We start from the raw sequence: 144,179 nt of genomic DNA, 5'->3' as shown, positions 1-144,179 counted from the left end.
TTGTTAAAATGCTGCTTCCTTTCTCTTTCTTTGTTTTTCTATCCTCATACATAAACCCATACATCTTGGATCTTTATACAAATGCACACTTGTACAAACAAACATTCCCCACACTTAGACCTTTGTTCAAACCTGCCAGAGTTGGAGATAGTGAGCCTCCTATCAGAGGGTCAACCCAACTACACTCTTCGAGCAGACAGTGTGTTTGGATACGACAATGACGACTGGCTGCACACCCCTCTGCTGCCACCAACAGTCGTTCTGGGACTCACACACGAGCAGATTGAAGAGACGCTCAAGTACTTCTGTGAGTACTAATTCATTTAGCAGTGTAGTGACGTATAGTGGTGGAGTTACCAGTGATAGGCTCTGTGGCCTTAATTTAAAATTAAGCCCCACCTCTTTTTACCCAAATCACCTTTTGACCTTTGATGTGAAAATGTTTGGGACTGGATGTGTTGTGTTTAAGTCTAGTGACATTTGTAGACTAAAATGATTGATCGATTAATCAAGAAAATACTTTAATAATGAATTGATAATGAAAATAGTTGTTAGTTGTAACTCTGGTCACTCCATTTCTCAACTTGTTTGTTTGATCAGTAGGATAATGATGCTTTTTTCCTTTATTCATAATTTGAATAAAGGAAACAGACATAAGAATGAGCTCAAGGGTGTGTGTGTGTGTTTGTAATGTGTGAGTGTGTGAGGCCTAATCTCCCCTCCCCTCTCCAGCACACAAACTGCCACATGTGTAAGTCACAGATGTCAAATGTCACCAAGATGATTAACCTGCCGTCACCTGGCTTCCTAAGCAGTTTCCACTAGAGCGCCGCAGACGCCATGTCCCAGTGGCCACTCTGTCCGTAGCTTCAGCAACTCCGAAAGGGTTTATGATTAGATGCAATGGTTGTCTAGACTTGTGGGGTAATGGGATGTGGTGTACGTCCACATCTTAACTACTATAAGGCTTGCTTTAGTACTGAAGCTTTGTGTATATGGGGTCATTTTTCGTCATTTTTAGTGAGTAGATTTAAAATCTTAGAGGTTCTGTAGCCTGGCTCTGCCCTCCTACGTACTTCCGTCTGGGTTTGCGGTATATTCTTGGGTTTTCTCCAAGGGGGTAAGCCTCTTTTCAGAACTCAAACCTCCTATGGTGCCATTTTGATGCTACCAAATGCTCACCCGCCGTTAGCATTCCATTGACTGCCATTCATTTTGACGTCACTTTGACAGCATCAATAAGCCATTTAATTGATACATATTCTTCTCATCGTCATAAGTGCTGTAAATCTGTCTGACGGCTCCAGCGGCATCAGCCCATCACAGAACGTGCAGGTGAATGGTTCCAGTAATCCTACTGCTCCGAATAAGTGACAAAATAACGCCAACATGTTCCTATTTACATGTGTACAAAAGTGTACAAAAAACAACGTAACATGAGACACAGCCATCTTCTAACCGTAAACAAACCGGGAACTATATTCTCAGGCGGAAGAATATAGTACTTGGGCGGAGTGATATGCTCACAGCAAGCCTGTCTGAGAATATAGTTTCCGGTTTGTCTACGGATAGAAGATGGCTGTGTCTCATGTTACGTTGTTTTTTGTACACGCTGTGACTCTACAAATCACAACATGTAAATAGGAACATGTTGGCGTTATTTTGTCACTTTTGTCACAATTTGGAGCAGTAGGCTAGTTGGAACCAGTTACCTGCAAATCTGTGCTGGGCTAAGCTAATGCTGGAGCCGTCAGACAGCGTTACAGCACGCACGGAGATGAGAAGGGTATGTATCGACTTGTCTAACTCTGGGGGTTACGGTGAATAAGCTAAATTCCCAATAAGTCGGCATGTTCCTTTTAAAGACTTTATTTGTCCATTGTTTATTTCTAAAGAAACACGACAATGTATAAAAGGCTCCATTACCTTGTATCTCACGTTATGGCTCCGTAGCAGATGTTAAGGTAAAAATAGGCTAACGATGGTGTCATAACCACGCGAATAATGTCGCATAGTAGAGGAATTACCATATAGTACAGGAGAAGCTCGCAGGCAGTTTTGACTTACATTAGCTGTTTAAGTTTAATTACTAATGTTAACTAGCATTTTAGTCTAATCCTAATCTGTTGGTCCAGTTTATATACTGTCTATGGTGTTCTTCGGCCAAATATTTGGCGGTCCAATCAGCGAACAGAGGGAGTGGCTGAGAATGATGACGTTGAGGATGTGCGTTAGAAAGATGCGAGTGAAGCCATTCGGGCCGTTGTGTTAACGCTGCTGAATATCCAGAAGTTAAAGCCCGATCAAGAACAATATTTGCTGAGTTGTGTTGGTGGCCATTGTGTTGTGGCCCTCCTCCCCATGGGGTTCGGGAAAAGTTTGATTTTCCAGATCGCTCCGTTAGTGGTGAAGAGTTGGCTAAGGCTACCGATGCTAATGCTAAATATAAGCCAATAGTTGTTGGTCTCCCCTCTTGTTGCGCATGACATACGTCAAACGTTTGCAATTGATTATGGCAGATCCAGAGTGGCTCTGGGCAGATCCAATAGTTTTAAAATTAAACAGAGTACCCGCCTTCAAGGAAGTTAACCCCTCAGTCACATTAGCTACAAGAGACAGAGACAAAGCGACAGGCTACCATTCATTTTCAATGGGAGTGGCCGTTTGCCAGCGACAAGCGACGAGCTTGCCACTGCCACGAGCAAGGCGGGGCCAAAATAGACAAGAAGTCTATTTTATGCAAATGCTGAGCGATGCGACAAAGTGACTGCCAATCGGAGTGAAGGTAGCGTGAGGGCAGCGTGACGTATGTCAGTGGCTCGAGTCGAAGAAAATAATTAAAGATGGCGGAAAACGCTTCAGGACATCGTATTTATGTATATATCTGATATGTTTGGCATTCTATCTCATATATTTTGTTACTTTTATCGAGAAATAAATACTTTGAAATCCAAAAACATAGTTTTTGTGACTAAACAATACCTCTGAAGTAACTTTTAAGACGTGCTTGAAGGTAGCGCCGGAGAATTTCTGTTTACTGTTGCCAAGCAACCAGTGGTAGGCTAGGCACGCCCAGGAGCGCCCACAAGCGAGTGCATGGTACTCTCTTTTGTAGCTAATGTGACTGTAGGGTAACACTTGGCCTCTCAATGGAGAGTGGCCAGACTCTCTGTACAAATGAAATACGAGAGTCTGGTAGGACCATGCTAGAGGTTCTGCTCTGTAGTCATTAAAAGTGTATTAAATGTTTAAACTTACCTTTTTAAAGACCCTTTTTAGTATTGGATTATATATATATATATAGAGAGAGAGAGCTTCACTTTAGAACAGTTTGATATTCATGATACAAAGCCAGTAAATCAGTGGTAACATTCAACACAGTGTGCAAATATCTGCCATATTTACTTTGTAATGATATGTTAAGAAACTTTGCTCCGCTGTAGCAGTTAATCAGTGTTGATCTTTTTCATAATCTGCTGTAGATTTTACTTTATTTCTTCTACTGCATTGCCATAAACATACTTTTACATTTTTTTTTTTTAAGTAAATAATAAGGGACACTGTGTAGGTGTTTTTTTTAACAGTTTCTCAGGAAAGATCTGCTGATCTCCTGATGACCTTGCTTTTATAGCGATACAAAGACAGTAGCTACAGCTCTTGGAAAGAAGCTGTTTGTCAGCCGATTTGTTATACATTTTGTTGCTCTGTACATTCTTCCAGAGGGGAGGGGAGAGAACAGGCAGTGTCCAGGGTGAGATTGGTCCTTTATTATACAGCTGGCTTTCTTTTTCAGTCGGCCAGTGTATATGTCCTTCTGATTATTTCTGACTTATTTATTATATATCTAATTTGACCATATTTGTCAGTGGCTTGTTGATCTTTACATTGTTAGTTAATTTCCTATCCTGGCCTGGGACACACATTCATACGGTTTGATAAAGGACTTATTGGACTTTAACTTATCATTGATCTTACAATAACGAGAGTAGCTGGCCTCAATTTAGGTCATCCTGTATGTCTCATCTCCGTTTTTTCCTGTATCGTGTGTGTGTGTGTGTGTGTGTGTGTGTGTGTGTGTGTGTGTGTGTGTGTGTGTGTGTGTGTGTGTGTGTGTGTGTGTGTGTGTGTGTGTGCGCGCGCGCGTGCGCGTGCGCTTGCTGAAGGATGCTTTCATCTAAGTGCAAAATAGCCTTTTGATAAACTTCACTTTAATATTCTGGAGGTAGACTGACATGAAATGAATGAAATTGAATGTACTGCAGATGGAAAGGACTTCATTTGCTGTACTGTTGACTAGGGGTTTAAGAAAAAATCCATTGCGGGGTAGAACTGAGCAGCAGAGAGCCGACAGGATTAAAACTGCAGCAGCTTTCAGCGACTTAAACATCATTACAGTCTACCTTGATGTTAAAATCTATACAGGTTGGCAGGACGGTCTGAAATGTTTAGCACGGTCTTTCGCTGTATGTTTTGTCAATGCACCACTTGTTCGAAAAGTACCTTCTCTTCTTTACTTCTCCCTCAGCAGTTTGTACATCCATAGCTACTGCTGACTCCGCGGCGGGCCTAAACACCAGGGATATGTCGCCACATTTTTTTAACAGATCATTTTCCTTTCGCCTGTATCTCAGCTCAGCTACATGGCATCACGGACTAGTGCTGAAAACTACTCAACTATGGGTGGTCAAAGAAAAGTCCTCTGTTATTTTGGTATTTGAATGTTTTTATTATGAAGCAGCAAAATCTGGAAATGTTGGGGATTCATTAGCAGTAGCGTAACACGACTCCTGTAAGCATTGTGTATTGTTACTTAGCAACAGCATTCTTTGACAAAAGCTGTCCAATCCGTTACTATCCTGTGGCTGGTATACAAGGCAAAGTCACCTGCCACTTTGTAAAAATACCTGCCATTGGCTGGTGGCGGGTGCTAATTTCCCACCCTGTTGGGAACCAGAGGGTCACTGGTTCAAGTCCCTGTACAGTATGGAGTGTGGACTGGTAGCTGGAGAGGTACTATGTTATTATGTTACTAGGTTATTATGTGAGGTCTGTCGTGATGTGAACTCCCAGGAATTTAAATTTCTCCACCCTCTCTACCTCTGTATGCAGAGGGTGGGATGTTCAGTACCTTCCTCCACAGCGCAGCGGAGGATGGTCTGGCTAGTCCACACAGCATTCCCGGGATGGGAGAAAAACGTGCTGTGGAACGTTGTGGATATAGACTAAGTACGCCTTGACTGCCTGAAATCTATTATCCTCTCCCTTGGTCTTAGTTGTGTTGAGTCCAGGTTGTTATGTTGACACCACTGAGCCAGATGTTGTACCTCCTCTCTGTAGGCTGTTTCCTCGTTGTCTGTTACGAGTCCAACTACGGTGGTGTTGTCCGCAAATTTGATAATGGTATTGGAGGGGTGAATTTAGGAGCAGTCGTGCATGAAAAGGGTGTTGAGGAGGGGGCTGAGGACGCCTTCCTGTGGCGTTCCTGTGTTCAGGATCAGAGTTGATCAGACTACCTATCCTGACATGTTGTGGCCTGTTGCTCAGAAAGTCAGATATCCAGGAGCATAGTGAACTGCTCAAGCCCAAGTCGCTGGATCAGTTTGTATGGGAGTATTGTATTAAACGCTGAGCTAAAGCCAACTACACTGAGCTAAAGTCAGGTCCAGGACAGACTAACCTGTTCCGTGCAGATTGTGCCATGCTGCAGTGTTTGACCTTTTTGCAGGTGGCATATGGTGTTTGGTGTTCTTTGCTCTAGCACACTGCTTCCTTCTCTGCACCATCTGTTTGTGTTTTAATTCTAGTCTTGCACAGTGTTTGCGTCCTACCCCTGACTTGGCAGTCTTCTCAGTTCATCGTTTTGGTTTTACAGCCCACAACTTTTACTGTTATGATTCAATGTCACTCCTTTCATCAACCTTGTTTCCAGTCACAACAGCAGGCAAAAGCTCTGATAAACCCACTCTGCACTTCCTGTCCAGCACCAAATGGCAGACCGACAAAGTTAGTGATTAGCTGGTGAACGCAGTGGAGCACGTAGCAGCTAAAGAGACAGATATTTCACTCAGAACCTGTGGAGACTAAAAGAAGAGTGAATGTTGGTTCTACATTACATTTGTCAGGTGGACACAAACATGAAAATAAATGCTTAAGCTGCTCCGTGTCTGGATGTGTAAATAGATAACACAAGTCACACCTAAAATAACAATAATGAAATGCAAAACCTCTAATCCACGAAGTACCCACGAATCAACTCAGACGTGCAGTGCAGCACAGCACAGGGAGCTCACTTGTCTGGTGACTGGTTACATTTTAAACATTGACTGCAGCATGTGTGCCTCTTGTAGTTGGGAGCTGGTAGAGCATGTCTGATCTTTAATAAATAATGATTGTTTATATATTAGATAAGAAATACAAGCGCTACGTGATGCTGTGGTTCAAAACAATGTGGCAAATGACCTTTCAGGGTGTTTCCTTAGACAAATATTGACCAGTGATATCAGCTCTCAGTTTGCAGAGACTTGTACTGGCGATATATGAAGCTTTTTTATATTGTCACATTGAGTTACAGTAGTGGGTTGACTTGATTTTATCAAAATTGTATTTGAAGTGTTCTTTATTGCCTGTGTTTTGAAACAAAAACAGCGAACTGCCTCTCGTGAATATGTTAATAGTTAGTTCATCTCCAGGTGATGTGATGTCAAAGCAGAGTGTTGATTTTATTACTAGGAGGTGACTCAAAGATCTTTGCTTGTTATTGTGGACAAAGTACTTGAGACGTTACTTCCTTATAACCTTTGTTCCCTTGATGCATTTTTAGTTTTGTTGTTATACCACCGGCCTGTTAACTTCAACTGGTTGAACGATCAATGCCATGATATAATTTTTTGCAAAACAAGTGCAATGACAAATAACAATAGACATGTATACAAGGGGTTAAGTGGTAAAGAAATTATATAAAGAAAAAAAAAGCTTTGTCTTTGGTGCTTCTTTGGATGCTAACAACAGCTGCCTTTGGTGCTTTTTCGGGTGTTGACGGCTCGCGTCTTTGGTGCTTCCTCAGGGGGTGACGTAGACAGTGATATGATTTCCACTTAAATCGTATAAGTTTCATTTAGATGTGCTGCTGTCAAAGATTTCATTCTGCAAACAATAAATGCTTGCAAAGACAGAGTGCAGAAAGAAATGTGATATCGCAGATGGTGAAATTTGTGTCTCTGCTGTCTCTTGTGTGCTCATTTGACCTGGAAACAGTCAGTTGTGGGTGAAAAATGAATGAGGAGGTAAATATTTGACTGTAAAAAACTGCTGTGTCTCGGGTAGCAAATGCAAGGGTTTGGGACGGACAGAGACAGGACAGTGAATGTGATGGCCGGGATCAAAGTTCATTGGAAATGCCTTTTTCCTGATTGGATCCCAATTGGAGTAAAAATAAAACTGATACAAGATGAAACACAATCTTTGTGGTTCCCCTAATAATCTAGGTAAACAGAATATTTACTTGCTATCTGCTCACAGAAAGCAACCCTCTAATGTTCAGAATGATATGGATTTTGTTTAATTTTTTTATTGAATTATTTATAATTAATACAACTTTAACTTAATTTAAACTTTTTATTCTATTCTTTAAGTATTAAATATATGTAATTATTATTTAAGTATAGGGAGACATATATATATATATATATATATATATATATATAAATAGCTGGAGTAAAACAAATAACTCTCAGTAATCCCAGTAAAAACCCATACAGACTCAGAGCCCTGTAAAGTGGGTGTGGCTATGTCTGCACCAGTATTACGCAGAGCCGTCTCTCTATCTGCTATGACCTATGTGCACAGAACAAGAACAGCCATTGGCAGGGGCGGAACCTACCATCTCCCTCAATTTCACAGGGGTGGGTGGGCTTAATGCAGCATCCTTTTTAATCTGCATCAGCATCCCCATCCTGAATTATTTTTTCAATTACAGCTAACGATACTTATCTTTTTGTGCTAGGACAAGGTCTGTGTGATCAATATCAGCTTTTGTGGCTTGTGGTTTAGATTTCTCTTCCTCCTTACCCCTCCTCCTCTTCCTCCCCTCCTTTCTTACCCGGTAGTCCAACGTGGCCAGGTGAACGGAGGCAGGCATGACGACAGATGGCCCTTACAGTCTGAGGGATTATTTATTAACACCAAGCAGCTCAGATTCTTTCGCACACAGGAACACAGGTGTATACACCCACTCATGTAGGCTAATGGATACTGTTATCCACACACACAGGCCAGCAGAATGATGCCAGAGACACAATGGTTGTGTGACAGCGCATACACACAGTAGAAGTAGAAGAAGGGATTTAACCAATGGACGGAGCGGCAGAGGGCTCTTTTTTTCCCGTGACCATGGAAGTGTGGAGCTCCTCTGCATCTGAGGAGGAAGAAGAGAAGAGCACTTTCAGTCTTGTGGATGAAGTAGTAGTGGAGGAGGAGAATAAATGCCTCGGCAGCAATAACAATAATAATAACAACAACAACAGCAACAAGGAAAGCCTTTGCCGGGAGGTGACACAAGGTGAGATAAGGCATTGCGTGATGAGGTAGATAGGAAAAGGCAGGTGGCATGCAAAAGAGACTGGTCAGTGATCTGCAGAGTCTTTGTTAAGAAGAGAGAGTTCGGAGAAATTAACTATAAAGCATGTAGTATAAAATGTCATGGTTAATGATTATTCTGCCCCGCAAGTCAAATCTTGCCATCTGGTGTGTTTTGCTGTACATTGCATTGTCAAGGATTTTGTTATCTAACGGCGTTAATACTTTATAGTGCACTGCATGTCCTGCAGGACGCAGTGGTGTCATTGAAGGTGCATCATGCAAATGATGATTACATTTAACACAAGACTTGTTTTTGTCTTTTCATAAGACTGCTTTAGTTCAACATGAAAGTGCCCCAAGACGTGTCAATATTTTCTGTTCCCTCTTAGTGTGGGGAAGGTCAATGTGTGTGTGTGTGTGTGTGTGTGTGTGCGCGTGCGTGCACGCTGCAGCAGCTCAATCAAGCTCTGTGTGCATATAAGCAGTTGTCATTGGCTGCATTGTGAATTTTTGCTGCTAATAATATTATATGGAGGGCAGATCCATATAATTAGGGAATAGCTTTTTAATGCTAAGGTTTCCATTTTTTGGGATTTCTGCTTCTCTGACAATGTTTTAAATCTCAGAGGGGAATTGTGCTTTTGGAAACAGAGAATCAATAAAAATTGTCCAAATGAGACCGAAGGAGTGACCTGAATGCGTTTCCTAACAAATGAAGGCTGTTACTTTGTGGTTTGTGGTCCAGAAGAACAAAGAGTGCAGGTGCATTTACTGTGATGCTGCCCTCGTTTCAGTCCAGTATTGTCAGTTGTCTTTGCTTTTCCTGTAATAAAATGTTTTCAATTTCAACTTTCAATGAATATGCCCAAAAAATAAGATAATTTAAGGATGTTGCCTCTCATTGTGAAGAGCAGTTTATATTGGCATAATTAATCTTGTTACAATATTCTTTTAAATGAAGAACATGGTTGGACATCTAAGATTAAAAACTGATCTGAGCAGTTATTGTGAGTGGGGAGTCTCCGGTATTCCTCATCAGTACCGGGCGTTCTTTGTCTAAATGGGCATGTGGCTGGCACCCGCACGAAGACTGCGACACGGGCAACCCTCCAAAAAAATAAATAAATACTCAAACAAACATTTATGCAGCATTTAGGCATTAATATATATACATTTAAACATTATCTTTTATGCAATAGCATACATGAATTGGATATTTTTTTGCTGCACACCTTAGTTGTTTTTTGTTGGGCATGTTGTTGCGTGTGCTGTGTATTGATATGTCTATATTGCCTGGATCTTTTAGGCTAAAATCCAGCTGTTATTTCTAACTTATTAGTGATGGATCTGACACGGGTAATGTTATTGATAAATCCTCCTAATTCTTCATAGTGAAATTGATGTTACCATTGTAAAATGTGTATACACTAAAGAGTATTAACTCTTTAACTGCTCTAAAAATATGTCCAGACGGATTTACAGTATAAAGTTTTGTGAGACAAAGTTTAGCTGCAGCAAATCTGGTCAAGTCTGCACCTTTACAACAATAGAGATCAATAGGGGAATCACTGTGAATCTTGTTCTTGGAGCTTATCCATGCCTGTCTGATCTCCACGAGATAACAGACGTCATAAGTATACCTAAGTCAGCAAGGCTTATTCATTAGCTCAACCCAAACCCTAAAACCTCTAGCTGGCATAATGGCATCTCTTTCCTTGATCTGCTCTACGCTGTGGCAGTCAGGTTAGGAGGAAATAGGTCATGTATTTCAGCCGGTGAGACTTTGTGTCTGTGTGTACAGTTTCAGTGCTTGCTGAAGGATGCTTTCATTTGAGTGCAAAAAAAGCCTTTTTATAAACTTCACTTTAATATTCTGGAGATAGACTGACATGAAATTGAATGTACTGCAGATGGAAATGACTTCACTTGCTGCACTGTTGACTAGGGGTGTAAGAAAAAATCGATACACTTGAGTGTCGCGATATTTTATTTAGCAATACTATATTGATTTTCAAAAACGCAATATCGATTTGTTTTTTTTGTTTTTTTTTTTTTAGTTTACGTGCAAAAATATTCATGCAAGACAGTGGTTCATGTTGTGTTTAAACCCGCTACCGCTAGATGGCTATGCTGAGATGCACCACTAGTGTCCTCGCCTAACAGTGCCTAGCAGTGCCTGACTTTTTGCTAGAAGCTAACAACGTAGCTATGACTGAACTTTGGCCTACTTTAGCATATAAAAATTAGCTCACTAAGAACCTGTGAACCACAATCCCAAACTGGCAGTTTGATTTTCTGTGTACTGAATTGTTTACCTAAAGTAAACTTCTTTGACTTTTATGCACATCATGTATTTTTTTAAATATTAGTTTTTCCTATAGTATACTTAAAAAAACAAAATCCTAATATATCGCCTTACGCACAGTATCGAAATATATTGCAATATATTGAATCGTGACCCATGCATCGTGATACGTATCGTATCACCAGATTCATGCCAATACACAGCCCTACTGTTGACAGCATTTGAATGACTTTAGTGAACTGAATCTTATTTTGTGCATTATCTGATACCTGCTGACAGTCCTGCTGCTGCAATCCACTTTAAGTACAATAGGATTTGAGGAAGTTGAACTATTATCTGATTAACTTTTGTTAATTTATAGAATGTTTTTGGTAATTACACAATTAACGTAATTATGTGTAATTAAGGCTGTAATTTACGGTTTATTAACAGGATTGTTTGGTGTACCCCCCTGATTTAAAGTAATTTAATGAATGGTAATGACCAGCCAGCAAGATCTTGTTGCCATCAGAAATAGACATGTTGACACTGCTGTTGATTAGGTGGTTGTTAAAGGTGGATAATGTGAGTACTGTACTACTGTTGTACCTTTTCAATATGTGGTTTTGATTGAATGAATTTAGGGTCAAGCTTAATTCTTGACCTCTTGACGAAATGGCAAAACATTTTACCTCAAAGTCCATTTAGTAGCTGTTGTGTAGTTTTTGATGATGGTTGGACAGTGGTGCAAGATGTATCCTATTAGAGATTCAGTGATCAAGTTTGTTAAATTAAATTGAGGGAGTTTCCAACATCCTTTGTCAGTTTTGTCATCTTGGTGTCCCACATTCAGCTTTAACAGGAGTGACTGTTGACATTTATTGACATCTTTAATCTTCTTAGTGAAGATGGAACCTTAACATCAAATTTACAATAAATCCCCTCAGACTGTGTTAGACTTATGTTATATAATTCATGGACAGCTACAGTACACTGTGCCCAAGGTTAGGTTCTTTCCATTAGGCTGATTAGACAATGATACAGCTATCCAATCTCTGTGTTTCCAGGCCAAATTCAAGGACCTTAATCTAATTACTTTGCTGTATGGCAATTTACCATATTTTTAGTCCAGATGAGCTTTCTACCAAAGTAAGATTACACAACTGATTTTGGTTTAGCAGTGTCATTCAGAATTGCACACTAGTCCAGGCGAATCTACTTCATCCTTTAACAGACGAATCAGATGTTAAAAGGTGGTACGGATCTTAAGTCAACGAGTTCTGCTCCAAAAGCACCAAACCTACAATTGCAGGTAGTATTACAAATTAATTAAAACACAGTATTGTAATAAATCCTTTGTGAAATTCTGATGAAATTTGGGTGATAAACAAATTACAAACAATGATAACTTGTCAGTGTTTGGCTCATGTATACAGTACAATAATGATTTTCCAAGTTTAGAACCACATACTAGATCCGTCTTAACTTAGAAAATGACTCCTTGACCTTCCGCAACGCTTTAACCTAATTGACTTTAAAGTGGACATAAACAAACCATTCTCCAAGATGTAAACAAAGTTGCAGGTCAATAGCCAGTCGCTGTTATCCCTTCCATGCTGCACATGTCCTGCTGGTGTGAACACTTTGTCAGTTTAGCCCTGGCAGTCTCTCTCACTGAGCTATATTGGTATAGAGGAGAACGAGGTCTTTATTGCCGTCTTATCTGGGCTAAAAGGGATCAAGCTAAGAGGATCAGTATCTGGCTGAGCACGTGGAGATGTTGTGGTCTGTAGCTGTGGGAACTTTAAGAAGAAACAAGATGCACTTGACGCTCTCATTCATACAAAGAATACTGTTTTTAGTCAGCGTGTGTTGTTGGTGTTTTTACAGGTTCATATTAAAACATAAAAATGTGACAAGGGTATGTTCACGAGAGCAGCCTCTCTTTTTCACTTGTTTACATCATTATGTAATCTTTGAATAATAATCCTTATAATCCATAATCCACTTTCATTAGATCAGTGCATCCAGATATGCAATAAAAAACAGAAACTTTTAATAGAGAATCAAAGGGAAAGATACTTAACAGTACCGGTACTGTGATTTGTTCGCCAAATCGATTCTTGGCTAACTGCTCAGAAACAGCAATATCACCTAACTTATTAAAAGTACAAGTGGATATCAAACAAATCAGACTGTAATCTCTCTTATAAGTGAAACGTCTGCTCTTCCGGCCTTTTTCTATTGTAGTAATGCTGGATTGTTCAGTAGCTGGTTGAAAAACAGAAATTGAGGAAGAGATCAGTCCAAATCAAAAGAAGCTCCCCCCATTGGATAGTTGTTAATGCTTATAACCCCTGATGTATGATGAACAGTCAGCAAGGTTTTGTTGTTAAAGTATTCTATGTGTGCCATGTACAGCTCAGTCTCTTCCTCCATTCATTAAATCCCTCTCTCCTTCCGCCCTCAGTGCTGTGCTCAGACAGAGTGGGCCAGGTCACCAAGACGTATCATGACATTAAGGCAGTCACCCACCTGCTGGAGGAGGTAAGAGAGAGACACACAGCAGATGAACAGGATTATAGAGGATTAAAGGTCTTTGCCTCATTGGCCGTCACTGTTTGTCACACTTTTCAGCACTCTTGTTTCTGTCAATGCAATCAGAAGAAAGTCAATTAAATGTAGTAAAAAAAACCAATTGTGTTTCCCTCACTAAGATGGTCAATGTATATCTGTCAAGTTTTCACAAAAAAATATATAAATGTGCTTTAAATAATGCAGTATTTTTGTATCACTTTGCAGAAAGAACGGGATCTCGAGTTAGCAGCACGAATCGGTCAATCCCTCCTGAAACAGAACCTCGAATTAACCGAACGCAATGAAATGCTCGACGAACAGCTTGAAATTGCAAAGGAAGAGGTATAAACAAAGTCAACATGATTCAGTCACACGGAAATTTTTGATCGGTTATGTTATCAATGTGGTGCTTATACACTCTGTTCAAGTGATATGAGTTTACTTTATTTTCTAGATTGCTCAACTTCGCCATGAGCTCTCAATGCGAGACGACCTCCTTCAGTTCTATGCGAGCACTGAGGAGATCGAGAATGCTGAATTGCGCTCACCGTGAGTTTACACATGCACGCACACACTCATATTTTGCTTTACAGTATAGTATTTAGTATAGTATTCTATTCAGCCCAGAAAAACAGAAAGAAGCCTTATGCAAATGTGTATTTTCTTGTCATAGAATCAAAAGGAACGAATCCTGCAGCTCTCTCAGCAACTTGGTCCACCACGACTTCCTGCAGCATAAACTGAAGGGTTTAGAGGACGAGAACCGCAAACTGCGATTAGAGGTACATTTTCACACAGAATGAAATGAAAGGAAAGTTGCTCATACACACAAGATGTAATAAAACACTTGAAAATGTTCATCTTCATTTGTATGGTCACGTCTGTATAAAATCTAGCTTTTGAAATTGGTTTATGAACTACTGACTACATTTTATTTTAATCCTAAACAAATATTTTCATTCATACTATAACATGTATTTGCAAAAACTGCTTGAAAATACCAAAAATGCAGTATGCTAATTATACATTGCATACCGTAATGCAAAATAAACACATTTCTAACTATGAATAAATCATTAATGTGATGCGAAGGAGGCGTTCAGTCAATATTTAGTGAAGCAACAACTATAGTTTATCATGGATTTGTATGTGTGTTAGGATTGAATCAGGTGTGCTGTTGGTTGAATTGAACAAATACACGAAATTCATGTAGTACCTTGAAATGACACCGACAAATATCAGAAATGTAATGATTCACAAAAAGTATTTTACAGTTTAATAGAATATGTCATGTAAGACATTTAGACATTGGCATCATTTCTGCAGGCCAATGAGCTCACAACAGAGACGGCCAACTACGAGGAGCAAGAACAGGAGCTGATGATGGTGTGTGTAGAAGAACTCTGTAAGTGTTAATAGTCTTGTTTCAATATATGAAAATAACACATAGACGATCAGCTCCAGGTGTGATTACGGGACTTGTGTGTTTCAGCATCCGTCAATAAGCAGGTAGTCGACCTGTCAGAGGAGCTAGCCCGGAAGGTCGAGGACTCTTTTCGACAACAGGAGGAGATCAGCTCACTGCTCGCTCAGATTGTTGACCTGCAGGCCCGTTGCAAAGGGGTGAGAGACCGTTTCCATGTTCGCTACGTATGGACTTGTGTCAAATCACAGTAAAAAATAATTTTCTTCTCTGTCCCTCTAGCTCACCCATGAGAATGAGGAGCTGAACCAACACCTGAGTGCCTCTCGTGAGAGCCAGCTTAATCTTCAATCAGAGGCAAGACACTTAGGCTACATTTGCATTGCTACATTTTGGTTTAAAAATGAATATCTTTTGCTACGTTTACATTAGATTTTTGGGGTTCGGCCGAATACTGAATCCACTGGTTAAGATTCTGCCGAAAACGAATACCAAATCCTACTCCCATCCTCAGTCCATTAACACAGTAAACACATTAATGAAGTAAACAATGTCCACAGCCTCTAAAATAGTTAAATGTAACAACTTAATGTTAAATTCACACGCTCTTTTCACATTGTAGGAAAGCACATCGCTATCGCCAGATGAGTTTTGTTTGGCAAATTTTCACTAACCATTGTATGATGAAGGCACGTTGGGTGGGTGAAATTAGAAAGCTAACAAGTTAGCGTTAGCTAACTAGTAGCAGCCGGCCGTTCGGTCGCTCCGCTCCCACTGTGGGGAGCTGTCATTTGCCGAGAGAATGGCTGACATCCCGGGAGAGGCACTGTCTGGTTAACACAAGTTTTTAGCTGTGACTGTCCTTCCTTTGCCATATCTGAAGTTGCTGCATTTTGGCTGCTGTCTGTAGATTCCTTCATGCACAACTCGCATTCTTTTGGATGTTTCATTCGCAAATGTTTTAACAGCGGCAATGTTGTGTATTGTTTAGGGTCCTTGCCACCACGAAACAAATCAGCATTGCAAATTGAACATGTAGCTTGACTTGAATGGCCTTCTTTTGACTGAAAGCACTGCCAGCTGACACTTTTTCTGCTCACAAGTTCCATTTTCACTTTCTCACAGCATACTGCATTGAACGGTCCACCTACATAAACACCTTCCCGTAATCAATACCAACATCATTACGTCGACCAGCGTAGTGCAAGCAAACAAAAACATTCTAAGGTTCGGCAGAAACCGAACCCCGTTAAAAAGCCCAATATTCGGCTGAATCGGAACCCGAATCCTGGATTCGGTGCATCCATAGTTTACACCTCGCATTCACAGTGCTCTGGCGTTTCAGAGCCCCCAAACCAGAGAAATTTGAAAACACTTCTGAACCTGTTTTGGTTTGGAATCTCCGGGGTTGTGTTGCAGTCTTAACGGCCTTTGGCAACACCAACACTGACGGCAATGTTTCCCCCCGCCTTATTGGGCCATGACGTCTCATTCTCTGAGACTACTAAGCTACTAACTTTTACCATGGCAACTACCAGCAATGGGTGGAGTATACATGCTTTGCTGCCTTACTTTAAACGGAGATAAGTTCTTCTACTGGAGCTACTTGTGTGCCCGGAGTTTGCTTTTGGCTCAAATAGCCGCTTAAAAACCAAAACGTAGCAATGTAAATGTAGCCTTACAATCACTTTGACAAAATACACTCACTTAAGATGATGCGCGGTAAAACCATTCTGTGCTAGCCGTTCCATTTTCTTCCTATGGGGAGAGTGGTGCCACTCAACTAGGCGCAGCGCTACCTTGGTGTTGCAAACCACCTTCAGATTTGCCCTCTTTGACCTCGTTGCCCCTGACCTTTCAAGGCCCAACTAATTTCAGAATGTTCCTGCGCTGCGCTTTGCCTCTCTGCTCTGCGCCTTACCTTGCAGTTTTGCTGCGGATTATGTGTAGGAGGCTTAGTTGAATTAGAATCCTTTCACATTCTTACCTGAGCTCAGTTTCATTTTCCTTTCCAAATGGCTACAATTAGAATGTGAACACCTAAAACATGCTTTTGTGTTTTTAAATCATCAATCAAACATGCACTGGTGTCACATGTCAACATTTGCAAAGCCAACTTTCTTTTACTGAATGTAATTATCGGCATTTAGCAAACTACAATGTTCAGAACAAACAATCTGAGTGATTCTTTCTGTTAGATGTCAGTCCAGAGCCCTGACATTCCTCGCTCAACCAGTCAGTCTGTTAACAGGCCTCCAGCTCTTGTCAATCATCTGAAAAAAGTCATTAGACTTTTACCAATGTTTACCTGTGCACTGAAGTGCTGTTTATGAAGGTGGCATTTTTAAAACTTACTTCCAATTGAACAGCTGCTACTGATGTTCTAAGATAACACAATAGTAATAGTTTTTAGCAGACCTCTGTGAGTTTGATAAGAAGGTCTGTGTGCCAGACAGCACTGCACATTCAGACAGTGTGTAGTTGATATTTTGTTAATGTGCACCATCACCATATACATCAGATACTCTGAGAGCCTTCACATGTTTACCCAGAAACCCCTTCTGTGCGTCCCCACACAGACCTGTTCATATGCATCTTTGCCGAACCATACCTAAGCCTTTATATGTGGATATTCAGTTCTGGTGTTGTGAATGTTACTACTGTATGTTTTCTTCTTGTACTACAGTTTGACAGATATGTCTCCCCCTGTCTGCAGCTCAAGGACCTGCGGGACAAGTACTCGCAGTGTGAGGACATGCTCTGCGAGGCCCGAGAGGACATTAAGAACTTGAGGAATAAGAGCCTGCCCAACAGCACGGTGCAGCGGTACACTGCGCTGGCCTCTGTCCTCCCCATGGACTCACTGGCAGCCGAGATAGAGGGCACCTTCCGCAAAGGCCTGGACACCCCGGCACCCTCAGAGTACAAGTGAGTCTGTGTTTTTGTACGTGTGCTCTCATATGTGGAAGGCTTTGCTTGAAATGTTCTCAACCATTCCATTTCTAGCTGGATAAAACCCAGCAAATTTACTTTATGTGAGTAATTATTTGATGCAATTCGAAAACCTCCTACCTTTAGCTTGAAGTGCTCTTAGCGATGTTTGGTGACGTCACTTCTTGTTGACGTTCTAAGTATTGTCAAACAAAGTGGAGGCTAGCAAAGGGGACTGAAAGGGGGAGGTGGGCAACCTCCCACCCCTCCCAGCTTCAGACCAGGTAACTGACATGGAGTGATTGACTGGACAGAGTTGTGCTTCCTCCCTCAGTCTTCTCATTGGTTAGATGGGATCCTGTGAATTTTACTTTGAAATGAGAAGACAAATTTAATTTAAGTGCACCTGTTTCTGAGCTTATGAGATGCTGCCCTGCTTTTTGTTTTACTAATAAAGCTGGCATTTGTTGCTTATAAAAAATACAATACAATTTGCCTACTGCAGCTTGAAAAATACAGTGATTGCATTACGGGGTAGTAGAGAATTCTTTTTTTCAAACAGGTCCGCAACTGACATGAATAATGTAGATTGTGTGTAATCTTTTTATGGCCACTCATGCCCTGTTTCTCGTGGCAGGAACCACCCGTGGCGTGTGTTTGAAACTGTGAAGGTGGCGAACAAGGCCGTGAAGCTGGGGTCTCGGTGCCACTCCCCGGGGCTGCCAGGCTCCAGCCCCCTGTCCATTCACTCCAGCTGTACCAGCACCCCCCGTACCAGCTACTATGGCTCAGACAATGCCAGCCTTACTCTGGAGGACAAGCCCAGCTCCAATAGTGCTCAAAAGGAAGACAACAGGTGTGTTTAAGTGTGCATACATGCAGTGTATATGTATGTGCATAGTTACGCATGGAATATTATATCAAATGGAAAATTCCAGATACATTTTTGACCATTTTATGTGCATATTTGGCATTTTTAGAAAACTTCTTGACTACAAGTTAAAATAATTTTGCAAAATGTGTTGAAAATGATTAACCCACTTAAAGGTACACAGGGTTGCAGCAGCGTAAAGGTCCCATGGCAGGAAAATTTCACTTTATGAGTTTTTTTAACATTAATATGCGTTCCCCCAGCCTGCCTATGGCCCCCCAGTGGCTAGAAATGGCGATAGGTGTAAACCGACCCCTGGGTATCCTGCTCTGCCTTTGAGAAAATGAAAGCTCAGATGGGCCGATCTGGAATCTTGCTCCTTATGAGGTCATAAGGAGCAAGGTTACCTCCCCTTTCTCTGCTTTGCCCACCCAGAGAATTTGGCCCACCCATGAGAGAGAGACATCATGGCTTTCAAACGAGCAAAGTGGCAGTTGGTCAAGGCCACACCCCCAACATCCACCTTGCCCCCCCTCTCTCCTCCTCAATAGCTACAGACACAGAAATGTCACATACTAAGGAAAGCTCATTGTGGGACTGGCTCTAGTGGCTGTAATTCTGCACCAAGGCTGAATTATGGGAAAGAGACTTCAGATACAGTATTAGGGGACCACTAATGTCTATATAAAAGCATCCAAAGAGCACCATGTAATGGGACCTTTAAACATTGTCAGATCTTTTCACCCCAGTGTTAGCGGGCCGAAGCGTCTGGGCCAGCCAGGCACACCAGGAGGCCAGGACCTCGAGGCAGCCTTGCGCAGCCTCTCAGCCCGCCAGCAGAACCACTCCTCTGAGCGGCCTTTCTTTGAAGTGGAGCGTGAGCGTAAACTCCATGCCCTGGCAGCAGACTGTGAAGAGGGCGAGGGCTCCAGTGGCTTCCTGACACCAAATGACAGCCTGGTCTCCAGCCCAGCAGCATCGACAGGCACCAACTACTCCAATGGCAGCTCACGGCCGTCCTGTGGCTCCTCAGGAGGATCCAGGTCCTACCTGCCTGACCGCCTGCAGATTGTCAAACCTCTGGAAGGTAAAAGCTTCGGCTTTATACTGTGTCTTATCTATTTCTTGGAGCTCATCCCGGCTTATGTAGAGTCACAATTGAGCATGTGATGGTAAAATTCCAAACAAGACGAAGAATGCGGAATAATTTTTTACGTTAGTCTGCGTGACAATCAGTCAATCACGTAAGTTTTTCCTTCCCTCTCTCGCTCCATGTATGCCAGCTATTGTAGCTGGATTTATGTTTGAATAAAGTTTGAATCTGATATGTTTTAATAACGCCAGGTAAGTGGGGCGAGAAAAATAATGTTGTGACAATTGTGTGATTTACCATGTAGGGTCATTAATCCCAAAGTTTCCATATCTAAGCTACCTAAGCCCCGCTAGGCCTACTATTTTTTTAATTGTACCGCATTTCTGAGATGGAGCAATTGACATGGGGAGCCTGAGGTGTTCACTCCCACTGCCAATGTGCAAATGCAAAAAGATTCCCTAACGTTTTTGTGCTCAAGAGGCAAACAATCTGAAATAAATCATATTAATTTCTAACTTTATAAATAACCTGTAACTGCACATGGTTGTCAGGCTCGGTGACTCTGCACCAGTGGCAGCAGTTGGCCAAACCAAACCTGGGAGGCATCCTACATCCACGTCCGGGCGTCCTGACTAAAGACTTCAGGGAGCTCGAGGTCGACATGCAACATGTCTACAGTCTGAACGACCTGGAGGAGGATGAACCGGACCTGTCGCAGCTCTCTGGAGCACATGGCATGGGTAGGACACACTTAAACACACTTAACCACACGCACGCGCGCATGCGCACACACACACACACACACACACACACACACACACACACACACACACACACACACACACACACACACACACACACACACAGTGGGAATTTGTCCGAAATAAGGCCCTAAGGCCTGTCAAATCTGACTCCAATTTATTAATTCCCACGCTTTCTTTCATCGGACTTAAGTTTATCAGAACACAAGGATCAATCTGAGACGAAGAGTTCAGTTAAAGTGCCCATATTATGCTCATTTTCAGGTTCATAACTGTATTTTAAGGTTTTACCAGAATAGGTTTACATGGTTTAATTTTCAAAAAACACCATGTTGTTGTTGTACTGCACAGCTCTCTCTCACTGCTGCAGATCCTCTTTTCACCTGGTTTCTGTTTTAGCTACAGAGTGAGACCTCTTTTCATCTTCTTCTTCTGTACTATCTTTGATTGCGCTTTCGCGTCGCGCAGTAGCTCAGATGTAGAGCATGTCAGCTAGCTAACTCTAGAGACAGTAAAAGAAAGCCTGTTTCTCCAACTTTGGTCAGTTACAAGGCAGGATTAGCTGGGAGACTTCTAAATGAGGGGCATATGTAAGTAGTTCTTTTGTAGATTATGGTGAACTTGTGTGTGTTGTAGCAGTGCTTTGCTATTGAGAACGAGGTAGCATGCTAAGCGTTAGCGTTAACGCGTAACGCTTCTTCGAAGCTACGGTTGTGGTTAGCCAGCTCATTTCGGACTGTGACGTCACAGTCCGAGGCCGATTTTGAACAGCTCACTAGGAGACTGAAAGCAGGACACATTCAGAAACCGTATCTCACTCAAAACAGCATGGATGGATTTTTTTCAAAGTTTGTATGTGTGTGGAAGCACCAGAGACACAAAAGAACACCCCAAATCCCAGAAAAAGTGTTTTTTTCATAATATGGGCACTTTAAGCAAACTGAGTCCAGCATAAGAGTTACAACACAGCTGTGGGTTCACAAGCAGAGACTAAGTTTCCCTAGCGACAGACATAAAGTCAGAGCTTGGTCCACCAAGTTGTCCTCTCAAATCAACGCCGATCTCTTCTTTCCCTGTGTTTTTATTCTCTCCTCACAAAGGGGGTGTCTTCTAGTTTCTAGACAGAAACTGTTACACACACACCACGGTCGGGGTCTCTGTCTGGTGCAATTTCCTTGTCTGTTCTCTTAACTTTCCTATTTTTCTGCGTATGTGTCTGGTACACAATGCACTCTTATGCCATAAAAGGCTTAAACTATAGTTCTATGCGCAACGAATACAGATACACACATTTTGTTAATAAAATATTTCTACACACACCCACATGCACGCATGCACACACACACACACACACACACACACACAACACACACACACACACACACACACACACACACACACACACACACACACATGCACGCTACACAGTTCCACTAGCTTTGTCACTTCATTAAATCCACTCTAAAATCCACTTTAACTGCTTTCTCTCCATTAATTGTGTAGTGTTACTTTAGTTTCCAGCTTTATTAGCTCTTGTAGTTTCTCATTGAACATAATTTTCATCATGTGTAGTATAATGCTCCTTTTCTGCCTCCATGACCTCGCAGTCTCTCCATCCGGTCCCAATCTCCCTCAGACCTCTCCCACACATACCATAACCACCTGCCAAGTCCTCCAACCCTCCCTTCTCATCCCCTCCTTCTCCACTAGGTAAGAATATACATGCTGTAAACAAATTAGCATGCTTTGTTGTCTTTGTGTATTTTTCCACAGCCCAGAAGTTAAGTTGATTTTGTATCGTTGTGATGTACCTGATTTACTGTAAACTCTGAACAATGAACTCCTGAAAAAGAGTATTCTATGTTCACTAATCCACAATGATTTTTTTATGCAGCGTCACTTTCATTCAATAAGTGTGGATGTTCCAGATTTCCTTTCTTCCGTGCTGCTTTTTCTTCCCCTTTACCTTCTGCTCTTTACCCCCCACAGTGGCAGAAATCGTCTGTCAAGGCTCTTTCTCCAACTCTAAAAGGAGCCTTCGGGGCAAAGTAAGAGTCGAGGGTTATGGGTACACTATACGAATGCTGGATTTCAATATTAACTCCGGAGGTCCAGTACCATGTCTGTTTAATTAAATAACACAAAGCTTAATAATTAATAAGTCTTTGTATAAGAACATTTGCTCGGACCTAATTGAAATGATAATAGCTACTTAATGGGACTGTCATGCACTGTGCTTCTGGCTCCTCCTACTAACACTGCTCTAACTTGTTTGTACTGTACTCCCCACATATTCTTGGCTCGTAACACTACACGTTTTAATGTCTCTTCCCTTTCTAGGTTTCCATCTTAGCAAACCGCCAGATCCTGTTTCATCACTGCTGCCACACTAACATCGTGTTTATCCATCTTACAGCAATGATAGACAGACACTAACAACAAATAAACTAACTGAAACTGTTAAAATGGTCTTGTTTTTATTATTATTTGTGTATGAGCTTGCATGTTTGTGCGAAAAGAAACCACTCCTATTTATTGTGTTGTAATTTTTTTTTTTTTCTTTCTTCTGGCAGCCTTCGCTCTTTCGGCCTGCCATCTTGTCGGAACTGTGAGCTCTTGAGCACTTTGTCGTCATCGTACCAGCAGCACTTTGGCCTGGGAGGCCGGACTACTACCACCACCACCACCACCACCACAGATGTAGCCGCTTCATCACTGGGTCTCCTGCAGCTGCTGCATGAGCGTGGCATCTCAGCCTTCCCATATCCCCTGCACTGCAGCCATAGTAGAAAACCTTCCCCCTCCACAGCAAACGACAAATGTGGAGGCTCACTATCGGACAATGAGGGAAGAAGGAACATTTTCAGTTTGAACTTGGTGGAGAAACTTCAAGGTCTGGGGTTGCACAGAGTGGCAGCCTGGGGGACGACGGGCCGCAAGAAGGAGAGAGAATCAGTCCGTCATCCTCTGAATGTTTGATGAGGGCTGTTCACCACTTCCTCCTCTCTCATTCACCGTAGGGACTTTACATCCAGCCGTGGGATCCCCACTGTGCAGTTCAGGGCCCACAGCTCTGGTGTTTTGAAAACAAAAGCCACAGAATTTGCTAGAGCCATACTTTAAATTGTCAGTAGTGTACAGTAATATTCTTTTCCATGAATGTGTGTACAGTAGTTGTGTGTGTGTATGTGTGCACCTTCATCCCAGGAAAAACCTCTCATTACCTGATCACCAGTCTGTTTGACTGCAACCTGCAGAAATAGCTTCTTTTTACACAAAAAAAAAAAGAAACGTCTTGAAGAAAAAACGTTTTATACCTTGTTTCGTGATTGTCATTTTACACGTTTACCCTGCCGCTGGTTTTAAAAAAAACAACCTCATCTGTCATTTTGCTGTTTCCAAAGTGGAACATCACTTATGTGTATATAACAAAGTTGTCATTTGGGAAAGTAAAAAATATGTGCAGTAAATTATTGTTAGTTGAAACCACAAACCAATGCTGTCACACTGAAGAACTTTCAAATGCACTAAAGTACACTCTGGTCTTCCTGCTTATTAGCTGCTACATTGAGAAAAGCATGTTGTACATAAGATTGTCATGTTATACTGAATTAAACCCTTAAGAGACTGATCAAGAAGCATTGCGATGACAGATGATGCACTGACTGAACTGAAAAATTTTGACGATGACATCCTTCAGCTGCTCTGCAGTTCATCTCCTGCTTTCACATAGCACATGTTATGGCTGCATACAGTACAGTGTCACCTGCAAGCTGTTGGGATTTCTGACCTTTATCCTGATTAAAACCTCAACAAAAACAAATCAGGTCTGCCATGCTGCATCAAAGACAGTGATTGGGATTTTTATAAGCAATATGTATATAATACTGCACTGCGTTGACTGAAAAATCTTGCTTGTACAAATCTGCTGCATTTCACGTTATCAGGAATTTTGAAATTGCTGGGACATAAATGAAATCCAAATAGTTTTGGGCAGCCTCATTTAAAGACAAGCAGAAGAGTGGTCCTAATTATTTAAACGATAGGTTTCTTTCAAATCTTTCTGAACAATCAACTGTAGCAAAAAAAAAAAAGGCATAGGATACTGTGGATAAAAAGGGAAGAAATAATGAACACAAGTTCTAATAATTTGTGTTCTGACTTAAATCAACCAAACTACTGTTTCTCTGCACTACTGTTTGCTCTGTCTTGTGTTAACATCGGAGCTGTATAATGTGTGTGTAAATTGTACCAGCTGTGAATAAAACTTGGCATTTCCATCCTTTAAAGTTTAATACGTCTCTCTTTTACCTCATGGCAGCGATGAAGACAGATAGGACTATTGTGACAAGTCTGCAAAATGGTTTTATTTATAAAGTTGCAGTGAAAGTAAAACATTGGCTTTATATAAGATGTGAACAAAAAGCCGTAAGTCTGAGCTCTCGGGTCGTTGTTGGCATTGTTGTTTGTCTCATTCTGCGTCCCGGCGTCCAAAGTCCACCCAGCCCTGGTAGTCCCGATCCGACATGCACTCAGAGCTCATCATCTCTGTGAACAAACCATTCCTACATGAACCACACACGAGGGTGCAGTACACGGATGTGAGCATATCCTTAGATCTCTCCCAACTCATTTAATCATGCAGTCACTCAAATGGTGTAATGACACAAGCAAAACAAAACAATCAGAGCAGAACTTTCACACCCCGACCCACAGCATACCTGAAATTGCTTGCATTATTTGCTTTGTCATTATCTCCCGTTCATCCTCCGATAGGTGTGCCCGTCTCTCCATCCGTGCAGGGGAAGCCTGAGGCGCTGGCTTCTGTCTGTCAGCTGAGCCTCTCACTTTCTCCCTCTTGGCTAGAAGCTGCTGTAGTAGACGAGTCTCTTCAGCCTCTCCAGCTGCTGAGGATACTAGCAGTGCAACCAACAGTGCAAACACCACAATAACTTTCCCTGACATGTCTGCCTACAAGAAGAAGAAAAATAGAAGTTAGTGACAAAGTGACAAAATATAAATAAAAATGAATTGAATGAAAAAAAAGTTACCTGTTACCTGTGAACAAGTGTGATGCTTCTGGTGCACAACGAGCAGATCGGCTCTTTTTATACTACAAGTCTGGTGTGAGCGATATAGCCTCAAATCAGGGACAGATAACAGTGTTCACTGATTGATTGGTAGACAGATGCATTAGCAGGATGTGCGTAAAGGAAGCGATGGACCACTATACCCACAAATCCATTATTATGCTTTTCGCTTACCTGGAAAGGCCTTCTTTTGCACTGCAATAACAATAAAACGAGTCTATGTGTTTACATAAGGAATCCAATACTCATTTAGAGCCTTTTTTGGCCAATACAGAGGATTTGATGTAACTGTGTAGCCACTTAAAAAAAAACGGGATTTTCTGGTGTTCTTAACTGGCTTCCTCGAATCAGATATCTCCACTCTAAACAGTTACTATTATTCTAATGATTAACACATGTTGGAACAAGACAGACAAATTCATTATTTCCCATTTCCATGTAGCATTTGTGTGTAATTTCAACAGTGTATGGGCTGTAGACAACAGTTTTTCATTTTCCATTTTAGGTAGAGCTGAATAATACATCTATCTCATTTGAAAAAAAGGCCAAGTGTGTATAATTTAATGATTGGCCTGAACTTTCCAGATGACGTACACTCTACCCTTTTAGTAAAAATACCACAGAGAACATGGTTGACATTAACGCTGTTTACATACTGTATAGATTTTCTACAAGTGGCCCAGTTGTTGTGTATCCAGTTGCCACTGACAACATGTGATGTATAATGCCTAGAAAAACAGAAACAAATATTTTCTACCAGGCTGTGAAAGCATCAACTATCAACTGGATTTACTCTACAGAGTGATTACATGACCTACACCACTACCCACTTTGATTCATGAGTAGAAATGACAGCAACACAATGGGAAGCTGAGAAGTCGCAGAATAGAAACATGTTTTGACTAATGGGTAAATCTGAGCGGTTGTTGGAATTTTTGTGACATTTGAGTCATTATTATCAAACTGAGCTCTTGGTTGTGGCCTCCAAGGCGCTGTACCAGAAGGTTGGAGATCTCATCTTGGATGTTGATGGGTGCGTCATCTGCCCATCCTCTGAGGTCCACAACCTTGGTGTAATCCTGGACTCCACCCTCTCACATCAAATCCATCACCAAATCAGCCGTTTTTCATCTCAAAAACATCTCCAAACTCCGGCCATCACTCTCTGACTCCGTGGCAGAAACCCTCATTCATGCTTTCATAACCTCCCATTTGGACTACTGCAATGGAGTCCTGTCTGGGGTCCCCAGCAAAACCCTAGACAGTCTCCAGTATGTCCAAAACTCTGCCGCCAGGGTCCTCACCCACACCAAGGCCTGGCAGCACATCCCCCCAACCCTCATCCACCTTCACTGGTTCACAATTAAAGTGCTCATATTATGCTCATTTTCAGGTTCATAATTGTATTTAGAGGTTGTACCAGAATAGGGTTATGTGGTTATGTGGTTTACACCATATATTTGTTGTACTGCACATTGCTACAGATCCTCTTCTCACCCTGTGTGTTGAGCTCTCTGTTTTAGCTACAGAGTGAGACATCTCACTTCTGTACCATCTTGGTTGGAAGTCGCACATGCACAATAAGTACTGCTAACTAGTCAGTTGCAGAGTATGAGGGCGTGCCACGCTAGCAGCTAGGCGAGCATTATAACATGTGTTACAAAGTGACGCACGTTCGACACGGAAGTAAAGGCTGGACTACAATAGAGCTGTTTGGAGCAGTTTGTGAACAGTGTTTTCTCTGGAAGATGGTAAGTCCCTTTGGGGTGGACTTTGGGCTTTTTCACTTTGTAAACCTATAACGTGCACAAAAAGATATATAACACAATAAAGGAAAGGGGAAAAGCGAAAAAGCATAATATGAGCACTTTAAGTCCTGCATCAAAAATAAAATCCTCCTTCTCCCCTACAAATCCCTCCATGCCCTGGCCCCACAGTACCTCTCCGACCTCCTCCATCCATATACCCCACCTTGAAACCTGCTGGCCTGCTCTCCATTTCCCACACCAGACTGTGTACCTTTGGAGACAGAGCCTTTAGTGTTGCAGCCCCATCCCTCTGGAACACACTCCCAGCAGATGTCCGAAATGCTACATCCCTGGACATTTAAAAATTATTATTTCCAATAAACCTGAAATGGAAAGTCTTAAATTTGACATTTATGCTCTTAATACACTGACACACGAGACACACACACCCATCACTGAAATCTGATAAACCCCAAGACACACAAAATCTGATGAAGTTCTCAGACACCACATTTGACATTTATGCTCTTAATGCACTGATGCCGAGACACACACACACCCATCACTGAAATCTGATACACACCCATCACAAGATCTGATAAACGTCCCAGACGCCGCATACTATAGACAGCTTGTTACTTCGACCTGTCACCCTGGTCAGGTCCAAACGAGTACACACCCACGTTATCAGGCCAGGCGGCAGCAGACGCTCCGCAGCTTTTTGTTTATTGTTGCAGATGCTCCTTCAAGAGAATTCTTGGAATTTTAAGCTGCAGCACTTGTAGGGCTGGTGAAGGTTATGATGAGCCTTTTACTTACAGTGTGAATACATTCATGGTTAAGTGTTTCTGTAGCTGCTTATCTCTCTGGTCTAACTTTCATTTTTTGGGGGTCCTGATCGTGTCCCATAAAAGTACACAGTAACAGCAATATTTAAAAAAGAAAGGTTTGACTGTTGTTAATGCAGATTGTGGTTAGAGTTTTGCACTTGTGGCTTCAGTTGTGACCACTGTTGTTCAGCATTTGAAAAAAAACTGGGTTACACTTTACTTGAAGTTATCTACATAAGAGTGACACGACACTGTCATGAACGTGTCATAAAAATTATAAACAAGTCATAAACGTTTAGTAAGTGTCATTCGGTTTTTTTCATGAAAAGTTATGGTTAGGGTTCATGTGTCATGACTGTGTCATGACAGTGTGATGTGTTCATGACACTGTCATGTCACTCATATGTAGATACCTTCAAGTAAAGTGTTACCAAAAACTGTAATCCACAATAAAGTACTCAATAGAGATGAAAGAAAAAAATATTCACTGCTGTAAAAAAGAAGTGAAATAGGTTGAATATATGCCATTTTCTGAGATTGGGATGAAAACATTGTTACTCGTACAAAATAAACTATTGATAATAACCCGAATACTGTAATAACGAGTTGCTGAATTATTTTTAATTCATCTATGGTTCACATGAAACCAAGAATAACAAACTCTTGGTTTATGATACTAAATACAAATTTGAGCTAGTATCTGTAAAAGAGTGATTTTTCAAAGTAAATTTGGATGTGAGTGAAAGCCACAAAATAGTGGCGTGCAAAGCGCTAACTGTCACTTTCCTCTGATGGGTGCGGTCCAAAGCAGATTTAGATCTTTTTTAGATTCTTGTGTCAATCACTTCAGGAAATTTTATTCTGCCAAATGTTAGATAAGAAAAAGAAAAAGGTGTGACTGTGATTTGTGTGTGTGTGTGTGTGTGTGTGTGTGTGTGTGTGTGTGTATGTATGTGTGTGTATGTGTGTGTGTGTGCGTGCGTGTGTGTGTTTGTGTGTATGTTTTGTTTTTGGGCGTTGAGTTCCTAGTCGTGCTTAGAAAATAATTTCCCCTTAATGATATAACCACTAACTGGTTTGTCTACACCATTCTCTTCTTTGGAAAGTATATAAATATCTTCAATGTTCAAAATGAATCAGAAAGCAATTAAAAAGAACCATTTTTCGATTGCTAAAAAAAAGAATTGGTGTGTAAAATAAGAGATTTCATGTGGAAGAATTTCGCTCTTTTCTTTAAAGAAAATATTGATTTGTGTGAAGTCACTTACAGTTTTTCTTGATTGCTTTAATGCAGCAGTCAACTCAAACTCCACATTTTCAAAACCATTAACACACAGGCCAAAACAGTGGCACTCATGGTCAAAATGACACATTTTGTTTGCAAAAGGCTCTAACCGTGTCAAAACATTTAAAATATGCAACAAAAGCAAATTTTGCCTTCAAACAACACAACTTGCAAACAAGTGTATGAGCTCTTCCAATCAACCATTACACAGTGGACAACAAAATACAAAATACAGCACTCAGCGCACCATTGCTTGTCATTGTAGCTTATTACTGTACGTAGCTTTCATGCCAGTGCCATTTATTGACAAATTTGCCTTCTTGCAAAGAATTGGATCCAGAATCAGAAATTCTTTGATGCAAATTTTATTGATTCCATTGATTCTTTTTTTCAAACTGTGGCTGAAAACTGAAATACTGTAAATATTACACATACTACATGTAAACCAAAATAAAATCTATTTGAGTATAGGAAATTAAGACAATAAAAATCTATTACAGTAAAGTATAAACATCTAGGCTATTACTGTAGAGTATAAGAAATAGCCACTATTGAAATACTCAGTCTCTTCTGTCTTAGACCTCTTCCATCCATGTTGGCAAAGAACAACACAGACGCTGCACCTTTAAGACCTGCAGACTGATTGCTAATTGAAGATTTGTGTGAAGGAATGTCAAACAGGTGCTTCAGTGATTTCATACTGATGTAGGTAGTCTCTAATGGACCTTTTTTCACAGCAGACATTTTGACTTGTCATAGTAGGAAAAGCACAGCTGAAATTGATAACCTTAACGATGTCTCAATTCCATCAAGTGTCCCAGTAAGCTATTTCAGTGAGTCAGCATGCACAGTAGCAGGGCCTCTCCTAAGTGGAATGCAGCCACCATTAATGGTTTTGAATACACCTGTGCTTTTCCTACTATGACTTGTCAACATGTCTGCTGTGAAAAAGGTCTATAGTTAGGAACAGATGGTTTCTGTTTGGTTACCATAGCTAAAATAATGGAGTTTGGACTGCTTGAATGACATCTGTGTTAACTGTTCTGCAAAAGGGTGGGGGAAATGTTTCAATCCAGTGAGAAAGGGTTAACACATTTGCAAGAGGTGTCTTCTGCTCTGCTGAGACAGTGATGATGAAAACCGAGTGGATCCCAGTTTCCTTAAGCAGGTCAAAGCAATCAAGAAAAACTGTAAATTATTCAAACTGTGAACATTAAAAGTTTCTAATTTCTGTATTGGTGTTTGATGGTTGAGTTTTTACTCCGTGTGTTCTGAGTGCCGGTGTGTGTTATCTCGATGAGGATTGTTCAAAGTGTTTGGCTGCACTGAGCCTGTTTTGAGACGTGTGTGTTAAGAGTTGTGTTGTTTGGAATGAATTTTGCAGCTGATGTGAACTGTTTAGCTCAGGTGACTGTTGATTGATAATGCAGACTTTTACAGAGTTTTGCAATTTGTGGCTTCAGGTGTGACCACTGTTGTTTAGCATTTGAAAAAAAGTACTCAATACAGATGACAGAAAAAAATATTTACTGCTGTAAAAAATAAGTGAAATAGGTTGAATATATGCCATTTTCTGAGATCGGGATGAAAACATTGTTACTCATACAAAATGAACTATTGATAATAACCCGAAGACTAATAACGAGTTGCTGAATTATTTTTAATTCATCTATGCTTCATCATGAAACCAAGAATAACAAACTCTCGGATTATGATACTAAATACAAATTTGAGCTAGTATCTGTAAAAGAGTGATTAAGTAAACTTAAATTTGGATGTGAGTGAAAGCCACAAAATAGTGGCGTGCAAAGCGCTAACTGTCACTTTCCTCTGACGGGTGCGGTCCAAAGCAGATTTTGATTTTTTTTTTTTGATTCTTGTGTCAATCACTTCAGGAATTTTTATTCTGCCAAATGTTAGATAAGAAAAAGGTGTGACTGTGATTTTTTTTTTTTTGTGTACGTGTGTGTGTGCGCGCGCGCGCGTGTGTGCGTGCGTGTGTGTGTGTGTTTTGTTTTTGGGCGTTGAGTTCCTAGTCATGCTTAGAAAGTAATTTCCCCTTAATGATATAATTACTAACTGGTTTGTCTACACCATTTGCTTCTTTGGAAAGTATATACATATCTTCAATGTTTAAAATTAATCAGAAAGCAATTAAAAAGAACCATTTTGTGATGGTTAAAGACACATCTTGGTTTGGGGTCAGCCCTATGTTCTCACATTTCTAGGACATTTTCAAAAGGGTTAGGGTTAGGCACTGCAAACTATGGTTTGCGTCCATTTGCTGTGCTTCATTCGACTGATCTGACCAGAAGCTAGTCAATGCGAAGCCTCTGTGCTACTTAGTTTAGTTTGTTTATATAAAAGGACTATGTGCACTTACATTAAATGTTTGCAATAAACAGAGAGATGGGTGCACCAGATTTAGCTAAAAGCTAAGGGATAAAATCTAATTCAAATTTATGAAAAAGGAAATGTGGGAACATAAGGCCTAATTTTTGAAGAAATTATAGAAATGTGGGAACACAGGGCTGTGGGAACATATGGATGTAGGAACATAGGGCTGTGGGAACATAGGGCTGTGGGAACATAGGGATTACTAGCTACCATCGTGTAGTCACATGATCAAATAGAGATGTGACATTAGACAACATCAACACACATACAGTAGACTAAATCGCAGTTTTAAATCCAAAATAGGTTGTTGGTATATATTGTGTAGATTCAATGTTGTTGTTTTTTGTAAAGTGCCCTGGACTAATGTCATCCTTACATTTGTAGCAGTAATTACATTAATTCTAGGCAGGGCCGCCTTAACCTAAATTAGGCCCCGGGGCTGAGAGGTTTTGTAGGCCCTCCATCCCCTCAATTTATAGAGTCTCATTTAAAAAAAGTGTAATATCTAGGTAATCTACATCACAAAATGCATTAGTTTCTTTCGAGACATACAACAGTGAGTTTTCCCTCTTTGAGCCAGAAAACACCATAATATTGTTATTAACATATCACTGAGCCCACTTGAGCATAAACACAAGACACTTTATTTAACAACCACACACAGCAACTTATCGTGATAATAAAACCAAAATGTGTGAAAGTATGATTTCAAACGATATTATGAAAAGCATCACCAACCATCACCTGTCTGCACAAACATTGATAATAACTGATAACAGCATAAGCAAAGAACAGAAAGAGATCAAAGAAGGAGCCTCTTCTCTGGCCTCAGCGTTCCATGGATGTATTATATTAGCAAGCGTTCCACACACCACTTTTTTTTATTTTATTTTTTTTGTGTGGCATTTTTAGGCCTTTATTTGACAGGACAGTTTAGACTGAAAGGGGAGAGAGAGGGGGAATGACATGCAGCAAAGGGTTGCAGGCCAGAATTGAACCCACAACCGCTGCTGCGAGGACCAAGCCTCTATACATGGGGCACACGCTCTACCAGGTGAGCTACCCAGGCACCCCCACACACCACTTTTTGACTGTTGAGCGCAGCATCCTGGTACTCATAGTTGTTCTGCATTTTGCTACACTTCGTCAGTTTGAACGTACTATGCACTCAAAATAGCAAGTTAAAAAACAGAAGTGCGTGAATTGAGACAAAGCAATAGTCAGATAATTGGCTCAGTAATGTCAGTTGCACGGAAATTAATTGCTAATTGAAGCTAACATTAGCCACCAAGCTTCTGGTCACACCAGACTAAGGAAGGCCGTAAACACAAAACCCCTGAATGTAGTGAATCAAGAAATGTTTTGTTGTATTGCTTTTGAATTCAACTTTTTATTTGTAAAAAGAAAATTGTGTCTGCTATCAAATGGCATAGTGTCACTTGAAAGAAATTATCTCAGTAGAGGCTCTATGTATGTATTATTATTATTATTATTATTATTATTATTACACTGTGTGTGGTTAGAAATGCCTGAGTAGAGTTCTGCCACAGGCTCACAGCCTCAGTATAACAGACATTGAAAGGAAAAGCAATTATCTTCATGCCTGTCTGGATGTCAGTCTGGATGTCAGATACCCATCCTGGCCATCCAGTAAGTTGCCAAACTAGATGTTCAACCTGTCTTCAACCTAGCGTCACTAATGCCACTGAATACACAGGTTAGTAAAAAAAACCTTTAAAAAAACATATTTGCCACACCTTGCTGTGGCATGGGGCCAGGCTGTCTCGCCCTGTCAGTCCTATAAAAATGGCAACTTGTCACAGGCAGAAACACTCCTCGGAGACTCTCCAGCTCTGCTCATCACCTTCACGGCCAGCTCAGCTCCATATCTCACCATGTCGGCCTCTGTCAGCCGCCAGAGCAGCTACAGCTCCAGCAGCATCTCCAGTGGCAGCGCTATCCGCATGAGCAGGGGGGTGCAGCTGGTCGGAGGCGGCCAGACCCTCATGTCCACTGGGTCCTTGCAGAGGCGCGCGCCCAGCGTGTACGGGGGCGCGGGAGGTTACGGGACCCGCATCTCCCAGTCAGCCTTCTCCTCCTCCGGGTCGCTGACCCCGTACGGCGAGACTGCAGTGATCAACAACGAGAAGGTGACCATGCAGAACCTCAACGACCGCCTGTCATCCTACCTGGACAAGGTAAACCATGATGATGATGATGATGATGATGATGATGATAACTTCACATTGCTGCACATTCCTTTGACTTTTTCTTAGACCATTATAACATTTTTTTTTCTATCTGCATTAAATCAAAACTCAATTTGCTCCTCATAATAAAATGCCTGATGAACACATAACACACTATATAATCAGACCTAACACACACACACACACACACACACATTCAATACTTTCCTGCATGTGCAGGGGACTCACACATACCCACAAAGGGTACACTTTAAAGGATTTGTTCACAATTGTTTAAGTCCTAAAGCAAGTTCATTGCTGTAATAATTCCTCCTGTTCACACTGGCTTTAACAGATCCCTTCTTAATGCACTTTCACTGTAAGTGATAGGGGACAAAATCCACAGCTCTCGTTCTGTGCAAAAATATGTATGTGTATATTATTATCATATTATATTCCAGTGTATCTGAAATTAATATGAATTACAATTTTCTACCCTCAGATTAGCTTCAGATAAACTTTAGAATATTCAAATCTGAATAATTATACAGTAAGTCTTTATTGTATAAACTTATTTGGATCAAGACTGTTTTGGTAAGTTAATTTGATCTTATAACGATTAGTAAAGAATTCAGGGGTTTCCAGAAATTTGGGTTGGCAGTGGTGGAAAGTACATGTATTTAAGTACTGACTGTACTTATTTACAACACTGTGAAATGAGTACTTTATACTATTTTAGATGCAAATATTGTACTATATACTCTATTTTCTTTATTTGGGAGTTACTTTGCCGATTATTCTAACCCATAACCATATCATGATTAAAAGTCATTGTAAAATAAAGAACCCATTAATACCTTTACCTGAAATAAGCTCCATCTTGACAGAGCTACAACATTAAAATGCTTCTTACATATGAATGCATCAGTGAGTTCTAAAACACAATGCAGCTTTCTGCATTACTACTCTGCAATACTACTGTTGAGTAGTACATTTTGTTAATTGTACTTACATAACTTCAAAATAATTAAAGAATAAAGAAAACGATTTGATTACAGATCGGATGGTTCATGGCGGAAAAAAATGTAAACGGCACAATGTTTTAGTTAGGTTGGAAATAGATTTGGCCAGCCCACAAAAAAATAAATTAGCTTCCAAGCGAGTAATGAGCCAGTACTAATGCATTTTATGAATGGACACATCTGTCATCTGTCATTTTTCATCTGTCATTGTGTGATGCGTCACGCTGTGGTTGTGTCTGCAGGTGCGCTTGCTGGAGTCAGCCAATAGGAAGCTGGAGCTGCAGATCCGAGAGTTCTATGAGAAGAAAGCTCCTTCTGTTTCCAGTGACTTCACCAGCTACTTCGCCACCATCACTGAACTCCGAGCTCAGGTACCGCTCACATTTTACACATCATGACACATTTAAAAATATATAACTAACAAAACTATTCTATAATACAAGAAACACAGCAAAAGCATATATGACACTTAATTATCTAGCTTTCAAACTAATTTAGAAATCCACTGTAGAAATAATGTTTCTGAAATATACCCTGTCATTTTTTGGTGTCTGCTACTTTCTTAAGATAGCATATAAATGTACTGATGAGTCTGTCTGATAAAACAAGCCAAAAAAGTTTCACCCCGCTTTCCACTTTTAGATCATGAGGAAATACTCAGACAATCAACGTATCATCCTGCAGATTGACAATGCGCAACTGGCTGCAGATGACTTTAAAATAAAGTAGGTCTACCCTCCTCCCTTGAATCATGATGAAATCCATATGCAGCCTACAGTAATTTAATTTGTATATATTTGAAAACTAATTTCAAGACAGTTTTGTTATTGTAGGTTGTCATTTTTGAAAAAAGTTTAAAAAAAATATGGCTTGGAATAACATGTACGTCATCTACTGGATCAGCACAGAATGAGAATGAATGAAGATGTAAGTGGAGGTTTTTTTCTTTCACTCATTCAATTAACTTTCTTCTGTAGGTATGAGACGGAGCTGAACATGCATACGATGGTGGAGGCCGACGTGTTACGTCTCCGAGGGGTCCGAGACAGCCTGACTCTCAACATCAGTGACCTGGAGGTGCAGCTAGAAGGTCTGAAAGAGGAGCTGGTCTACATGAAGACCACCCACGAGGAAGTGAGAACCATTCAGAGAAACGACTCCTGTTGTAGTGTTTAAAAAGAAGAAGAAAAAAAAACAGAATGATGGCTCGCTGTCTGCTCTGTTTCTAAGTACAATGGTGCCATCTGTTGGTGTGGTCCATGACTCACACACCTGTATAAGATAAAAATGTGTCCATGTTGCAGGAGAAACGGCAGCTGAATATCAAGCAGACTGGCATGGTTAACGTAGAGGTGGACAGCACAAAGTCTGTTGATCTGACATTGGTCCTGCAGGAGATAAGGGAGCAGTATGAAGCTATGATGGTGAAGAACAAGCAGGAGCTTGAGAAATGGTTCCAATCTAAGGTGAGACGGGAGAGCAGGGCAACGGGCCTGAAAATGGAAAAGATTTACAGATGGCAATGTGATGATATTTATTATATATATATATATATATATATATATATATATATATGTGTGTGTGTGTGTGTGTAAAACTAGGTGGAGCTTCTCAATACTCAAATCACAACATGTACAACAGAGGTGAAGACGTTTTACACGCAGCTGTCAGAGCTGAAGAGGACCCTCCAGACTTTGGAGATAAGTCGGCAAAGCGTCCTCACAGAGGTAGGCCACAGATGGACTGACAGAATGCAAAAGCACACTTTCCCTGTGCAGTGTTATCTGATCGTACTTATAATACAGTGTAAGGTTGATTCACATTTTTTCAGGTCTGTCTTAAAAAAAACAGTCCCATGCCCATATGTACATTCAATTCAATTCAATTCAATTTTATTTATAGTATCAAATCATAACAGAGTTATCTCGAGACACTTTACAGATAGAGTAGGTCTAGACCACACTCTATAAATTCCAAACCCCCAACAATTACAGTAATTCCCTCAAGAGCAAGCATTAGCCGTGGCTGTTGCAACAGTGGCGAGGAGAAACTCCCTTTTAGGAAGAAACCTTGGCAGACCCAGACTCTTGATAGGCGGTGTCTGTCATTCATGTGTGTCATTCATAATGTCACATGTCAGTTCATAATGGGATTTCCAAGATCCTTTCCTAATGCACATTTAATGTAAGTAATAGGGTGTAATGCAAAACTATATGCCAAAGTTTATCTGAAGTGAATAAAAGGCTTTAGCAGTCTGGGTTAGTAAGGATTCAGACTGAAAACAGTCCTGTGTTACAGCAATGCAGGGGGCTGTGTTGGTGGGGGCATGCTGTTTAAAAGGTACCAACAATGAAATATGATCCAGGAAGTTCAGTTGAAGTAATAGAGCACATGTTTAAAATCACTGCATGATGGATTGTAATACTCAGGATCCAGACAGGATTTTACAACTCAAGTTGTCCCGTAGTAACTATTTTATCTTTCAACACAAGGATCGCGAGGTAAGCAGTAGAAATACTGCGTTCATACCAGTAATGTGCGCTTGCATGTATTTGATTGGGCATTTCTATAATTTAGTATTGTGCAGATATACATTATGAAGCTATAACTTTATAATTTCCTGTCAGGGCAATTCTTTTTAATAGTTTTTTCCTGTCTGTCCTGCAGATTCAGTGCTTGCAGCAGAATAAGGAAGAAGTGAACAGTCGATACAGCATGCAGCTCAGCCAGCAGCAGCTCACCATCAACACGCTGGAGATAGAGCTGCAGCAGCTGAAAGTCTCTCTGGAGCAGCAGCAAGCCGACTACAACCTGCTGCTGGACATCAAGATGAGGCTGGAACTGGAGATCGCTGAGTACAGGAGGCTGCTGGAGGGGGAGAGCTATGAACAAAAAAAGTGAGTGTTTCATTTCTTTAAAGTGAAAGTAGCAGGCCAATAGCTAAAGCAATACAATATATCTCTAATACATGGGGAAATCTCTGTATGTGTGTGTGTGTATGTGTGTGTGTGTGTGTGTGTGTGTGTGTGTGTGTGTGTGTGTGTGTGTGTGTGTGTGTGTGTGTGACACTTGGTTTTCTGGGTACCCAATGAACTTAGGGTTTGGAATTTGGAGCAGTTTGGAGCAGTTTGGACAGCGCTGAATATTGGATATTAATACACTGTGAATTAAACTAAATGGTCGAACAATAAAGGTTGAGGAAAAAATGTTGAGAAAAAAAGCGCTGCCATTACTGGCTCTTTTGTGTCAACCCTTCACATTAAAAGCGCAGCTTAAATTCACTCAGAGCATTTTGCTAAGAGGAAACTCAATGAAAAGGCATGTCGATCCTTCACAATATGGCTGTGATTACTCCACATTTTAATTGTGATTTTTGTTTAGTAAAATCTGAATCTGCATTGTTCTCTGTCAGGTAAATGTAGTACAATGTTTTTCTCTGAATTAGAAGTACACAATAAGTCAGTAGTAGGCTGGAGTTGAATATTAGGTGCGTTGGGGTCCTTCTGTAACAAATTTTGGGGTACAATGGTTCTGGAGAAAGCTACAAGCCACAGGCCAAGCAATCAGGCCGTTCCAAACGAGCACTGTACTAGTGTTTTAAAATAATGTTCCCTCTCTCCATAGGGCTGTGGTCATCAGCAAGGTTGTGGAAGTGCAAGTGGAAGGTAAGAATCCCAATCATTCACCAAAACCAAACCAACTTTTCTGATCTTGTAACAGTATGATTGACTATTGGCTCATTGCACACATGATGCGTTATGTTTGTTGTCAACCTCTGCAGAGCATAAACCCCACATCGAGAGGAGAGTGAAGACCATCGTGGAGGAGATTGTTGATGGGAAGGTGGTGTCCTCCAGTGTTGACACCCAAGTGGAGGACATTCAGTAACACCTCTGCTGACGCTAAAGTGACATTTTTATCTTTATTTACTAGCTAAATCATATAATACCTGCTTAATGAATAATTTACTAAAGTCAGTGTTTAACTTGTAATTTAAATTGGCCTATGAACGAGGAAGTAACAAAATTCATTAGTAATAATGAAGGAGATGAAAATGCAAGTGAATAAAAAAATTAAGTGATAAATTATTAAAAGTGATTTGATTCAAACGACCATGGTATATTGAGAATATTGAGAACGGAGCCATGTTTCATACTTTCCCCCGTATTACATTCATCATTCATCGTTCACAACACAAATATGCCATTTACCATTTAAGGAAATTGGCCTCAATAAGAGTGGAAGTAAGAAACAGTAATTGAAAAAAAGTGATACATTGCCAGTTGATTTGATGAACTTGATTGCCAGCTGATGATCAGAGAAACACTGTTTCAGCCTGTTCATGTTGTGAATGACGAATGATGAATGTAAGACGGGGAAAATTATGAAACATGGCTCCGTTCATGACCGTTTTAATCAAATCAGCTTTAAACGAATTCAAACACTTTAAAGTTTTCAATTCACATGCATTTTTACTGCTCTGTTTTTTTTTAATCACATCCATTATCATCACCTCCATTTTATTAATTCATTTTTGTTACGTCTACCCCTCATATATACCACGATAGTTCCCACACAAATCACACATATTTTCAAAAAGCACTTAAGGGTTTTAAGTAGGTTACTTTGGCATTTTCTTTCTTTTCTTTCGATTGCAATTATATATAGCAAGGTTGCAGCAAGTGATGATTTTTCCCTGATAGATGCTCGGTCTGATAAGTGTGAGACCAAAATATGAATAAAAAAACAGATAGCATGTGTATTCTTAATCACAATTGTGTATTACAATCCAGAAAGGTGGATTATAGTTTGGTTATGGGGTTTTCATTGGCAAAAACTCAATAATAATGTAGTTGTTGTCTGAAGCTCAGGCTTGGGGCCTCCTGTATTTTCCCTGTGCAGATACTTTGCCGATAATCACAAAAATACACCAAAATAAAGCAACATCTGACATTGATTCTAAAGAAAAATGTTTCAGGTGTAATTTCACTAACACCCACTAGGTGTCACCCTACTCTTTATCTATAAAAGTAAAGTCCTTGATATTTGTGGATTGTATTTTGCTTAAGTGGAAACAAATTGTTGCTGCACAAGACACATTAGGAAACACAATTATTTTAGTCACAGGACAATAAACAATAGTCCACAAATAGCACAAAATCAAGGCACAATATTGATGCCATGTTGTACATGCCATGCCATGTTCATGTGTGATACTGAATATGATTTTCACAGTAACATGCAGAGATGAAAACCTTTTTTTTTGTGTAGATTTGGTTCTGTGAGGTTGACAACTCACCTAAGTTTCTTCGTTTGGGTGGAGTTGAATCAAGCAGAGACTATCAAACATCGGTGATTCAGAGTAAATCTCTTGGTCAGAATGACTCAGCTTTAAAGACTTCCTTCCTTTCACTGCTTTTGTGCAGCACTCTATTAACACATTATTGCTATTTAATGTAATTAGATCTTTTTGTTCCTGCAGTTTTGTGCAGCAGGGCAATATCAAGTTTAAGCAAAGAGGATCAGATTAATTTCTCTCACTGTCTAGACCCTACAATTAAAATTCTTGTGCATGACTAGACAAGACATAGAGATTAAAAAAAACCATTGTGTACTGTTGTTGGAACCTTGCAACTTGCACCTGACATACATACAGAAAGGTCCCGGTTTAAATTGAAATCCTAACGTTAAATTTGCCCTCCTGGTGTTAAACTTCATGCCTCATTGTAAAAGTAAAAAAGTTGTCATACAGGGTGAGAAAATTCCCTGCACATTAGATTTAGATTTATTATCCCTGAGGGATATTTGTTTTCACAGCCAGTTCATAGAAACATATACACATAGGCAAGGTAAGGCAAGGCAAGGCAGCTTTATTTGTATAGCACATTTCAGCAACAGGGCAATTCAAAGTGCTTTACATAAAAACGATTAAAATACAAGAATAAAAGTTACAGTGTAGTACAAGAAATGAAACATCAAAGAGCAGTTAAAAACAGTTAAAAATATAAAAGAAGATAAAATACAAGAATCCTTCCCGTTCCCAGAATGGGCCGTTTCCACCGTTCTTCTCTTTATATGCTTATATCGATTTTCATGCAGTTTCAACAATGCAACTTAATACAAATAAATAATTATTTAAAGAAAGGCAAACTTCAAAAAGAAAGCCTTGATTTAAATAAACTGAGTGTTGTAGCGGATCTGCAGTTATCTGGAAGTTTGTTCCAGATATGTGGAGCATAAAAACTGAAAGCTGCTTCCCCTTGTTTAGTTCTGACTCTGGGGACTACAAGCATACCTGTCCCAGACGACCTGAGAGGTCTGGGTGGGTCATAGTGTAGCAGCAGATCAGAAATGTATTTTGGACCTAAACCGTTTAGTGATTTATAAACTAGCAAAAGTATTTTGAAATCAATTATTTGAGGCACAGGGTAGCCAGTGTAAAGATTTCAGAACTGGAGTGATGTGATCCACTTTCTTGGTCTTAGTGAGGACTCGAGCAGCAGCGTTCTGAATTATAGCAACACATAGCCACATACAGATATAGACAGTAGCCTACACACAATCTCCATGAATGCATTCATCAGCTGCTATTGTAGAGGGGACAACACTCTTGTGTTCTTTACGGTTGCATCAACTCTGTGGATATTTGATTTATGGAACTACACAAAACACGCTAGGTCGTGTTACTTCATGGTGGTGTGCATCACATGAGTAGAGGTTTTCCCTCAGCTGACCCTTCATTGAATCTGCTCAGTTCTGAGTCAAGAATTCTCTTGTAAATTTCCAAATCCCTCAGTGCATCTGAACATCCGAGGTTTTGCATAGATTACTGCTGTAAAAGGTGCGGTTCATACCTGCAGGGCATCGCAAGATCCAACAGAAACCAGTCTGAGCCTGAAATAGAGTAAACACAAAGGCAGACGAGCATTGTCAAAAAAGAACACATGATGCTGCGGTGAGTCATCGCACTCCCTACATCAGATAGAAAGGGAGATATTGTTTTGTGTTGGCTCATGCGTGGCAGTTACACACCCAGGTAAAAGCATTCTGGGCTTATTTTCATGTCACAGCGCATTTTGAGCATACTGTTACCCTATACACCACAAGCTACAGTTATATGTGTCAGCGGGGCACTTCGTACTCAGACTTGAATGAGCCTTTTGCATTCTGAGAAGTCATTCCCGTTCACACAAAAAGTGAATGGGGTATGTGACACAGTAAATGTGTCAAAAAGACCTGATTAATTTGTCTTTTTGGCAAAGGCCATGCAAGATGAAGTGCAATTACAACTCCCACACAAGCCATGTGCATTGCATAGCAGATTGTCACGAGATAGAGAGCACAACAAAACAATTAGTTTGCGGAGAGGTTTGAATATGTTTTAATCATATCTGCTAAAAAGCTGAAAATCCCTTTCAGTGAATGGCGAATACACCAGTATGCAGTAGTATCTCAATAAAAAGCATGCATACCTCATTCATTCTTTGCTTCACACACAAGAACCGCAGTTACACCTTGCCCTGATAACAACACATACCATCACCATGAATCACTCAGCTCACATAAACAACTCTGCCCTTTTTAATCAGAGCAGAGTGTGATAGAGTATATTTGTTGCAAAACATTTTGTTTTTTGTCTACCTATAAAGTGTAGCTGGATAACACCAAGGAAGCATATTAAGATAAGAGATGTATACAAAGGTAATAGTGTTAAAACAATATATAAAGGCTCTAACACTTTTGTGTTTTACTTCAAACATCTTTAAACAAGAGAATCTGAATATTAATGCAGACAGAATGAAAACCTTTCAGCAACAATGGCCTGCTTCACACTCAGAACTGTCCAAGCACAGTCTCAACTAACTGGAGGCTACTGAGCAGCTCCCACAGGGCAGCTCCAGAGCAGCAGGGAGTATTCTGCTCAAAATCACCTCGAGCAGTGTGGCTTCTGGTCACAAGCCCACTTCTCTACCTCTAGATCACTGCTGCCTAAATGGGACAATTATAATAAATAATATGAATTTTCTGTTTGGTTTCACACACACACACACACACACACACACACACACACACACACACACACACACACACACACACACACACACACACACACTAGATTACAAACTAACTAAATGTGTTGCAATTTAATATTGCTTTGATAATGTTATAAGCAAGTCTGATTTCATGTTTCACTGAAAAAAAGATGTGTATTTCAGGACCTGTAATGATAAGATTCCGATCAGATATAGGTTCAAACAATTAAAATAAGTTAATGTTTACTGTAACAGCCGTTTAAAAAATTGGAAGTTTTGCAACTCAACCGTATTCACACCCCAAGTCTTATTCTCAAACTGAACCGTCTGTGACCTGCAGAGTAGTGAGACTTCTCTGATAGTCAGTGAAATGTGGGCATCCACGACGCAATTGTTGCCTATTGGCGGAGGAAAAATGGCTGTCTGACAATTACCAGTTACTATTAAAATGTCAAGAAAGCTAAATGTCCTATATATTGGCATATTTCTATTTTGCTTGTATTACTAAAGTGCTATTTGCAAGTTGTGCAATGTGTGTGTCAATATGTGTTAGTGTTAGGGCATTAGCATTATATTTTACGAAGTGTGATCTATTCTCACAACTTTTGTCAATCTACAGAAAACAGATAAATTCTTTTGCTCGTTTTATCACAGTGAAGCATGTTTTTCAGTGTTGCAGTGTCCTACACATTAACATGTCATTGACAATTGCTCTTTTAATCCCAACACTAACTTTCCATGAACTAACTCAACCAGAACATTGTAACAATATGCTCTATTTAAACCTCTTCGGGGCCACACCCTTATGTTATTCTATCACAGGGATGTCTGATTGCACAAACCTAACAATGTGTACACCACTTGGTTCTGCGGTTTTGTGCCACTTTGTGTTGCGCTAGTAAATTTACATAGCTGTAAAAATTGTTGTTGTAAAATAGTTTGGGCATCTGTGAATGGAGCAGTGAAACCCTTAATGAAGTGCAACTAAGCTGTTCAGAGCTATACATTACAGTGTGTACACACACAAGAAGCTGGTGTGTTGGCGTGAAACTGCTATCTCCAGAGAGAGAAAAATATATTCACTTATATATTACTGGGGATTCAATCTTCAGTTTTCAATCTCTCTTCTATCTTGGACATTATTCATAGACGTTTAGCACACACATGAGATGAGTTTGCAACCTTAAAATGAAAAGCAGCAGTGAAAAGAAACATCTGGTTTGTATTACTACAGACTGTAGATGTGCACAGTCATTTGTTTGTTAGAAGTAAAACAGCTTTGTTAGATTTAACCAGCAGTAAAATGTTCAAAATAATACATCCATTATTCTTATAATCAAACTAGAAGGAAAAGTTTATATGCCTGCAAATACTTGAAAGAAATATTGTGAAGCAAGGAAAGAAGCACACAAGCAAGGGCTTGTTCTTGTTTTGGCATGATGCACAGGCCAAAGTACAATGCCAAGAAAAATAAAGACCATGCAGGAATATCTGTGGTGAGCTTTCCTACTCTGCGCAGTTTAAATAAGGACAGGTATCGACTGACATATATGGACTGACATCATGCCTACAAAACTTGGCTTTTACTGGCAACCCTGCAGGCTATAAGTGAACGAAACAAAAGAGAACGTATAAAATTGTCAGGTTTAATATTTAAAAAATAACTAAAACTTTGACTAACAAAATAATGAATACATAAAAAGTGATTTCAATGCAAGATAACACAGAGCGAAAGGACAAAGAATGTGTGAGAAGTCAAGTAGAAAAATATATCAATCATATACTTATCCATTTTACAGTGTTTGCAATGCTTGTTGCCTTGGTAACATAACTTTGGCCAGCACAGTATGGCAGTCTTGCTCAATTTTAATGGCACAAATTTCAATAAAAACACATCACCTAATATTGAAAATCTGCCAGATTTGACTGAATAACAAAGTTGACCCTGACAATAACAGGCGTGGCTGTTTTACAGTGGGCAGTTGGCAGTATGCTTTGAGGAAATAAAAGATAAAGGTTCACATGGACACCCTGTCTTCATGCACATTAATATGGCACATGGGAATACAAGGATGAATGGAATAATGTAGCCATTGTATGAGGTTTGCAGGTAGTTGTGAGGTTTGAATGATTTCAGTAAAGGTTTAATCCCTCTTTATCTTTCTGATCATTACAAATGAAAAAAAAAATGAAACTGAAGGGTGTGTGTAATGGGTGGGGCAGAGCAACCATTTTAGGTATTGCTCCTCCCTTCAGTCCTGCACGCCCACTTCCGCACCAGAGGCAGTAGCAGCAGCAGGATAAAAGGGGACTGAGGCAGACCTACGCATCTCAGTCCATCTTATTCTCTCCAAAGCAGATCTCCTGAGCAGTCTTCACTTCACAATGTCACACATGTCTTATTCCTCCTTCGGAGGTGCCGGCCATGGTGGTAGCTTTGGTGGCTCTGGAGGCTCGATGCGAAAGTCTTATAGTTCCAGCGTGTATGGTGGTGCAGGTGGCTCAGGAGCAAAAATATCTGTTTCCTCCGGTTATGGCAGTAGATTAGGTAGCAGTTATGGCATGGGAGGAGGTGGAGGTGGAGGTGGAGGTGGTGCTGGAGGTGGAGGTTTTACTTTTGGCTTGGGAGCAGCTGGAGGTGGAGGCGGAGGTGGAGGCTTCAGCCTGTCTGATGGCCTGGACATCCATGTTGGGGCCAACGAGAAGGCCACCATGCAGAACCTGAATGACCGTCTGGGCTCCTACCTGGAGAAGGTGCGCAACCTGGAGAAGGCCAACACTGAGCTGGAGCTCAAGATCCGCCAGTTCCTGGAGAGTAAGTCCTCCCCCTCTGCCCGTGACTACTCACATTTTGAGGCCACCATTGCTGACCTGCATGGAAAGGTATGACTTCTGATTTTTGAATGAGATACAAAAGCATGTCTCTCTGTAGTTTACCAAACAATGTAACTATCAGATTAACATGTTAAAAACGATGCATTGGAACTTTAACCGACCCAGAGTGGCAATATGTGTGCATGATTTTGTAAAGACCATTACTATCCTTGTGTTACATGCAATGCTTTTGTGAAGTGTTGTTCACAGCATACTTGATGTTTACAGAGTCTCTTTGCAGTTGGAGACAGTTGGATGAAAGAAATGTAATAACTGAAACCTTGCTTCATCACACAGATCCAGGATGCCACTCGTAACAATGGAGGCATCTATCTGTCTATTGACAATGCAAAACTGGCAGCAGACGACTTCAGAACCAAGTAAGTATAAGGATGGGAGACAGAAGGTGTTTGTAACATAGTAAAATCTGAAATTACTCTGAAGCAATACATGGAATATGTGTACATGATGTGGATGTTGAGGTGCAAATGTCTGCTCTCTTGCTGCCCCACAGGTATGAGAATGAGCTAGCTATGCGTCAATCAGTGGAGGCAGATATCGCCGGTCTAAAGAGACTGTTGGATGAGCTGACACTGGCCAGATCAGACCTGGAGATGCAGATAGAAGGCCTCAAGGAGGAGCTGATCTACCTAAAAAAGAACCACGAGGAGGTGGGTAGCAAACATTGGATTTGCATTCAATGTGCTGTCTCGAATGCTGAACAAAATTTCCTCAAGTCAGCAAAAATAAACCTTTCACCAAACTCCTCTTATTTACCAGGAATTGGCATCCATGAGAACTCAAATGAGTGGACAGATCAACGTGGAGGTGGATGCTAAACAACAGCCAGACCTGGGCAGCATCATGGCTGAAATGCGTGAACAGTATGAGAATGTGGCAAACAAGAACCAGAAAGAACTTGAAGCTTGGTTCCATTCAAAGGTAAGACTGGACCCAAATCCTGGTGATGATATTAACTGAATAAATAATTTGTCATTGCCTATTTAGACTGCTATGTATGTAACATATGTAGTTACACATGGACACTGATGTTCTCCCATGTCTACTGCAGTCAGAGTCGCTGAACAAGGAAGTGGCAGTCAGCACAGAAACTCTCCAATCATCAAAGTCAGAAATCAACGAAATCCGACGCACCCTGCAAGGCCTGGAGATCGAGCTACAGTCCCAACTTAGCATGGTAAATGCTGATGATCTAGGGCAAATCATACATACAATTTGATGCACCCACAGTATTTCTTTCAGTTAACTCACTCCTTCTCTTCTCCATCACTCTTCTCTTCGCCATCCTCCTCTAGAAAGCATCCCTGGAAGGCACTTTAGCTGAGACAGAGTCACGGTATTCCATGCAGCTCCAAGGCCTCCAGAGGCAGGTGACGTCCCTGGAAGAACAACTGATGCACCTGCGTGCTGACATGGAACGCCAGAGCCAAGAATACAAAATGCTGCTCGACATCAAGACAAGGCTGGAGATGGAGATCGCAGAATACAAGAGGCTGATGGACGGAGAGGGCAGGTAATTTATCTGCAATGAACAATTCTGTCCTTTCATGATAAACTCATACTCTCACTCTGTAAAATGAAGCATTATACTGATATTTAATGCAATTACTGTGATTGTACCCCTCCACAGTGTCGTACCTCAAGGGAAATCCTCTAGTAAGGTGATAGTGGTCACACAGGAACTGAAGGATGGCAAGGTGGTTTCCTCCTCCACTTCCTAATCTGTCTCGTGAAGCAAACGCAACACAAGAGGCCACACCTGAGGACCACAAGCACAAATTAATCCAATACTTCCTTCACATACACATGTGAATGTAATAAAATTCTGCCAGTTTGCTGACTACCATTTTGTCCTGTTTTGACTTATTTGTGTTTCAATTCCAAATAATGTCCTGATAGAGGCATGGTTTTGAGATGAACCATAGGTTTTATAAAAGAAAAATGTTCATCTTCATTCTTCGACAAGAGTTGCTTATGGTATTTGGTAGGTCTGAGATATAAATATTTTGACAGATATTTGTGTAAAACCTGCTAAATGAAATCGTAAAAACTTTGAGGGTGAGCCACATTATTAGCTGGATGTAAAAGAATAGAACAATTAAGGCTTTGAATATATAGTTGCTAATATCCTGAGGGTGGATGGGAAAATATGAGCAAAGAGTAATAGTTCTTTCTCTGTTGTTCAAAATTTTTGTCCGAGATACTAGTGAGTTCAGGACTTAAGCCTCAGAGGCCACACAGTGTTCAGCAATACAGGCGTACAGTCATACATGTCTGAAGTAGATAGCATGCATGCTCCCAAAAAATCCAGATTTAAAACCATTTGAAAACACACTACAATTTAGCCTTAATGCCCCACAATAGAGTCCTGGGTTTGAATCTCCTTCCTCCAGAAGTCCTCGTACACATTTGGATGTATGCATGAAGTCAACTCTCTTGGTGTTAGACTGGACTTTACAACTCAAGGGAGTTTGAATCACTTTTACCCAATGCATGCTGGGACAGGTCACAGTCCCTCATTACACAGATTAAAGCTGTATCAACCAATGTTTGGCAACAAGGGCAAAGCATTTATGTACAGTATTTTATGAAATTGAAAACAAATGGTGCAAAACTATTCCATGAAAGTTTAGCTTTTCTAGGTTCTAGAATAATTTTTTAACATTAATGGTTTAAAAATTCCTGACAGAGTAACTTCTTCTTGCGATGGGATCACACCAGCCAAATCAACAAATCAGGCCAGAGGTGGAAATTAGGGGGACCCTTCCCTACTTTCTATCCCACTACTTCCAGTGCCCTTGCTTCGACCAGCGCACACAAACACACACACACACACACACACACACACACACACACACACACACACACACACACACACACACACACACACACACACACACACACACACACACACACACACACACACAAAGTGAGGCTATTTTGAGTATAATTTACCAAGTGTTAATTTGTCTGAGGCCACATTTTGTCGCCGTGATGGTGTTGCAACAGTGCAAAATGCAGTTAGAAAACTTTACAGGTGTGTAGTCGAGAACAAAATGGTCAAGTTCGAAAATGGGTGTGGTCCAAGCGCCCAGAGTACGGGGGCGTGAAGTAGGGAAGCGGGTTTATGAATACATGGAAGAGTAAGTTTTAATCATTAGCATCTGTATCTGATATGTACTTAGAAATGTGAAGTATTCTGTTCATTATAAAATATAAAAAGATACAAGGACGTTTAATTCAACTGCATGATCTTTATTGATTTTTGTCCAATTTATCACTTAATCTCATCGACGTCCACATCAACAGTCTTGCTGCTCTCGACCACCCTTCCATCCACAACTGTCTCCACCACTGTGATGACCTTTGTGACCACTGAGGAAAACAAAGAGATGCAACAATCATAAGCAAATCACATAATTTTTTTTAAATCCAGCTAAAACATTTTGTATAAACATTTTACTGAAAGAAATATGAATTACATGCATGTGAAAAAATGCTCACCTTGTCTTGAACTGGTAATGGAGAGAAAAAGAAAGAAGAAAACATTAGTCCAGAACATATCCACCTTGTTAATAAAGGTTTTTAGCTGGAGTGGATATTATTTCTCTGTAATCCCCCTGTCCAGTCAGTGTTTCTCTCTCTTCACCAGGTCTCACCTGTCATCCTCCCCATCCAGCAACCTCCTGTACTCAGCGATCTCCAGCTCCAGCCGGGTCTTGATGTCTAGCAGCATGTCGTACTCCTGCTTGTTGCTGGCGATGTTGGCGTGGAGCTGGGACAGCTGAGCCTCCAGGCTTGTGACCATGTTCTGGAGGCTTGCTAGCTGTGCAGCGTAGCGCGCCTGAGTCTCTGCCAGGGTGCCCTCCAGAGACGCTTTCTGTTGTGGTCAGAGGAAGAAGTTAGGCAAATAGGCAGACAGTGATTCAAATTCACAGAAGTTACTTGATGCTGGTAAAAATGTTGAAAATGTAAAACAAATGTTGGCTTGAGTGTGTTACTAGCATCATGTAATTCTGCACACTTCGGAATTACCCTTATTCGCTTTCTTGCTGAGTTAGATGAGAAGATTGAAGCCATTCACATGTCAGCTATATATGAATCTGCAGCTGGTTAGCTTATAGCTTAGCATAAGGAATGGAATCGACACAGCTAGCCTGGCTCAGTCTAAAGGAAACAAAATCTGCCAACTAGCATCTTTAAAGCCCATACATTTTTCATATTCATATTATCTTCTTTGTTTGGTGGCATTGCAAGTTGTGGATTCCTGGAAGTTAGTTTTTATGCTAACTGTGAAGCTAAGCTAACAGCTGCTGGCTGTAGCTTCGTAGCTTCATATTTAACAGATATGAGACAACAAAGAATATCAGCGTGTTTCCCAAAATGTCAAACTATTTCTATCTAACGTTACAGTGTTGTTAATATGTAAAGTACCATCACGGTGTCACTTCCAAAAGATTATCAATCTTTATTGTTAATATACAGTTTTTTTATGACATACCATGCTCAAATGGGACTGCAGTTCAATCTGAAGCATCTGGAATGCGCTCTTCAGGTCCTTAACCTCTGTGCTGAACGTCACCAGAATCTCTGTGTGTGTGTTCGCTTCCTCCTCCACCACTGTAATCTGGGCAGATCAGAGAAATAATATCCATTGTTTTACCCAACAATTATAGTACATAACTGTCATACTGTCAAGCCAAATAAGCTCAATGTAACTTTTTTGAAGGTCTCCAAAGTGGCTGTATCCTAAGCATTTGTAGCTTCTCACCTTGTTCTGGTACCACGCCTCGAGTTCCTTGCGGTTCTTGCCGATCACACTCTCGTAGTGTTCCCTGATCTCTGACATAACCTGGTTCAGGTCTGTAGAGGGAGAAGCATCCATGGCCACATTGACCTCGCCGCCCATCTGACTCATCAGAAGAGCCAACTCCTGTATGGGACAAAGAACAATGCCTCCGTCAGCCGGTGTAATAACTAAAAATGCCATCAACAAACTTTGGGTTAATTGCAATGGGTGCACCACTACTTCCTCATCTAAACACAATCACCTCTTCGTGATTCCTCTTGAGCATGATGAGCTCTTCATTTAGGGTCTCACACTGATTCTCAGTATATTTTTTTCAAGTCCATTTTGGCCAGGTTCATCTCATCAAACATCCTCTTCAGTCCAGAGATGTCCGCCTCCACAGCCATCCTCATGGGCAGCTCGTTTTCATACCTGAGGGGAGCACACAGGAGGGTTTATTGGGTCGTTGAGATTAGAAGTTGCCAGTGAGTCATGAGTTAATGCTTGTATGTGCATGTAAAGTTTCAGTTATGTAGCATCGTTGTGTGGGGCAGGGGGATACACTCACTTCATTTGGAAATCATCAGCAGCCAGTTTTGCGTTGTCAATGCCCAGGACTGTCTTGGCATTAAGCTTAGAGGCGATACAAATCTGAGGAGGTAAACCAAACAATATCTAATAATCTATAAATACAAATATCTGCTATACTGATTTATCTAATGTTTGTTATTCAGTTTCTACTCTTTTTGGGAAAGGATCCTTTGAAAATGTGGTTCTCAAAGAGTTGGATGATAACAGTACATACGACACAAAACTTCAATTTTATCGTGCATCAAAAAGTCATATATACAACTATTTAAATAAGGATGTGACGCACCATTGGAATGTATCTGGTATTAAAATGTCAACTGTACTGCGTTCTGCTTGTGTTATGTGCTTGCTGATAATATGGCCTATTTCTACACTAAGCCAATGATGGGTTTCCTGGCTCTCTAACTGTTACAACCCCACATACAGTACATACCAACAGATACCTAACCCCCACTACACACTCACAGTAAAAGATGAGAAGAGGAAGATAACAGAAAACACAGAAAAACACAGAAAAACACAGAAAAACACAGAAAAACACGCACGCACGCACGCACACACACACACACACACACACACACACACACACACACACACACACACACACACACACACACACACACACACACACACACACACACACACACACACACACACACACACACACACACATCTGTCTATTTCCTCTCACCCTGTCCTTCAGATCGTCGATGATGGCAAAGTATTTGGTGTAGTCGTGGCAGATGACAGTTCTGCTCTGGTACCACTCTCTGATCTGCTTGTCCAATCTGTTGTTCTCCATCTCCAGGATGTGCACCTTCTCCAGGTAGGAGCCCAGACGGTCGTTCAAGTTCTGCATGGTGGCCTTCTCGTTGCCCCCGACGTGGAGGTCCAGGCCATCAGACACGTTGAAGTCTCCGGAGGATGCTCCGTAGCTCTGCTGGGATGAGGAGATGCGGGTGCCACGGCCGCCTGCTCCACCGTAAACACTCATGGTCCTCTGGCCGTAAGATCTGCTGCTGAACGACATGCTGGAAGGTCCGTATCTGGATCAGGTAGGTAGGTAGATTACTGGAGTTGATCTGCAGTTGAAAGCATCTCCTGGTCTCCTTGGTTATATAGCTGCCATAAGCAGCAAAGTGGGAAGGGCTAGGAGGGGTAGTCGAAAGGGAAGAATGTGGCTGACAGGATACCCCCTTACTCTTCTATGCGATCCCTTCATTAGTACGGGTGTCAATACTGGTGGGTAGGGGTTCATCCGCCTTTTTTCAGGTGGAACCCGATATTCCACATTTCAACTTTTCTCAACAAAGGACATTCCTTTCAATACTCCTCGCTTCATCTTGAACCTTTGGAAGTTTGTAGCCTTCCTTGTTAGGTTGCTTGAAAGCAAGTTTAGAGGCACAGACACATATACTTTCAAATAATGCGTTTGTATAGAAGATGCTGCTTTGTGTTTATAATCTTGTAAGACATGGCACATACCAGTTAAACTTCTTAGATAGCCAAAGTTACTTGACACATACGGCCAGATGTTCAAGATTTTGGTTATTAACTGTATTAATGAAGGAATTTATGTTTTTATTCAAGTGTTACATACCTGGTATAGGTGTTACATAGCCTACATGCACTTATTACATTAAATATTAATATATACATTAAACACATTTACTAAACCAAAACAATCTCTAAAATATCACCACATGCTGCAAGTTACATGAGAAATATGATTTTACATGACAATATCTTCATGTAAGCAACCTGGAAAATCTGTCAACATACTGCTTAGGTTTATTTGCACAGCAGCCAAGTACATCATTTTTTAAACCTTCATTTAATATTACAAAAACATTAAACTGCCTTAACCGACAATGGCTCTAGCATTATATAGGCTGTAGTTGCTATAAGTGATTTGTAAGCTAGACTTCGTTTAAATATGGTGAAACTGTATACAGCAAAGGTGATTATGAGTTGTTTTAGGCTGTAGGTTTCTATGCAGGCCATTCTTTGTTCTTCACAAAGAAGAAACAATTGCCAGGTGGTGGAAAGTAACTAAGTATATTCACTCACTTACTTAAGTTTAATTTTGAGGTACTTTAATTAAAGTTCTTCTATGTTATGCCACTTTATGCTTCTACTCCACTTCATTTATAGCTTAAGTTACTTTGCAGATTCCAAATATTAATGCAAAATATGAATCAACTACTACATGATGAGGAATTATTATTAATCAAGCTAATGCATTTATAATTATAATCCAGAAATATAATATATATGAGCCATGGGCCATTCTGCATAATGAGTAGTTTAGTACTTTAAGTATAATTTCATGCCAATACTTTTATTATTTTATTTCGGTAACATTTTGAATCCATGACTTTTACTTATAACAGAGTATTTTACACTGTGGCATTTCTACTTTAATTAAGTCAAAGATATGAATACTTCTTCCACCACTGCAATTTGGGATTGCATCATAGAGAGTGTTACACTGAGATTGAATAAATACAACAGAAATGTAGTTTTCCTTGAATAGTTTCTCCCACTAAATAGTAGGACAAGCCTGACAAGTTACTGAAAAACTAAACTTGTTTCACTGGTGAAACTGCACTCACACCACCGTCACATGCCTTCATTAAATCCATTGTAACATTTGGAAATGTTGGAAACAATCTGTAATAATTAAGACCAACTTCTAAAATTCTCCCATGTCCACTGCAGTCAGATACGCTGAACAAGGAGGTGGCAGTCAGCACAGAAACTCTCCAAAAGTCCCTGTCAGAAATTGAGCTAAGTTCCCAACTTATCATGGAAAATGATAATGATCTAGGGCAAATCTTACAAACAATTTGATTTGCGCTGGAAGTAGAAGTGAAGTAGAAGTATAAAGTAGCATAAAATAGAAATACTTAGGTATAGTAGAAGTACCTCAAAATTGTACTTTGTACTTAGTAGCAACTACAGCCTATAACGCTAGAGCCATTGACGGTTAAGGCAATTATATGTTTTTGTAATATTAAATGTATGTTTAAAAAATGATGTACTTGGCTGCTAAGCAAATATATTTAAGCAGTATGTTAACTGATTTCCCAAGTTGCTTAAATGAAGATATTGTCATGCAAAATCATATTTATCATACAACTTGCAGAGTGTGGTGATATTTTAAAGATGTATATAGGAATACATTGCCTTGCAGTGTTAGTGATTTCTCTGTAATTTAAAATTGAGAATACTGTGTTATTTACAATGTTTGCAATTAAGAGGACAGAAAATGTCACCTGTGTGATTTGTATGATGTTGACAATGAAATAGTCTACTGTTCATTTATAACATGATCTTTGCTCAGTTTTTGTTCAAAGCTTACCATCACAGCATGAAAGCACTGTGTGATTAATTTAGGTTTATAACTGATATGTTTTGACGTATACGGATACAGTACCATGCAACACATATAACAGGTATATAACACATGAATAAAATACTTTTTTTTCATGAATACAGTTATATTGTATTAATCTTAATTATCACAATGTTGAACATCTGGCCTAGGCGCTTATGTGACAAAAACAACTTCGGCAGTAAGAACACAGTATTTGAAAGTATATGTGTCTGTGCCTCTAAACTTGCTTTCAAGAAACCAAACAAGGAAGGCTGCAATCTCAAACTTCCAAAGGTTGATGAACCGAGGAGTAATCAAGAAATGTCCATTCGTTGAAAAAAGTTGAAATGTGGAATCACGGGTTCCACCTGAAAAAAGGTAATGCCACCACACCCGTGCTAATGAAGGGATTGCATAGAAGAGTTAGGGGGTAACCTTCTTCCCTTTCAACTACCCCTCCTAGCCCTTCCCACTTTGCTGCGTGTGACAGCTATATAACCAAGGAGACCAGGAGTCAACTGCAGATCAACTCCAGTAATCTACCTACCTACCTGATCCAGATCAACACCTTCCACCATGACGTTTGGCAACATATGCTACGACCAGAAGACCACGAGTGTCTGCAGTGGAGCAGGAGACCTTGGGTCCCGCATCTCATCCCAGCAGAGCTACGATCAGAAGACCATGAGTGTTTACGGTGGAGCAGGTGGCCGTGGCACCCGTAGCTCCTCATCCCAGCAGAGCTACGGAGCATCCTCCGGAAGCTTCAACGTGTCTGATGGCCTGGACCTCCACGTCGGGGCCAACGAGAAGGCCACCATGCAGAACCTGAACGACCGTCTGGGCTCCTACCTGGAGAAGGTGCACATCCTGGAGCAAGAGAACAACATATTGGAAAAGCAGATCAGAGAGTGGTACCAGAGCAGAACTGTCATCTGCCACGACTACACCAAATACTTCGCCATCATCGACGACCTGAAGGACAAGGTGAGAGGAAGTAGACAGATGTGTGTGTGTTTCTATGTTTTCTGTTACCTTCCTCTTCTCATCTTTCTCTTCTCATCTTTCACTGTGAGTGTGTTGGGAGAGGTAAGTATCTGTTGGTATGTATACTGTATGTGGGGTTACGACAGTTGACATTTGAGTTAGAGAGCCAGGAAACCCATCATTGACGTTGTGTAGTAGTATGCCATCTCATCAGGAAGAACATGACACAAACGGAAAGCAGTACAGTTGATATTTTCATACCAGATTTATTCCAAATGTGTGTCACATCCTGCTGACAGTGTTCAGTGTTACAGTGATAATTGCAAAAGGATGCAGTGTAGGTCTACTGTAGAGCCCAGCTGATGTATCTGAAGTTGATAGTATGAGCCAATATTTTACAGTACTGTACATACATTTTGCACAGGCAGCAAATGTACTACTCTTATTTTAAACTTAAAAAAGGTTGTATATATTATTGAATTGACGTAAATGTTAATATTTAAGTTTTGGTTGATATATAACGTTATATACCACCTATTTGAGAACCACATTTTAAAGGATCCTTTCCTAAAAAGTGTATAAATTGAAAACAACCATTAAATAAATCAGTATATCAGGTATTTGTTTTAACTCTCAGACACTCTCATAAATCCCATATTGGTGGGTATGTGGACCCCATACTGTATGTTGTGTAATGTAAAAAAGTATGGAACATGAGCTCGATTGTACTTTTTCTCACCTGTTTTTGTTTCCTCCTCAGATTTGTATCGCCTCTAAGCTTAATTCCAAGACAGTCCTGGACAATGACAACGCAAAAATGGCTGCTGGTGATTTAAAAATGAAGTGAGTGTATCCCCCTGCCCCACACTACGATGCAACATACAATAAATTAAGCTTAACATATGCACATCAAAGATACTCTTGACCAACTAAACCCTCCTGTGTTCCCCCATCAGGTATGAGAACGAGCTGGCCATGAGGATGGCTGTGGAGGCGGACGTCTATGGACTGAAGAGGACGTTTGATGACATGAACCTGGCCAAAATGGACCTTGAGAGTCAGTATAAGACCATGAAGGAAGAGCTCATCATGCTCAAGAGGAATCATGAAGAGGTGAGAATGTACAATTCAGGGAATAGTGGTGTGTACCCATTTTGCCCAATTTGTTGATGGCAGTTTCACAATCATCAGAACAGTTATGCATCTGTCGACACCCCTAATACATTCTTCAACACAGAACAACACCCACTCCTAGAATGCACAGAACCTGAAACCGTAAGAAACTCTGGCCTGAAAACACAGCCTCTGCCTTACCTCTGATAACACTGAGGAAATCCCATGTAAGGTTAATGCTTTTATAAACAGGTCGGCCGCCTTTTCACCCTTTCCCCAGCATTGCCCCTCTTCCCTCTGCATACTTCCTTGTTGTATTCTTATTTCCCTCCATTAGCTCATTGCTACTGTTGTCTCTGCTACACACGCACACGCACACACACACACACAAACACAAAATTATTTTAAGTTATTACACCAGCTGACTGAGGCATTGTTCTTTGTCCCCTACAGGAGTTGGCTCTTCTGATGAGTCAGATGGGCGGCGAGGTCAATGTGGCCGTGGATGCTTCTCCCTCTACAGACCTGAACCAGGTTATGTCAGAGATCAGGGAACACTACGAGAGTGTGATCGGCAAGAACCGCAAGGAACTCGAGGCGTGGTACCAGAACAAGGTGAGAAGCTACAAATGCTTAGGATACAGCCACTTTGGAGACCTTCAATATAGCTACATTAGGCTTATTAAGCTGACATTATGTCAGTTATCTTCTAAAATTGTTGGATAAAACAATGAATATTGTTTCTCTGATCTGCCCAGATTACAGTGGTGGAACAGGAAGTGAACACTCACACAGAGATTCTGGTGACGTTCAGCACAGAGGTTAAGGACCTGAAGAGCGCATTCCAGATGCTTCAGATTGAACTGCAGTCCCATTTGAGCATGGTATGTCAACAAACAGTATATTAACAAAAAAAGATGAATTACCTTTGGATGTGACACCGTGATGGTACTTTACATATTAGCAACACTGTAGATGTTTAAAGAAATAGTTTGACATTTGGGAAACACGCTGATATTCTTTGTTGTCTCACATCTGTTAAATATGAAACTACAGCCAGCACCAGGTTAGCTTAGCTTCACAGTTAGCATAAAACCAGTAACTTCAAGGAATCTGCAATGTGTTTTTCCACTGGCACTAAACAAACAACATATTATGAATACATACATCTTTTGAGCTTGAAAGATGCTAGTAGGCAGATTTTGTTACCTTTAGTCTTAGCCAGGCTAGCTGTTTCACCAATTCTATTCCTTATGCTAAGCTATAAGCTAACTGGCTGCAGTTTCATGTCTAGCTGACATGTGAGTGACTTCAATCTTCTCATCTAATTCGGTCAGAAAGCAAATAAGGGTTATATTTCGAAATGTGCAGAACCACATGATGCTAGTTACACACTCACGTCAACAAGCATTGCAGCAGATTTTTACCACTATCAAGTAACTTCTCTGAATTTTAATCACTGTTTGCCTATTTGCCTAACTTCTTCCTCTGACCACAACAGAAAGCGTCTCTGGAGGGCACCCTGGCAGAGACTCAGGCACGCTACGCTGCACAGCTAGCAAGCCTCCAGAACATGGTCACAAGCCTGGAGGCTCAGCTGTCCCAGCTCCACGCCAACATCGCCAGCAACAAGCAGGAGTACGACATGCTGCTAGACCTCAAGACCCGGCTGGAGCTGGAGATCGCTGAGTACAGGAGGTTGCTGGATGGGGAGGATGACAGGTGAGACCTGGTGAAGAGAGAGAAACACTGACTGGACAGGGGGATTACAGAGAAATAATATCCACCCCAGGTATAAACATTTAATAACAATTTGGATATGTTCTGGACTAATGTTTTCTTCTTTCTTTTTCTCTCCATTACCAGTTCAAGACAAGGTGATCATTTTTTCACATGCATATCATTTGTATTTTATCATTAAAATGCTTCAGTTTTAACTGAGTTTAAGAAACGTGATGTGATTTGCTTATCATTGTCTTTTCTGTTCCTCAGTGGTCACGAAGGTCACCACAGTGGTGGAGACAGTTGTGAACGGAAAGGTGGTGGAGAGCAGCAAGACTGTTGATGTGGACGTGGAAGAGATTAAGTAATACATTGGAAGCAATAGCAAAAATCAATAAAGATCATGCAATTGAATAAACAAACTTGTGTGTGAAATGATGAAAAGAATATTCCACATTTCTATTTTTGTCCAAAACTGATGAACAATTAATGTACTGTAACAAGTACTGACATGGCGGCTGATACCTTAAAGTTACTCATCCACTGTAAAAGCTGTATTCATCAATGTTTTTATGTTAACAATGAATAAATCCATGTTGTAAGAAAGATGTTGTACCAACAAATCCTGAAAGAGTTATTACACAATTCTGCATCTTTAAGGAGCAGTTTTCGTTTTGCCTTTTTTTTAGCTCGTTTTACCGCACATTTAGCCTACCGTTTAGTTCCATATGACAGCACAACAAACCAGATTGTATAGCAAATAATTTCTAATTAACGCTTTGTACACTACTTACCTACCTCTGCAGCCAACGTATACCACATCATAATATACCTTTTACGTCATATTCAACATCTCCACATCCCTGAGGTGCAGAGATTTTTATGCCTTTGCGTCGGCGAACACCGTGGCCAGAGGCATTGTTTTCTTGTTGTCCACATGTCCATCTGTACGTATGTCAGTCCCATTTTTGTCGAACCCTTGGAGGGAATTATTGAGGTCACGATCACTGTTACCTCATGTCTCTCCCATTCTCCTGAACACAGCATATTGGGAATGCCTTCACCTCTGGCACAAACGTGCACTTGGACTCAAGAGCGAACTGACTGGACTTTGGAAATCAATGGTCACAAAACATGTTTTTGGCCATATTATGACATTTCACACAAATGTCTAATAGGATAAAATTATGAAATTATGGAATTTTATATCCATTAGGTCAAAGGTCAACTTCACTGTGACATCATAATGTTGTGCAAACACACTTTTATGGCCAATATTCAACACCATAACTCAGAAACAGAAGGGGAGATAGTGACCATATATCACATTTGGCTGGATACTGAATTGGTGACACCAATCTTGAAACTGTGGTGATTTTCTGTGGTGCCGGGTTGAAGAAGTTTATGAAGCATTTATGTTTACATTACATAACATTTCATTTAGCTGACGCTTTTCTCCAAAGCAACTTCCAATAAGTTCATTCAACCATGAAGGTACAAAATACAAACAGCAAGAATGGAGAACAAAATACATTAACTTTAAAAAAAAGCCAATCTACATAGAGCCACATGTAAGTGCAACATGTAAATGCAATGTTTTTAATAGCATAATTTCCTTAGCTAAGGTGCAGTCGGAAGAGTTTTTAGCCAGCCGCAGAAGATGTGTAGACTTTCAGTTGTCCTGATGTTAAGGGGAGCTCATTCCACCATTTAGGAGCCAGGACAATGGATATGAAGTTTTATTCCTATCTTTCTTCAAGAGCGCGTTCTTTCAATTTGAGATGATTTTTCATTGATTTCACGTTTAGATTTTGTAATAATCAATCAAATCAAATCAAAACCTTGCTCTCACACTCAAATAACCACTTTTCGCGTTTGAATTTGCTGTTCTTCTGCTCATACTTTATGCTTGGACTCAGATATGTTGTTGCTTGGACATATTTCCTGTTCTCAGCTTTAGCCCTCACAGTGAGAGAGCAGCAAGTAGATTGGCTGATGCAGAGCGGAGTGGACTGAAGGGTATAAGGTTTAAGAAGGGAGCAGAGGAGGGGTGTAATGTGAGAGAACTCGAGTCAAGCTGCTGAAGTCTGAATGACCTGCAGGGGTTGGATGGCACTTTTACATTACATTTCATTTAACTGACACTTTTATCCAAAGCGACTTACAATTGCTATGTATGTCAGAGGTTGCACGCCTCTGGAGCAACTAGGGGTTAAGTGTCTTGCTCAGGGACACATTGGTTGATGTATCTCAGTGGGATTTGAACCCAGGTCTCCCACACCAAAGGAATGTGTCATATCCACTGCACTGCGCTATCACCACCCCCAACTTGCAGGCAGACCAGCCAGGAGGGAGTTGCAGTAGTCTAAATGTCAAAGTGTATTAACATTTATAAAAACTGTTAGCAAGTTATCATAGTCTATCTTTTTTTAATGCATTATAATCACTGTTATAAAGTGATTATAAGTTACTCTAAGTGGTCATAGGGTGCTTTAAGTGAATTAATGAAATTCTTGAGGTATACTGTATATAATTTATAATACATAGTATGTTCAATGTAGTTCCTACACTTATAATTTGAAAATTACAATATTAGCTAAAATAAAACAATTACCTTTGACCACAGAAAAAAATATTACAGATAATATTGCTGTATTGCTTGTTTATAATTCAGAAGTATTATATGAAGACTTAGTCCTCAAAATTAATGGAAGTGAATGAGAAGCCTGACACCTGGGAGGAATGGTGGTGTTGACAGAGGACGATAGGGAGCTAGCTTATCTGTAGATGACTTTAGATAGAGGTAAGACTGCTGATTTTTTACAAGTTTAAAAAAAGTGAAATATCCTTTTAAGGGTTGAGACTTACTCGAAGTACAACAGTGCATGGTTTGCACCAGTTTTTTTTACTAAAAAACAAAAAAAAACGTTGAATAAAGCATGGATGAGTAAGTTTAAACTATTGGCAACCGTATCTGATATGTACTTCTGTACAGTACAACAACATTCATTATTCATCAGTGAGGGACAATGTGGAGTATTCTATTTATTATAAAATATAAAAATAAATACATAAGAATGTTTAATTCAACTGCATGATCTTTATTGATTTTTGTTATTGCTTCCAATTTATCACTTAATCTCATCGACGTCCGTATCAACAGTCTTGCTGCTCTCGACCACCCTTCCATCCACAACTGTCTCCACCACTGTGATGACCTTTTTGACCACTGAGAAAAACAAAAAGATGCAACAATCAAGAGCAAATCACATTACCTTTCTTACACTCAGTTAAAACTGGAAGATTTAAAGACTGGAAAAAATACAAATGATATGCATGTGAAAAAATGCTCACCTTGTCTTGAACTGGTAATGGAGAGAAAAAGAAAGAAGAAAACATTAGTCCAGAACATATCCACATTGTTATTAAATGTTTTTAGCTGGAGTGGATATTATTTCTCTGTAATCCCCCTGTCCAGTCAGTGTTTCTCTCTCTTCACCAGGTCTCACCTGTCATCCTCCCCATCCAGCAACCTCCTGTACTCAGCGATCTCCAGCTCCAGCCGGGTCTTGAGGTCTAGCAGCATGTCGTACTCCTGCTTGTTGCTGGCGATGTTGGCGTGGAGCTGGGACAGCTGAGCCTCCAGGCTTGTGACCATGTTCTGGAGGCTTGCTAGCTGTGCAGCGTAGCACGCCTGAGTCTCTGCCAGTGTGCCCTCCAGAGACGCTTTCTGTTGTGGTTGGTGGAAGAAATTTAGGCAGTCAGTGATTCAAATTCAGAGATGTTACCTGTTGCTGGTAAAAATGTGCTGCAAGGCTTGTTGGCGTGAGTGTGTAACTAGCAGCAAGTGGTTCTGTGCATTTTGGAATTACCCTTTTTCGCTTTCTTGCAGTTATTTGAGAACAGTGAATCCACTAACATGTCTGCTACAGGCCCCATGGAGTTGAAGCGGATTTTAAAGCCAATTTGACATAGAGGCCAAACAGTGGCATTACAACTCTTCTGTCCATCACCTGATTCCATGGGGTCCAAAATACTTTTTTCCAGAGTTACATGGTGAAAGAGACATCTGTACATTAGTGGATACATTTTCTTGAGTGTCACAAACCCCCCCGCAAAATGATACGTTTCTTTATAAGAACATTTGAAAAGTCTAGAAGAGCCACACGTTTAAATCATTTCTTCCCCATTCAAGTTAGCAAAGTGCTAAAACGGTTAGATGTCTAGTGCGCCTGCATGCTCTACGGGCCCATAGTGTGAAAGCAGCGCAGATTTTTTTTTCACTGAAAATTAGGCAAGAATGGAGACACAGCCCTATGTTCCCACAGCCCTATGTTCCCACATTTCTAAGATTTTTTTCCAAAATTAGGCCCTATGTTCCCACATTTCCTTTATCATAAATTTGTATCAGATTTTATCCCCATAACCCTAACTCCTAGACCTAACCTTAAAAAATGTTGTTGGAGGATAGGGCTTAAATTTAAGAGAAATGTAGGAACACAAGACCTAATTTTGAAAATGTCCTAGAAATGTGGGAACATAGGGCTGTGGGAACATAGGGCTGACTGCGCAGCTAATCTGGGTAATTTTATACGTGGAACTTGAATATTTTTGGCTTCATGCACCACTGAGCAACTCTGACAGGAAATAACGGGGCTCCGCCTCCAATGCTGTATCCAGTTCTTGTTATACATCCATGGTCTACTAAATATGAAACTGCAGCAAGCCGCCGGTTAGCTTATAGCTTAGCATAACGACTGAAATTGGTAAAACAGCTAGCCTGGCTCAGTCACTAACAAAATCTGCTTCCCTCCCAACATCTTTAAAGCTCACAAATTATCTTGTTTGTTTAGTGTCTGTGTAAAAGTGACACACTGTGGATTCCTGGAAGTTACTGTGTTCATGCTAACTGCATAGCTAAGCTAACCAGCTGCTGGCTTTAAATTAGCTTAATATTTCACAGATATGAGTGATATCAGTCTTCTTATCTCTCAGCAACGAAGATTATAAGTGTGTTTCCCAAAATATCAACTATTTCTTTAAACATCTACAGTGTTGTATATAATGGACCAACAGACCCCGTTGCTCTGGACGGAGACCAGTGAAGGCTATTAGAATCACTTTTCCGGTGATCTCTTGCTTTACTGTGCAGCCTCCAACTGACAGAGACAACGTAAATGTGACGTGAGCAACGTGTCTGAAAGTTGTAAGTCTTCTGGTAGCTGTGCCAAGAGAAATCTCAATCATTTCCAATCTTACAGAGACGGAGAGCGTAGGTATATGTAAGGAGATAACATAGGCACAGGCTAATTATTGATAACTAACATGCTAATGTAAGTCCAAACTGCCTGCAAGCTTCTCCTGTACTATACGGTAATTCCTCTACTGTGCGACAGTAAGTCACTTGGTTATGACACAATCGTTAACCTATTTTTTCAAAAACGTCTGTTACGGAGCCATAACGTGAGGTACAAGGTAATGGAGCCTTTTATACATTGTCGTGTTTCTTTAGAAATAAACAATGGACAAATAGAGTCTTTAAACGCTTCAGATGTAAAGTTATTCGCAGTCAAGTGACGTAAAAAAAAAATGGCGGTCAGTGGAATGCTAACAAGAGGTGATCGCTTTGTAGCAACAAAATGGCGCCATCGGAGGTTCGAGTTCTGAAGCGAAGCTTACCCCCTTGGTCATATCCAAAGGATAAAACATCTTTATTGTTAAAGCAACACTATGTAACTTTTCCTGCTTCGGTCCCCCTACAGGTTGGAAGTGGAATTGTCCATTATATTACACTGTCCAGTTCATTCAAACTACAGATCCGCTACCTGATCTGGCAAACTTGCATAATGTAATGTAATGGACAATTCTGCTTCCAACCTGTAGGGGGACCAAAGCGGGAAAAGTTATCTAGTGTTGCTTTAATATAGCCTACTGTTTGTTGACATACCATGCTCAAATGGGACTGCAGTTCAATCTGAAGCCTCTGGAGGGCGTTCTTCAGGTCCTTAACCTCTGTGCGGGACGTCACCAGAATCTCTGTGTGTGTGTTCACTTCCTGCTCCACTGCTGTAATCTGGGCAGATCAGAGAAACAACAATTATTGTTTCACCCAACAATTATGGTAGATTACTGACGTACTATCTAGCTAAATAACCTCAATTTAACTCTTTGAAGGCGGCCGAAGTGGCTGTTTCCTAAGCATTTGTAGCTTCTCACCTTGTTCTGGTACCACACCTCGAGTTCCTTGCGGTTCTTGCCGATCACACTCTCGTAGTGTTCCCTGATCTCTGACATAACCTGGTTCAGGTCTGTAGAGGGAGAAGCATCCACGGCCACATTGACCTGGCCGCCCATCTGACTCCTCAGAAGAGCCAACTCCTGTAGGGGACAAAGGACAATGCCTCAGTCAGCTGGTGTAATAACTTAACAAATTAATAAATAATTTATAATTTTGTTATTATTACAACAACAGCATCCAATGGTTTCTTTTTGTATAGTTTTGCATTGCTTTTGGTTCTTTGATCTTTGAAGAACATGAAGGTGTGTGTGTGTGTGTGTGTGTATGTTTGTGTGTGTGTGAGACATAGAGAGAGAGAGAGAGAGAGAGAGAGAGAGAGAGAGAGAGAGAGAGAAACAGTAGCAATGAGCTAATGGAGGGAGAGAACAATACAAGGAAGTGTGTAGAGGGAAGAGGGGCAGCGCTGGGGAAAGAGAGAAAAGGCGGCAGACCTGTTTATAAAAGCATTAACCTAACATGGGATTTCCTCAGTGTTATCAGAGGTAAGGCAGAAGCCATGTGTGCGAACTCTCAACAGCTCAGGCCAAAATAGAGGGTTAAGGTTAGGCTTTGATTAATGGTCAATCATGCTTTTTGTGAATGGCTGCTGTGTTTAGCTCTAGAGCTATTGATGATGAGTTTAATCAATCACCACCACTTTCAGGTTATGAGCATACAAGGTGTGGGTGTTTGTGTGGAGGGATGTATCAGGGGTGTCGACAGATGCAAATTCATCAGTTTTGATGATTGTGAAACTGCCATCAACAAATTGGGCCAAATGGGTGCACCAATACACTACTTCATCTACTGTATACATTCTCACCTCTTCGTGATTCCTCTTGAGCATGATGAGCTCGTCTTTCAGGGCCTCATACTGACTCTCCAGATCCATTTTGGCCAGGTTCATCTCATCCAGCACCCTCTTCAGTCCAGAGATGTCCGCCTCCACAGCCATCCTCATGGCCAGCTCGTTTTCATACCTGATGGGGGAACACAGGAGGGTTTAGTGGGTCGTTGAGATTAGCTTTGATGTGCATGTAAAGTTTTACTTTTGTATCATCCAAGATTGGGGCAGGGGGATACACTCACTTCATTTTGAAATCATCAGCAGCCAGTTTTGCGTTATCAATGTCCAGGACTGACTTGGCATTAAGCCTGGAGGCGATGCGAATCTGAGGAGAAAAACAGGGAAACATGTCAGAAAAAGTACAATAACCTCATATTCTATACAGTTTTACTTGACACAACAGTACAGTATGGGCTCCACATATCCAATATAATATTTATGTGACGGATATTTGAGGGTTAAAACAAATACCTGCTATATTGATTTATCTAATGGTTGATTTCAATTTCTAATCTTTTTGGGAAAGGATCCCTTAAAATGTGGTTCGTACAAAGTTGGAATGTAACTGCAAATATGAAACTTAAATATTAACATGTGCATCATTAAAATCATAAATATACAACTATTTTTATGCTTAAATGAAGAAATTTGCAGCCTGTGCAAATTGATGTACTGTAAAATATTGGCTCATAGTATCAACTACCTGATACATCGGCAGTAAACCTACACTGCATCCTTTGGCAATTATTACATACCAACAGATACTTATCTCTTCCCACACCCACAGTGAAAGATGAGAAGAGGAAGATAACAGAAAACACAGAAACACACACATCTGTCTACTTCGTCTCACCTTGTCCTTCAGGTCGTCGATGATGGCAAAGTATTTGGTATAGTCGTGGCAGATGACAGTTCTGCTCTGGTACCACTCTCTGATCTGCTTGTCCAATCTGTTGTTCTCCTTTTCCAGATTGCGCACCTTCTCCAGGTAGGAGCCCAGACGGTCGTTCAGGTTCTGCATGGTGGCCTTCTCGTTGGCCCCGACGTGGAGGTCCAGGCCATCAGACAGGTTGAAGTCTCCAGAGGATGCTCCGTAGCTCTGCTGGGATGAGGAGATGCGGGTGCCACGGCCACCTGCTCCACCGTAAACACTCATGGTCCTCTGGCCGTAAGATCTGCTGCTGAACGACATGCTGGAAGGTCCGTATCTGGATCAGGTAGGTAGGTAGATCACTGAAGTTGATCTGCAGTTGAAAGTATCTCTTGGTCTCCTTGGTTATATAGCTGCCATACGCAGCAAAGTGGGAAGGGCTAGGAGGGGTAGTCGAAAGGGAAGAATGTGGCTGACAGGATACCCCTTCATCTTCTATGCAATCTCTTCATCAACACCGGTGTGATGACTGGTGGATAGGGGCTCTTCCGTTTTTTTTTTCAGGTCAAACCCGTGATTCCACATTTTAAAGTTTCTCAATGAAGGGACATTCCTTTGAATAATACAGGGTTAATCTTGAACCTTTGGAAGATTGTAATTGCAGCCTTCCTTGTTAGGTTGCTTGAAAGCAAGTTTAGGGGCACATACACATACATAATGCGTTCCTATAGAAGAAACTGCTATGTGTAGCTATCTTGTAAAATATTCACTCATGGCAGTGACAGAAATGGCACATACCAGTGACAATTTCGCTCCAGTGAAACTTGGGGCCTAAGGTTGAGGGCAAGACAGTTCTAAGACAGCCAAAGTTATTTTTGTCACATAAAGGGCCAGATGTTCAAGATTGGGATAATTAACTGTATTAATGAAGGAATTTATGTTTTTATTCTAGAGTTTAAAATAGTTACTGCAGTCCAAATTCAAAATACTGGAGAGAGTCGTCTGCCTCCCTAGACTCGAAGTTCACGGAGGTTGCCAGGTTGAGAACGCAGTCTCACAAAGCCAGACATTACTCCACAGCACAGCGGAGTAGCTAACGTTAGATGCTGGCTATGTTGACGGTCATAAAAGCCTGTGCTCACGCCAAGCTCTGTACCGGACTGACAACCACCCTATCTCGGCTTAAAGCTTTAGTGCGTAACTTTTTTATATTAATGAACGTCCGTTACATTCAAGCCATTGCCAAATGAGTTGCTAGCTAATTAAGACTACTGGCTAATTAAGACTATCAACTCCACACAACTCTCTGTATTTCTCAGAAGATTGTGTCGTCCGGTGACTTTACCCCCAGAAGCTTGAGTGAAGATAATTACCTCTTCTGAAGAGTCCATCATGTTTTTTTTTTAATCCTACGTATCCTCCTTGCATATTAGCAACTGCGTTGAGGAGGGGTGGGGGTGCGTGCACGATCACGGAAGGCTGTATCATGTGGACGTGCCGACAGTGTTGTTGTCATTACTTCCTCATGGGGGAGACAGAAACTATATTTAAAATTACTGCAACAACTGCTAAAACATCATGACCTCGTCATCCTCTCTACCCAACTGACAGCCACACTTTCTCGGCTTAAAATTACGGCACCAACCCAAGGGGGTAAGCTTCGCTTCAAAACTCGAGCCATCTATGGCGCCATTTTGTTGCTACCTGGCCATCACCTCCCATTAGCATTTCGCTGACCGCCATTATTTTTTTTACGTCACTTGACTGCGAATAACTTTACATCTGAAGCATTTAAAGACTCTATTTGTCCGTTGTTTATTTTTAAAGAAACACGACAATGTATAAAAGACTCCATTACCTTGTACCTCACGTTATGGCTCCGTAGCAGACGTTTTTGTAAAAATAGGCTAACGATTGTGTCACATAGTAGAGGAATTACCGTATAGTACAGGATAAGCTTGCAGGCAGTTTCGACTTACATGAGCTGTTTAGGTTTAATTACTAATGTTAACTAGCATGTTAGTGATCAATAATTAGCATGTGCCTATGTTATCTCCTTACATATACCTACGCTCTCCGTCTCTGTAAGATTGGGAATGATTGAGATTTCTCTTGGCACAGCTACCAGAAGACTTACAACTTTCAGACACGTTGCTCACGTCACATTCTCTCAGTTGGAAGCTGCGCAGTAAAGCTGGCCATCACTGGAAAAGTGCTTCTAATAGCCTTCACTGGTCTCCGTCCAGAGCAACGGGGTCTGTTGGTCCATTATATACTGTCTATGCACCAACCGCTAAAAAAACACCACTACCTCGCCGCCATCTTGCCAATCAAAAAGAGTCGATCTCCGAATGCAACGTGACAGGGAGGAGAGTATAGATGGAAAGCTCCTAAAGCTTAGTTCCATATAAATGCACAGATAATTTGTTGTTTTGTCGTTAGTGAAAAACAATATTGACCTTGTAGTTGAAAAAGGAGCCTCATATAACTATGACATTTCCTCCTAGAGTCCGTTCGTTCGCATTCGGAGATTGACACTTTTTGACTGGCAAGATGGTGACTGGAAAAACCATCTGCTAAAGTGAGTTGTTCTTAGTAAACTCTGTGTACATAAACAATATTCTCAATGCTGGAGTTCACGTGTAGAGCCCCTGGTGATACTTCGAGCAAAGTTTCATGTTGTGTCGAGCCTTCTTAGTGTTTTAAAAATAGCGATGTTGATGTGATCATAGTAGTGCCCCTAGCACTCCCATTCAAAAGGCTATTTGACTGAAAACGACAATACGGTAAATCTTAAAAGTGCCGCTTCCGTTCCTAGTTATGCTTTTAAACAAAAGTTTGACTCAGGTATATTCACAAAAAGACCCTAGGTTGCATTTTGGCGAGAGTTACACTTTAATTAATGACAATAACACAGCCAACTTCTTAAAGTCTAACTTATTAAAAATGTACAAGCTAGTTTTACTGGTTTATGATTATCATTGCAGCCTACACTTAACAGAAGCATGCCAGTAGAAAATGATAACCTTTCAGTTATCTCTATCATCAACCAAGCCTCTGCTGCCATTACACGCCTCTTCAGTCAGCAGTCACACCGATAAGCAGGGTGAGGTCTGAAAAGGGGATGACAGATGGTTCGATTGCATCTGAAGAATGTCTGTCAGTCTGTTCATTTAAAGATCGTACAATGTGGAAAATGAATGTCACACATTTTACTGCAGTGTAAAATGACTAATGTGGGATGATACCTGTTTGAAGTCTTTGACTTTAAGTTGTAGATTTCTCAAATGTTAGACTGTGTTGCATCTTACCCAGGGAGAAATATCTATAGAACAGACACTTTTGAAGCCAGCTTGCAACCTCCGCAAACAGCACTTTGTATCTATTTGTTTAACCTTACTTCAGTCCTCACTATCAAGTACCTGGTGCTCCTTTTAATGTATCTTTTATGAGCTTTTGTGTAACTGTATAAAGTGTCCTTTCTGGATGTGATTTGGTGTGTTTTAATTTAGCCTTTTTAATAGCAGTCTTTGCACATGCAAACCAGAGACACATTTCTGCATTTTTGCACGTATTAATACTGAGTTGCTATCACAAAAAGGCAAATTAGGTAGCAAAGACAACATATTAAATTATTAACATTCATGGGAACAAAATCAACTACTTTTGTGAGCTGAAAATAATCACATTTGACAGATGCTTGTACTCTAACTTGATGAAGATGCATGGTATTCCATCTAATAGACCTTTTTCCCAGCAGACATTTTGACCTGTCATAGCAGGTGAGAAACAGGTGTAATAAATCAAAGATGGCTCTGTTCCATTTAAGTGTCCCAGTAAGACAGCATGCATCATACCAGGGATTAATGCTACGCCCATAGCATTTCCTGCTATGACATGTCAAACTGTCTGCTATGAAATCACAATTATCTTATACTAATAAGATAATTACTATGCATTGACTCGGAACACAAGTTCTTTCTTTCTATTAGAAGGTTTATATCGCCCAAGGCTTAATCTGGTTTTGTATTATTGTGTACAACTGTTGCATAAATCTTATCTAAACAATGTGTTTTTACTATAGGATCTAACTACTGTGTTAATTCTTTTGATTTATAATAAGTTTTATAGCTTCAGCCTTTTTCCAGTACTCCAGTACACATGATTGGCTTGCAAAACAACTGCCTCAATTTCACCCTAGTCCTGTTAAACTTTTTCCTTCGCTCATTGTATAAAAGCTCTTTTGTTTTCTCTCAAACACTGGAGACAAAAATGTTGCCCTGCCTGCCTTCTGTCTGCCACACTGACACCCTTTGCATTTTCATTGGGAAGAGGCATTTCACATGTCGTAACACTCCTTTATGTACTCATGCTTGTGCATACAATGTTGTTATGTAGCAACATTCTCTTCTATTCTATTCATGAAAATAATTGTATATCATATTTGGGGCATTTCATTAAACAGAGCTGACCTTGTAGTTTGGCAAAGTGGCCAATTGAAACACCAAAATGTAAAGAGTCAGTTGACAAATGCTATAAATGTTCAGGACAGAATCACAATAGGACACTTTAGCAGCACAAAGACATGAGGGTGTTAGACACTGGTCAGTGTATCTTTTGGTCATAAAATTTTAAAAAGAGTGGTTGTTTGATTTTTGTTTTAAAATACAAAATTTAAAATTGAAATACCAAGAGTTTTTTTCCTTTTATTGTCAAAAGGGGATGAGAGAAATTTAAAACATGCTTTGATTTTCATTTTCTATTTCATATAACAAAAAATTAAATCACTAGAAAACATATCATATTGCAACAACTCATATTCTGAGATGTTGCATTTCCAAGGCAATAGCACCAGTGTAGCCTACCAGTTTTGCTTTAACCCAGGCTGCAGTTGAGGGAAACTTGTAGCCTAACTTCCTGATCTTCTGTTTTTTGCACCTCTTTACATAAATATATGCATTAGTCATTATAATTTAATAGCCTAAATTTTATTTTTATTTATTTCAGGGGACTTTTATTTTATATGTACACATTTATTTCCGTCTCTATTTATTTGTACGTTATATTCAAAGGAAGTTTGGTTATCTCACAGACTCAGACTAAAAGCAACTAGCAAGCTTGCCTGGCATCAGTGCATCACAGCATATCACTATCTGCAAAAGGAAATATGAATAAAACACTGGCGCGGCAGATTTGTCTGATTCGGTTAAAATTTTGTATTATTTACATTACATGTGACATTCTGTGCCTACAAGAAGTTGTTTCTTTTTAACATTGAACCATAGTGGATATGATTAGGAGTTTTTAGACCCATTAACAAGAAATATACTTAAATGTCAATTTGAAAACAATATTTACTGTAGACCTAAATGAATAATATGCAAAAAATAAACAATTGATCATATAAGTATTCACTTTCTATGCAAGACAGAGGAATAATAACTACAGTGTTGGATAACTATTATATAATACAGACAGTGAATCTATACGAGGAGCATGGACCCTCTGTGTGATTGCAGCTTTTTACTCAATGTCCAGAGATGCACTGGTCCAGTGTAGAATGATAAAATGATTAATAAATCCCATTGTGTTATCAGATCTGATTTAAAATAATCACAGATAAATCCCAGGAAAGAGACATTCCTGCACCTCAGTCCAAGGGAATAAAGTAGTCATGTCCAGTTTCTGAGTAATACATTGGTGTTTAGTTCCATTATAAAATAAAACACCGCAGGTTATGTCAGAAAGTGGTCATATGTTTGTCATATTTATCTCACAAACTGGGTTTGATTCATCCTTCAGTGGTTAAAATCCATCCAGGGATTTGCAGATAAACTAAAAGAAAAAAATCCAGAGACATTTAATCTCCCAAAAAAGTTACAACACTCTGACCAATCCTGTAGCAACAACTCACCACCTCCCATCAGATCTCCATGCCCATGTTCTTTCTCTTTCAAAACAGAACAGTGGAGAGATCAAAGTGGACACAAAATTATGTGTTACCAAGAGAAAGAACAAGAACAAGAAAAGAACAAGTAGATTGACTGCATTGTCTCTTTATAACACTCCAGATTCCTTCAGCCACTCACAGACACATTCTGCAGCTGTTTGCTGTTATGTATGTGCACTGCATGTGTGCAGTGAGAAGCCACATACTTTGTGTCTGTCCTTGTATAACAGAGATAAAATGTGGGCCGTTTTTTTCGTGGGAACATTCAGTTACAGTGAATGTCTTGTAACACATTATTTAATTATTATTGCATTAATAAGTATAAATAGTATTCTTTAGACACAACAGTGTTGTGGTTTGAATCTCAAATTCCTCTTTACCCCGTTTACCGTTTGTATACACTGTGACAATCTGATTGATGAATTTGCTTTCAGGGAAAGAAAGTTTGGTAAGCCAGCAGTTTCAACTCTCACAACTCTCACATTTCACAACTTTCACAACTCCACTGGGTGTGGCATGGCGATTCACTGGTGACTCCTGCATAGGGTACATGCTCAATCTCCACGGTGAGTTTTTTTTTGCTGTGACTATCACTAGATGGTGCACTTCAGCTGTGCTTCTCACCTCCACTGTTCAGAAATCTGTTGTAGAGGAAGGGTGTGGCTGTGTGATAATCTGTTGCAGTCAACTGAGGGATGTAACAACCCCTGAATACCTTATTACCTATTTTTCCTTAGTTAGATTTATGAACTTTGTGTGGGTTTCATTATATTTTTCAGTTTCTTACACATGACACATTTCTTTAGCACATACAGTACGTCCTTTATTGTGCATCAGTATTGGATTTATAAATGTCCAGCAAAAGCAACCGTTTGCATATGAAGTAGACAGAACAAGCTTTCTTCTAATATATCTTCAATAATTCTACTACCGGAATGAGCCAAGATAGGTCTATTGACACAACAGGCTTTTGTTTACTCGAGCCACAGTGGAAGAATGAAAGAGTCAATATGCTCAGCTGATAATTTAATACAATAAGCAGGTGAATGTTTAACTATATATGTTTGCAGAAACTGGTCCCACATAACGACTCTTTACATGTCACACCATGACACACACGCACACACATACCCACCCACACGCACACACACGCACACACACACACACAGATGCGTGTAATCCGACCTGTCAGCACATTTCACTGCAGATGTTCAGTCAATGATTCAGTCCAGGTTTCTTGTCAGAAATGTGTCATGCTGGGATGTGATTGCACAGTTCATGCCTGATTGTTAAGCAGGATTTGATAATGCCTGTGGAGGGGTGTGGTATATCGAGAGGGGGCTCCGAGGACTGTGTTGCTTCATTACAGGCTCACATCTGTGATTCATAGTTGCTAACTCTGCACAGAGCTGCTCTTGCTGCACCCTGGGGCGTAGCACAGTATTCTGGACCCTGTAGATTCTCTATGGGCACCTCCCCGCATCCAGTGTCTACTCAGTCCCCTTCCCCCAGTCAAACGCCCCTATGTGCACCGTTACGTCTCTTTGGAAACAAGACATTCCAAAAGACTCAAAGTAGATTTTCTTAAAGCTTTGTTGAATGGTTGGTTCTTAAGAAAGAAAGAACTGATTCATTTTTCACACAGGGCGGGAATGGCTTCTCACTAGAAGTCATATAACTTTGGAACTGATTCACAGAACACATAGAAGGGCAAGCCCTTTATTACTGGCCTAGGAAAATACATAATGTCACAGAGATCAGTCCTGGTTGCTGTGCCACTTTCTCCAGAGTGTGGTGCAAAGGCGGCTCAGTGGTTACTGCACAAATACAGTTTGTTTGTTTTTCCCAAAACAAAAGAAAAGGAAGAAAAAGCATTGCTCTCCAGGGGAAATAATACATAATCTATTCATTTATTTATTCACACTTTGTTTCTCCCAATATGCCTCTATGGTCGGTACTCGCTCCGAAGCTAATTACTGTCACTCTCTTACTCGCTCTACCACACACTCCCCACACACACATGCCGGCCATTATGCTATTATCTTAAAGAGATCGACGCGCACACCAATGCACATTTAAAAACTTCAGGCCACTGACTGTTTGTTATTTAGCTAAGGGGCCACCGGAGGAGTTTTGGGACCTTTAGGCTAAAAAGACTTGACCCTCCCCTCACCAATAATACTTTTTCTATGACCATCCAAAATGATTTCAAAAAGAGACATGACACTCCTGCTAGTTTGCACTTAAAAATGACATACAAATGCCATTTGATTTTTTTACTGCCATGACATACACAGTTAACCTCTGCATTCTCATCTTACCCATCACACTCCTCTGTTATGGTGTGGTGGCCATTTCAGTAGATTTACTCACTAACATTGTTGTGGAAACATAATAAGCATTGAAACTAAATGCACACTTCCTGCATTACTGCATTACTTCAAATACTAAGTTACTGCTCTAGTAAACTAGTATTAACATGAAATATAACACAACATTGAGACCATTCAGCAAAGGACACTGGGAAATAACAAATGCAACACTGGTTGCTATGGACTCCTCACTAGGCTTCCTCAGTCATTGTATATTTTAGCATAGGTAAAGCTGCCAAAGCTGAACATTATATTCCAAAACATATGTTCATTTTTAAAGGTCCCATGGAATGAAAATTTCACTTTATGAGGTTTTTTAACATTAATATGAGTTCCCCCAGCCTGCCTATGGCCCCCCAGTGGCTAGAAATGGCGATAGGTGTAAACCGAGCCCTGGGTATCCTGCTCTGCCTTTGAGAAAATGAAAGCTCAGATGGGCCGATATGGAATCTTCTCCTTATGAGGTCATAAGGAGCAGGGTTACCTCCCCTTTCTCTGCTTTGCCCGCCCAGAGAATTTGGCCCACCCATGAGAGGGAGACATCATGGCTTTCAAACAAGCAAAGTGGCAGTTGGTCAAGGCCACACCCCCACCCTCCACCTTGCCCCCCCTCTCTCCTCCTCAATAGCTACAGACACAGAAATGGCACATCCTAAGGAAAGCTCATTGTGGGACTGGCTCTAGTGGCTGTAATTCTGCACTGAATTATGGGAAAGAGACTTCAGATACAGTATTAGGGCACCACTAAGGTCTATATAAAAGCATCCAAGAACACCATGTCATGGGACCTTTAAAGCAAATTTTAAATTACATTGTAACAATTTAACAATTCGCCCTTATGAAATCCAATCGCGGCACGGCTGTCTTGGAATGCAACAGACAGACAGTGGCGGAATAATTCAACTAAAATGTAACAGTGAACAATCAGTGTTCGACCTACAGTCTGTTGAGATGCCTCTCCAAACGCAGAAACGAAACGTAGTCACACCATAAAATGTTAAGACACGTTGAGAAAAAGATCCGTATTTTGCCGTAATCCAATGACACGGAAAAAAAGTAATCCACAGCAATCAGTAGATCAACAAAAAGGGTCACGGTGTATCCAGCAAGGTCTATAATACGTGCGTCACATTCACCAGCCAGCTCCAAACAGGTGAACGAGGCCTCTCCACTTCGCCGTTTGAACAAAGTGGAATAAACATATAAAAGTCCAAATATACACAAAACCCGCAATCAAATTGTTATCTGACATCACATTTACGGCATGTAAGAAACCTTTATCGCAATGTTGGCACGGCAAGGTGTCCAGACATAGTGCAACAGTAATTTTCGTTTTTTACGTCCTGCTGCTCCCATCGTCAGCCAGGTAATATTTTTTTCACTAAAGCAGTATATGAAATCAGATGTATTACCTACCACCATTTAGTTGTTTCGTGTTATTTAAGATATTTATAAAATATCTGGTCATGCCAGATGTAATTATTCCACAAATTTTTTAAACAATGCAATTACCCGTTTCAGCCACCAGGGGCCCAGCAAACTCATGGGTCAGACCCATCTAGTAGCGAAGGAGGACCGAGACTAAGAGCTACATGAAAAAAAATGCACCAAACAAGCCACTTTGAAATTTTTCTGTTTTCATGAATACAAAAGTTGTGTGACCTCCCCACCCCCCTCCAGACTAAATTTGTTGGGGTGACCCTCCCCTCAACAAAGAATAAAAAGACATGACCCTCCCCTATTTTCCTCCGGTGGTCCATTCCATAAATACCGAACGGTCCCTTACGTAGGCTTTGGCAAAAACTCTGCGTAGAGCTTCCGCAGGACCATAAATCACGCTCAAGGCACAGCGGCGCTTTGAGCTTAACGCCAACGCAAGTATGCTAACATGCTCACAACGACAATACTAACATGCCATCTTCATCATCTCCGTTTAATGTGTTAGCATGGTATGCTAATTAGCACTTAACACAACTATGGCTGATGGGGATTCCATCAGTTTTGCAGGTTTTTGGTCATTGGACAAATTGAAATTACTACCAAATGATAATAATCCACCAAAATGATGAGTGAATGGGGTAGGGATTTGGTTCCTTTCTATGCATATACATAGCAAAAACTATCCAATTCACAAAGATCAGTGCTAATAGCCAAACGCACAGTGAAATGATTAGCTTCTTCAGAGAGTTGGTGGTAAAAAAGCACATTTACCTGATGTGTTCTTGGCGCAAAGGCAACATTTATACTTGGATACATGGATAATTGCAATCAGCTGCTTAACATTATGGGCATGTTTGCACTGTAATGATTAGCGCAATATCTTCTGTAAATCAGACCTTGAGACAAGCAGGGACATGCAGAGACATTTTGGGTGGCAGGGGCTCAAGGACAAAAAAGGCCTAATTTAAACAAAACACTAAATATATTAACACTACCTTACCAATTTATCTTATTTCCCTTACGCAATTGTTTAATGTATTTAATAAATACTCAACAAAATAATCAGTTCACACAGAGACTTTTTAGTGTTCATCAGGTTAATCACAAACAATAAAGGAAACTCTGCCACAATGTGCATGTTTTCTATGCTACTAGTTTCAAGTATATATTTAGAACAAGTGACTGCACCAAGGAGACGGACATAGTTTCACTAAAACCTTGTTTATTTTGCAAATGGCAATAATCATTTTAATTCTTTTGGTGTTATTGGAATAAATAACACTTAAAAAAAAATTTTTTATAAAGAATGTCAACAAAAATCTTCACACTAAACTGAAAAAGGCGGTTGCTGCAATTTTGTTAATTTTACAGGAAATAACACTGTTATTATTAGATGAGGAGCCTACGATCAAAATAATGAAGTTACTGTTTAATGCAGGACACTTTGTTTTCATGTTTTGGTCAATTTATAGATTTTGGTCTATTTTACTTCCATCTGCTGCATCTGTAGATTTCTTCTAAATTAATCTAAATATTTAAACCTAACATTTAAGGTGGGAAGACTCTTAACTCATTAACTGGGGAAGTTTAGTGTTAATGTTTAGTTATTTTGTTTATCCTGTTCACCTGCAGTGCCTTGTCAAATGTGTGCAAATTAGCGCATTTTAATTAGTTAACGAAGACAGATTTTAACGTAGCTGTTCACCTGGAGTGTCTCCATTAAGTACAGTAAATTAGCCAGTAGGGCCATGATGCCTCAGCTAAACCTTAGCTAACTTATAACATAAGCTAGTAGCTCATGCATGTTAGCAAGACACAAGTTAACTATTTGTTTTGTCTGTCGGGTAATTAGCTGTAAACTCGAGGCCCTGGCTGCTTAGTCTTTTGTTCATCACCACTCGCCTCCACACAAGCCAAGAAAAACTTTATGAGGTAAGAGCTGGAAGGAACTGCTGTAGGGAGAGAGGGAGGGGAGAGAGAGAGAGAGAGAGAGAGAGAGAGAGAGAGAGAGAGAGAGAGAGAGAGAGAGAGAGAGAGAGAGAGAGGGCTCGACAAAGTATCATATCCCAATCTGATATTTAGATTTTTTAATTAAATAAATACATTTGTTTGACAGGGAAGCTGTGTGCAAAAACGAATATATATATAGGCTATCGGTATATATAGTAATAAAAAAAATTTAAAACATGCATCCAGAATAAATAAATAAATATGATTTTATTATACAAAATAAATGTGCAATTCATGGTGCTATCAGTTGCTGCAATAAATAATTTGTGAATTGTCCCCTGAGTGCTCTAAAACAAAGGACAATGGTGCACTATAGTGCCATGTTGACATGACATGATGTGCCAATTTTTTATAAAGGAAGCCACCAGTTTGTGATAGACATGGGAACGCCAGCGAACTCTCATTCCCACTGCACGATGAAACTGACGCAAGGACACTGTACTGCATTTGTCTGCCCTCAGGTGCAGGAATCCAAACCATCCACACCTCAAGACAATAGACGAGATTGAAGCACAAGTAGTGACACACTTTGTCATCCTCGTAGTTGCTATGCTGCAAACAAACAGTGAATTATTTTGGTACTGTTTTGAGACTATGGTAACTTTAAGGTGACCTGCTTAAGGTAAAAAACAGAACAGTTGACCTCCCTTCGTGTCTCCTTAAGGCTAGACTCTCTTTGTTTTTGCATTAAATAGATCATACCATCCCTCTATTCTTCACAGCCCGAAAGAACAGAACATCATGGATGAAGTATTTAACTGTTACTGCCAGAGGTAACCTCCCTGTAACAGTTCATTGTGAGTCTACTTCACAGTGCCATGAGAACTGGGGATTTGGGATAGATTTATAATATTTAATCACTTTTCAAAGTTAGACACATGCATTTTCTTTCTTTTTGCTACAATTTGCTACATGCCCTCATTATTAAAGTAGAATGCACTTTGATTAACATATTACATCATGACATACTACACATCACACAAGATTTAACAAGCTGCACCATGAAAGGAAAAGTCAATGGAAAAGGTGTCAGGCAACAGATTGCTCTGTCTCCTTTTTTAAAGGTTGAAGTGCGTTTATCGACAAGTCTTATCTTCAGTTTTACCCAGCAGTGTGATTTGAAGGAGGCACTGGGTGGAGTAGTATTTCTGCTGAGTCATATAGTTTATTACTAATGATGCATTAAAAAACTCCCACAAAGGACATGTGGAGACACTTCAAAGATTCAGATGAAGTTAGAAGTAAAGCTCTCAAAGACGTACAGGATTCAACAGTCTAAATCAGTGATTAGATATTACTGTGTATTTATTTTAAGCTTTTGTGTTACTGGAAGTCCTGCAGGTTTGCTTTGAGTAAATATTCAGGATGACAGACTTTGTTCTCAATCATGCTGAGCTAGATACCAAAAAGTAACTTTTAATCTGGGTTTGAAGCGCTCATGAGAAGCTGTAAATACACAGTCATTACATGTCTTACTCATTTAACATGGCAATTACAATATAAAAAATGGTTGCATTGATACCACAAATGAAGTACATGAAAAAGACAAAGTGGTAAGAGTTTCTTGTAAGACTGTACGGTTGGATTTCAGTCAACCATGTGCATGAATCATGAAATTGGTTTTAGTGAAAACACCCATCTATGGTCTCAAGCCCATGAGGACATGAACTTATCCAATTTGTCTTCATCCTACTATACACAAAGCTACGTTTCAGCCCCTGTGCCAAAGTTGCCACCGATTAAGCTGCAAGCAAGTCTCAGCACAAAACGTTCCTTAAAACTCTGATGTATTAATTTACGTGGCATGTTGTGGACCACAAACAGTAAACTCACCTGGATTTAAACATTGCACGAGTCTGAGACCCTTCTGAGACAGCACCTCCCAGGGTTTTGTGTGTTTCCCCCCTCTGATCTCCTGGTGGGAGTTATTTCTTATTCTCAGCGAGGGTCTTAGACTGGAGGAGTCTTTTTTAACACACTGTTTTCATAATGTGGGTACTGACAGGCCCACTTAGATTATACATAACAGTGACTGAGGGCTACACAAATAAACTTGACTTGTTTTAACTCTTATCCTATAAGGCAACAGCAACCATGGACCCACATATTAGACATTTTGGTCTTTGACCCATATCCTATTCTTAGACTGTTACAACTCCTAAAACCACAAGAGGCTTCTATAATGATTTATTTTAATGTTATAAAAGTAATTTCCCTTAAAAAGGCATTTGGTGGGGAAAACTATGTACAGAAGTCTAAAAGAGTCTAGAATAAAACAGAAAGGAATGAGAAGAAAGAATAAGATGTTGCAGTACACTTTGAATTGTGTAGTTGTGTTGTCTTATGGGAATAGTTTGACATTTTGGGAAATATGCCGAAAGTTAGATGAGAAAATTGAAGTTTAGGCTAAAACGGGTTTATGGTTTAAACTTTATATCTTATTCCAGAAGGAATCCTCTAATTTTGTCTAAGGATGCACCGAATCCAGGATTCGGGTTCGGATTCAGCTGAAAATTGGGCTTTTTGACGGGGTTCGGTTTCTGTCGAACCTTAGAATTTTTTTACACGAAAACGAACCCTACGCTTGCACTTCTCACACTACGCTGGTCGACGTAATGACGCCGGCGTTGATTACGGGAAGGGGTTTACGTAAGTGGACCGTTCAATGCAGTAGGCTAGGCCGTGAGAAAGTGAAAATGGAACTTGTGAGCAGAAAAAGTGTTGTTTGGCAGTACTTTCAGTCAAAAGAAGGCCATTCAAGTCGAGCTACATGTTCAATTTGCAATGCTGATTTGTCTCGTGGTGGCAAGGACCCTAAACAATACACAACATTGCCGCTGTTAAATCATTTGCGTATGAAACATCTGAAAGAAAACGAGTTGTGCATGAAGGAATCTACAGACAGCAGCCAAAATGCAGCAACTTCAGGTATGGCAAAGGAAGGACAGTCACAGCTAAAAACTTGTGTTAACCAGACAGTGCCTCTCCCGGCTGTCAGCCGTTCTCTCGGCACATGACAGCTCCCCACAGTGGGAGTGGAGCGACCGAACGGCCAACTGCTACTAGTTAGCTAACGCTAACTCGTTAGCTTTCTAATTTCAACCACCCAACATGCCTTCATCATACACTGGTTAGCGAAAATTGTCACTCATCTGGCGATAGCGATGTGCTTTCCTACGATGTGAAATGAGTGTGTGAATTCAACATTAAAGGTCCCATGGCATGAAAATTTCACTTTATGAGGTTTTTTAACACTAATATGAGTTCCCCCAGCCTGCCTATTGTCCCCAATTGGCTTGAAATGGTGATAGGTGTAAACCGAGCCCTGGGTATCCTACTCTGCCTTTGAGAAAATGAAAGCTCAGATGAGCTGTTCTGGAATCTTGCTTGTTATGAGCCTGCCCAGAGAATTTAGCCCACCCATGAGAGAGAGACATCATGGCTTTCAAACGAGAAAAGTGGCAGTTGGTCAAGGCCACACCCCCACCCTCCACCTTGCCCCTCTCTCCTCCTCAATAGCTACAGACACAGAAATGTCACATCCTAAGGAAAGCTCATTGTGGGACTGGCTTCAGATACAGTATTAGGGGACCACTAAGGTCTATATAAAAGCATCCAAAAAGCACCATGTCATCGGACCTTTAAGTTGTTACATTTAACTATTTTAGAGGCTGTGGACATTGTTTACTTCATTAATGTGTTTACTGTGTTAATGGACTAAGGATGGGAGTAGGATCGGTATTCTGTTTCGGATTCGGCAGAATCTTAACCAGTGGATTCGTTATTCGGCCGAACCCCAAAAATCTGGATTCGGTGCATCCCTAATTTTGTCCAAGTATCTGTGATCACCACATTTTTTTAGGTAGATTATGTGGTGCAGTATACACACAGCGTATTAGAAGCATGATTCACTTCTCCCTCTGACTCAGAGGTGACCCCCATGTGCTTCCCTCACCTCCCCCCAGCTGACACCAGATGTTCCACTAAGAGGCCAGAATTTGGCCACAGCCCAACACTGAGATAAGGAGGACACACACGCACACGCACACGCATGCGCACACGTACGTACGCACGCAAACAAACACGCACACACACGCACGTATGCAGGTACACACACACACACACACACACACACACACACACACACACACACACACAAAAAAACATACACTTGTGTTTGCACACACACTTGCGTGCACACCCAGGCAGCCACACATTTGCCCACACAAAGATACCCCACAGAATCCCTTGAGGCGCTCTCTCATCTCTTACACAGCCCGTGACAATGGCCAAAACTAACAAAATGGACTGCGCACACACACACACACACACACACACACACACACACACACACACACACACACACACACACACACACACACACACACACACACACACACACACACACACAGGATATAGGACTGAGGGTGGATGTTGTGTGTGATATGGTGAACAATGGGGGTCTGACGAATTCCCTAGTTCAAGGCTCCAAAGTGTTTGTGCAGCTTTCAATCAGTAATAGCTCATTTTATGTGGTCAACCGCAATGTCATTCAGGTAAAATTAGCATTTGATGAAATATCAAAGTCTTGTATCTTTTACTACTCTTTTTTTGTGTCTAAAAGAATAACTGTATAAAAACTCTATTTGCTCACAAAGTAACATCATGTTACTATTAATTAATAATGCTACAAATAATCTTTTTGAAAACAAGTGATTCATGAAACCAGTTTTGTATTATCTTCTGTTTAAAACATTTAATGACTGAATGATGATTAAATGTTTCATCTGGATTGTTTTAACTTGACTGTAACACAACCTTATCATCATTGTTAACGCTGATGAAAGATAGACCTGCAGGTATTAATGAAAGCATACACAAATCATACATGCAGATAGAGACACACACACACACACACACACACACACACACACACACACACACACACACACACACACACACACACACACACACACACACACACACACACACACACACACACACACACACACACACACACACACACACACGTATAAGCACTCAGAGAGGTCCCCATGGACCAAACCCTTACACATAAACACAGAAAACACAAAAAAACACACATTCCATAATGGTGTCCTCACAGGAGTGGAAAGAAACTGAATCCTTGTCCTTAAAGGAAAACAAATGGAGGTTCTGCCAAGCCCGTGGCTTAACTGTAAAGGAAACCTCCCTCCTACCCTCTCCACCTCCCTCCTCCCAGCCAGGCCCGCCCCAGGTCCAGCACTATATCAAGAGCCTGCCTCCCTCTACCAAACTCCACAATCCTGCTACAGTTTACAGCTGTATAACGGCCCTCTCTCCTCGTGTTCACTCTTGACCAGCAGACAGTCAGCCATCATGTTTTACAGCCAGAGCACCGTTGGTGGTCCCTCCATGATCACCAGGCAGAGCCGCAGCTACACATCAAGTGCTGCTCCCCACAAGGCTCACAGCGTGTCAGGACTGAGCTTCAGAAGTGGCCCACGCATCTCCTCTACCAGCGTGCGCACTGTCTCCTCCGGGTATGGAGGTGGCATGGGAGGCGGCATGGGAGGCGGCATGGGGTACGGCAGCGGCGGGTTTGACCTGTCCAACGCCCTGGACCAGAGCTCCGTGCACCTGAACGAGAAGGCCACCATGCAAAACCTGAACGACCGTCTGGCTTCCTACCTGGACAAGGTCCGCTCTCTGGAGGCGGCCAACGCCAAGCTGGAGGTGCAGATCAGAGAGTACTATGAGCAGAAGGGGCCTGCAGCAGAGAGGGACTACAGCAAATACTGGGCCATCATCAATGACCTGAAGGACAAGGTATAGTGTGTAACACCAGACAAGTCAAATGTTTGCTGTTCTGTTAATGATTATTAAGGGAGGGTTTTAAAAGGGCAGAGACATAAGTACAGTCTACATGATCCCTTATGCTCCTGAATCCTTGGTCTTTTGATGGAAAATTAACAATGTATGATTTCTGAAAGCTCAAAATAAACAAGAAAAGGTTGTCAAAAGTTTAGGGGAATACTGTGCATGGCATTATGACTTCAAAGGGTGATGCTTGTGATGCAGCTGAGAAGCGCTGCATGAGAAGTTAACTGATTAGTCTGTAAATCTAGAGTAAACCAGTCTATGCCACTGTTTGAACTGCACAATGAACTATTCAATTGAGACGTTTGCCTTCTGACCAACTCCCATTGTCCTTCTTTTCTAAAGATTGCCGGCGCCACCATCGGCAATGCCAACATTCTGCTCCAGATTGACAACTCCAAACTGGCTGCTGATGACTTCAAAACCAAGTAAGCATGAATCTTCACACTTCTGTGGACCTATCTTCATCGTGTTAATGTCAAACAAAAATGCTCAAGAGTTGTAGTTGTCTCATATCGGTGTTCTCTACTCTCAAAAACTAATTAGATTCGACCATGAGCTGATGATGCGCCAGTCAGTTGAGGCTGACATCGCCAACCTGCGCCGTCTGCTGGACCAGACCACCCTGACCAAGGCTGACCTGGAGATGCAGATCGAGGGCCTGCAGGATGAGCTGGCATACCTCAAGAAGAATCACGCAGAGGTGAATGATGCACATCCTCTAGCTATCATTATTACTGCTAGCTGTGACTACAGGAGCGTGCTTCTTCACAGCTGTAGAACAGTTTGAAACTCAAACCAATAGATCTCATATCTCATTTCTTTCCCCACCTGATCATTTAGGAGCTGGCAGCAATGCGTTCTCAGCTTACTGGCACAGTCAACGTGGAGGTGGATGCCGCGCCCCAGGCAGACCTCAACAAAGTCCTGACCGAGATCCGCGCCCAGTACGAAGCCATCACTGACAAACATCGTCGCGACCAGGAGTCCTGGTTTAATGAGAAGGTGAATAGACTTCCATAAACAATCACATCCCACACGCTGCAAATGACTGGGTTCACTCCTTCAAGAGTCTAACCTGTAATTAAACCTAATCTTATGTGAAACTCAGAGGAGTAATCAACAAGTCTTCTTCACAACTGTTTCTTTGTTTTTTTGTTTCCCCCCCCCCCCCCCCAAAAAGGGGGGTCCCCCCAAAAAAAAAAAACACACACCACACACCAAAAACAGAGTATCGGTGACCTGCAGGGCTAAATGCAGGGGCCTGGAGATTGAGCTGCAGTCTCAGCTCAGCATGGTGAGGGCCCCAAAAAAAAAAAAAAACATCTGTTCCCATCTCACTTATCTTGCCTTATATGAGCAAAAGTCCCTGATCGCTTTCTTGTCATGGAAAATGGAGAAACAGACAGTGATAGAGGTTGAAAGAGCAGGGGGAGGGTAACAGAAAAGAGGCTTTGTTGAAAGAACGAAGGGAGGGAGAGAGAGAGATAAGAGTGATGGAACTGTGGAGAAGGGAGGGAGAGCTCTTGCTGAGGAAAACATTTCACAGACATCTGCTCAAATTCTGGAAGACTGGAAGAGCTTGAAGAAAGCTGAAGGAATGCTGAACTGGATGACTATCTGTGCCCAGCTGGAGTAAATAGTTTAACACTCCCTTCAAGAACAGCATACTGCTCCTGTGTAACAATAGAGGAGCAGCTAAAAGACACAAGCATTCAAAACCTTATACATATTCCCCTGCTAATCACTCCTTCACAAAAGGGAAAATGCTGAAAATACAGACATACTTTTGTGTCTATCTGACATTTATAATCCAGTGCGTGGTTGGTGGTTACAGACTTTACCTTCCTATTGTCACAAAAGAGTTACAGGAAACTGGTTTGCAAGTATAAACATCAAACTATGAGTCCCAATGTGTGTGCATGAAGTCAACTCCCCTTCTCTTTTCCTCTCTATCAGAAAGGGGCTCTGGAGAACACACTGGCAGAGACAGAAGGTCGTTACAGTGCTATGCTCGGCGCCTTCCAAGACACAATCAACATGCTTGAAAACGAACTAGGCAACGTGCGCTCGAGCATCGAACAGCAGGGCCAGGACTACAAGATGCTGCTGGACATCAAGACCAGGCTGGAGCAGGAGATCGCAACCTACAGGAGCCTGCTGGAAACAGAGGAGTCCAGGTAGATGCAATGATACAGGAGCATGGACTTAGGAGACCATTTAGACCAGAAATGCACATGCCCACTTCACTCACTGTTTGCCTCCACTTCTCTTTTCTCTCTCTCTCTCTCTCTCTCTCTCTCTCTCTCATTCTAGACCTATTGCTACAGGTAAGCAATGTCTCTTTTAACAAGTAATTACATAACAACAGTACAGTCAGTGTTATACAAGCTTGAAGCACTGCCATCATGAGTTTTTTCCTTCTTTTTTACAGGGGGCTCAAAGACCACAGTCACAACCACCACTGTGCGCAGTTCCAGCTAGGAGGTGCAACTGGCAGGACAAGCTGTTCTCAGATGCACACATTCACACACACACACACACACACACACATACTCCAGCTAATAAAAGCTGTTACACAAGATGAGTGAAACTGTACTGGAGAAAACTCAGATATGTTAAAAGTAAAGCCCGTTTACAACATTTGCATTTAATTTGCTTTAGAAGAAATCATTGTGTGTGTGTGTGTGTGTGTTTATGTGTGATCTGTCTGAAAAATAAATCTGCTGGTAAATACAACTTATGTTGTTTTGTGACTTTACTGGTCTTTTAGAATAACGGACATATCTTTTAATAACACTGCTCTGTTTATGCGGTCGCCATGGCAACTGCATTACGTTCTGGGAGGTGGGATGTGGAGTTACGGAAATCTGTATTACGTAACAGGGATGTTGTCAGGAAAGGGTGAACAATGGTTAACAGCCCCAGTGTGGAAAGCATTAGGATTTAAAGAAAAAAAGACCACTCAGAAAGAGCCATGTTGAACCTGATGCTCTCAGAACTCAAACAAAGCAATAAAAGTTGAAGAAAAGTGCAAGTTATGGGACCAAATAAAGTGAATGACCCTGGGCTTTGCCCAGAGAGGTTTTTTAAACAAGACACACCCAAATGGTTGACTAATCTTTGCCCTGGAGGCTTTCAGCACAGTGTTACCATAAGTCTATCTAACTCATGTCACCTAGTAACAAGAACATACACAGATCAGGACAGAAATGCTGAGTGGAAATGCAAACACTGACTAACAGAACAAAGAGAGTCATTGTGGAAACAGGTGTTATCAGTACTGCACTTTGGCCTCTTTTATGAAGGATGGTTGATTGCAAATGACTAATGAGGTGCTATGATAAAGTATCGTGAAGGGTGCAGCACCTTAGATGATGGTGATTTAATGTATGTTTTGTGTGAAAGAGAGGCAGGAAATTGTTATGTTGGTGTAGTGTGTGAGTGTGTGTGGAAGATAGAGACAGAGAGGGGGTGAAAGTAGTATTTGAGCTTTTGCACTCTGTGCAGGTCAGCAGTTACAGCCTCTGGAATTACAGTGATCCTGTGAAGAGGTCAACATTCTCAAATTATGGCGTAATGTTAGTTTTGGAGAGGAGGGAGATTATAGAGAGGATCAAATTGCAAAATCCAACCTCCTTTGAGGAGCTTCATCCACCCTTATTTGGACCCATTTTGTTGCACATCAGTGTCTCCTCCACACTGTTATAATGATTGTTGATAACAAAGCCCTTCCAGCTATGCTTGTAATTTCACATGAAAGTCCAAAGCAGAGGTCATAAAAAAGAGCTTCTCCCCAGATCAGTGTTTAACGCAGTGGGCTTGTCGAGAGCAATTACCAAGCAATAAACCTCATGAGTTCGACGGTGTCACTTCATGAAATTTTCGATACAGTACAAATGCTAAAGTGTGTGTGTGTGTGTGGGGGGGGAGCTAGCTTGGATCTGTCCAAAGGTGAAAAGAATTCACATGGTATCTCATGTGTAAAATTACAATTTGTGGGTGAGAACTAGTCCTGCACATAACCCCCTGTAAACTGACAATGACATACAGAGCTACAACCTTTTAATCATCTCAGTCTATTTGGGTGGTGGACGAATTTAAGGAACTGGTGGATTTTAAAAGCCCCAATACTGCATTGTCACCGCTATCCTTTTATGTAAATTATTTGTTTTGACGTCAGTTTCATGAATGATTGCTAAACCACCACCTTGCCCACAAAACTGGAAGTCGGCGCACTTGAAGGACTGGCTTCAATGTGTTGTGGAGCCTCTGGGCGTAAGCTGTCATAAAGAAATAAGGAAATTTGGGTTAATGATGGATTTGACTGATAAGAAGATCGGGATAAGACAGACAAGAAAACAAGATGCCGACACTTTGTAGTGGTTAGGTTATTATTTAGAACATGAATGGGCAGACTGTCTGCACGTGGCCGCACAAAGGATAGGATAGGAAGTAGCGCCAAGTTGCCAACAGTAATTTCTGTATTTTAATAGCTGTCTGGCATCCAAGGCTAGCCTGAGGCTAGCAGAGAGTGAGATCAGAGAGGAAAAGAAGATGTTACTCCCTTGATGTCATGAAATACTTGACATTTAGAGAGTTCAATTCAGTTAAATTGATGACAAGTTCAAAATAATTCGGATTCTTTCAGTTATCTGCTTTCTATTGAAACTGTTGAAGCAACAGGGGGCTTTCCCACAGTGTGTGTAGCGTTTCCCTTTCCTGCAACTAAATCCCTAGTCTGCAAGCTGTAATTCACACAGTATGATTTTAAACAATTTATTTAGTGCTAGCAGAAGGATTAAAATAATAGTTTGACATTTCGGGAAGTACTCTGTTTTGCTTTCTTGAGAAGATTGGTACCACTTTCATGTTGAAAAAGAGTGGTATCAATCTTCTCATCGAACACTGCAAGAAATTGAATCATATTTCAAAAACTGCTTCTAACTGTTTCTTTACAGTAATAAAGTATTGATTGGTTTAATTAAAGAATGTCAAAAGTCTAATCAGAAAAATCACTTGAATGTGGGCCTACTGTATTTCAGTGTGAACTTTTACCAAATCGCATTCGTTTTTTTTTTTTATACCAGTGAAGTGTTTAGTAAAGTATTAGTCATGTCTGCAACGGTTAAAACGGAGGCTGACGTCCGTATCAGCAGGAATGTTGATGTCTCAGGGTCAAAAAGTCCATTAAGGGGCTGCAGAGAGAAGGAACATTCTTCACTCGCCTGGCGGACTCTATTCTGGAGCAGTGTTAGGTTTGACACACAAGCTGAGAGGAATGCCGAACCTCTTTGCTAAAGGTCTAACACTCCGTATGGCATCAGACCTTACTGTGAAAGTTTTCAAACTGCGCCCTAGCTGCGGCGAGGCGTAGGAACAGTTGAGAGGGAGAGTGGAACAAGACCAAATACACTTCAGGAGCTTTCAGGCCTGGCCAAGCATGAGATAGATGTGATTTTTCATCCATTTGCATGGCTGTGAGTTTGGTCCTCCTGTCAGTCCATTCCCACCATTAAAACACAGATACTGACTTTGAGTATTGTCTTCTATTTTTAATAAAAAAAAAAAAATTAGCTCTGATTCAAAGGTACAGGATGGCTGAAAGGTGGAAGTGTAACAGGTAGGGCTGTTTTAAGGAACCACACCCTACATACAGTACAATTGCAAAATCCTGAAGACCAAGATGGAACTACTTGGGCAGGGCTTACAGCAGCTTTAGTAGCATTCTATAGACAATGCATGCTATCATGAAAGAGTGAGTTCATACAAAAAGGTTTGATCCTCTTGCATTTTTCAGTAATGACTGTAAAATTGACCACATTTACTCTTAAAGCTTCCCATGGGCTGGGTGCGTGTGTATGTATTGGAGCATATCCCAGCATGCACTGGGTGGAGAAACCCACACCTACATATAGTGTGTTTAAGAAATACATTCTGTTGAAATCTCTATTAGGATACACAAAACTAGAGAGAGTAAATACCCAGTGAAAGAACTACTGATCAAAACCGCTCCAAGGCAGAGTGAGGCACATTTTCCCTACAAAACTGCTACTGACTGTAAACACCTACTGTAGTGCATGACTCTGATTTTCCAAATTCTGTAAGTTTGTGTGAGTGTGCCTTGAAGGCTCACAATAAACTTCAACAGACGTGCATTCATCGCACCAGCCATAAAAAAGGCAGTAGTAATAATAAACTTGATGCTTTGCATGTAGCACTTTATAACCAGATTGGAATGTGGAAAAGTTCAGCAATAAGTGAAATGTAGCCTGTAAGTGAATAACTACAAATTACATACAAATAAATAAGACAGAAATAAAAAATATAGTATGTGCATATTGGCACTAACCAATAAGCAGACAGCATATTTAAATGTAGGTCATTTTGGCCACAGACTGAACTGAGCAACTCCCTTTTCTTACAAAAGGTAATACACTACTGCCACCATGTGCTGGCTTCCTGTATATTAAAGAATGAGCGTTTTAACAAGAGAGACTACGTCTAATAACTAGACAGATAGACAGATAGACAGAGAGAGAGAGAGAGAGAGAGAGAGAGAGAGACTAATTTGCAAACCAATAGAAAAAGACAATTGCTGCACCTTTTATAGCCAAAACCACACAGCCATTTATCATATCTGAAATCAGCACTTTCAAAGTGAACATCATAAATCAGCAGACTCACTTTCTCAATATTTAGGCAATTCATACTTTGCTTATGTGTCAGTTTGATGGAAACATCTAGCAAATATTTTTGTAGACACTTGAGGACCACTATATTTAAAATATATTATTTGTAGTTGATAATCTTTTGTTTATAGCACAAAAGCTGACTCAACAAATGTTAGCACACAGACTGAATTGGGAGGTCTTCTTTCTATATGTTTTGCATGATGTGGATGTTTACATATGGTGATCTATTGCTTTGCCTTGCAAAAACATCAAGCTTGTTTGACAGGCTAATTGTTTTGGCTTTGCTAGCAAGGGCAACAACGATAGTAAGTACACAAAGAACAAGCAACTCTGACCCTAAAAAGTAAGTTTCTTTCACTCTGTTCTCTAAAGGCAGACAAGAGTGACACAGCAGAAAACCTTCTCAGGTTTACGAGTACTGCCTACAGCGACTATCTTTGATGGTTTGTGGCGTCGGGTTGCAGTTTGGGCGCACTAAACCTTTTAAAAAGCAAGTTCTGCAAAACAAGTCTGTGTGAACATGTTCATGCGAACAGTTTCCATGCAACAATACCACCATCTAGAGGGCAGGAGAACTAATGGGCTATCCCAGGCATAAAAACTACATGAATGTGAACAGCGAGTCGACGAATAAACCTTTGTAAGCTGCACATTTGACAACTTTTTCCATCTCGATCTTCTAAATATTAAAACGGAAGTATTTTGTTCTGGAGTTCTGAATGAGGCTCTCCTTGAGGCCCAATGTCAAATTTAGACAGTTCCTTTCATGTTGTTTTCACTTCTTTGCGCATTTGTTCTCACAATTATATTTTGTTATCTATAGACCTTTTTCATAAACCAATACCTTCTGCATCCTGCAAGTTTAAAAAATATTTAGGGAAAGCAACTTTTTTTCCCCCCACTATTTTCCAAAAGCGGATGTTTTGATCTGAAGAAGAGGAACAGCTCCTACCCATTGTTCCTGTTTAACAATGGATCTGTTATTTAGATTTCTAATATACAAAATTCAGTGTGAATCACTGTTAGTTAGTTTCAGTGCCTCAGTAGAAACCTGGATCAGATTTTAGGCGAGTATAGGAGATACATGTGATTGTGTCCCTGCAGGTATATTTTCTTCCATCCCAGGACTCACACTGAATGAAGCCCACAATGGTATGAACTACCTTCTCCCCGAAAACACTGACTGCACAAACACTTTGTCTAAATTACAGCCAAGGTTAAGCGTTATACATTACACTTACTGTATAATTAAAATAAACATGGTAATCATTTCCTCTGTTCAGTTTGTTGTGGTTGACACAAACATGCAAATAACTTTACATTATAACATAAAAATTGCCAACACGTTTAAAGGCGCTGACGCACCATCCCGATTATCGCCCGTCGGACAGTCTGGCGAGGTTGGTGACTCGAGTCTGTTCGGTGTGTTCCGTGCAGTCGTCAGTCGGAGGAGCTGTCCTCTTTAATTTGGGCCGATTTGACATAGTGAATCGGCCAGTGGGCAGTCAGACTCAATGGCCAATCTGATTGGTGGAGTGCTAGCCCTTGCTGCGTGGCCCATTTCTCGCTTAAAATGTTTTCACAAACACGTTTAGGTGAACTATTTTTGTAAAGTACGAGCTCGTACTCCTAACAAGCCGCAAGTATGGTCGGCTTTGAAATTTGGGAAAAGCCGGACTCACGTGACGCGTTCGTCATTTCCATCCATTCACCTGCCGTAATGGAGACGTATGACGTCTCTCGTACGTGCAGAACGTACGCTCAAGTCGCCGTCGCTTCGGTGTGTTCCGAGGCACTTTTTTAACCTCGGGGAGCCGACTGCGTTTTCTGCCGACGGTCGGCCGTCAGGTTGGTGCGTCAGAGCCTTCCAATGACCTTTAATCAGTCTAACGCCAAACCTAAAATTTCCCCTATTTCAAGCCTTTAAACATGAATCACAGAAGACGCATCAAAGGAAGTCATTTATTATCACTTTAATTTTATAGGGGAACCACAAGTACTTTAAAAGAAGGTTATACAGCGCTGTACACTTGGGAGCAGTACTGACAGACTGGAAAGTCATATCTTCTCCCGTTAAATACTATTCATTTAAATGTTCTATATTCTTATAATGATACAGTGATACAATAAAAGCTTGTGTAACTGGTCCTGCAGCTTTTCTGATATGTCGATATCATTTTTGTTGGGACTGTTATTTCCTTGTATTTTTTTTCCAAAAAAGGAAAATAAAAGTTATGATCAAAAACCATACGACAGGCAGAAACTGCCAGGCTGTAATCCTGCATGACTCCCAATTCACTCACACAATAGAGAGAAAGAGAGACAGAGAAAGGGAGAAGGAAAAAGGATATACAATTTCATGTTCTGAAGGCTGGTCCGCGACGGAATTGGGCATCAGTTCATAGTGAAATGCAGAGAAGCACAAGATATATTTTGCACTTTCTTGCAACCTCGACTCTCACTCTGCCCGACCATCAACCCTCTCAAAGGCTCACTTCCATAGCTGTGTGCTCAGAGTCTGGCCAGATCCAGTGGGGGCCCACCCACCCACAGCTGACGGAGGCTGACCGAAGGCCATCTGGCCACCTGCACCGTTCAGAGTCAACCCTGACATCTGCTGATTCACCTGAGGATGTAAGAGAGATCTGTATTAAAACTTAAGCAAAACATCAGGGTTAGAAACTTGTAATATTTAACTTAAAACTATGCTTCTAAAAATGTGCAGTCAAAAGTGAGGTTAAACCAAAGCTCCTCCTGCACTCCCTCCTCACTACACTTGGAAAGCACAGAAACTTTAATTTATACACAGAAACCCTCATTCATGCTTTCATAACCTCCCGTTTGGACTACTGCAATGGAGTCCTGTCTGGGGTCCCCAGCCAAACCCTAGACAGGCTCCAGTATGTCCAAAACTCTGTTGTATGTCCTCTCACACCAAGACCTGGCAGCACATCACCCCAACCCTCATCCACCTTCACTGGCTCCTAATTAAGTCCTGCATCACATAATAATAAAATCCTCCTTCTCCCCTACAAATCCCTCCATGCCCTGGCCCCACAGTACCTCTCCGACCTCCTCCATCCATACACCCCACCCTGAAAACTGCTGGCCTGCTCTCCATTTCCCACACCAGACTCTGTACCTTCGGAGACAAAGCCTTTAGTGTTGCAGCCCCATCCCTCTGGAACACACTCCCTGCAGATATCTGAAATGCTACATCCCTGGACATTTAAAAGCTCCTGAAACACCACCTATTTACCACAGCCTACAACCTCCTTTAGCTTAGCCACAGTCATTCTGTAAAGTGTCCTTGGGTCTCTTGAAAGGCGCTATATAAACATAAGTTATTATTATTATTAAAATTATTATTATTATTATACTTAAATCTTTACTGGCTTGCTTTGGTGTCTCCTTTCTTTCCTCTGGAAGTCAGGAATAGATTATTGCCGCTCTACACCCTTGCTGCGTCCAAATTCCACACTACACACAAACTGATGCATTATTTACTATGCAATGGTCCTTATAGTATACCGTTTTTGTAGTTAGTATACACAAAATCATCATACTTAACGGTTTTATACAAACAGGAAATGATACAACACTTTAGTCAAACTGCCACTTTAAAAGGCCACTAGAAATTGAACTTCACAAAGAGACCGACCCCTCTCTTTAGTTTTCTATGGTGTTCCTGGTGCTACTTCGTTGCCACACTTTTTTATTTTGTGCATTTCGTTGTGGGATATACTGTTAACCCACAACGAAATGCACAAAAGAAAAAAACTGTGGAATTCTATTAACAGCACACTCAAAATTAGGTTTTTAGTATGCAATCTGGCTGTTTAGACAGTCCTTTATTTGGCCACCTTTGAAAGCCCTGCTTGTGCTGCCATTTGGTGACTGCTGTATGCTCTGTCCACACCCTGTACTGTAACACACTTCACAATGCACCGTTTTGTTTTTGCAATTGCATCATCATAGCTGGGTGTGGTCACATGTGAAACTAATCACACCTGACACACATGAACACAACCCAAAAAAAAAAAAATAACCTCTTCCAATGCTGCAATAGTTAACATACAGTAGCTTGATAACTCTCCATACCTGACCCATGTTCCACTGAGCCTGCTGCCCAGGCTGGATGGCGTACATGCCCTGAGCAGGCACCATGCCCGCAGGCAATGCACCACCCTGTGGTCCCATCATCCTCGGTGCCATGCCCATCACACCAGTGGCTGGCGCATTCCCCATGAACCCATTAGGCATCGTCATGCCAACCATCATGCCCTGACTGGGCCCCATCATGGCTGCCCCGCTCTGAGCCATCATGGCACCCATGACGGTTGTAGGCGGCATGGCCGCGCCCATGCCAGGGAAGGCCTGATAGCCACCAGTGGCCTGGACAGGAAACGGCATCTGGGAGGGGCCCATGAACATGCCAGCTGAGGGGGGAAGAAGACATGCAAAGCAGAGGGAAGAATGTTATGGATACAAATATGTATGTCTTTTATTTTATTATGAGACTAGAACTAAACTTCAATACATGACATTATCTCCCACTTTGGCCTTAACTGGGATCCTCTGGCCAGACCGATCCATATACACCACATTCACGTTAAATGTTTGTTTAAGGAGCCTGTTAATCAGACTATGAAGTTACAAACATTCTGGGAGACTGTATTGGGACAAACAAGCAAGTATCTACTTGCACCTTGTGGATTGAGTTCACCACATCCATAGAGCCTAGCATTACCTTGAAGAGGAAAATGTTACTCGAGCCTCTAGTTGTGGGCTACAACTTGAGGCCCGTTTTTTCGTTGCTGATATCGGTTTACATTTTGGCAAACTTGCACCACTGAAAGTATGCCGTATTAGCTATAAGCAGTTATTGTTTGCAGTGTACCCATGTCTGTACAAACAGCTACCACTGGATTACTTGGATACTGAAGAAAGCTCAAAAATGTTATGTTTTTTAGGCAAAGGTCGGTAGTTATAAAGAGAAGCATCTTTTTTTCTATGAATTTTAGGCGGGTTAATAAACGTTTATACACAATGGAGTTAGGGCTGGCTATCAAACCACCTCTGTCAAGTACCAAAAGCTGGAATCACATGTTTAGCCAGATTTGCAATTTTTCTTTCTTACTTATTCTTTGACCAGACAGCTCTTAATTTAAAATCAATCTTTTAATTGCAGCCAATTTTAGGCAAAGTTCTTGTTTGGCTGCTTATGTTAAGATAATATTTAACAGTTGAGAACTTTGACTTCTTTTGTTGAATAAAAAGGGTTAGTAAAAGACATTACAATATCCCAAGTAACATAAATAACTTTAAAAATAAGAAATGTATTATATCTCATAAATAAGACATTACAATGCAAAAAAATGCCTTAGGTGGTATTTGCCATTATTACCAGCAGGGGCCTGTTGGGACATGCTGTTGGTTCCATACAGGGAGAGGATGGAGTCCTTGGACAGGGGCTTCTTGGCAATGTCTTCAGTTTTAGTGCTGCTACTGCTGTCACTGAACAAGTCCAGGTCTCCCTGCCCTGACCCCGAGCTGGCCCCTCCCACCGGGCCTCCTACTACTGGAGCTTGTGTCGGAGTGCTGGCCGAGTTACTGGAGCTCACCTGACAGGAGGAAAAGTTTTTAGTCCCTGTATAGTCCTTGTACATCTGCTGGTTCCTGGTGCACTCCCTGGGTGCTGTCCTGATACAACAGGTTTCAAATTAACCAACAAATGATCACCAACAAAGGCTCCATAGTTAAATTAAATTACATTTAATTAAAGTTTATGACCTGGATGTCATGCTGGCGAACAGCCATCAGCTGTTGTTTGCCAAATTTGACAGGATGGTTTCCGTGTTTATCCATTTGAGTGATAATTGCCTGCCCTGCATAACAATGGCTCATACAGTATTTCAGTTGTGTACAGCCATTGGGATTGGTAGTAATTAAACTCCCTAGATCTAACAACAAGTCATTGTACCATTACTACTCACTGTGCCACAGAGTATATATCAGCCACAGAGTATATATCATTTGTGGTATACACCACAGGTGATATATACTCTGAATAACACACATTTTGTGTAATGGTTTCCATCTCTGGGTTTATATTGGTCGGAATGATTAAACAAAAATAATAACTAATGAATGAACCACTAATGTTGTGTGTGTTGTGTGTGTGTGTGTGTGTGTGTGTGTGTGTGTGTGTGTGTGTGTGTGTGTGTGTGTGTGTGTGTGTGTGTGTGTGTGTGTGTGTGTGTATGTATGTATGTATGTATGTATGTATATATATATATATATATATATATATATATATATTTTCATTGGTTGCTGCCCTATTTAAATGTTTAGCCAAATGATTGCCTCATTAGCTGCGTTCTGTCTGGCCCTCTTTTACAGTCTCTGAGTATTGGTGTTGCTGTCTTGTGGGCTATTGATGCTGGTAGTTATCATTTGACTTTTTATTTTCTACTGCACAGTTATTTTCAGCTTTGCATCTAGACAGTTAAGCTCTCCTGAGCAATATTCAGAAAAATAGCACTAAATCTAGACTGGGGAATTGTTGCTGGATTTTACCTGAGAAAACTGAGGTGCGGATGAGGACACGGGGAGAGGGTTGGATACCATAGGGCCGAATATATCCAGGTCATTGTCGTTCTGGCTTGTGCTCGTGCTACCATTATTAGTTGATGCAGCTGCCGGTACGTCTGTGACAGAAAGGTAAAACCTGTTTTTACAGTTGCAATATAAGCTTAAGAGAGCAAAAACTGTGAGACTATTTTAACACAAAACAGCATAACTCACTGATGGCTTACCAATGAGATTCTGCCTGAATTCACTAACAACTTATAAAAGATCATAAATAACACACAAATACAATATGTAATTGCTGTGAAATGTGGTGTGGAACAAACACAGCTGATGTTTGCTAATGTGAGAATATGTGTTGTCTTAGTATTTATTTAACTGCAATGCCCTCCCACAGCTGCGGAACTGCCCGCACAGTATGCATAACGGTTAGTACAATTAAAAATGTATCAGCTTACCCTCATTAGCTCACTGGCCACAAAACTAAAACAACAGTAAACATGCCATCCTAATAATGCAACGGCCCTCCAAGTCAATCAGTAGCATAAACATGTCATCTTACTTCAACCTGTAAATGAAATTGCTCTAATGAAGTGATATCACACATTATTCCTAGGTATCGATCCACAGTCACTCACTACTGTCGGCGCTATCTAATTGACAAGATAGATGGACAAGTATACAAATGAATAGATAATCACCTGTAGTTCTATTCCAACATTTGACCATGAGAAACGACACATTTTAAATTGAAGCACAACTGCCTGTACATCAAGACAGAAATATCCACATAACTGCCCCTTGTAAGACCTGCTGCCATTGATCCAGCACTGGACCCATTAGGAAACCGTTTCCATACAGCTGGTATACTTGTGTCGTGAGCAACTGATCAGGTGTTGTCTCCTTTCATGTGTCAAACTGGCCTGTCCTATCTAACCAATTCAGTGAATATTGTTCTACTGTTTACCCCTTGTAATAGTTAAAGAATGAAAAAAGATCCAAATCTAGAGGTAAAAAACAAGAAGTTAACTCAAACCGCAAACCTCTGTGACTGAGTCAGCAGCTTTAGTGCTTCCTCTGACTAACTCACAAACAAGCCTTGCAGTGGTTCACTGGTTCGCAGTCTTTATTAATGTAGAGCAGCAGGAGAATGTTAGTTTGCATTAACAGCAACTTAAAGAAGAACGACAAACTCCATCACAGTTCTGATACAGAGAGCATAGCAGATCAGAGATTGGTCTGTCTGCTGCCCATTATTACACATCGAGCCAACAAGTTTACAGCGACGACACAAAACGGAGACAGTGATGGTTTGGCCCTGCGCCTTGAAGGACCACAATGTCTCGGTTCAGGGCAGTTATCCCCTGCTGTGGGGACGTAAAGTATACAATCACAGCCATGACATGGTGCAGCATCAGCATGCTACACCAAGCAAGAGTTAGAGGCAACTCATATGCAGTAAACTTAAATACATACTAAATATCAGTAATCTAAAATTACACAGCACCGTAAACCCATAAAACCTCCAAACTCCCGGCTCAATGAGTTTATAGTCATCCAATCATTTATTAGATCTGTAGAACTGGCAATAAAAAGGAAAACAATTACAAGCTGAAACCATATTTAGCCGGCTTCTAGAAATATCTTAGCCAGCACATTTATATGGCTCATTTCAGAAGATTTGTTATTTTCCAGTAACACAAGAAGCGCAGAGACACTCACCAAGGCCTAGTAGGTTCACAGAGGGTTCTGAAGTCTTAGCAGGGCTGATTTTGGGAACTGGCCTGGACTCTTCACTCTTTATTTTAAAAAAAACAAAAGAACTGAAGTAGTTAAAATACATAAAGTATGTAGGGCAAACTCCATATCGCACAATAGCAATGCTGACAAGCACGTTTATACAGCTCTACTCAGAAAGGAATGTGTGCAAGATACTTACTTTGGTGTAGGATGACACCTTGCTCCCTCTGTCTGGCTCCCTCTCTTTCTTACCATCTTTTGGCTGAAGAAAAAAAAAAGAAACTTAAGATGAACAACAGAAAAACTGTTGCCAGTTTAAACCACTTGTCTGTAAAAGTGTGCACACTACTTTTAAAAGTATGTAGCTTTACATTATAACAAAAATGATACATACACTGCTCCCATTGGTCACATTCTTGCTGTAGTATTTCTTCTTCTCATATTTATCCCTGATGAAGAATTCCACAGCTCTTAGGTCAGAGTTAAGAAAACAAGAGGTCAAAACCCAGTATATGGCTGAACAGTGTATGGTCAATGTGCTTAATTCTGGCCAAATTATTAACGGGATAGTCAGTAGTGGTGTCTATAATGTGAATATAGATATTAAATGTTCATCTGTAGTGGTAATGTTTGAGACCAAAAAAATTGATGACTGCTTTTCAATGTAATCATGTTATATTCAACAAATTATTGTTCTGGATTACTCATCTAAAGTGTTATTGTGTAATTAATATTACTTTGTTTAAACAGACCAGACCTGGGTTTCACCCTATGACAAATATGAACCACAGCCTCAAATGTTGGTCTTGAGGAGCTGCAGCATTTATTCATGGCCAAACTGAAACCTTCACGCACACACGCCCTAGCTGCTAAGTTAATTGATGAGCGATAGCAGAGGTAAAGGCCAGTGTCACCCTAATACATTTTGAAAGGGCAATGGCCAATGGGGAAACACCAACAGTGACTTTATCACACTCACTCCAGCCAATAGCGGAACTTCATCACTCAGTGACAGAGCGACAGAGTTTCTAGGTCCTAGGGCTAGTCCAGCCAAAAACAGGCAGCAAAAATGAATAGCTTCAGTATATAAAGTACAACACGTTTCAGTTCTTTTAGGTGTCTGCTGATAGTGAAGGATACTGGTCTGTTTGAGGTCTTCTGAAGCCTTCTGGAAGGTTGGCCTCATAAAGCCGCCTGGCATTGGTGTTACCCATATCCTGTATACTCTGGAAAAAAAGTAAGGACAGAAAGGTAACTAGAAAGCAGAAGCTGTTTATATATGCATGCTGAAATATTTCAAGGTGCACTCGATTTAATTTTACACGTGATTTAAACAGTGGTATAATGTCTTCTTCTTTCTCATGTATGAGAAAATAACCCTGGTGATGATCAGGGTTATCTTGGCTTGAGTTTAAAGAGGATTTAAAGGGATATGCCACAGTTTGTTGAAATAGGGCTTATCACAGTCTCCCCTAGGTGTAGATAGGTGTGCCAACGCATTTTTTGTGCATGCATTGTTTTAGTCTGGTGCAACACCGGCAGCACCGCCGCTAGTTAGCTTAGCGTAGTGAATGGAATCCTATGTTGCCGGTTAGCATGTTGTGAGTAAAAGTGAGCCAACAAAAGACAAAAAAACAACCTACTTACTTGCACTGAGACAAAAAATGCATTGGCCCACCTATCTACAGCCAGGGTAGACCGTGATAAGCCCTATTTCAACAAACAGTGGCGTATTCCTTTGAATCTTTAATAGAAAGCCAAAAAGGAACTTTTGTATTAAAAAGAGCCAAGTCACATATATTGGAGATTTCCAACGAGTGTTTTCCAGTTGTAATTATGACATGGATGTTTAAGTTAACAATAACATTAATTAATTTGCAAGTTGTAAACTGGTAATTATGGTAACTTCAAAATGACATAAATGTAGCATACTGACAGACCCTATCAATTAGCATTATGGGAAGTGAAGGATCCTGTATGTTTGAAGCTTTACCCATACTGGGAGTGGGGACTAAATGTTTGGATCTCTGTGACCTCCGCTGCACAGAATATAACCATTCAGTTTTCAATCCGTGTCTCGCAAGTCAGCCAAGTTTATTGAGGTGCAGTGCTTAGTTATTGAGTGCACCCCTTTACAATGGAGAAAAAAATGCAATAATGTCACGAATCTGAGGCATTAAAACAGAAAGGCTGGCTTACAATAGAGGGCAGATATGCCCAGGTAAAAGGATGCTGAAATCAATCACCTCATGTCCCATACAACAAATATATTATCTGCAATAGTGTCTCACCAACATACTGATACAGTTCCCAGGTGATGAAAGCCATCTTCTTCTGTAATTGAACCAAAGTACACAAAGAACAAAACAGTACCTGGATTTGTTCTGAGGTCCATTGGTCCAGGTTGACTGATTTGACCCTGGATATGTGTACTCCAAGGTTCCTGTGGATGCCAGCACACCGGATGCAGATAAATACTCCCAGATTCCAGGATGCCCATCTTGGACCTGACAAAGCAAAAAACAAAAACAAGGTTGGGATCTGAATATGAACATGCACGATCTTGTAGTACTTTAAGTGCCAAACGCAAGCCGTGCATTCTTTACCAGTGACCTAACATGAACACGAGAGTCAAGTTCCGTGTGAATAACCTGCTACAGTTTAAGTTATAGCTACGCTTGCAAAACCTCACAGAGGGGCTGAAGGCGGCGTTAAGGGAAATGCACTATGGGAGCTGTAGCTTGCTAGTTAGCCACTTAGTTTAGCTTTAGGGGAAGATATGTCAGCTGACTAGCCTGAGAAGGCTACACACTAGCGAGTTAGCTTAGCTAAGCTAACCAAAGCATATGCTACATTATTAATTTGCGTTAGCAGCGAATTCTGAGTAAACATGGTAAATACATTTCTCGATAGTGTAAATGTCGCACCTTTTGCCTCGCAGTCGGCGCAGTACTTGTTGTCTTCCTCTCTCAGCATTTTGGACAGGATGGCCTGGTTCTGCTCATTGAGTTTCTGAGCCTTCTCTCTCTCCGAGCGGGTCGCCATACTCACGGCTTTAGTCGGACTTCCTTAATGAAAAATAATTCTACTTTAATCAGTCGTGAATCAAAATAAGTTTCTGATAAAAGACCATAATCAGAGAGATGAAAACCTCCGAGTGGGATATGAAAACACCCGGAACCGGAATCCACTCTCCGCCCACACGAATTCTAAAGCTGACGCGGCGGATGCACCGGATTGGACGACCGTTCTGACGTCATCTGACGCACAAAGAGGAATTTTTAAGTTTCACCCATGGTTTCACCTTTTCAAAAGAAGAAAAAAAAAAAGTTTCACCTTTTCGTTTAAAAAAAGTGCATTATCTCTACTAAATGTTACCAGCTACCATTACGATTTTTTGACTGTGAAGATGCCTACTGGTTATCACATCAATAATAAGAAGATAATCAATGAACGTTGATAATATGTAAAAACTAAATTCCTGAACACCATATCTGCAGTTCCCAAATTTATTAACCAAGAAAATATATACAAACAAACAAATACACAACATCTACATACATACAGTACACCACTGGGGTATGTGAAGGCTCAGAAAGTCACAATTTAAGCACTTTGAACTTTAAATGAAACCTCATTTAAAGACTTATAAATACAATGCATTGTTCATAGCTGATTAAACCTGGCCATTGACAACAGCTTTGCAAATAGGATGAAAGGAAATATGTAATTAAGACTTTCAACTCTATTGAATATTAAAATGATATTACATGAAATTGACAGTGCTTTGTTAGAAAAAGGTCAAAATGTTTTTCTAATACATTTAAATACTTTCAAAACCTAAATTTAGGTGTTCCCAGACATTTTAAAAAGGACCCATGGTTACTTTGTACATACATATTAAAAAATACTTACGTGAAGCCTAACTGGAAAAAAAAAAAATAATCATTTTATAAGACACCCAAGGAAATTACAAGTTCATAGCTTTCTCATTCATAACGTTTTATCAGTTATTCTTCAAATCAGCTTACATATATATACATAATGATAGCACTATACAAGCAGCAGACTCAAATTAGAAACACTTGTAGATAAGTGGTGCTTGAGGTGCCTAATGCACCACTGCCTTAACAAAAGGTTTCCAGGCGGATCTTGAAGTTATTCTCATGGTGCCTCACTGCAATGCCGTAGCGAAGCAGCATCTCTACGTACGGGGGCCAGAATGTGTTGTCTATCGTCACGTAGGGGTCGTGTGGTGTATTCAGGACCTTGTTCATGAGCAGCTGTGGGGGTACAGCAGACAGAGGGAGACAGGGGTTAAGGCAGGATGACTGAAGTTAGGTTATGGTGTAAGGTGATACAACTTATAAAGTAAGAGAGACAGTTTAATAGATTTTGGTTCGTATGTCTATCTCTAATTAACAATACACTGGAAAGAAATGCTAGGAGAGAAATGATGACAAAGGTGCCACCCCACACTTAAATACTGGATGCTTTTGTGCACATGGCATGTGCCATGGCAAACAGACTATTATAACAAAGTATTTTCAAAAAGGTTTGAGAATGAAACAATGACAATGATGTACACTGTGTGCAGAATTATTAAGCAAATGAGTATTTGGACCATATCATAATTTTTATGCATTTTTTCCAACTCCAAGCTATATAAACTTGAATGCTTATTGGAGTTAAGCATTTCAGGTGATGTGTGTTTGTGTAATGAGGGAGAGTGTGGCCTAAGGACATCAACACCCTATCAAGGTGAGCATAATTTTTAGGCAGCTTCTTCTCCTCAGGCAAAATGGGCAGAAGAAGAGATTTAACTGACTCCGAAAAGTCAAAAATTGTAAAGAGTCTTTCAGAGGGATGCAGCACTCTTGAAATTGCTAAGATATTGAGGCGTGATCACAGAACTATCAAAACATTTTGTAGCAAATACTCAAAAGAGTTGCAAGAAACGTGTTGAGAAAACCCCCCGCAAATTAACTGCCAAAGATTTGAGGAGAATCAAACGTGAAGCTACCAGGAACCCATTATCCTCCAGTGCTGTCATATTCCAGAACTGCAACCTACCTGGAGTCCCCAGAATTACAAGGTGTTCAGTGCTCAGAGAAATGGCCAAGGTAAGGAAGGCTGAAATCCGACCACCACTGAACAAGAAACATACGTTGAAGGCTCAAAAACAACAAAAAAAAAAAAAAAAAAAAAGGTTTTATGGACTGATGAGATGAGAGTGACTCTTGACGGACCAGATGGATGGGCCCGTGGCTGGATCAGTAATGGGCACAGAGCTCCACTGCGACTCAGACGAGATGGAGGTGGGGTGATGGTATGGGCTGGCATTATTAAAGATGAGCTAGTTGGACCTTTTCGGGTTGAAAATGGAGTCAAAATGAACCCCCAAACCTACTGCTATTTTTTAGAAGGTACATTCTTCAAGCAGTGGTACAGGAAAAAGTCTGCATCTTTCAAGAAGACCATGATTTTTATACAGGACAATGCTCCATCACATGCATCGAAGTACTCCACTGCGTGGCTAGCCAGTAAAGGCCTCAAAGATGACAGAATAATGAGATGGCCCCCTTCCTCACCTGATCTAAACCCTACTGAGAACTTGTGGGCCCTTCTGAAACGGAAGATTTACGCTGAAGGAAAACCGTACAGCTCTCTGAACAGTGTATGGGAGGCTGTGGTGGCTGCTGCACAAAAAGTTGATCATAAACAGATCAAGAAACTGACAGACTCCATGAATGGAAGGCTTATAACTGTTATTGAAAAGAAGGGTGGCTATATTGGTCACTGATTTGTTTTTGTTTTTTTCAGAAATGTTTAAATTGAGTTGTTTGTTGATTATTCTCACTTTAACAGATGAAAAACTAGTGAGATGGTAACATTTTCATTTAACTGCATAATAATTCTGCACACATAGATTTTCTCATTAGAAAGCCAAAATCTCACTTTTACTTCTTTTAAATATTCAGGATTGTGGTTTATTAACATTACTGATTGACTGTGAGCGCTGTAGTTGTTCAATAATAAAATTAATCCTCAAAAATACAACTTGCCTAATAATTCTGTACACAGTGTATAGAACAACCTGACTATAATAAATGTGCAGCACAGAGAGTTGGAAGAATTAACGGCTCTGTACATTGACAACCTTACCTCCCATCTATCGTAAGCATTGCTTGATGTTTGGCTGTGTTAGCAAAGCTGTCGACTCGCCACTTTTTGATCCGATTAATGTAATCATAACAAATACATGCTGCATACAATACAGCTGTCTATTATACGACAGGGGTGTAGAAATAAACTGCACTTGGAAACTGTAGGGTTGCCAAATCGCAAAAAATAACAAAAAAAAATAATTTTGCTTCAAGTCTCCACATCTAACTTTACACATTACATGAATGCAAATCTTTGGATTATTATTTTTGATTTCAGATATTGACTGCTTTCATTTAAAAGCAAGGGAAAAAAACTGGTTACGTAGTGCATCAAAACCCACCTCAAGAATTTCATTAAGTGATATCAAGTCTTCATCTAACTCCTGGGTAATGTTCTGAAAATGAAAAAAATAAATAAAAGAAGGTTAGCTGCACTGGAGTGGTAACAGAACAGGTTTTGCGTGTAAACAGGCTGCAAAAGCATGGAAAAAAATCATCAAACACAGAACAGGCCACTGCACCTTCTTCTTCTTCTTGTTTGTACTGGGTTCATTCTGATGAGGGCAAGGGACGTGCTTCTCCAGAATGTCCCCTAGACACTCCATCAACCTTTCCTGGTAGACCTTCATTTTCTGGATTTTCGCCTTGGTGTCATGCAATACACTGTGGAATAAACACACACACACAGCAAAATATGAGTACATTCACATTCTTTTTGCAGAACTGCATTATTTTTCCCCCTGGCCATGTTACTCTTCACGTGCTTTGCTGCCCTCCAGTGGAGATACACCTCCAAACCTAAACTCCTCTGGTTTAGTGTGCATTTACCATGACGCTCACCTGTGCCCTGGTAATTTGCCCTTCTCCATTTGAAGTCGATCGACATGGTCATTGGCTGCTATGAGCGCCTGTTTCTTCTCCTCCAACCACTTCTGCTCACTAGAAGAAAAGAAAAAAAGACTTTCAGAACAATACACAGAGCAAAACAAATGAAAAAAAGTATCTTCTATTCACTTCTGAAAAGCATTTTCCAAAAGAGGAAAGAGGAAAGTCTGCATACTCACAGTTCTTTAGTTTCTCTCAGTTTGTCTCTCTTTGCTTCATGACATGAAACAACCATCTCAAGTTCAGAGCACAGCTTAAGCATCTGTGGAAAACAAAGTGGGAAAATGGATTGCATAAATGAAGCAATGCATATAAATAAGGATATTTCAATAAGACACATTCTGAAATGTTGCATTTGACACACAGACATACCTCCTCTTTTCCAGCTTTAAGCAAAACTTCTGAATTTGATGCCAGCACTGGATGGACCAAAATAAATATATACATAAGTGTGTTTCTAAAATGCAAATTTTGTACTATCAAACATTAGATACAGCAGATATAACCATTTCCATTTGATTTGAAGGACTGGAATCACAATTTGATAAAGTCACAAAGTCTGAAATGAAATCTTGATTTAAACAGTAATGATTGTCGCACCGGTTTCACACATTAAACTAACTGTGGCATAAAACTGTTATACTGATTTGTGGTATTCATACTTCAGATACTTTTATTACATTATGGTTACAGCTTCTATCACAGTGTGAGTAGAGGACTTACATTTTGGCTCCACTGTCAGCCACTGCTTTAGTTCAGCTTCTGTTGCCATCAGTCGATTCACTGCCTTTTATGGCAAAGAAAAGGCATAACACATAGTTATTGAGTTAAGTTATTGCCATACACAAATGGTACACCTTATGAATGAAAAACAAATTAGGTCACATTATTTTGTAAAATGTGACCAGAAAAAATGCTTTTGTGTTAGCTGATTGTAGGGCTGGGCAATATATCGATATTATATCGATATCGTGATATGAGACTAAATATCGTCTTAGATTTTGGATATCGTAATATCGTGATATGACATAAGTGTTGTCTTCTACTGGTTTTAAAGGCTGCATTACAGTAAAGTGATGTACTTTTCTGAACTTACCTGACTGTTCTAGCTGTTCTATTATTTGCCTTTTCCCCACTTAGACATTATGTCCACATTACTGATGATTACTTATCTAAAATCTAAGCGTGAAGATATTTTGTTAAAAGGTCCCATGGCATGAAAATTTCACTTTATGAGGTTTTTTAACATTAATATGAGTTCCCCCAGCCTGCCTATGGTCCCCCAGTGGCTAGAAATGGCGATAGGTATAAACCGAGCCCTGGGTATCCTGCTCTGCCTTTGAGAAAATGAAAGCTCAGATGGGCCGATCTGGAATCTTCTCCTTATGAGGTCATAAGGAGCAAGGTTACCTCCCCTTTCTCTGCTTTGCCCGCCCAGAGAATTTGGCCCACCCATGAGAGAGACATCATGGCTTTCAAACGAGAAAAGTGGCAGTTGGTCAAGGCCATACCCCCACCCTCCACCTTGCCCCCCCTCTCTCCTCCTCAATAGCTACAGACACAGAAATGGCACATCCTAAGGAAAGCTCATTTTGGGACTGGCTCTAGTGGCTGTAATTCTGCACCAAGGCTGAATTTCGGGAAAGTATATTTACAGTATAAGGGGACCACTAAGGTCTATATAAAAGCATCTAAAGAGCACCATGTCATGGGACCTTTAAAGCACCAATTGTCAACCCTAGAATATCGCCGCAATATCGATATCGAGGTATTTGGTCAAGAATATCGTGATATGTGATTTTCTCCCTATCGCCCAGCCCTAGCTGATTGTAAAGCTCCTTATTCATGTCAACATTAAACTTCAAGTGACAGAAAAGGTTTAGATGAGGGGATTATAATTTGTGTGAGCAGGTTAGGTTCAGCTGAACTCTGGCTGGAGGAGATGAGGTACGAGTCACAGTAAGACAGGGTGGCATTTGCTTTTCATGTTGTCATACCTATAGGAATGCATTTGACTGAAAAGCATTGAGTGTCATGCAAGAACACTAGATGAAACAACCTTTAAATGCTACATTAGTTAACATTTATAAACACAATTCTGGCTTGTTATTGCCATCTGAGGGATGGCTCTGTGACAGCTATCCCTTGTTTGGTTTTATGGAGTTTTACCTTAATAGAGGGTTTAAAGCTACAATTGATGAGCTTGTTATGGCTGTCCAAACTAACTGACTGTTGATACGTCAGATAAATAGGTAATTTTGCTTGCCTCTGTAAAGACATTTGATGTACATTAAGTTTATAATAAAGGCCTTAATGAATATGAAGTTTGGGAAATAATTGTTAGTGATTTACAACTTTGGAAGTGGAAAGTGTTGTCTTCTTGGCAATTTATTTCAAATCATTTTGTTTGAATGTTTTTTTTTTTTTTTTTTTTTTTTTTTTTAAATAGTGTAACCATGATACCTCAAAAACTGTAAACAACAAAAGAGACTTTTTGAGACACCCATTTAAGCTTTTTCCATGTTGTATCAGTAACATTGGAAATATATCGCACACAAACTTAAAAGTACCTAGGGCTGGGCGATATGGAGAAAATCAAATATCACAATATTTTTGACCAAATACCTCGATATACTGCAACGATATTTTTGTGTTGACTATTGGTACTTTCACAAAATATTTGCACAATGAGATTTTTTTATAAATAATCACCAGAAATGTGGATATAATGACTAAGTGGGTAAAGGAAAATAATAGAACAGTTACAACAGTCTGGTAAGTTCAGAAAATGACATCACTTTACTGTAATGCAGCCTTTAAAACCAGGAAAAGACAACACTTATGTCATATCACGATATTACGATGTCCAAAATCTAAAACGATATCTAGTCTCATATCACGATATAGATATAATATCGATATATTGCCCAGCTCTACCTGGAATGAACATACAAAATCACCTCACCTGATCTTGACGATTCTCGCAGAAATCAAAGAGTATAATCTCATTCTGAAGCTGCAACACAGAGAGACAAAAGCCTGCAGTTTGTACTTTGTCTACACATCCAATACATGGTTAGAAAGGACAGCCTGGCTCGTCAGTTTAAAACATGTAGCTAGAGGAGTTCACCTTTTCCAGCTGAGCAAACTGATCCTCACACTGGTCCATCAGCTCACTCTGAGCGGCCTCTGACAGCTCTGTTGCTGCCTGGCCGCCTTCAGCCTCAACACGGAAACACAAAAGGACAAAAAGGTGTCAATTTGGATGGATGTATATGAATACGGAGTACAGCACGTAAAAAGTTGGCACAGTGCAGGGGTCATCATATCTTATCATCTGTCGGGAAGTTGTTGCTCGTGGTAATGAATTAACGAAAAGTTGAATTGCTAGCTTAGCTAGTTTACGTTAACCGCCGATATTCTCTGTAATGAATATGAAAATATCGCACTTTACATTACTGCGTAGACATTTGCACTATACGGATTAGTTAAAGTACATGCAGTCTTACCATCATTTGTAAATTTCACAGTTTTCGGACAACAACAACGCATGTGATGTCAAAACAACAGACGCTCCTTTTTTCAAAATACCGCCAACACTGATGACGTAACGTCTGCGACAGAGGGGAGTGCTGAGGAGCACTGACGCTGCGCAGGATTGCGCATGGTCTTTGAAACTGACCACAGTAATGTAGATTAGTTGTTTTCAGTGGAAAAGAGTAGGCCTATGTGAGAGAAAACTGCTGTTTGTGGTGATCAATCTGAAAATGCAGTCAACATGAAGCATCTTCAAAGAGACACAGAAACCCTGCAGCAGTTACAGTAAGACACAATTATGTTTTCTCACTTTACTATTTCCAACAAAACCAAGCATAGGTGGTTTGAAGAATGAAAGTAAAATAAATGCAGAGACAAAATGTAGGCTACTAAAGTATCATTTGAAGGTACTTACTACAGGCTACTTGAGGGTTTTCCTTTTCAGCTACTTCTACTGCACTATTTCAGAGGGTGATATTGCACTTTTTATTACACTGCATGTATTTGACAGCTATAGTTACGTTAAAATTCAAGATTTTACATTACATTACATATTACATTACATGTCATTTAGCTGATGCTTTTATCCAAATCGACTTCCAATTAAGTGCTTTCAACCCTGTAGGTGCAAACTCCAGACAACAAGTAGTAAGTGCAAGTACATTAGCTTTAAATAAGCAAAACTACAAAGAGCCATATGAAAGTACAGCTTTTTTTAATTTATTTTTTTCATGTTTATCCGAGGTGTAGTTGGAAGAGATTTGTTTTTAGCCTTCGTAGGAAGATGCGTAGGCTTTCAGCCATCCTGATGTCAATAGGGAGCTCATTCCACCATTTAGGATCCAGGACAGCAAACAATACATACATACATATATACTTTTACATACTCTGTATTTTACTTTTGATACATTTTACTACATTTTGGTAATAACACTTCCACACTTAAATAAGTTTTTAAATTCTAGACTTTTACTAAAAAGGTTTTGACTAAAAAAAAAAATCAAACCGCAAACCGCTTTTGTATAACGTTACATTTCCTTTTAGCAAATTTGCAGTTTAATTTGAGAGAATGTGTGTAAAGCAGAGAGAGAAAGAGAGATAGAGAGAAACCAAAATGTTTTGAGAATTCCTTATAACAACAACTCAGTATTACTTAGCAGTATTTATTTATGTAAATATACTTTTTATTTAAATATATATATATATATATATATATAAAAAATTCAAAATACACACACAGATGCATTAGGGGATGAAAAAACAAACATGGAAGTACACACACACACACACACACACACACACACACACACACACACACACACACACAGACACACCATGGCTGGTTAAGTGCTCAGAGTGGTGGAGTACACTGTCCTGTGAACACCAGCAGGTGTCTCTGCTTATCTCTCTCCTCAGTGGCCGAGCAGCTGGCTGGAGTTTGAAGCTTGTCAACATCTGCATTTCCTTTTTCCTTTTCCACTTCCTTGTTGTTGCTCAGAACTGCATGTCACAGTCTGAGTATGTTGTTGGCCTGACACATGATTTAAATGAATGCATTAGATTTAGATGTGCTTCCAGATGACTATACCATCAGGAACACATTTGGTTCATTTCATTTTTATTTAATCATTCATCTGTTTATTTTGGTGTTTTTACTAAGAAATTAAGTTTTCCCTCACTTATTTAACTTAATCCCTGAGTTTATACTCATAAAACAATTACCTTAATTATTTCTTGTCTAAACTTTACACACACATGTATCCATCATGTACTCCTAATGACTTGTTTATTTTTTTAATGTAGGCCATTTGGATTTTCTTTACTTTTCTTGATTTGGATCCTTCCTGAAAAATACTAAGCTCATAATATTTGTGCAGTTTTTACCACATTTAGGGCATTTTAACCAGCAAATGTGCTTATTTCAAGAATCATGAAATAACTCTTAAATAACTGTCTGCTAGTTAACTGTAGACGGTGTACTGCAGCCTTTTGTTTACCTTCCTGATTTCTCACAGTGTTGAATTGGAAGCTGTTTTAACATTTCTAAAACCCTTTTTTTTAATCATTCTGCTGCCTATCATCCTCCAAACTATCTGCCTGTGATCTGAAGCCTGCTGCTGCCACCAAGACTATAGCAGTGGGACAGATTAACTTCAACATCAACAGAATTAATTTTATCTAATTAAGAGTGCAAAATAATGTTTAAAATACAAAAAAATTAGAAAGAAATTATACAAAGAAATTTCTCCTTTCTTTCTTTCTCTCTCTCTCTCTCTCTCTCTCTCACACACACACACACACACACACTAATTTATTTGACAAACAAGCATAAAGGTTTGTTGTTGCTTGGTTGTATTGATGTCAGTCTATCAGAGCATTGGTTGCAGCAAAACTGGATGAACAATTTAGTCCAAATGAGGTCTTTCTGACTGTTTGATTTTAATATAGTGGACATGCAGCAGCAGCAGCAATAATAGTTGTAGAGAAAATTGTATAACTGATTTCACTGGTATATGTTTTCAAGCTGCATCACCAAAAATCACATAGCCTGGATTATTTGAATGATCAACTAGAATTTTATTAATATGCAAATTTCCGAACAAACTGTTCCATTTGAGCCTTCAGCGCAGCCTAATTAATCAACAGTTAAAGGAAATTAATACATACATCAATTCTGTCAGGAACATGCTTAGTTCAATCGCCCGTAAAATTGAAGTTTGAAGTATTAACTGGCTCCACAGGAAGGCTATGATTAAAACTCTACAATTCAGGCAATCCAGGCAAATATAAAGTCATTTACAGATCTCCTTTTTTTCATACTTATTCAATAATAATAATAATAATAATGAGAAATATAGTAATAATAATAATAATATGTTGATGAATGATGATTCTTTTTTCCTGCTACTTTTGAGAAGACAAACTGGAGACAATAAACTAATTCATTAATTTTAAAGCTTGTCTTTAATGCTGTCACTTCGACCAGTGTCTCCAATATCAATTTACACTTTGCACCTGAGACTGTTTTTTTTCACAAGGTGCAAATAATAATAAAATGGAGAGAGAAGAAGAGAGAGAGAGAGAGAGAGAGAGAGAGAGAATCTAAAAAAGGGGAGGGGAAGAGATGAAAAGAGAGAGGGCTGTACTATTGTTTCAGTAGAGACTCATGCATCAAACTTCAATTTTCCGGACGATTGAAGTAGTGATTTTTTCCATCTTGAAGTGAAATACTGAAATACACTTAAGACCTCCAGATTAATTACCACGAAGTGGTCCCACAGACTGTAGTATTACTTATCACCGGGCCCGCCTGACAAGCCCTCATAAAATAAGCAAGTGAAATCCATAAACTTAGCCTGCCTTAACACTCTCTCCCTTCATAAATATGCTTGATTCAGATTTGGCTGCAGAACACACACACACACACACACACACACGCGCGCGCGTGCACGCACGCACGCACACACACACACACAAATTAGTTTTTAGAAATACGTTTTAAATTGACATGTTCATATTTGCAAGCCAATTTACAAAATAATCGAATTTGATTAAATAACACACACACACACACACACACACACACACACACACACACACACACACACACACACACACACACATATTCTATATATATATATATATATATATATATATATATATATATATATATATATATTGGGTACCTTTAAAATCAAGGGATACCATTAATAAGCTAAACATTAATAGATATAAATTAAAGGTAACACTTTACCCCCTTTAGCATTTATAAGCAGGAATTAACCTCAATATAATAAATGGTTTATAACACATAATGCATTTATAAGCAGATATAAGGATATTTTCAAGGGTTTATTAATAGGCAGTATGTGTTAACAATTCTAACTTCTCCCACTAAAACACATTTTATATTATTACAACTGTATTTCACTATATTGTCATTCATTATCTGTGTATACAGCAGCATCAATGGGAGCCCACAGGAGGAGGAATAGTTGTTGACAAATACATGAATGAACACTTATATCTGCTTACATTATAATATGTATAAACCATATACTGCTTATACATGCTAGGGGGGTCAAAGTAAAGTGTTACTGAATTATACATTTTGATAGGACTAATTTGCCTACAGAGTATTTACAATAGCTTCAGCCATATTAAGTGCTTACAGGTCTATAAACTTATTCAGATTGTCCTGAATAAAAAAAGTTAAAAGTAAAAAAAAAAGAAAGAAGAAGAAACACTATAAAACAATTCACAAGAAGACAGCCCTACTTATCATTTCTTTGAACAAAGAGAGTTAAACGGGAGGTAGCCTTTTGAGTTCCTCTTGGACACTCTCTCTTTCTCACATCACCATGTTTTCAGCTTCATTAAACTCCTTAAAGACAAAAGAAATAAAGAGGCAGCAGAAGAAAAAAGAGATGAGAAGAAAACAAACAAAGGACTCCCTAACCAGACTTTGGCATAAATGTCACAGTCTAAACTCTTTATGGCTCCCTACTTAACATTAAAAACACTTCCAACAAAATCCATTTCTTGTTTAGAAAACGTTCTTGGACAGAAGTCAAACATATTATTCCAGAGCTAAAAGCGGAGAAAGACAAGCGGCTCACAAAAAAGGGGCAGTTTCATTGTAATTCATTGACTTGTTCAAAACGCCAGGAAAAGAAAAGGGCTAGACATTAATAGCCGCAGATGCCCTCATGAAGGGAGAGTCTATGTAGGCATTATGGCCTTTGTTCGCACCCAGTTAAACTGTTTAAAAGGAGGGTTAACTCAATCCATCAAATTGTCTGAAATTGTGAGGAAATTTCAAAAACCATATGGCCTCCAAACGTTTGCGTCCTTTTTGTGCGGTGGGACACACTTGTCTCAGTATTGCTGCCTGCGGGGGACCGGCCCTGCTCCTTTGTGGCTCGTCCCATCAGGGAACGCTGCTCATTTGTCCCCACTTTTCATGCTTTACGCTCAAAATTACGGCCCAGTCCCGCAGAACAAAAAAGGTCTATAAAGGCCCGGAGAAACTGGCCCAAAACTTTGTGTTTTTGTGGCATCCTCGTCTTTTTTCCCCCGGCACCAGATTTGTGTTTCTCACATAAATTTTTGCCACGAATGGAGAAACACGTCTAAGGGTCAAGAAGCCATGATACGCATTTAGGATGTGAAAGGAGATGTGAGATTCCGGGCCACAAAATGTTTAAAGCATCCTAGTAGAAAAGGACACAAAGGGACAAAATAGTTCAGTATAATAAGTGCTCTAAATGGGCCGCTTTTGATAGGCTCACACGCCCAGATTTGGCAAGGAGAGCGTGTTTCTAAAATTATTTGTTGTCCTCACTAGAAAATAAAACCCAGGCTATTATATCCATAATAAAAAACCTCGATATTAATTCAAGAATTACAACGTAAAAGATATATTCAGAAAAGCCATTTTATTCCCATAGTAGCCTATATACATTACAGTCTGTGCATTGGTTTTTCAAATGATGTCCTGATTTTAGAAAGGCACTTACAGGTGTACAAAACATAACAAATTCATAACTGTAAATATATTGTATCCAAACAATAAATCTAAAAAGTAGCCTATCGCTTGTCAAAATCACCGCAATATTCATTTTTGTTCCTCGCCGTCGCGTGAGCATTCCCATAAAACGCATAACTGTGAATGTCCGAGTTTTGCCTTTCCGATCATCATCATGCACTGCAGCATCGGGACGCCGAATATGAACTGAAGTCAAGGGGGTCCAGTCTGATGATGATGAGGAGGAGAAGGAGGAGGAGGAGAAGAAGAAGAAGAAGAGCCGGCAGTGACACAGTGACTCAATGGCGATTTGGCTCACAGAAAACACAAAAACAATTAAATAAAAAAACAATAAAGTAAAAATAAATAGATAATGATCACAAATCAAATCATGCATTTACATGCAAAACATATGAAAAACTGGAGCACTTTCATCGGTGTGTGTGTGTGTGTGTGTGTGTGTGTGAGGGTGGGCCTTATAGAAAAAGCAATGGAACAGGTGTGTGTGTGTGTGTGTGTGTGTGTGTGTGTGTGTGTGTGTGTGTGTGTGTGTGTGTGGGCCTATAGTGTAAAAAAATAATAACTTACTCATGTCATTTTAGACCATATTGCTTTGATTGCAAGAAGTAACAGTTTGCTAATGAATACATTGTAAAATACCACTGCATATGTCTTGTTCTGTGTTCATGCTTCACTATGAATAGGTCTATCTCTGCCGATATAAAAGTCATTACATTTTGGTACATGTTCTGAGATATGGTATACAATATAAGCAGTAAGTTACAAGTCCTCGGTAGGATTTTTTTTAATCGTCTTTTTGTGTTTCTCGACCTTCCAGCCCCACGCTGCGACATCAGTCATCCACATCAATCTCCACGTCCTCGTCCTCTGAGCACTCTTTACTAGTTGTGTGGTCTGAGAACGGAGACAGCGGCGAGTTCCGCAGTTTCTGGGCGAGCTCGAGCTCCTGCTGGCCGCCCCGCGCGGGGGAATCGGCTCGCGGGTGGCCCAGCGTGCCGTTGGCGCATTTCTCCAGGTCCGCCAGCTTGGCGAGCTTGTCCAAGGGGACCTGGCCGACGGCTTTGGCCGACTCCACGTCGGCCTTCATCTCCTCCAGGTCCCGTTTTAGCTTGGCCCTCCGGTTCTGAAACCACGTGATGACCTGCGCGTTCGTCAGGCCCAGTTGCTGAGCGATCTGGTCCCGGTCGGCCGGGGACAGGTACTTCTGGTACAGGAAGCGCTTCTCCAGCTCGTAGATTTGGTGATTGGTGAACGCCGTCCGAGACTTCCGACGCTTCTTAGGGGTGCTTCTCTGGCCGAACAGAGTCATCCCGTCCCGGCCTGTGAGGGAGAGACAGAGGCCAATGAAAACCATTGAATCCTGCAGGTGCAGGGCTTCCTCTGCACCGCTGCAGTGTGCGCGTAAAAGTGACCCTAACGCAAAAAATAGCAATCAAAGTGATCCTATATGTGAGACAGTAAAGCCTTTAGCTCTTGTGGGAAGGTGTAATTGCAATAATATTACACAGACACCACTGGGAAATATTGAGCACCAGACACACGAGACCTTAATAATAAAGAAAAGCGGTGGCGATTTATTTCGTCTAGCCCAGCCCAGAAAATTAACACGCCTTTGTTCGATTAGACATTTTTAGAGGAACAATATGCGGTCGTGAACATGTTTGTTTGACTATTAAACAAGCACATTTAATGTAGCCTATGTATTGCACGACATAGGGTGCAAATACAATATTTGGTTACATGTAACCAAAGGGTTATATTCTATCTTGTGCAGGCCATTGAATAAAAATAAAAATAAAAAGATCAGAGAAAACGCATAATCAGTTCTAGAAAGGTGTATTTGAACTGTATTTTTTGGGATGGATTTACCTTCCGCAGCCTGTAAAACGCTGACTTCCAGCCCCTTGAAGGTCTTGCTGGCCAGCTCCTCTAGCGCGCAGAGCGGGGAGGTTTGGTTGAGGAGAGCCCGGCTGGACAGAGGGATGCTGGACGGACGGTGCTTCTCAGAGGACGAAATTAAATGAGCTGTGCCGCAAATTGTGTAACTTCGTTTCACAGACGGTTTGTTCAGGATGTCCTCGATGCTGAAGGGGGTCAGCGGCTTGTTGGAGTTGGCAGGAGGCGGCAAGTGGTCCAGCGGACTTCGCCTCCTGTTTTCCACTGCATCACATTTGGCCACTTCTTTGGATGTCATCATTGGTTGTGCGCAGAGTTTGTAAAGGACTTCGGTTGAAATATTCAGCGGTTAAAAACGAGCGATGCAATCGAGGAAAAAAGTCACATAACAGTTGGGAGGTTTAAAAAAAAAAAAAAAAACAATCACGGAGGAGAGAATGAAGAAAAGAAAATCTTATTCCAAAACGGGATGTCTTCAAAGTGTCGATCCTCGGGAGCAGCAAGTCCGCAGGAGTGAGATGCCTCCCTGAAAATGGCGAGGTCCAAAGAGTTGACGATTACTAACAAGTTATCATTGATTGGTAGGTAATCAATTATCTCCAGTGGCACTTTCGCCCTCTTCCCTTTCACTCTTTGACTATGTTGCAGTCCAGTGCGGGGCTTTTTGCGACTGGGGGTGTCCCATTAATTAGGACGCATGGCTGGAAGGAGGAGGAGCCCGGCGGAATTATTATAATGCTTTGTGCTCTTATCATCTTTGGTCTAATTTAGTCGTGTGGTGAGATACCAGAATAGGTATGTGGGGTAAATGAGGGGAAGCAGAGAGAGGGAGAGAGAGAGAGAAAGATGGGGGATCACAGTCCGTAGCCTATTTAAGCGTTTTTGTGCGTAAAACTTTGGTTTTAGTTCAGCAGGAGTTTCTAGGCTTTTATTCAAAAGTATTTGGATTATCCGGATGTTGCCAAAAAAGACAAGTCGACTCAGATGTTATCTTAGTTGTCGCAGATAGTCAGAAGGATATTTTCCTCGATCCAAAGCGTGGATGATCCTTTGTTTTGTAAAGGTAATGTAGAGCTGGGCCATATATCAGCTCTGATGATGCCTCCTCTGGGGCGGGAGAGAAGGAGCAGCATGCATCCCTCTCAGCAACGCCAAATCCGGGCCATAACTCAGGCGAAAGGGCTCCTTTAATATCATCCGAGAAATATTTCATCTCCTATCAAATTTCCCCGCGTCCTCCAGGTTTGACATGATGAGTTTATTTTGGTGCTGGCATGAAGAATCGGCGACAGGCTACTTTGCATAAGAAAACGAATTTACGCAGCAGGACAAAATATATGATCTTTCCTATCGAAGCAAAAAAAAAAAAAAAATGAAATGCGGATCAAACGAAAGAAAATGGTACTATTTAATTTAATGCAATTGATTTGTTATTTAATTTTTACATAACATGACAAAGTTGCCGGTATTTTTACTGCATAAAAGGAAAATTGCAAGACAAGCCTGTAGTTTATACGACTAACAATATCATAATTATTATTGTTATTATTTGCAATTTGGTTGCTCTCGTCGATACTGATAATATAATGCTGTTATTTTAGGATCGTATATTTATTTACTTCAATGAAGAATGTCTGATCATCATGTTTTAAGTCAATATTGAAACGATTAGTTTCACGTCACTGATGGACGCGCCAGGAAAAATAAAACACCAATAGAGTGATGATGATGATGATGATGATGATGATGAGGGGAGATATAGAGAGAGACAGACAGAGAGAGAGACAGAGAGAGGAGATAGGATTTTAATGCATGCCTTTTAAGGTTTGCATATAGTGAGTTATTTAAATGTTTCCTATATTATTCTACTATATTATTTTATTACAACAGAATGACTGACTATATTGAATCAGCCATGTCCTGCGTGGTGTCACATAGCTTGTTATTTAGTCATGATTGAAACTAACGAAAAAAAAAGAGATTTAGAGACCTTTCATTTCAGAGACATCACATTTCTGTTAAAACTAAAGACATTAGGACACTTTCATTTTTGACCAAGGTTTAATTTATTTGCTCGTTTTTCAATATGAAAAAAGAGAAGAAAGAGATCTTTAGCTGTCAGTTTGCCAAGGATTTCTGAAGTTATGTTAAACTTTATCACGTTATGAAGGCAAAAAGAAGAAGAAGAAGAAGAAGAAGAAGAAGAAGAAGAAGAAGAAGAAGAAGAAGAAAAAGAAGCCAGGCAGGTTATATATTCTGCTGGTGGGGGGTGAGATCTGATTTCAGAGGTACTGAAACTGTTCTGTGGGTGTTGTGTTAAAATATAGCCAACTTTTGAACATGTTTTTCTCACATTTGCTAGGAGTTTCTTTTAGCTTCCCAGTTATTTTCACAAAAGCATAAAAAAACAGGGTTGAAATGTAGAATAAAAATATAACAATGGCAATTTAACAAGCCAGACTAAAACTTACTTAGATGCTTTCAAAAGGAGTTTAATTAATGCATAAAGTAGCTTTTATTAGAACTAACAAAATTAAGCTATATGAAAAACAACTGTAATGAAAAAAGCCTAGGCAGGCAATATTTATAACAAAAAAAAAATTTAAACGAATAAAATAACAAATGAAAGAGTGTCTAAGAGCCTTTAAGATTATTTTATTATTTGGAGAATAATCTAAATAACTAAACAATAAAATGCATTAAATAGCACACAGGTTGTTTCGTTCTGAAAACATACATGGTAAAATGTAAAAAAACAACAAAAAAACCCACTTTCCAGCCAGCTGATTTGGGTTAGATCCTGGTGTTCAGTGCCTGTTAAAGATAGATATTTGTAGGGGTGTGTCATCATCGCTGTGTCTGGCTTGCCAAGGCCAACGACACGGCCTGCCTCTCAGCTCTCCTTTAGCCACAGAACTTAATCTCTTAAGCTACTAGACTGTGCAGGGGACGTTCCCTGGCAGGGGACAGTGAACCCACATCACTGATTGTCTGGAAAAGGACTCTCTCTGATACACTGTTCACTCATATACTAACGCCTTCTGCTGTTGTTTTTTGTGGGTTTGCTTTGGAAGGTATGGTGGACGTTTTCTGGTGGATTTTGAGGGATTTGTAATAAAAGCTCTGGTTAACTATAATCCAGTAGTGTATATTTTTACAACTCTTCTGTAATCTGCCACTTATATGCATTGACGGAACACAAGAGCCCCTTTTTCTTCCCAACCAGGTGTTGATTTAGGCCTTCCACACTGCGGTCTGTTAGCTCAAAGTGCCACCATGCAATATGTGTTAGCGACCTCATGCAGGAGGAGACACAGCATTCACTGCAGGCTTAGACTGCTGCAGGGGGAAACTATCCACATTGTAGCCATTTTGTGAGACCCCAAAGATGGGTGTCCTGTCTCCCCTCTCCCAAAGGCCTGCCTGTTATCTCACATGACACCAGATATAGATACAGATAGAGAGAGAGCGAGGGAGAGATAGCATGGCTCGGATGTGCCTCTCAGTTTAAAACATGTACTGTATAAATCACACGTCATTACCAGAGGTCACCGGCTGAGGTTCACCATTGGATGGTTTCATCGCGAGGGCCATTCTGGTTGGAGGAGAGTGGATTTATCTAGCAGTGGGATCTCTGGAGAGGCAGCCATATTTTATGTGACTAGAGGTGTAATAACAGGCCTCTGACAAATCCCTGACGGCCCCGGCTTCTACTGCCTCGCAGTGCAGTGCCAGTGCTGCTGGAACAGGGGATCATAAGCAGCGCCGTTATCGCTGGGATTCACGTGTGGTCCGCACTGTGCCGCTCAGCAAACTGTTTTCTCCAGGGTTGGGAGCTCTTTGCTGTGACTTTCCCAAGTGCTTGTTAAAGGGTTACTTCAACCAAATCCCAATAAATCATTTTCTCATTTACCTGTGGTAAATTAATAGTTAATTGTGGGTTTTATGTGCCCAACTGTTCACCTCTGAGACCTGAGATTCAGATCTTTATTGACTCATGACCATAATTACATGCTTTGGAATACAAACAACAATACAATAATGACACAATAATAACACCCAACAAAAAATACTTAAAAGCAAGACTATGTGATTTTTGAAAGAAGACATAACACATTCTTCTTCTTACAAATGAAAAGTAGAATTCATAAGAGATAAAACATACCCTTGCTCAATTTTATAGACTAGGGGAGATTTGCTGCTTCAGCCTGACTTGGTCTCATGGTGGCTAATATTAGCTAACGTTATATTTTATGACTCTCCTCTCCTTGTGCTACTGTTATGCAATGTTTAATAAAACAATTGTTACTTGTGGCTATCGGTAGCTACTGCTTAGTTTGCTTTAACAGAGGCAAAACATCACTTTTGGCATCAATTAGCGTGAACACAGATGCATGGTTGAAATACTCTGGCAAATACATCTTCCTGTTGTTCTGGAGCAATTTTCTACTAAAGAAATACTCACAGTGTAAACTGCTCGGAGTGAGATCAGGGTCTGGGACTGTTTTATGTACTTATTTCTTTCGATATTTAGAGCACCACAAACAAGATTTCATTACCTTTATTGAGTAAGAAGCCGGAATCTTTGAGACAACCTGTGATGGAAGTTTTCTTGAAGCAGCAGAGTTTAGTAACTATCAATGATAAAAATGAAAACATATAAAGACTGTTTGAGAATTAAACCAAAGTCTGGTCTTTGAGCATGTATTATATTTTGCAAAATATGAGAATACAGATTAAAATGTACATGCAGTACAACTGAATGAGCATTACTAAACTAAAATCTAAACATCACATCATCATATAGTCAAAACCTCTCTCAAGCCACCCCTCTAACTTTATCTTTTAGCCTGGCCATAGTTGAAAAGAGGACATCACCAAAAGTCAAACCATCCTCACCTTCCTCCCTGCTCTCTGTTCCCAACATTAGCCTAAACAATAGTTTATCTCAGGAGGCAGAAGGAGACATGGTTTGTGGCCTTCTCGACTTTGTCTGCTAAAAAGTTAAACAAAATGAGAAGCTAGAGTTTCTTAAACAAAAACCCACTAGGCTAATAGTTCATGGCTGCTGCTGTCCCTCTCTGGTCTTTAAGAGTCTAAGAGGAAGGAACAGCATTTTGTGGAGGTTTAAAACAATCTTTAAGCAAATGGTTAAAATCATTAATCAATAATGGTTAAAATAAAATTTGCCACCACAAACCTCAAAAGATTAACCCCAAATTATCTGCATAGCTAAATACGTAGCTGTCATTATACAAGTGGTGGAAGAAGTATTCACATCTTTAGTTAAAGTTTAAGTACCATAATTAAACAAATTAAGTCTTAAAATGTTTTTACTTAACTAATATAATTTATAGGCCTATAATAATATCAATAATATACTATCATTTATAATAACAACAACAACAACAATAACAATAATAATAATAATGTTAATAATAATAATAATAATAATAATAATATCCTTTATTTGCCAAGTCCATTTTACACAGTAGCCATAGTCTGGCGCCCAGGGACCAACTGCAGTTGTAATGCCAGAACCTATGTCAAGGGCGATGGCAGGAGTTCCTAACATGCATGTCTTTATGGTGGGAGGAAACCGGAGCACCCGGAGGAAACACAGGGATCAGACCAGGGATTGAACCCAGTACCTGCTGCGAGGCAGCAGTGCTAACCACTGAGCCGTCAGCAAAATGTACCAGAAGTATTAAGAGTACTGCACTAAAACAGAAGCAGCATTTTAGTGTTGTAGTGGGTCGAGGTGGAGCTAATTTGAACTACATTGTTGTTAGAAATGCTTCATATTTTAATCTAATCATGTATTGTGTTTATACAATCTTAATCAAAGTAACTACAGCTGAAGTACAATATTTCCCTCTGAAATATAGTGGAGTAGGTATAAAGCAAAAGGAAATAGAAGAACTACTGCTTGAGTGAATGTACATTGTTACTTTTAACTTTAAATGTTTTATTTGGTCGAACTAACCCTGAAAGTGAAAGATCACCTCCACTGTGCCTCTCACTAAACTAAAAAGCTTCACTCACTTCACAGCTCCACCCCCCCAGTATAAACTTAAAAATTTAATAAAAAGAAACATAAAAATTTAGTCGAACACAACAGTCAATGAATTAACATGTCATGACATGATCCCCATGCAAGGAAAATCAAAAACAGGTGCACAGTCTCCCAAGAAATACAAGAAGTGCTGAAGTTACCCCATGGGGAGTGTATAATGCAGAGTTACTCTCTCCTTAAAGAAACCTTTTCATGGGTCTCTGGCTGAAGTAAGACAAAATAATGTACTGCTATGGATGCTATTAAGAACCATTCACTCAAAAAACTGTTTGACACCAATGTTTTAATGCTAAGAGGGTGCCAACATGTTTTTCTCCTTATGTTGACAATAAAACCTGAAGCTGAACCCAATGAGATCTGTTTACTGTGTCTTACCTGGCGGAGCAGTTGCTCCTCGCACACTTCTGCCAGCCAGTAACAGACTGGCTACACGCCCCTGATCATACTGGTGGGGTTTGGGGCCTGTACACTTGTTGTTGGCACAGCCTGAACATAAGCAATTCCTAATTTACAGAAAGCACACTTTGAAACGGCACATATGTGGCCATCGGATATGAGTCCCCGCCACGCCAATTTCGACCATTAACCCATCTCTGAAAACATGTTTTCGCTTTTGCTCATCCTTTCACAATCTGTTCAGGAGCCACTTCCACATGCTCCCTTTGCGTCTCTGTATTCACAGGCTGCTGATGAATCCCTCCTCTGCACTATGTCACAGCGCAGCACCAGATAGTGCTTCATTTGAATGTTCTTCCTTTCTCATCTACACTTCACCATAAAACACAGTAAGCAGTGATGCTGAAGGATTGTGTTATTTGGGATGGCCAGAGTGGAAGAGATTATTCACCGCCTTTGGTAATAAAAACTGCCAGAGGAGAACTGGGGAGAATTATGACAGCAATCCTTTAGTTTTTCGTTTGTGGAGGCTGTTTTTTGTTGTTGTTTTTTTTAATGCAAAAAGGATAAAGAGACCTTGAGGTGAAAAACAACAGAATATCCAATTTGTCAAATTCAGAAGTGTAAACACCAGCTGCATTTCTGTTGATTACTCGTATGTAAAATTATGGATTCCAACTGGATTTTATTACTCATTACTTACTGTTTATTGCAAGCTGCAATTGCCCGCTCAACATTTTCTAACCTGTAATCCATCCCGGATATCAGATCAAGCTTTAACTATTTAGGATTATCAACCGTGCGAAGGAATGGCTTTTTAAAACCAAATCGCAGCTTATATAATTCAAACATGTATTTAAAATAAGATAAGACCACCAGGCCACTCTAATTACATGAAGTGGGTTTGGGTTGTGTTAATTCAATGCCCGTAGGGGCTTTTCCAATATGGCCGCATGGGAACAAATGCTGACAGGTCAGCTGTTCTCTCTGTGAGGAGAGGAATGTCTCCCTTTCTCCTCCTTACTCCCTGTTCTTCATTCTCTCCATCCTTTGTCGCTTATTTTCCTCTCTTTTCTTTGCCTTCTCTCACTCTTCTTTCTGTCAGACCTCCCCTTTTAACATACACACACACGCACGCACACACACACACACACACACACACACACACACACACACACACACACACACACACAAACATTGTCTTTGAGCGACGGCCTCTGTCTTTCAATTAGCCTGCAATGGCCCTCTTACAAGGCTGGCGTCTGGCGAGTTAGGCCTGCAGCAGATGCTGCTGTGGATTGGCCGTTCATCTGCAGCCTGCAGACTGTATTGAATAGTCATTAGGGTGGAGCTGACTATTCATGACAGAAGAAGTGGCTTTGTGTGGGAAGGGATGTTACTACATCAGGTTATCTTTATTCTCTTGTTCTCTGTGTGTGTGTGTGTTTTTTTTTACTGTCTTCAAAGTAAGAGGCTCTGATTAGGAGGATAAACAGATGATGAACAGCGACTCTGCTTGACTGCTTGTTGTCTCAAGTGTTTTAATTGTTAAGTTCTTAGGGTTTGTTGTATAATTTTGTTCAGAGATAGAGAGGAGAAAGCAGAGAGAGAAAGAAAAAGAGACAGACAGCTACAGAGAACCCCCCCGGTGGGCAGAAGAGCCACGAGCCAGTCTGTTGCATTGGTGTATGATTTGTCGACTCTCAGTGGGTCTGTTCATGAAGCACCTGGCAACCCTGCACAGAGGAATATGGTGGCTGCCATGACCATACCCCAACACACACACAACCATATGCCCCCATTGTCATTTCAATGAGCTCGGACAACATTCACTTTCTCCTCCTTTCAGCAAACGCTATCAATACAAACCCCATGTGGAGGGGCCCGGGTCAAGAGGAAGACTCACTACAAAGTGGCCGCTGACACACAGAGAGGCCCAAGCACACACGCATGCATGCATGCATGCATTTATACACACACACACACACACACACACACACACACACACACACACACACACACACACACCCTGCTGCCTCCCTCTGCTCCTCCTCTCCCTGCTCTCCTGAACCCCCGTAGGCTGGACTGAGGAAATGTGAATTAGCTTCATCAATGCAGAGGTTAACATTGCGCAAAGACGATGTTGACCTCTTGTTGTATTCTTGGTTTGATGTCTTTCTTAGGGCCAAATGCTTATGAATAAAAATGGCAAGGGGAGAGGTTGACAAAGGGATTTGTCTGACTAATGCCAAGGGAAAACCCCTCAGGGAAAGCCTGGTTAAGCCCAACACCACTGAATCCCCCCCCTGCAGTATTATCAATCATGGAGCGGCTCACACAGCGCTGTTATTGTTTTTGCCATAATTGTGTCAGAATAGCTTTCATTTGTCTCTAATGAAAAGTCTCTGCACTCATCATGCTAATGCAGTGACAACATAAATATCACACGTGGCAACATATACATGTGCTATTTAAAATGCCAGAAACATATGTGCTGCCTGCTTGTGCCTGTGTGATAATAAATCATTACATTTTACTCAAAAATAAAAATAAAAGGGCTAGTTCTCCCAAATTACAAAAAAAACACATTTTCTCACATATAGCTAGTGGCATTTAGCCAGGCAAATAGTTTGGGCTTTATTTTTCCCAGGTTTTGAGATATATGTTAGAGGTTTCTGTTGAACTTTAATTGTGATGAGCACAGCATGAAAAAATTGCATTTAAAAAATTCAACAGCACTGTTCATTTCAAGAAAAAGTGTCTCTGTTACTCTGGATAATCAACTAAGCAAACTGTCAAACGTTTTCATAGGGACTATTTCTTTGGTGGAAAGTAGTTCCAAAGAAAATTCTTTACATTGAGGTCTGTGGATTATCCAGAACTGAAAACATAGTTTCTGGAAAGACACAGTGCTGCTGAAGTATTTCAATGTTAAAAAACGTGGACAAGTCAAACTAACTGCATGGTGATTCCCCTAAATATAAACGAGAAAATACGTTCGTCTTTTTTGTAATTTGGGTGAGCCTTTGAACAGTTCAGTGGAAATATGCTTCTTTCTAATGTGAAATCTGATTTGTGTGAAATGGCAGCTAATTCAGCATTTGCCACGATAGATTCAGCAGAATCAGCACTAATTTTACAACCAATTTAAAAAGGATTTGATGGCATTCTCTGTAAAAGTGTTAATGGTAATAACCATGGGTAAAAACATAAACAACAGAAAACCTGGGGCAAGAAGGGTGAGGCAGGTTCTCAACCTTTAACCCTGATATAATTGAAAAACATGTCCGTGTTGGTTGGTTACACAAGAATTCAAAGTGGTTTGTTTTAGAGTGACACTAAAATCCAAAAAAAAAAAACATTACATATAAACATGCAGAACTGAGAGCTTGTTTCACAATCAAAAATCCCTTTTTGTGAGTGTGTGTGTGTAGATGCAGGTGCTCTTCTTTGTGTGCAAACAAATTAAAGACTGCACTCCCACACACACTCACACATTATATGCTCCACAGGGCCTGGGCTTGTCTTTATGAGTTTATTAAAAGCATCTTGTTTCGTATCATGCTTTCCCAGCAAAGAACCATATACCCAATATATCACACTGTTATTGTGGGTAATTAAGTCCAAAACTTGGTGTTATACAGTGCCCGTTGTGCATAATCAAAATTGACCATTTTAATTGCAAAGGAAATATTTGCTTGCACTTTATCTAGCGTGAAAGATAGTATTACTCTCCTCAGTACTGGAGGAGGAGGAGGAGGAGGAGGACCCGGAGAAGATAGCAAAGGCATTCATTATACTAACAATTCCCCTTTAAAAATGAATGGCAATGAGACACAACAGCTATTTACTTTGCTTTAATGCTGTGGCAAGTAGCAGGCATGACCCCCCTCCTTCCTGCAAATACCCCCGCTGCTGCCCAAAGCTTTTTAAATCTTCAGACTTGTTACACTGCAAAATACAACATTGCTTTAAAAATGTAAGAGGTTTGAGTCGAGCCCAGACAAATTCATCTGCTTTCTACTGCTGCTGCCTGCCATGCACCCTCACTCGTTTTGTTTATCATTATGGAGGGAAAAATACATCCTCATCATCATTATTAATCTCACATCTGTCCACTTCCTTCTAAACCTAACCCTTTTTCCTGTTTTTGTTTCCTCTTCTTCGTCTCAACGTGCACTACAGTATTTTTCACAGGCGAGCCCAATAACCTACTTCTCTTTTCTCCCCAACAGATGAGTGTGGCCTGAAGGAAGAGGGCTGCCATTCATCCAGATCTGTGCCTGTTCCTGCCGTTTAAACCCGAGCAGGCTCGACTAATGCCCCTGCCTCACTTCTCAGCCGCACTGCTGCTTTATAGGCTTTGTGCGAGGCAGCTCCTTTATTTCCCCCTCTATCCACCTTTTTCATATTTTTAACCTACTAATTATCTCTCTCTCTCTCTCTCTCTCTCTCTCTCCTCACCGTGAGCTCTTTGTTTCTGTCCTCTTATCACCTACTTCCACCTCTTTCTCCCCCTTCTCTTGGGGTTTCATTTACCTCTTTTACCTCTCACATCCCTCCTTTTGCTTTCTCTATTTCCTTCTCCTGTAAAAAAAAAAAAAAAAAAGGTGGGGTGGGGGTGGGGGGGGGGGGGTGGGCCTTAGACGAGAAGTCGGTGGCGTTGAGCCGAGGAGGACACACTCCACTTAGATAAATATCCCCATCGCTCTGAGCAGAGCCAGGGAGATTTATTCATCCGCCGAGCTGGCAGAAAATTGACTTGTTTCATGGGGGCAGGCTAGTGACGCATCGCCATGAGAGGCAAAGAGACAGGAGGGAGGGAGGGATGGAGGGAGGGAGGGAGGGAAAGAGAGATACAGAATGGTTAAGAGAGAAGGCACATGGAGAGGGTGAAAGGAGGGAAGGGAACACGGCAGAGAGAAAAGAGGGGGGAAAAAAGGGAGAAAGAGTAAAGCGATTTAGGGAGTGGGGAGGGAGAAAAACGATAAAGAAAGATGAGAGAGAGTGATGTCCCTCCCCTTGTACCAGAGGATAAAGCCAGTGGGGTGGTGAAACAGTGATGAGGGAAATGGTAGAGCTGACATTTATATAAGAGGATATTGATGAAGCAGAGACAATAGCAGACTCAATCCACTCCTCCTCTCCCTCTTTTGCCTCCTTTCTCTTGTTTACTACTTTTCACTCTTCCTCTACTTGTCTTTTCTCCTCTGTCTCCTTCAACCCTCTCTGTCTTTGGACTGACAAAGCGCCGTTATTGGCCACTACATCCTCATTGAGAGAAAAGGGCCACAACCTTGGGTGACTTAAGACTACAGCCGCCAATGCATCACAGTGGTAATCTCTTATTTTTTATTTTCTCCCTCCCTCCCACTACAACACACACATACACACACACACACAAATGCACACGCACACACACGCACACACACACACACACACACACACACACACACACACACACACACACACACACACAGCCAACATACAGCATCGTTCCTCAACAGAAAAACTACAGTGTTCCTGTGTTTCATATCGCGTCCATGCTAACACAGCAAATAGAGAGGAGACGAATGCTGCCTCCCCTCGGCTTTTCTGAAGAGGTGTAGTGAGTGGAGGTGCGTGTGTGTGTGAGTGTATTTGTGTGTGCTTACTTTGTGTGTTTCTGTAAGTGCATATGTGTTCTGGGAGCGATGGGGCGTGGAGGATTTCTGCTTGTATCAGCACCTGGGCTGCACTGAGAGAGAGGTATACAGGGGAGAAAGATGGGGGAACTGGGAGTCTGTGTGTGTGTGTGTGAGTGTGTGTGTGTGTGTGTGTGTGTGTGTGAGAGAGACAGGGAGACAGAGAGAGAGAGAGAGAGAGAGAGAGAGAGAGAGAGAGAGAGAGAGAATGGGGGTGGCTAACAGGGAGCGGAGTATAATTTAGTCGCACCAAAGCTCAAGGCTCATGTCAACCTTGGATAGGGACCCAGGATGATAATTTGAATTGGGAATTAAGTCACCAATCAATGGTTATACTTATGCTGAATCAGTGGTTTATTAAAGAAGGAGAACTCAATCATCTGATTGCGTGTGTGTGTGTATGTATGTGTGTGTGTCGGTACAGCTATGCAAGTGTGAGAATTGCACGCTTCTTTTCTGTGTGAACAGATGCAGATGTGTTATGCCATGTTTGTTTGACTGTGGAATAAACCGTTAATTAATTCATACGATGTTTGCTGATCTTGGCCTTTGCTCCCTGCAGACATCAGTAATAATTCTCACAGAGCTAAACTGGAGCTGAAATGTGTCACTGGTAGCTTGTATCACAAGCTTTACAGCTGGGAGTCATTTAAAAATGTTCAATATCAGTGCTATTAAAATGAGTGAGTTTTGATGCCAAAAAGATACTTTTCTTTCAATGCCTTACTTTGAGGAATATCTACAGTATATTTATGCTTTTCTCCAAAACCCTCCAAAAAAAGAGAAGCAGCTACACAACAACTTTGCTTAGTTAAATACAGTCTAACATTAGCAGACTCATTATTTAAGTGAATACTTTACTAAAAAGATGTTTTAAGTAGCAAACATTTACTTAGCAACCTGTTTTCACAGTGAAAAAAGTATCAATGCTAGCCACAAACCAAAACTGTAAGCAGCATTCACTCAAAGTCGGCAGAATAGGAAGAACAGGAAAACCTCAGGTTAGTTCGAATTGGGAGAGTTAACGTATTATTCCAAGATGGTTACAACTACTGCTCACTTTAGCCACATAATTTAATATCCAAATTAGCTTATTTTTTTGTGTTATATAGTTGTAGCGGTTGTTAACGTGTGCAACCAGATACAAACAACAACATAACGTATAGCTCCTTTTGAATTTGCTGAAAAACGGTTTCTGTAAGTGTTAATATTGGATTTTATTCAAACATAAGTAACAGGAGAGGCTTTGCAGCTATGTTGTCAGTGGTTTGTTGGCACTTGTGTAGTTGTTTTGGGGATTTTTGGGAGATATCTTAGTTGTTGTCTCTACGACTTGGAATTACATCTCGGAAGCCGACATGAAGGCACACAGTTTTCCCTCTTAGCTGATGGTAATTACGGTTTGACGTGAATGCGCTTTTAGCAATATTTTAATTAAAACAGCTGAATATAGAGATTGTTGTGAACATTGTTATTTGAGATATCTGTGTGGTAATTGTAATTTCACTGTTCACTGTTGGAATTCTTTGTAACTGTTAATCCAAGCTGACTACAGCTGCTTTCCCTCAAGAATGAGCTAGCTACAAACTTTCCAGACTACAAACAGTGAGTGTTTGATATTCAAAACATAGGTTTTCTATAGTTTTGGGTACAGTACTTTAAATCAGGAACTATCTGATCAAAGAAGTATGCTATACAGGACTACAAATCTGATTATACATTAGTAGCCAACTTTAGATAGCCTACTTGACAGTTGTAGAGAATGAATGCTATGGACACGTTTAAGTCAGTATCCATAATGTATTAAGGTTTGATACCAGGTAACTCACATCTGATCTAACATGGCACAATTGTAAAACACCCCCAAACAAACAACCTATGCACACACCAGTTTCAAATGACCTCAGGTTTCCTTGAGGTTTCCTTAAGGTGTCTGTGTGTGTGTGTGTGTGTGTGTGTGTGTGTGTGTGTGTGTGTGTGTGTGTGTGTGTGTGTGTGTGTGTGTGTGTGTGTGTGTGTGTGTGTGTGTGTGTGTGTGTGTGTGTGTGTAATTCCACATATGAGAGTGTTTGTACCTCTGGAGTCCGAGTAAATGTGAGTGGCAGCCGTGTTGGAGAGGCACCGTGACCTTCTCTCTCTGGACTGTAACTCAATCAGAGCTCAAGGCGTGACACCGTAACCCTGCGTGGCAGGAAGCGGCCTTGCTGCACCACTCTGCTAATGCCTTCACTAATGGCCGTGACCGCACCGCGCTCATATCCCCCCGGAAAACAAAGCTGTTCCACTGCCAGTTCCCTCCCAATGAGAGATAAGCCTGTTTTTTTGTGATTCACCGCAAAATGTGTGTTCGGGATGACGAGTTCACAGGTTAACTTTTCTCAGGTTACAGGTTCATTAAGGGAATTAATGATGCTTCTGTGGCAGCTGGATTAAGAGAGTATCTACTTTCCTTCCAGGCATGGTCTCCAAAAGGTCCTTTGCCAACAATGTGTATTAACTATGATTATTTTAAATGGCCTGTAAATGGACATTGGCCGCCTTAAAGAACATGAGCTTGGGTGTTTTTTCTCAGGCTATAAGGTGGCATTAGTTTAGTCAGTAACACTTGTAGATGTTTAGATAAGGGAAGCGAGCTAATCGGATTATGGGGAGTTCATCACTGACTCTAAAAGGTGGAGGCTGGCTGTGTTTCATCAGCTGCTGAGAGGAACCACACAGCTTATGTTGCTGTGCTTACAAACACCTGCATACTCACTGAGTATTGTTTTTTTTGTGTGTGTGTGTGTGTGTGTGTGTGTGTGTATTGCTGCATCACTAGAGTATCTCATGGTATCTTTATCCTGCTCTTGTGTTGTGTTTCATGTTTTTAAGGCATCAAATCACATAATAAAGGCTATGCTATGTTTGAATAAAGCAAATCAATAATTATGTCATTAATCATTAATTATTTTTAAATCAAATTAAATTAATTATTTAATAATCATTAAAAAGCCATTAAATGGAATAACCGCTGGGTTGCTGGGTTGTGGAAAATCCCTTTAGGAAGACCTTTCCTGGATTGTTTGACCACTTACCTTCTTGAAAAAGCTGTAGTGCATCCTGACCAAAACTAACTTATCCTACACAAATGCCCTGAAAAGACCAAAATCAAGAATGAGTTGGTCCATCTCTGAATACTTTTCTGACTTCCCCAGTCTGTCTGTGGAACTCAGTCCCAAGCTCACTTATTGCTACTGAATATTTTAAAAATGCCATTAATATATAACAAAAAGTATAATAATCAATACTAATTTCCAGCTGGGCACTTTAGATTTGAGTAAATAATCAAACTAAAGTAAAGTAAATTGTGTAAATTGTAAATTGTGGATTTGTTGGGGACTATTTTCAGCTACGGATGAATACACATTTGGTACTCTAGTGAGTGTATGTGGGATTGGCTCAAAATAAACTGCAGTGCCCATTTTTATCGTAATGAAGGAAAATTTCAATGGCTTATTCATAGTCTAATAAGCCATCAAGACTCCAGTTAAAATATCTCAGTTCTGACGTATAAACCCTTCAAAGTGCCTAAATTGAAGGTGGGGCCATGAAATCAATTGTATTAGTACATTATTGTCGTTTAACTTAATTATAATGAATCAAACAGAAAGATTTAAGAGATTATCATCAGCAAACAATCGTAAACCAATCAACAAAATCTTAGATCAAGATAGAAACTCATTGAATGGTTCATGTGAAACAAATCCTGTTCTGCACTGCTATGCCAATTATGCATGAGTTGCATGTAAAAATAGATAATCAGGCCTTTATGCTCATACATGTTGTGGAACAGGTGCGGCTTTTCAAACGAGAGCAGCCCATTCTTATCGCTTCTCCCTCTGAGTCAGAAATCGTGACAGGGGAGAAGGTCGTTCCAACGAGACGAACAATCTTGACCCAGCTCGTAAACTCTGAGGTGCCGCGGATAAGAAAAAAATGTCAGAAATTCACGTTTTGAAGAGATGGAGAAGCCTGGTGTGCTGTGTATCGGTATGTGCGTGTGCCAGCCTCCATGTGCTATTTCAGTCCGCAGTCAGTTTTTGGTGGATGCCCATGCAAAGGAGAAATTTAAAAGTTGTGCAGGCATGCACCGGCACATGAACACACACAGTGATGTGAAACTCATGTTTATCATCTGGCTGGTGTTGGGCAAAGGACTTAGTTGCAGGTCAGAGGTCATAGCGAAGGGATTTCATGGTTAAAGAAGAGATTGGGCCACTTGTGAAAGAGCGTGGCCTCAAAGAGGTGCAAAAACAAAGAGAATACCAAATGAACACACTGGACAAAGACAGAAATAACAAGAGACAACTTTCCCAGAGAAAAGAGAAATTGTATTTTCTGTCTCTCAGTGAAGAAAAGTCCTGAAATACAAACAAATAGAGACATCTTAACAGACAAAACAGAAAAGAACTGCATCCAGCACAAAGCAAAAAGAAGTACAAAATATAAATATTATTTACTGTCCTCATTTTCCCATCCCTGTTCTCCCCCAGATTTGCATGTGTTTGAGTGCACCATTTGTCTTTGGCGGTAAACACAATTTAATATTAGAATAAATTACAAATGGAAGACTGATGCTTAGGATAGATTTTTTCTTGCGGGAAGTTCAGACTCCACCAACATTAATGTCCCTTGCCACCGTTGGAGGCATAAATCTCCTTTTCCCTCTTTTTGCCTTACATCATATAGGGATATTGAATTACTCCCCTGCTCCACACACATAGAGGCATTGTGCATTACATTGACTGATAAGCTGTCACCAGCAGTTTAACTTAGAGACATTCAAAGAGTAATACACCAGTTGAGGATAAACTAACCCCAGTCCCCTTAGAGTAAGCTATGGCGCTGTCACCGTGAAAAATACGACGGGGGCATTTCATATAACATGCGGCATCTGGCATCAGAAAATAGAGGAAATTACCTCTGAACAATGCTTGGTTTATGGCTGTTTTCATACTGGGCGACAGTTTTACCCTTGAACATAAGGGAAAGCTTGGATCAGAGCACTATAAAAGGCTGATGTACAAGCTTCACTGTAATCTTTTGACTCTGGAGGAAGGATTGTATCATTTTTGCATTAGAAAACTTAAGTTATCACTAAAAACAATGTATTTCATTTTACCGACAACTATTATTATTGTATTCTCCCTCCTTACAACATCACCAGCTGTTATATTCTGAGCTCATGTGTTTGCAAACCTTCATAACTCCTGTGATGGATCAGTCTTATTTTTTTTTTTTACCTCTTTACCATATTTATGAGAGCAGCTAAAGGGCCTTTTCATGCTACAATCTGGGAACAACCATTAACGCTTGGAGTTGGACCAATGAGAGCGAGCCATCTCTCACTCGTCGTAGTTGGCATGAGAGTGGGCCGATCCATCATGGCAGGTTTGGCGACAGTGTGACTCGTGGAACTGTAGCCCCTGCGCTTCAGGGTGGTCTGTCCAATTCAACATCTGCATGAGAGACTCCGGCAGAGCAGCTGTGTGCAGGGCTGCTTGTGTGTGTGTGTGTGTGTGTGTCCTGGTTGTTTTGGTGTTAAAGTGCTGCATTGTTACTGCCTGGCCTCTGACTGGGTAAAGACCGGAGACAATATTACACCATTAATAAAGCATTGCTTAGCTTAACGCAAGAGGAGAAAGGGAGGACAGCGAGGGGAGACTGCAGTGTCTTGTTTTTCGAGTATCTTTCAATTTATGATATTGAAAATCAATAGTTACATTAGAGCAAAAGATGAATCAAGGCTGATGCGTGAACTCATTTCAAAGTTTCTGGATTGCGTTTCAGGAGTGTTTAAACATCCTGCGATGAGTGTGAACCACTTACGTAAGAAAAAGCCTATTAAGATTTTGTCTGTGTGGTTTTAAAAATGTCAGATTTTCACAAATTAAGAGAAAACTGCTTCTTTTTAGCTTAACAACCATGCTGCTAAGACAGGTGTGAACATTTAAAATAAGTTTTGTGTATATAAGGCTACTGCAGACCATAGAATTTGTGTGGGTGTGATTTTATTTCCACCTACATGGCACCAATCTTGCAGAAATATTCACAAATAAAGAAAAAAAAGAGCTAAAGAGTATTTATTAAGCAAAGTTACCAGGTTTTCTAACTGCAGCAGTGATATGGAATGCACATAGACAGCTTATCTTTTGAATATTGCTGCAAAGGATTAATTCAGTATCTTTAAATCCATGGCTCGGCGTGACAAAGAGCCGCTTAAAGGTAAGGCCGTAAAAATGTGATATAGCAAAGGACTGCCACTGACTGAGAGGCTGAAGGAGGACATAAACAAGACGGATGCCCGTTCCCTTTAATATAACATAAAGACTGAGCTGGAGAAAATAAAACACCCCATTGTAATGAAATGCATTTACTGCAGCACAGGCTTGAAATCAGGCAGAAGTGAGCACAAATGTCAAAAGAGCTCTCCTGTTGAGCAGAGCGGCAGAATTAAGAGGCCTGATATCTAATCCATTTCCTGTGAAACCGGCGGTGTAGAGGGCATCAAAGAGAGTTAAAGGGGATTCAGTGAGAGCTGCTGGAGTGGCGAGGCGGTGAAATATGGCACATTTGGTTTCTTCTCTCCCCCGGCACTGGGCCTTTGGAATAATTAGGGCCTAATTCTGTCTAATTAACGGACTCAATTACTCCTGAAGAAAGCTCATCAAAAAGATGGCGGGAAAGCAGAGAAGAGAATGGTAGCGTTTTTTCTTTAATTAATGAACTGAGTTGAATAACGGCCATGGAATTAAACATTTCCCCCAATGTGTATGAATTGCAAATTGGAGCATCGTTTTTTCCGAGACAGGAGCCCAGGGGCTAACGCTGCTGTCAAGTAGCTCTCTAAAAAGTCAAAGCGCCGATGCAGCACTAACAAATTACTTAAGATTACCATCTTTAGCACATGCGGAGGTCCTAACGAATAGCGATGAATTAATATGCCGTCTGTGTTCCAGCGCGCCCATTGGCTATGAGTTTCACTGATCCTAAAAGAGCCAATAAACCAGGCACCAGCGTGAACTTTATGGAACACTTTTCTTCCTGTACAATTGGTTGTCTGTCGATTGCATATTTCACATCCTTGAGACGTTGATATAAGTCTTGTTAAATTACTCAGCTGAGATGGAGCTGTGCATACACGAGTGTTTTCAGGGGTTGAAAAACTTTTTATGTGCTATCAGGGCCGTGTGTTTGTGTGTGTGTGTGTGTGTGTGTGTGTGTGTGTGTGTGTGTGTGTTGTGTGTGCGCAAAGTGCTGTGCTGTGCTCAGCAGCTTTAAAGGCCCAAGGGTCGGCTAAGCTAACTCACTGCCTCAGCACTCTTTAGCTCAGCTCCTCAACACATTCGCTGAGGCACTGGGAAACAAACTTAAAAGCCCAATATTATCACCCATATGTAGACGAGGAGAGCAACACAACCGCACAGGAGACATTTGTTGTTATCCTTAGTGTAACCAATGTTTTTCTGCAAGCTGACAGATCTTCTGCTACACAATAGGTACATGAACATCTAGCTATGACTCCATAGCATGGTATTAGTAGTGTGATTTTGCGGCTGTATTTTAGGGGGAAATTTAATATCTGTATTGTGTTTTATAATTTATTCAATTTGATGTTGGATCCCAGCTGGTGCAGAGTTTCCTAGAGAAGCCAGAGGAGAAGAGTCCGTTAACAAAGAGACACTGTATACATCATATGCATCCCTTCACCTTATTTGAGTTTGATTCTTTGCTGGTACTCAAATAAGTGTCGGACTCTCGAACAACAACATGAAAATGAATCTCAAATTTAAATTGAGCATCATTGGTGTTAAATGCCTCCACGAGAAAATCATCCATGCAGCTGATTATAGAGCATTTTCTGCTGCTATGGTTTGTGCCATTAAAGTCTTTTCTGCCATAAGTGGATACGTTATATCAGAAGAATAACATAGAGTTTAGTTAATGAATCACTAGCCCTGAAGTTTGTGTCAGTGGGATTCATAAATAAGCAAGGAGTAAACTGTCAAGATTTGTTATAGCCTGTTTTGTCATTAACTTCCATTTAAAAAGCCTACAAGGGAATTTGAACAAAATACAAATGTGTTTTATGTGTAGCCACTGTTCTGTTATTTAGTTTTTACAGGGACATTGTGTTCCACGAGGAACTGTATACCTAGCATTAATGTAAAGATTTACATTCCTAGATTTAAAGGTAGCGTTTACAGCACAGAAATAATAAATAATTTTGAAATGATATGTGTGTAAATACAAAATAAAGTCATAAAATATTTGCATGAATTAGGTTTTTCCACTGAGCGATTGTAACTGCACATTTTCAATTGCTAATTCATCTTCATGTTATTTTTAAAATACTGCCCAATAATTAACATTTTTGTGACTCTATAGATATTGAAGGTATTTAATACACATATATCAGTGGCCACTTATAGAACCACTTATAGAACAACATCAATTTTCTTTTCCCTATATTAATATGATTTCCATATCAGTATTATAGACTTACATAAGTGGCATGGCTAGTTTTTACGTCTGTCTGGGGAACTCTCTGAGGGACACTAATATAATGCTTTACATAATGATAAAATCAATCTTAATATCAATTAACTCCAAATTACAATAATAATAAAAATAGGTTATATAATTTATATTTTTTAAAGAACAAAACTGCTTTTAAATGATAAATGAAATAAAATATTTCCGGGCTTTTAAACACTGCTAAATGCCCATATAGCGGTTTAAGCCTTCATACAAAAAAAGGATATTAATATAAATGCTTACCAAAAAAAATTGTTCTGACAAATAGATTAGTCATCTGTTACTAATAAAATGATTAGTCGATTAGTTGTCATTTGTTAAGCGCGTTTCAGCTTCAATAGAGGATTTACAACTTTTCCCTTCATGTCAATGTAAAAACAAGCAATTTAAAGACATCATCATAGGCCACTGGGTAGTTGTGATTGTCATTTTTCACAATTTTCAGGCATTTTATAAACTAAACGACAGCTTGATAAATAAAGAAATATATCTACTGGTTAATCAGTAGTGAAAGCCCTGTTCCCTTATACCCCAACTGATGTATCCAAAAAGGTTAAACTACATAAAACATGAAAAGTCAGAGTTACATTTGGCCTTGTCTTGTGGTCAGGATTGGAATTTCTGTGTGGGCAGGGTCCTGCCTCAAGTTTTTCTCTTTCTGTTTTACCATTTTCCAGACAAGAATACACAATAAGTGGATTTGTGTTTCCCAGACAAAGAAAGAAAAAGAGTAAACACTATTAAACTTCTGAGAGGCATTTTCAGGTTTCTTCTTTTGCTGTTAGATGTGCCATGACACGCCTTGTTTACATTTGGAATTGGGGGAAAAGGACTTTCAGATCATTCAATTAAAGTTGTACCCCTCCAGGGACCCAATGCCCTTCCTCTCCTCAGCTTATTGGGCAGCACCCACTGAGAAAAAGCATTTGACTGCATTAACAGTAAATGAGGCCAACGTTTTGTTCGTTTTGTTCATTAAAGCGCCATTCTGAAAATGAAAAAATTGATAACAATCAGCAGCATGTATTTCCAAATTTGCACTCTTAATTTGACATTTTTCATATTTTGGAAGATTGGTGGTGGTAATTGAATACATTTATAAAAACAAAAACAGATATTGTTACGGTTCAACTAGCAATATAAAAAAAGATGTATGATAGCCTGCTATTTCAGCACTGTCTCCAATGATCATCGTTTAGGAGCACCTACTGTGTTTTTAATATCCTGTAAATCTAATTAAGAAGCAATACTGTGGTTTTGGGGTTGTGTGCAAACAAGTATTGGCCCACGATACCATTGTGGATATAGAAATCGAAATTAGAAACAAAGTAAAACAAACAAATCTGAGCCCTCGTAATTGTTGATGTCGAGACGTTAAAATCAATAATGAGGGTGTTTATTCCTTTAATCACTTTCCACTCACTTTGTTTGAATTGTGGGGCTCATATCTCTGAATGTCTCTCGTGTTATTTTAAAGCAGCCGAGGTCGAGTTAGCAGGTAGACTGTTAAAGAGTCAGATAGAGCATTTCTCAACCTAAACACATTTAAAACGCTGGAGAAAAAAAAAACAATACAGATGGCTGGGCCATCCCATCTGTTAAAGAAATGGTGCAATCTCAATCCTGAGGGTTGGTTCACTTTTAGACTGAATAGCATGTGGCAGGACATAAACAGTATCCTAGCTTATAAAAGGCTTCACTGGTTTTACCATTTGTAATTAGCAAAAAATAGACACCAGTAATTCGCCCTCTTGTAATAGCCTACAAGAAGTCATTAGTTCATCACATTAGTTTGTAAAGTTCAAAGATAATTCTGGACGATGGAGAGATCCATACATAGCTTTGACTGATAATGAGGCTCCAGCTAAGAGAGCTGTTGATGGAGATGAAATGCACAAACCTGAAAAGAATAAAAACTTTTTTCATTTGCTTCTTCATTCTATGCACCGCGAAAGAAAAGACACACCAACAAGCTTACAGATGCACACAAGACACACACACACGTGCACACATACACACGCAGGCACGCACGCACGCACGCACGCACACACACAAACATATAAAGGGGCAGGTTCCACTGGGGGGCATCCATCTTATGGTAAGCACAGCTGAACCATTAACCTCATTAGTATAATGGTCACACATGAGTGGAATGCAGCTCCATGCTTCATGATGGCAAATTGATGCTGATACACTCCTAATGTTGCTTTGATAAATATAGGCAGGAACAGGGAACTCACACAAATCTGGTATATATCATTGCTAATGAAAAGAAGCAACTGCGGCCATTAAAGTCTCCTGGCTGCTGATGGAGGTCTGTTTACAAACGGGGGAAACACAGAGAAGTGTCTTGAGCTGCCGAGAAGATCAAACGTGGCATCAGGGGCGTTCAATTTCATGGATTCGGTGAGTTTTGGATCTGCCTGTATGATTAAGACATAAACAGAACTCACTTGAGATTCGTTCACTCACTAAACTTGTAAACCACCTACAAAATGCACTCCTACACACACACACACACACACACACACACACACACACACACACACACACACACACACACACACACACACAGAATGACCTGTAAATCCTTTGTACCCATAGAGATTCTTTGCTGCGTTCGTAGCCTTTTCGAAGCCAACTTTGGTCCAGCATACTGAGTCAGACTAAAGAAAGACAGTCAGTGTGTCCACGGTGCAGTGCGCAGGCCGTCTGCCATGACGAGGAGTGCGTGGCTCAGGCTGCGCCCCAGTGTCCTGCAGGCACCCTGTTAAAAATGTCACTGCAGGGAACGAAATGGCCGCCCCGGGGCATCACAGCCCCCTTTTTTCCACGCAGATAGAACACAAATTGCATCCTGGCAGTCACGATGGTTCTCCAAATGTTAGATTTCAGTATCATTTCCTCCGCCCAGTGGCCTCAGAGAAAATAAATAAAGAATATGTTTATAAATATAAATACATTCAGAGGCGGCAAAACGTGTCCGATAGGGCAGTAAATGATAACACAGTAGGGAGCCATGTGGAATGTGTGTTTATCCCTTTGGAAGGCAATGACCTCTATCCCTCCTGACATTTCCCCACCGCCCATCTCGAGTCAACACCAATGGGGGTAGAGTATACGTGTGTGTCTTACCACTTTACAAGAACCTAACGCAACATGCCCTGAGAGGTAGCCTTTTCAGCCCGAGCCATAAAAACCACCAGCTTCAGCAGCCTTTGGAATCATTCAAGAAACATCGGCAGTTCGGTGTTAAGTGTTTTTGATAAATCACTTTTATGAGAAATGCTTGGAAAACAAACCAGGGATAAACTGTGGTGGGCAACGGCGAATGAACTAAAGGAGAAAAATATCTCCACCGCATTTGGATAGACATGTTCATTAGTCTTGCTTACTAACATATGGCATGGGGATGAAACAGAGCTGCTCTTCCGATGAAAAGTGTAGCTTAAAGATGCTAAAGCACTCACATCTTTTAGGAATTCCCAGCAGACAAACGAGACAAAACAATGAGAGAAGAGTGTGAGGTGATAATATGAGAGAGAGAGAGAGGAGGGAAGGTAGGTACAGAAGTTGTTGCACCACTTCTCCTGTTTGGCCTTTTGCCAAGGCTCCAGTTTGGGTTGGATCCCTGAAGCATTAGCATCACACATTCAAGCTGTTCCAACAGCCTGAGCGCTAACGGGCTAATGGGCTAATGGCTAATGGAAAGACTGCATCATGGTCGCAGGCTCCATCTCACCAAACCTGCACCATAATACAGACACACGACAACATGGCAACAAAAACGGCGCGATCATTAATGAATCTGTGGGAATACCAGAATTAGAAGCGTAAACCTGTTTTGCTAACATCTGCCCAGCTTATTTCAATTATGCTAGAAACAGAACATTGAAATGTGGCTCAGTTGATTAATTTACTTGTTTACAGTCCCCAGTTTACGTTATTATTACTTCACTTCCTGAACCACCTGAAAAAGAAGCTAGCTTTTGTACAGCTTTACTGCTAACACAAATAATGCATTGGTTTTATGCAGTGCATTTAGAAAACTGCAAATACCTTGTACCAATCTCTAATCAGACACCGTTAAAAAAGGAAATTGCAACTAATGGCTTTATTAATGGTTGATCAATAATTTACATATGCTTTAAAGATCAGTAGTTGGCGCCTGGGTAGCTCAACTGGTAGAGCGTGCGCCCATGTACAGAGGCTCAGTCCTCGACACAGCGGCCGAAGGTTCGGTTCCGACCAACAGCCCTTTGCTGCATGTGATTCCCTATCTCTCTCCCCTTTCATGTCTAAGCTATCCTGCCTAAAATGCCCAAAAAATAATCTTTAAAAGATCAGTTGCAAGTCATTATTACCATCAACGTTTGGGTTGCTAGGTTGTGAAAACTTCCTTTTGGAAGTTAGGCCATGATGATCTGGACTAAATGCATTTATAACAACGTATTAACATTTTTCTTAATGGCTTTTTAGAAAGTCAGAAACCCATTTCATATCATACTTATGAATGAATTACCAATATATATAACCGCATTAATACTAAATAGAAAGGATAAACACCTCCCAATGTGATATTTCACACCATGACAACACTAAATGTCTTCTTATTAATGTCTATAAAGCACTAGCCCAAAATTATTATTTATTAACGTTAACAAAGCCATTATTTTAGACTTATAAGCTCTATAAAGAAAGTGGTACCCATTCTCCACCTTTTATCATTTTCTTTTTGCATTATTAGGAGGAAAGACCCTTGAAAGTTGTTATTCAACACCACTGATAACGTCTCTAACAAATGTAGTAAACTATATATCTATTATCTTGATTAAGCTTCTCATATCATTAAAGGAAATTAAAGTTTTTGCACTCTACTGCAAATGTAAAACCCCAGTAATACATCAACCTACTTTAACAGAATTTTGCCTCAATAATTGTTCATTTGCTTAATGGTAGCTGCTTGTGTACTTGTGTAAGATCATGTAATTATAAACAATCTCTTTTTGAGGCTCCTAAAACACTTAAAATCCCCTTAATTCATTTATTTATTCACTCATTCATTTATTCAGGGGTGGACTGTACTGAGTGGACTGGTTAAGTTGTCAGTGGTGTAAACTACTGCTACCTAGTGGTGTGAGGTTCCACTACACTGCAGGCAGATGTAGTCTCCCAAACACGACCAGAGTCACAAATGCTTCACTACACAATCTGATTTTACATGTGTTGAAATCAGTGAAGGCCAATATATTCTTTTTTTAATTATAAACTTTTTAACTTTGTAAATTGGATGGATTGGATGTTAGTGTTTCTTCACACCCCTCTGACACGATCTTAATGTTAATATCATATACAGAGAGGGGACAAATTAAAAACTTGGTTTCAAATCTTATCTAATATTTCTAACATTAAATATGTATGACTAAACAAGCAGCAATCATAGCTTGGGACATCCTTAGGGTTATATTTATTAAGGGTTTAACATAAAAAAAAACTAAGCTAATTTGCTTTATCAAGACTGTGTGGGTGTGGTTTGATCAGATTTGATTGACAGTGGCCTGGAAACATACTCAAACTACCCCACAACTTTTATCATATTTTCCTTAAAACCTTAAAGGCTAAAGTCAGTTGGTGCACAGAAATACCATCAAACTAATGAGACAAAATTCATTAATTCATTTGCTGATTGACAAAATAGGATTTTAGATCCTGTAACGAATGTAGATGTTTCCATACAGGATATGAGGGGTCACTGAATGGGTTGATGAGTATGTGATTTATGTGAATCCTGTCTTATGGCCTTTGCAGATATCAAGCCAATTAATTCAACCAGTGGAGTATTTTGGTCCAACTTCTTAAGAAGCCTTTAGACTGTGCAACAACAATGATCCTATCACACTGTGCGAGATTGGTCTGATACAATCTTGATCACAATCTGTGTCAGACTGTACGACACAGCATGAGCCATGTCAGACTGTGCAATGAATGCATGGCAAATAAAAAAAAACTGATAAGCGAGCACAGGTACGTCATCAGCTGGGGTAAAATTTGTTTGAAAATTAGCTCTGCAAGGTTTTTTCTTTGTTGCCACAATCACACATTTTTTTTCAATTAGTTTTTCCCCTAAATTTTATTTAAAGAAGGTACATATGA

The 144,179-nt window shown here is 40.4% G+C and overlaps 10 protein-coding genes and 1 pseudogene across 10 annotated transcripts in view; 5 read left to right on the top strand and 6 right to left on the bottom strand.

Moving 5' to 3' along the window:
- Window positions 1–24,812, top strand: part of hap1 (huntingtin associated protein 1) — a gene marked incomplete at its 5' end in the record, with an annotated part of 25,404 nt that extends 592 nt beyond the window's left edge. Inside the window, 14 exons of the mRNA XM_039786666.1 lie at window positions 119–307; window positions 13,332–13,408; window positions 13,664–13,780; window positions 13,893–13,987; window positions 14,112–14,220; window positions 14,765–14,843; window positions 14,931–15,061; window positions 15,144–15,218; window positions 17,578–17,789; window positions 18,430–18,648; window positions 19,398–19,750; window positions 20,308–20,496; window positions 22,125–22,227; window positions 23,091–24,812. Coding sequence (XP_039642600.1) covers window positions 119–307; window positions 13,332–13,408; window positions 13,664–13,780; window positions 13,893–13,987; window positions 14,112–14,220; window positions 14,765–14,843; window positions 14,931–15,061; window positions 15,144–15,218; window positions 17,578–17,789; window positions 18,430–18,648; window positions 19,398–19,750; window positions 20,308–20,496; window positions 22,125–22,227; window positions 23,091–23,496 — 2,354 coding nt within the window. The remainder of the gene's footprint in view (window positions 1–118; window positions 308–13,331; window positions 13,409–13,663; window positions 13,781–13,892; window positions 13,988–14,111; window positions 14,221–14,764; window positions 14,844–14,930; window positions 15,062–15,143; window positions 15,219–17,577; window positions 17,790–18,429; window positions 18,649–19,397; window positions 19,751–20,307; window positions 20,497–22,124; window positions 22,228–23,090) is intronic.
- A 96-nt stretch (window positions 24,813–24,908) lies between these two features.
- LOC120567739 (gastrin/cholecystokinin-like peptide) lies at window positions 24,909–25,591 on the bottom strand. The gene is made up of 3 exons (XM_039814719.1): window positions 25,576–25,591; window positions 25,239–25,488; window positions 24,909–25,065 (listed from the first exon to the last, which is right to left on the bottom strand). The coding sequence occupies exons 2-3, from the start codon at window positions 25,480–25,482 to the stop codon at window positions 24,989–24,991; spliced, it is 321 nt and encodes a 106-aa protein (XP_039670653.1). The 5' UTR covers window positions 25,483–25,488; window positions 25,576–25,591; the 3' UTR covers window positions 24,909–24,988.
- An 8,111-nt stretch (window positions 25,592–33,702) lies between these two features.
- Window positions 33,703–40,048, top strand: LOC120569500 (keratin, type I cytoskeletal 47 kDa-like). The gene is made up of 9 exons (XM_039817358.1): window positions 33,703–34,065; window positions 35,321–35,449; window positions 35,721–35,803; window positions 36,056–36,212; window positions 36,383–36,544; window positions 36,680–36,805; window positions 37,746–37,975; window positions 38,703–38,743; window positions 38,860–40,048. Exons 1-9 carry the CDS (start codon window positions 33,763–33,765, stop codon window positions 38,964–38,966), a joined length of 1,338 nt encoding a protein of 445 aa, XP_039673292.1. The 5' UTR covers window positions 33,703–33,762; the 3' UTR covers window positions 38,967–40,048.
- A 5,378-nt stretch (window positions 40,049–45,426) lies between these two features.
- Window positions 45,427–47,850, top strand: LOC120561596 (keratin, type I cytoskeletal 13-like). The gene is made up of 7 exons (XM_039804739.1): window positions 45,427–45,994; window positions 46,283–46,365; window positions 46,500–46,656; window positions 46,766–46,927; window positions 47,058–47,183; window positions 47,302–47,519; window positions 47,637–47,850. Exons 1-7 carry the CDS (start codon window positions 45,497–45,499, stop codon window positions 47,725–47,727), a joined length of 1,335 nt encoding a protein of 444 aa, XP_039660673.1. The 5' UTR covers window positions 45,427–45,496; the 3' UTR covers window positions 47,728–47,850.
- Window positions 47,851–49,273: 1,423 nt separating this feature from the next.
- LOC120561612 lies at window positions 49,274–52,449 on the bottom strand (annotated as a pseudogene).
- Window positions 52,450–55,434: 2,985 nt separating this feature from the next.
- Window positions 55,435–59,125, top strand: LOC120561619 (keratin, type I cytoskeletal 13-like). The gene is made up of 8 exons (XM_039804776.1): window positions 55,435–55,752; window positions 56,513–56,595; window positions 56,709–56,865; window positions 57,319–57,480; window positions 57,624–57,749; window positions 58,367–58,587; window positions 58,732–58,742; window positions 58,858–59,125. The coding sequence occupies exons 1-8, from the start codon at window positions 55,450–55,452 to the stop codon at window positions 58,953–58,955; spliced, it is 1,161 nt and encodes a 386-aa protein (XP_039660710.1). The 5' UTR covers window positions 55,435–55,449; the 3' UTR covers window positions 58,956–59,125.
- Window positions 59,126–61,683: 2,558 nt separating this feature from the next.
- LOC120561603 (keratin, type I cytoskeletal 13-like) lies at window positions 61,684–67,549 on the bottom strand. Its single transcript, XM_039804752.1, has 8 exons — window positions 66,565–67,549; window positions 65,954–66,036; window positions 65,688–65,844; window positions 64,804–64,965; window positions 64,535–64,660; window positions 62,097–62,317; window positions 61,942–61,952; window positions 61,684–61,816 (listed from the first exon to the last, which is right to left on the bottom strand). The coding sequence occupies exons 1-8, from the start codon at window positions 66,901–66,903 to the stop codon at window positions 61,719–61,721; spliced, it is 1,197 nt and encodes a 398-aa protein (XP_039660686.1). The 5' UTR covers window positions 66,904–67,549; the 3' UTR covers window positions 61,684–61,718.
- A 15,956-nt stretch (window positions 67,550–83,505) lies between these two features.
- Window positions 83,506–86,973, top strand: krt94 (keratin 94). Its single transcript, XM_039809583.1, is given in 8 exon segments — window positions 83,506–84,183; window positions 84,580–84,662; window positions 84,781–84,937; window positions 85,078–85,289; window positions 85,465–85,531; window positions 86,194–86,414; window positions 86,551–86,564; window positions 86,669–86,973. Coding segments are annotated over 8 exon segments (1,467 nt in total). The 5' UTR covers window positions 83,506–83,520; the 3' UTR covers window positions 86,719–86,973.
- A 5,904-nt stretch (window positions 86,974–92,877) lies between these two features.
- Window positions 92,878–102,305, bottom strand: LOC120565299 (stromal membrane-associated protein 1-like). Its single transcript, XM_039810968.1, has 10 exons — window positions 102,188–102,305; window positions 101,634–101,767; window positions 100,401–100,486; window positions 99,655–99,730; window positions 99,460–99,522; window positions 99,243–99,318; window positions 97,509–97,639; window positions 96,337–96,553; window positions 95,031–95,368; window positions 92,878–93,555 (listed from the first exon to the last, which is right to left on the bottom strand). The coding sequence occupies exons 1-10, from the start codon at window positions 102,303–102,305 to the stop codon at window positions 93,421–93,423; spliced, it is 1,374 nt and encodes a 457-aa protein (XP_039666902.1). The 3' UTR covers window positions 92,878–93,420.
- Window positions 102,306–102,755: 450 nt separating this feature from the next.
- cenpk (centromere protein K) lies at window positions 102,756–109,954 on the bottom strand. Its single transcript, XM_039798120.1, has 10 exons — window positions 109,822–109,954; window positions 109,443–109,535; window positions 109,278–109,328; window positions 107,036–107,099; window positions 106,685–106,731; window positions 106,492–106,574; window positions 106,268–106,366; window positions 105,949–106,090; window positions 105,769–105,822; window positions 102,756–103,543 (listed from the first exon to the last, which is right to left on the bottom strand). Exons 1-10 carry the CDS (start codon window positions 109,825–109,827, stop codon window positions 103,388–103,390), a joined length of 795 nt encoding a protein of 264 aa, XP_039654054.1. The 5' UTR covers window positions 109,828–109,954; the 3' UTR covers window positions 102,756–103,387.
- A 4,959-nt stretch (window positions 109,955–114,913) lies between these two features.
- lbx1b (ladybird homeobox 1b) lies at window positions 114,914–117,935 on the bottom strand. The gene is made up of 2 exons (XM_039797988.1): window positions 117,267–117,935; window positions 114,914–116,717 (listed from the first exon to the last, which is right to left on the bottom strand). The coding sequence occupies exons 1-2, from the start codon at window positions 117,592–117,594 to the stop codon at window positions 116,230–116,232; spliced, it is 816 nt and encodes a 271-aa protein (XP_039653922.1). The 5' UTR covers window positions 117,595–117,935; the 3' UTR covers window positions 114,914–116,229.
- Between the last annotated feature and the right edge of the window lie 26,244 nt (window positions 117,936–144,179).

The sequence above is a fragment of the Perca fluviatilis genome, chromosome 1 (assembly GCF_010015445.1).
Source record: "Perca fluviatilis chromosome 1, GENO_Pfluv_1.0, whole genome shotgun sequence".
NCBI classification, from domain to species: domain Eukaryota; kingdom Metazoa; phylum Chordata; class Actinopteri; order Perciformes; family Percidae; genus Perca; species Perca fluviatilis.
Note: the sequence above shows the minus strand (reverse complement) of the source record. Positions and strands in the feature narration are given on the sequence as shown.

Coding starts and splice junctions, on each gene's coding strand:
- LOC120567739 (XM_039814719.1), bottom strand. CDS start 25,482: ATGTCAGGGAAAGTTATTGTGGTGTTTGCACTGTTGGTTGCACTGCTA. Junction 25,066..25,238: donor AATAATGCAAGCAATTTCAG/GTATGCTGTGGG, acceptor GTTTGTTCACAG/AGATGATGAGCTCTGAGTGC.
- LOC120569500 (XM_039817358.1), top strand. CDS start 33,763: ATGTCGGCCTCTGTCAGCCGCCAGAGCAGCTACAGCTCCAGCAGCATC. Junction 34,066..35,320: donor TGTCATCCTACCTGGACAAG/GTAAACCATGAT, acceptor TTGTGTCTGCAG/GTGCGCTTGCTGGAGTCAGC. Junction 37,976..38,702: donor GAGAGCTATGAACAAAAAAA/GTGAGTGTTTCA, acceptor CTCTCTCCATAG/GGCTGTGGTCATCAGCAAGG.
- LOC120561596 (XM_039804739.1), top strand. CDS start 45,497: ATGTCACACATGTCTTATTCCTCCTTCGGAGGTGCCGGCCATGGTGGT. Junction 46,366..46,499: donor GCAGACGACTTCAGAACCAA/GTAAGTATAAGG, acceptor GCTGCCCCACAG/GTATGAGAATGAGCTAGCTA. Junction 47,184..47,301: donor TACAGTCCCAACTTAGCATG/GTAAATGCTGAT, acceptor ATCCTCCTCTAG/AAAGCATCCCTGGAAGGCAC.
- LOC120561619 (XM_039804776.1), top strand. CDS start 55,450: ATGAGTGTTTACGGTGGAGCAGGTGGCCGTGGCACCCGTAGCTCCTCA. Junction 56,596..56,708: donor GCTGGTGATTTAAAAATGAA/GTGAGTGTATCC, acceptor TTCCCCCATCAG/GTATGAGAACGAGCTGGCCA. Junction 56,866..57,318: donor TCAAGAGGAATCATGAAGAG/GTGAGAATGTAC, acceptor TGTCCCCTACAG/GAGTTGGCTCTTCTGATGAG.
- LOC120561603 (XM_039804752.1), bottom strand. CDS start 66,903: ATGTCGTTCAGCAGCAGATCTTACGGCCAGAGGACCATGAGTGTTTAC. Junction 66,037..66,564: donor TCGACGACCTGAAGGACAAG/GTGAGACGAAGT, acceptor TTTTCTCCTCAG/ATTCGCATCGCCTCCAGGCT. Junction 64,661..64,803: donor AGGTGTGGTACCAGAACAAG/GTGAGAAGCTAC, acceptor TGATCTGCCCAG/ATTACAGCAGTGGAGCAGGA.
- LOC120565299 (XM_039810968.1), bottom strand. CDS start 102,305: ATGGCGACCCGCTCGGAGAGAGAGAAGGCTCAGAAACTCAATGAGCAG. Junction 96,554..97,508: donor CCGCACCTCAGTTTTCTCAG/GTAAAATCCAGC, acceptor TCCTCCTGTCAG/GTGAGCTCCAGTAACTCGGC. Junction 95,369..96,336: donor GTCCCAACAGGCCCCTGCTG/GTAATAATGGCA, acceptor TTCCCCCCTCAG/CTGGCATGTTCATGGGCCCC.
- cenpk (XM_039798120.1), bottom strand. Junction 106,732..107,035: donor GCTGACAGTGGAGCCAAAAT/GTAAGTCCTCTA, acceptor TGGTCCATCCAG/TGCTGGCATCAAATTCAGAA. Junction 106,367..106,491: donor CTGAGAGAAACTAAAGAACT/GTGAGTATGCAG, acceptor CTTTTCTTCTAG/TGAGCAGAAGTGGTTGGAGG.
- lbx1b (XM_039797988.1), bottom strand. CDS start 117,594: ATGATGACATCCAAAGAAGTGGCCAAATGTGATGCAGTGGAAAACAGG. Junction 116,718..117,266: donor CGTTTTACAGGCTGCGGAAG/GTAAATCCATCC, acceptor TCTCCCTCACAG/GCCGGGACGGGATGACTCTG.